This window comes from Oryctolagus cuniculus, chromosome 2 (genome assembly GCF_964237555.1).
Source record: "Oryctolagus cuniculus chromosome 2, mOryCun1.1, whole genome shotgun sequence".
In the NCBI taxonomy this organism is placed as follows: domain Eukaryota; kingdom Metazoa; phylum Chordata; class Mammalia; order Lagomorpha; family Leporidae; genus Oryctolagus; species Oryctolagus cuniculus.
This window is the reverse complement of record NC_091433.1, coordinates 101,032,563-101,176,741: the sequence shown is the minus strand read 5'-3', so window position 1 is coordinate 101,176,741 and position 144,179 is coordinate 101,032,563. Positions and strand designations below refer to the sequence as shown.

The 144,179-nt window shown below is 41.5% G+C and overlaps 1 protein-coding gene across 1 annotated transcript; it reads left to right on the top strand.

Moving 5' to 3' along the window:
• The first annotated feature begins 95,617 nt into the window (after window positions 1-95,617).
• On the top strand, window positions 95,618-96,793 carry LOC100338481 (non-histone chromosomal protein HMG-14). Its single transcript, XM_017342352.3, has one exon. The coding sequence runs from the start codon at window positions 95,733-95,735 to the stop codon at window positions 96,024-96,026; it is 294 nt and encodes a 97-aa protein (XP_017197841.2). The 5' UTR covers window positions 95,618-95,732; the 3' UTR covers window positions 96,027-96,793.
• Window positions 96,794-144,179: the final 47,386 nt, after the last annotated feature.

The following is a 144,179-nucleotide window of genomic DNA, read 5'->3' as shown; positions in this document are numbered from 1 at the left end:
AACCCAAAATTATAAATTTAGCTTAATAACCTATATTTTAGCTAATCACTTTAGTATCAAATGTTAACATTTTTCAGGACTAAATCTTAGCTGATTTTTCCAATCAAGGAATAAGTTTTATTTCAACTTCTTCACTTTTCCATGAATCCAGATTTCAAATTGTTTCCTCTGCCGATCCTTCTACTATCATTCATCTGGAACTTGAATGCAATAGATATCATTTTCTCCTAAACTGGCCTGTGAATGTGAGTCAGCTGAGAAAAGATGCATTCAAGCTGTTCATTGACAGTATGCTCAGTCCTTGCATACCTGCCTTCCATTCCTGTTGTTTCTGACTTGCCCTTTCACAAGTTGTATGTTCTAAGTAGCAAAAATACATAGCAGTGAAAAAGAAGTGGAGGCCGGCGCCACGGCTCACTAGGCTAATCCTCCACCTGTGGCGCCGGCACACCGGGTTCTAGTCCCCGGTTGGGGCGCCAGATTCTGTCCTGGTTGCTCCTCTTCCAGTCCAGCTCTCTGCTGTGGCCCGGGAGTGCAGTGGAGGATGGCCCAGGTACTTGGGCCCTGCACCCACACAGGAGACCAGAAGGAAGCACCTGGCTCCTGGCTTCAGATCGGCGCAGTATGCCGGCCGTAGCAGCCATTCGAGGGATGAACCAATGGAAAGGAAGACCTTTCTCTTTGTCTCTCTCTCTCTGTCTAACTCTGCCTGCTGAAAAAAAAAAGAAAGAAAGAAAGAAAAAGAAGTGGAAGCAAATGTGAAGGTGGAAACGAGCAGACTCATAGGGTACTCCCATCCATGCATCATTATTGCTCTCTGCGACTTGCTGGTGGCTGATCAGTGAACCCGGGTTCAATAAACTCTAAAAAATAGAGATAAGTTGTTCCTCCTTGATTTAAATTATTTAACTATACAGTCATGGAATTAGCTCTTCATTCAGCTCCTCTTGAGGTCATTTGCTGCAATATCTTTCTACCGTGTGTTATGCATTGTTAATATTTTCTCAATAGCAACCTCAATTATTAGCAAGGCAATCTTAAAATACCTTGGAATATTTGCCAAGGAAAATGGGTTTCATAGATATGCTTTCATTTTAATAGGAGAAAATATCATCTTGGGAACACTGAGGAGCTACTTCTAACACATCTGATCTCTATTTAGAGCGCAAACATGAAGGGTTAGATATGAACAGTCATCCTACCATGGAATTCTAGATCCTGAATTTACCCTTGACTTTGCATGATCTCATTTAAGACAGATGTTATCTCTAATCAACTGTAATATCACAGAAAATGAACAGCATGGGCATTGCTAAGTGTCAAGAAAGACGCGAGGTTCTCATTAACAAGAGGCTATGAAAATACAAGGGAATAGCTATCAGAAAGGTACCTAGGCTTCCAAGAAAGCTGTTGGGCAGAAAATTGTTACTGCATAATTTGTCCCTGAAAGATAAAAATAAGAATTCAAGGTTTATGTTCTAAGTGGAGATACGAACCAGGCAGGAGAGATCTGTCTAAAGGTCTTTTTTTTTTTTTTAATGTATTTTATTTATTTGAAAGACAGAGTTACAGAGAGATGTAGAGCCAGAAAGAGAGCAAGGTCTTCCATCTGCTGGTTCCCTTCCCAAATGACTGCAATGTCCAGGGCTGAGCTGATCCAAAGACAGGAGCCAGGAGCTTCTTCAGAGTCCCCATGTGGGTACAGGGGCCCAAGCACTTGGGCCATCTTCTACTGCTTTCCCAGGCCATAGCAGAGAATGGATTGGAAGTGGAGCCGCCAGGATTCAAACCTGCACTCATATGGGATGCCAGCACTGCAAGCCAGGTCTTTAGCCCACTGAGCCACAGCACTGGCCCTAAAGGTTTTCTTAAACTACATTCTCAGAAGAGCCGGTTTTCAGAAACTATTAGTAACAACGCATACTCACATAGCAGACCTTAAAATGGACAAGATGATGTTGAATTTTAAACCCTTTGAAGGGTGCATCAGAGTAGGATGACAGGGTTAAAAAATTGTTCCTTTTATAGTTATAGAAGAGCAATTATCTTACTGAAAACATTAGTTTTAAAAAATAGCTTTATCAATATGTTTTGTAACAGCGGAAAAACTTCCTTTAAAGAAACAACTCTATTGCTAAGAACTGAAGATTCTAGTATAAAAAAGTGTAGTCGTTTTAGTCCTGCTAAGGCATTAGCAAATAAGGGATTGGTGAATGGTAAATTCTTACTCAGATGAGCAGAATATTGCAAGCTCATCTCTATTTTTTCAATGTCATTGTGTGACACCATGCTGCAGTCATCTCTGAAGATGGATTCGCCTCAAAGGACCTGGATAGTGTGACTTACTATGAATATCCATCTCAGTGTTAACAGTTCTGTCTACTGAAACGTCTCAAATCTAAGCTCAACATTGCATATGTTGGTGTACACAAAATCGACTTCATTCAGCATAAGAAGCTCATGCTTGCCAGGGAAACTGGGGGAACAGAGGGTGTAAGAGAGCTGAGATGTAAAAAGACACGCACAGATAATGATTGAATATAAAGAAATCACAACATACTCCCCTGCCGAGGGAGTAAGGATGTGGCTGATTACCATAAACGTTTATTATGTGATATTTTGGAACAATGATAACCCAAATGATCTTTAAAGGATGAGGTTCTCTAAGCACAGAGCATATGAGGAGGGATTCCAAGGGGAAGAGAGGTGATGAGATTGGGGATTAAATGCACACCATTCTCCATAGTGGATGAATGATTAATTTTTTTTGACAGGCAGAGTGGACAGTGAGAGAGAGAGACAGAGAGAAAGGTCTTCCTTTTGCCGTTGGTTCACCCTCCAATGGCCGCTGCGGCTGGCATGCTGTGGCCAGCGCACCGCGCTGATCCGAAGCCAGGAGCCAGGTGCTTCGCCTGGTCTCCCATGGGGTGCAGGGCCCAAGCACTTGGGCCATCCTCCACTGCACTCCCTGGCCACAGCAGAGAGCTGGCCTGGAAGAGGGGCAACCGGGACAGAATCCGGCGCCCCGACTGGGACTAGAACCCGGTGTGCCAGTGCCGCAAGGCGGAGGATTAGCCTATTGAACCACGGCGCTGGCCAAATAATTAATTTTTATAAGGCACTCTTGAAAGTCAGGATCTTATCTTGTGCTTATTTAGCGTAATGCCTGACATGGGTAGGAGCCTAGTATGAATTTTTCAATAGGAACGAATGGTGTGACCTGAGACCCCACTCATAATAAGAGAAGAGAAACTATGATAAACATTTTGTTCCTGCTATAGACATTTGGTCTGGAAGTTATGATGTCTGTGTCCCACATTGGAATGCCTTGATTCGATATCTGACTCTGCTCTGACTCCAGGTTTCTGTTCCTGCAAAATCAGCGAGGAAGACCAGATTGAGTTCTTGGCTCCTGGCTTCTGTTGCAGCCCAGTCCTTTGTAGCCATTTGACCATTGACCCATTCGCTGGAATAATGTTTCTCTCTCTCTCTCTATCTCTCTCTCTCTCTCTTTGTGTGTGTGTGTGTGCCTGTCAAATAGTATTTCTTAATTTAAAAATTAATTTCTTTTGATCAAGGCTTGAAGACTTCAAGATTCTCTTCTAAATTGAAGAAAGGTCATCCTTTTTATCCTTGCCAGCTATTCACGTTTGGTGGGGACTTAATCTGCTTGTATTACTATGCACAGGGAAAATGCGATAGCTTTGTGGTTCAGTGATTCCTTATATATTTTTAACCCCACAAAAACCTTGCAATACAGACAATTTCATCTCCATTTTACAAATCAAGAACTAGTAACTCAGAGGAGTTAAATAAGTTGCTCGTGGTAAAGGAGCCGGTGATAAATCTAGGAAGTGATCACATGGCTATGTTGATTACTGTTTCCCAAGTTACATGCTTCCTGGCATACAGCTGCCCAGACAGAGGTCTGGGTAAGGAAAAATCCAGGCCATCTGCAGGAAGGAACTGTCAGTTGAAAACAGTCGAGAAGAGAGTGGAAAGTGGAAACCCACTTTCTGGCACCTTGGTATACCATCAGTACTCGTGTTGTAGCTGGATGAATGGTCTTTCAATGCATAGGGACTAACAGGGTGCATTAAAGGCAACTACCTTCCTCTTAACTTTTCTTCAGATTGGGGGTAAATGATCTTAAAACTGCACATATACAATTTTATTCAATGAGGAAAGAAAATCTCATAGACTGGTCAAGTCCTAATATATTTCTGATAAAGTGCTAGTCTCACACTTACCAACTCCCTTGTTTTACATATTGAACTTCAATTCTAAATCTTTTTTCTTATATGCTGGGTTATAAATCATCTGAGACAATCATTAGGATTCAGGACAATAATGTATATGATAATGCTTTATTATGTAAACTATTCTGGAAATGTAGCAGGTACCAAGTAAAACAAGAACTAGAACTGAAGTAAATGACATCAACAACAGGAAGAATGCCACCCTATTGATAGTTTTCTCCCAGAGACAGCCACTTTGGGTGTCCTCTAGATGGCCAATTCATTTTTGAAATGAACAAGGGCTTTTCATGCAGAAAGTCTCTTCCTGGAGAGATTGACAATGCATATGTAGTAGCATTGAAGGCATAAACATGTGATTCAAACCTTTCCTTTTATAGATCCATCAAATAGCAAACTGTAAGAACACTACTGGCTTGAAATAAACGTGCCACCTAGGTAGAAGGATTTTGTTACCTTTTCTTTGGGTTGATTTTTCCATCTATATCTCAAAAACCTCTAATCCTACTTCCTCTCAAGACTCCCAGATACACCCTGCAGCAGCCACGGAACCACCTTCAGAACTCTTGTTTATCCCCTTGGATTTTAACTGAGTTAGAATTCATGATCTTTGCAGTCATCGAGGAGCTTCTAGCAAATCAATGCTAAGTGCATTTAGATAATGACCCTGCTGTTCTAATGTTGTTTAGTTATTCTTATGAGATGCAATTATCGTGTTTATCTCTTTGTGCAATGAAAACCATCAATGGCAAAATCTGGTCATTAAGATGAAATATATGGAAACTCTGAAGTGATTTTTTGAATACATAATTGTAATTTTTAAAATATGTGTCTATTTGAAAGACAGAAAGACACTGACAGACCTCCCATAGCTGGTTCCCTCCCCAAATGCTTACAGTGCCAAAGACTGGACTGAAGCTGAAGCCAGGAGCCAAGAACTCAACCCAAGTATCCCATGCAAGCGGCAGGAACCAGATTACCTGAGCCATCACCAGGTTTGCCTTCCAGGGTGCACATTAGCAAGAAAGTGGAATCAGCAGCTAGAGGAAGGTACAGAAGCTAGGAATGGAGATGATTCTTGTTACTATTTTCCACCCAGCCTTTTTTCACTCAGAGGACAACAGAGCAGCATTATTGATTCTTGCTCTGATGGGAGTCAGAATAAGCAAGTTCTAATTGTACGCGTCATTGTGTTTCCCAGTGTTAACATTTTCTTGGAATTGACACATCTAAGAAAATCCTCCTTCTCCGGAAGGGTGGCTTCAAACTGGTTGCTATTTCTTCTCTTTGACAGTAATTGATACCAATTGTTCATGTAATGGAATTTATTAATTCCTGATAGAAACAGGCTTACGGAAATGAGTTAATAGTCAGCAGGTGGGTGATTTAGTTCATTTTTTAAATATTTATGTATTTTTCTTTATTTGAAAGGAAGAGTGATACACAGAGAGAGAAGAGAAGAGAAGGGAAGGGAAGGGAAGGGAAGGGAAGGGAAGGGAAGGGAGAGGGAGAGGGAGAGGGAGAGGGAGAGGGAGAGGGAGAGGGAGAGGGAGAGGGAGAGGGAGAGGGAGAGGGAGAGGGAGAGGGAGAGGGAGAGGGAGAGGGAGAGGGAGAGGGAGGTCCTTCGTTAGCTGGTTCATTCTCCAAATACCTATAAATAGCCAGAGATGGGCCATACAGAAGCCAGGAACCTGAAATTCCATCTGGGATGCAATTATTTGAGCCATCATTGAGGGTCTCCCAGGGTACATACTATCAGGAAGTTGAAGCATAGGCAGAAATGGGACTCAAACCCAGACACTTTGATATGGGATGTGGGCATCCCCAGAGGCAGCTTAACCAACATCCACCCCGTGATTTAAGTTTCCTATGTAGCTTTACTAATGGCATAGTTTCTTAGGTTCAGAGGCACATGGAGAACACTTTCTTTTCTTACACAATAGCTGTAGCTCAGCTTCTCAAACATACACTTGATGATCACAAGGATTTTAATATTTCACTATCCAAGATGGATGATGACACAAATCACATTTAATAAATTATTACATGATAAAATCTTAAATTTATTGAAATGCTGGTTTCACTTATGTTGTGCATTTATGCTCATATTGTAGAATGTACACAATGTATCTTACAGCTAAATGGTATTTTATAGTGCTTAATTTATGAGTCAATTAACTGGGGCTGGATTTTGTCTCAGTGTGTTAAGCTGGTGCCTACAATGCCAGCATCCCATATAAATGATGCTTCCAGTCCCAGCTACTTCACTTCATATCCAGTTCCCTGCTAGTTTGCCCAGGAAAGCAGCAGAAAATGGCCAAAGTGCTTGGGTTCCTGGACCCGTGGGAGAGACTTAGATGGAGCACCTGGCTCCTGGCTTCTTCCAAGTCCTAGCCAATGAGGTTATTTCATCAGTGAACCAGCAGATGGAATGTTTCTCTCTCTCTCTCTCTCTCATTTCTCTCCCCTCCCCGTGTGTGTGTGTGTGTGTGTGTGTGTGTGTGTTGGGGGAGTGTATCTTTATATTTGTAACCCTGACTTTCAAAGAAGTGAATTTTGAAAAAATAATAAGCCAATGAACTCATCCATGCATTCAGATAATATTGATTGAGGGGTTATTTCATGAACTATTTACAATGACAGATGTGATGTGAAGAAGGTGTTCCTTGTCCATGAAGAACTTGCAGTGTGGTTGGCTGGTTGGCATGTACAGTTATTACCACAATGATTTTGATAGAATGGTGCAAAGATGTGTTAGAAGCCTGATGAGAAGGAAGCATCGATTCATCAATGGTAATGTAGCTGTTCCTCCGGCCTCACATAGAAAACCAGGACAAAAGTCCTTTCTGGTAAGTCTGAGGAGTGCTCAGTGCCCTTGCCATCTCTTAGATAATATTTAATGCCATGACGGCCATGTGAGAAATCTCCAGGGAATGTCTCCACATTCAATCACCATGTAGCTAGCACCTGCTATTCCCCAGGCTAACTTCAGAACCTGGTCACAGAAAACGGCAAAGAACAAGCGTCTGCCTCCATGGATCTTGAATTTCACCTGGGGAGAAAAGATAATCAACATGAAAAATGGACAGTGGTAGCTGTTTAGAACAGACTCTAAACAGTCTGAAGAAAGAATAACAGAGAAGTCATTTCAAATGGGCCACCAGGAAAGGCCTCCAAAGTGCAGACCAGGGAGAAAAGGCCTGAATGCAATTAGGGATAATGCAACTTGGGTTTTTACTAAATTCATTTGACTCCTCAGTAAATATTTGCTGTACCAAGGATCAAAGATAAGTAAGATCTTTCTCCCAACTTCTGAAAATTCATTGACCGGTGATGAAGAAAGAAGTCCACAAACAATACATTAATAGACGGAAATGGAACCATAATGAAAATTACAAGTTTGGTCATCGCTTGGTATCCATGGAGGCTGGTTCCAGTAACCACCTAGGCCAGCAGAATCTGTGGACATTCAAGTCCCTTATATAAAGTGGTATGGGAGTTGCTTATAACCTATACAACTTTCTGAGTACTTTAATCTCCAGATTACCTGTAATGCCTAATACCCTGTAAGCACAATGTGAATAAACTGTATTATTTAGGGAATATCTACAAAGAAAAACACTTCTGTACATGTTCATTACAGACACAATCATGCCAGGCCTATCTACACTTCTATCTGAGGTCAGTCAAGTCCGTTGTCAGGGAGGATGGACTGTGTTCGATCAAAGTGTGTGCGATATGCTAAAAGCCGGGAAGGAGAAAGTCATTAATTTTATCAAGGAGCCATTTCCTGTGAGACTTTTTGGACTAGGATAAGAAATTGGGCTTTATTTCCAAAAGCTGAGGGAAATAACCAGAGTGTTAGGAGCAAAGCCAGAAGATTCTTGTGTTTCTAAATGCTTGTTCTAGCGGCATTCATGAGACTAAGTTGAAGAAGTGCTTATTAGAGAGCAGTCATCTCAACAAGAGAAAATGGTGACTTAGACGAGAAATGGAAGTAGCAGCCTCATGGGCCTGTGAGCCCGTAAAGCTGACAGTCGATCAATAAGTTGGGTGTGGCAAAGAGGAGAATCCAAGTGCAAAGATTTACTACAATCTAAGCATTCAAGCTTGTGGACATGTGCTTTTGTTTTACCATCTCACATCAGTAATGATACATTTATTATATGTAGGTGTTAGTGATACATTTATTATATATATAGGTGTTAGTCCCTAAAAATCAAGGGAACAAATCTCTCTGAACTGGGCCAATTTCACAATAGCTACAGAAGATGGTACTACTAGCCATGTATGGCTGAGTTATTTACTATTCTTCGGTGTTAGACATTATGATCACAAATGTCTGCTTTCATATGGAAATGGGGTATATTCATTTTATGATTAAGTTCCTGTTTAGGAATATTTTACAGAATGTAGTGTAGGTAGCCATTTTATCCCTTCCTGGCTGTTAGCATACTCATAGCATTGCCTACTGAAGGGATTACAAAAAGACATCATGAGAATTTATGTCAAAACCCAGAAAAGTAGATCAAGACCCAGCAATCACTTTCCAGTGAATTATTCTTCTTTCTGTTTCTCTCTTCATGATTCAGTTAGTTCTTCAAGGACATGTCTAAAAATTGTAGCCTGTTTTCCCCTTTGCCAATTGTCTTTTGCAAGCTTATAAATTGCTAGCTATTTTGTAGGTTTTGAAGAATGATTTTATGCCCACAAAGTTGTATTACACACACAAATAAATAATGAGAATATTTCCTGTTGCAATTAAGTCTTACCATCCTTTTTCTTTTTAATTCACAATGGAGGATTGTTGATCATTATATTTAGTATCATTTCTAAAGCATAAGAAACGAATTCATTGACTATGTTTGTGTGTTTGAAGAACTCCACTAAGATCGGCCCTCTGTTTTAAGTGTTCACATTATTTCCCTTTCCACTACTGCCTTCTGATTCCTCCTCAAGTCCTCCATCTAGTTCATAAAGTATAAAACAATAAGAAGATGATTCTGAAATACTAATTCCATTCCAAGAGAATTATGTACATTTTGTCATTTATTGTACTTCATTTGCTTAAGGATAATTGGCTAAGCCACTGATCCAGTGTCACAAAGCTAATACATTACGGCTACAACAAGGATTGGAAATAGCCATTTGACTTTAGGGGTTGAATTCCTAATCAATACCTATGTAAGCATTTGCAAAATATTTCCTGCCAATCAACTGTTCACACAACCCCTTAACCCTGTCCTCCACTGGCCTTTGACGTATCTCCTGACTCACAATGGCTGTTGGTTAGTTTGCTTTTCTCTTTCTCTAGTCTGGTTCTGCTCATACATTTCAGCGAATGCTTCACCTGGTCTGCTTTCTCCTTCAGGTCACCCTTCTAACTTAACCCTTTCATGTTCTTGATTTTCTTGTATAGGTTAAATGTGAGTTCTGGTAGCTTGTACTCATGATTACACCACCACTCCTGTCTCAGGAAAGAGATCCAGGCCAGCGTTTCCAGGGAAGGACTACCCAGGATGACCTCCTGGGCCATCTTGATGGCTTTTTTTTTTTTTTAATAGGAGGTTGTGAACTACCCTCTCTGGGAATTTTTTTTTAACTTTTATTTAATGAATATAAGTTCCCAAAGTACGATTTATGGATTACAATGGCTTCCCCCACATACCGCCCCTCCCACCCACAACCCTCCCCTTTCCCACTCCCTCTCCCCTTCCATTCACATCAAGATTCATTTTCGATTATCTTAATATACAGAAGATCAGCTTAGTATACATTAAGTAAGGATTTCAACAGTTTGCTCCCACACAGAAACATAAAGTGAAAAATAATAGATGATTTTTTTAAATGATGATGAAATCAGATCAGACCTATTGTCATGTTTAATCCCAGTGAGAGTCAAGTTGGGAGTTGATAATTTCTTTTTTTTTTTTTTACAGAGGATCAGTTTAGTATGCATTAAGTAAAGATTTCAACAGTTTGCACCCCCATAGAAACACAAAGTGAAATATATTGTTTGAGTACTCGTTGTAGCATTAAATCTCAATGCACAGCACATTAAGGACAGAGATCCTACATGAGGAATAAGTGCACAGTGACTCCTGTTGTTGACTTTACAAATGGACACTCCTGTCTATGGCATCAGTAATCTCCCTATGCTCCAGTCATGAGTTTCCAAGGCTATGGAAGCCCTCTGAGTTCTCCAACTCTTATCTTGTTTAGACAAGGTCATAGTCAAAGTGGAGGTTCTCTCCTCCCTTCAGAGAAAGGTACCTCCTTCTTTGAAGACCTGTTCTTTCCACTGGGATCTCACTCACAGAGATCTTTTTGCCAGAGTGTCTTGGCTTTCCATGCCTGAAATACTCTCATGGGCTTTTCAGCCAGATCCGAATGGCTTTAGGGCTGATTCTGAGACCAGAGTGCTATTTAGGACATCTGCCATTCTATGAGTCTGCTGAGTATCTCGCTTCCCATGTTGGATCACTCTCCCCTTTATTTATTCTATCGGTTAGTGTTAGCAGGTACTAGACTTGTTTATGTGCTCCCTTTGACTCTTAGTCCTTTCATTATGATCAATTGTGAACTGAAATTGATCACTTGGACTAGTGAGATGGCATTGGTACATGCCACCTTGATGGGATTGAATTGGAATCCCCTGGTATGTTTCTAACTCTACCATTTGGGGCAAGTCAGCTTGAGCATGTCCCAAATTATACATCTCTTCCCTCTCTTATTCCCACTCTTATGTTTAACAGGGATCACATTTCAGTTAGTTTTCAACACTTAAGAATAACTGTGTATTAATTACAGAATTAAACCAGTCATATTAAGTAGAACAGACAAAAAAACTACTAAGCGGGATAATGTATTAAGCTGTTCATTAACAGTCAGGGCTATGCTGATCAAGTCACCATTTCCCATAGTGTCCATTTCACTTCAACAGGTTTTCTTTTTGGTGTTCAGTCAGTTGTCACCGATCAGGGAGAACATGTTGAATGTTCAGATTTTCACTTTCTATCCAATTCTGCCATCCCTAAAAACACATTCAAATGCATCTATCTATAATTTCTACTTTCACATCTTCCTTAAACTATGACTTTTATTCATCTTTCTTTCACCAATTTCTTGAAACATTGCCGTATGTTTTGCTTCCATTTCCTGCAAAATATTATTAGTTAAAATTGCCATTCTAATGTGATGTAATCTGCTGCCCATGTAGTGGAAGGGATTTTCCAGAGTGACTGCGACCAACTGCAAATCCATATTCACCCAACCTGTCAACTTGCACCTCCCTCAGCCTTAGGCATGGCTGTCTCTTGTCTTCCTCCTCTATAGCTACTCTTTTCAGCATCTCACGGTGACTTCTTCTCTCCCTTAGCTTTCTTTTCTTCTGTTTTTACCCTATATAATTGCCCATTTTCACTTCATTTTTCCTTGATCCTACCACTTCCATGGTACTGAACACCAAATAAGCTTCTTCACGTTTCCTCTCTCTTTTAAACATCAGAGCTCCAATTCCAGCTACTGGCTACATAGTGGGGCTGGAGTGTCTTACATCATCTCTATGTCATATGCTCCCAACTGAACCCAGTTCAGTCTTGTTTTGCTTTTTGTTCAGGTAGAACTCCTGGACTTGATATTTTATTATATCCCTTACAGTTGGACAATGGTTTCTTAGTTCCCGTTTCCCACCTACATATTTGTACATAAGAAAATTTCTACCTGGGACTGGCATTGTGGTACAGTGGGTTGAGCTACTAATTTACAATGTCAGCAACCCATATCCCATGTTGCAACATTGATGTGAGTCCCAGCTACTCCACTTAAACTCCAGCTCCATGTTAATGCACCTGGGAATGCAGAGGAATATGGTTCAATTTCTTGGGCCCTTCCACAAATGTGGGAAGCCCATATGGAGTTTCTGGCTCCTGGCTTTGGTCTGACACAGATCTGGCCATTGCAGCCATTTGGAGAATGAACCAGTGTATGAAAGATACCTCTCTCTCTCTCTCTTTCTTTGGAGAATGAACCAGTGGATGAAGGATACCTCTCTCTCTCTCTCTCTCTCTCTCTCTCTCTCTCTCTGCATTTCACTTAAATAAATCTTAAAAGCACAACAAAACGCTCCTGCTCTCCCAGAACACTCAAATGTTTTCTCTTCTATTACATTTCCCAGTTTCTCCCTGACAAACAGGGCTCTTTCTTCAGCATTTTGTCAGAATTCCGACAGATAACGTGCCAAGTTGTACTGTGATCCTCATGTTGACATGTCTAACTTTGTCCACTGACTGTGTGCCTCCTAAGGGAAACAACCTTGTTAAATTCACTTGTTATCCCAATAACCAGCACAAATGAGATACTCAACATGTTTGTAGAATAACTGCTTCTCTTCTGTAGATTTATCACAGGATCGGCTCTATGTGGAATGTCTGTATAACTACACCTTATTTCTTTTTTAAAAGAGGATTTTTTGAATTTATTACTTATTTTATTTATTTTAAAGATAGAGTGATAGAGAAGAAGAGACAGAGAGCGAGAGCGAGAGAGAGAGAGAGTGCTTCCATCTGCTAGTTCATTCCCAAAATGGCTGTAACAGCCTGGTCTGGACAAGGCCAAAGCAAGTAGCCTAGAACATCATCCAGGTTTCCCATAAATGACAGGAGCTCAAGGAATTGGGTCTCCTTCCGCTGCTTTCCCAGGCACCTTAGCAGGGAGCTGGACAGAAAGAGGAGCACTTAGATTGAGACCAGTGCTCAGGAATGGGATTCTGGGATGCTAGCTAACCTGCTGTGCAAAATCACTGGCCCCTACGCCTCATTTATCACTGTGTTTACTTACATATTAAGCAAGATAAAGTGTTCCAGGAACCTTTGGTGGCACTCCATTGCACCTCAAAATTAGATACAAATTCCTTAGTACAGTATTGAGTACTCCTCACTAGGTCACATCTAGTTCATAGTCATACCTTCTACCTCTTCCTAGCCTTAGATTCAATGATATAGGCAAATCCTATTGTGTCTCTGACTGTTGGCTAAGTAATTTTTATATCCTTGGCCACAGACTCCTCCACCTCCACTCTTCTCCATAACCAGGCTGCCAGTCACCCCATTGAACAACATTTTGTCGTGATCCTTAACAGAACAGACTGTTTCCTCCCTCTTACCTCTGCAACACAGGATGCTCATTTTTTTCTATAGTGTTTGGGTTGTGATTTTTGTTACGTTTCTTTATGTGCTGTCTTGTGGAATCTCATCTTTGTTGATGGTCCACAAACACTTTGAAATCAGGAAATAGATGTAACTCATCTTTGAAACTTTGTACAATATATGTTTGCTGAAAAATATCTACTTAATACATGCTTATCACTTAGTTGATTAGCAAGTCATTACAATGTTAGGTCTGATAATAAAGCTGCAAATTTGCCTTACAAAATAAATTACTTTTCTTTGTTACCTTTCCAAGTTTTGTTTGTCCAAAAAAGATGTGGGAAAGACTCTTTGCCCTATGATTGAAAATGCACTCTTTCTTTTTTTCAGATAGAAGGAAAAATAGGAATGAAAGAACAGTTGCAACTCAGTCACATCAGCAAAAAGCTGTCAGATCCTCTGTCTCTGGCACTGATTGGATCACCTGAAAATGGAGGAACTGATGAAAAATTCAATGAGGCAAGGTGGCCTGGGAAGAATCACTGTGACCCTGCCTCTCCACAGTGGTGACAGTGACGCTTGAGAGCTATCTGTTATCCCACACCAACAGATGGCTTCAAACAACACACAGCCAGCTTTCTCAGCCTCAGCTCTGAGCACTTAGGGCAGCTTGAGAAATCAAAAATTAAAATCTAAACAACAAAGAGCATTTCCTGGGGGGTGAGTCACTAAGCTGAAAGCAATTATCAACTGATTTTAAGTCTCTGCCTGCTGTTTTCTTAAATGACCTGCTATAGGAGAGGGATTTTATGATGGGAGGAGAGGTAAACATTAGGAAAAAAAAAAGTCTCTGATTTCTGCTTTCAGTAGTTTCAAAGAAAATTTTTAAAAAAAGGAAAGATGGAAAAAAAAAGTAAAAGCTACATTTGTTGATTGTGTGATTGCATCAATTCCCCTACTGCAAGGGGAAATCAAGGTCCAGAGAAATTTCTATTCATGTTTATCCAGTTGTATTAAAGACAAACAACTAAAATTTGCACCATGTATGTGAGATGATGTAAGCCTAGATGAAGGAAATAAGTGTTTAAACAATGAAAAAACATACTGTCCAAATCTTGTGAAGCAATCAGAGTCCTTAGGTGTTTCGTGTCTTATCCTTCTGCCATTTGGAACTTCTCTAATCCGTTCAAACAAACACCCACCTTAGCTCGCAGTGCTGAAGTCATCTGTGAAACGGATGGAAATGTTTGCGTGTGAACTCACCCCGCTCACATAATGCAAAACCCAGATTACGTTTAATTTAGAATCAGGAGAGGATGGGAGGAAGGGACATGGACAGAAAACATTAAATAAACAAAATTATCCTATCCCCAGAGGTCTGAAGGATGTGGAAGATATTCACAGGAGTACAAATACATACCAATAAGTTAAGTATTAGAAAACCAGGGTGGGTATATTTGGGAAAAAGAGACACATAATCTGAGGAATGCATAAGTACTGTGAATTAAATTCCTTTCACTTTTGTTCTAAGAGATTCTGTGGGGGTTAGCCATCTTACCATTTTTGCATTTCTCTACTGTGCTACAATGTATGCAACTCCTTGCATAAACTGAGTCACAAGGAGTCATAATATTTACTGGACTTATAAGAGACACAGGATGCATTTTTTTTTAGTTTTTTGATAGTGATCTTTTTCTCACATGTGCATTTTTCTAATATGATTATACATTTGGAACATTTTCTAAGTCGGTTCATTTCTTTTCCTTACATACTTCTATAGGAGAGGATTTTCCAATGGGTTTTCCTTCTTACAGACAATCTAATCCTACGTTATTATTCTAATACGTATCCATTACACTCCATTTTACATCAGAACACTATTTTAGGCACTGCTATAGGAGATCCGAGGGAGAGTATACAGGCAAGAGAACTGAATGATAAGTAAAATCGTAGGGAAGTGTGGGTGAGGGAGCAATGAAGTCTTACTGAGGATTGGTGGACAGAAGTAACAGTTCAGCTGGATATTTAAGGAAGAATTGGCAGTCACCTAGAAAAAAAATAAAGAGGATCATTGAAACAGAAGAGTTCAGGCAAAGGCACAGTAGCATTACAGAGAGTGACACAGAGAAGCGTGCTGTGGGGAAGCACAGCCCATGCCCGTCCAGGAGGGGACTGAGCCTGGGAAAACGCGAGAGGACTCATGAGGCACCTTGCATATCCCTCCGATCTGTGTAGGTTCTCTGCAAATACGATGCCATTTGACATAAGGGCGTATGCATCTGCAGAATCTGAGGGAGAGCCCTGGAACTACCAGATGATGGTATTCCTCAAAATTAGAATTAGCAGGTAGAATACAATGATGGGAAATTTCAGAGTCTACCCAATAATATACTGAAGTCATACAGAAGCTATATTTTCAAAATTTCACATGATACTGTAGGACCCCAAAAGCGGTGTCCTCTTGTGACGACCCCAGAAACACAGACTCCGGACCAAACGATGCAATAGAGCAGGAGGTAACTTTATTTCATTTGTACAAATGGGCCCCCTACTGCTGCAAGCAGCAAGCAAGTGAGAGGAGCCCCGAGCAGCTATCTCACACAGCTTTTAAAGGGCAAAACCACAAAATTAACATATTATAGGCTGGCGTAAGTTCATTGGATAATTTTCAGTAGCGGGCCTTGTATGGCAGTCTGAAGTGCTAATGTCCGTGGAAAAGTACTAGGTCAAAGGGATACATTAGGGGAGGGGGTTTCTAGGAGACAGGAGTAGGTTGCTATGTGCCTTGTAACTCTTAGTTAACCTTGAGCAAGCGTAGGGAAGGGGCTTATCTACAAGGCAGGTGTTCTGTGTATCTCTGGTCAGTAGCTGACTGCTTTCTCTGTGAACCGGTTTACTCCCCATTTTCCAAGGCCGTCTCTGGAACAGTTTGTCTCAGGAGCCCCATTTTTTTTATGGTGGCTCTTGGCTCCTTTCATTCCCCCATTTTCTCTTTGAACTAATTTTAATCCTAAAATTGTGTGCCGTTAATGAGGGGTTTTAATATGGTCACTGGTGGCCAGGGCTTGATACTGTTGCGTGAGGACTAATGCCAATGATCAGCAAGCCAGGCCTTAGCATGTGGGCCCATGGCCAGCCATGGGTCGCTATATATTTTTTTTTTTATTAAATTGAGAATGGCCTCTGTCTTAGGTTGCCCTCAGTCATCTCTGTCCTTACCCGTCATCGGTAACTCTGGCAGCTTGGCCTAGAGCCCTGTCTTAGGTTGGTACAGGATGCTGAGCGTCTTACCCGTCTTTGAGTACCATTCCAGCCCAACATTAGGTGAGAGATGAAACATACAGCCAAATATCAATTATTTTGATTACAAAGGAGGCTTGGTACGAAGTTTTAAATGATGAATCTCAGTCCATTCATACTATAGGGAAGTCAGCATAAAATGCAGAACACACGGAAGACATCCCATACAAAGTGGGAAAAGCAGTAGCAGTCCAGCCAACATTAATAACCAATGAATCCATTGAAACCCTTCAAATGAATAGTGGGTTAGTAATAAACATATGTTGTATTTTACTCTTAAGTTTATCAATAACAGACTCTGTATATGGCACATTGTTAGTAATGTTAAAGCAATATCCCCCAGGTACAGGTTTACAACTTAAATGATCTTTTTAACAGCAAGTAATTGTTAGCTGCATGGCTTAAAAGCACTCCTGAGTGAACTTGATCCAATTCTTTGGCTATATTGGATAGCACAGTAGCAGTAAGATTGATTGCTTTGGTCACCAAACATGTAAGCCTTTATAGTCCACGATTATTTCCAAAAGCCAGTCCAGGAACACTTACTACTGATGCAGCCATGGCAAGGGCAGTGTCCTCTCCTATTAGGATGACGTTGTTATTGTAGTCTTCAGGTAAAGCACGCCACTGACGTGCTCTATCCGCTGCTGTAAATACAGATGTTAGCATCAGGGCCACACGGCCCAGGGAGCAATTGCAGAAAGGCATGTTGGTTACACGGAAAAACCCATCCCTTAGGAGCCCTTGTCCCATACCAGTACTGGATCAGGTCCATTCTATTGATTGGTGATAGGATCCCTCTATTTCACCATTGCTCTTTTTACAGCTGTTTTTAAGCAATTAGAATTTAACAGAGACATCAAGAGAACATAATAGATTACTTTAACTTATTGCTTTAACAAAGGATCAGATTTTGATTTTATGTCAAAGAAAATAACCAAAGATTTTTTCTTTTTATAACATTTTGTAATTTTTTTATACCTTCTGTAACTTGCCATCCCAATTCTCACTCGATTCTGAGCAGAGAGCCCATTCCTTCACCAAAGAGGCGAACTGAAGGTCTTTTCAGCCAGGAACATCACAGGTTACACATGCAACTTCAGTTTTTCTTTTAAAGAAAGGCATTGCTTTGCATACTTGCAGATCCTGCCAACTACGCCAATTTGTGACAGTAAATTACTTTTTAGCTGTCTGCTGTGCACAGACTTAGTTACTTTTAATCTGCAAGAAATACGCTGCAAGCCTTGTAGTGCACACTAAAATTATTTACAGGAAAGATGGTAAAGGAGCATAGATTAACAGAATGTTGCAATAAACATGGCTCCATTGCTTTAATGATATTATAGCAAGATGGTCCACTGATCCCTGTAGGGAGGGCCTGAGGCTGGCCCCGCTTCCAGTTTCCTGAACTCTGTTTTTTAATGAATTATTTTTTTTATCAGTTTTGGAGTGACACTTATTGGCCCAATGCCTTTCCCTTTAGCACTGGAAGCAAATCCCAGGAAGAGCCTTATTTTGATTTTTGACTTCTGGACAATTTTTGTACATGTCCCTGTTGCCCACATTTATAGCACCCTCATTTATCAGGCATAGCCCTCCTTGATGATTTTTGTAATGACATACCAAGCAGAGCGTCAGGTCCTGAATGTCCTGTTACTAATTCATTTTGTTAATTTTTCATTAAAGGGACTGTCACAGAACACCTCAATCACAGTAGCCAATTGATCATGTCCACGTTGTACTTATGTTTTGTAGAATTTACAGTACTGTGGGCATCACTAGGCAATCTTCACACAGCTCCGGAGAAGGATTCATACTGAGAATTAAACATTATTAGTAATCATCACGGGCACATTTAACATTCAGCTTGACTGCGTGTTCCCCCCGAATGAAACAGCAGCAACAGAGGCTTGCTCCGGCTCCCCCCTAAAGCCTCCAAGGACAAGGGTGGCTCATTGCCAAGATTTTAGGCAAGCAGTGCGTCCCATCTCGGGTCTTGGCCAGAGAGCCGAGACATGAAGCATGCCCACCTGTTTATCAGAAAACATTCCTTTATCCTCCTCCCCGGGAACTGGCCAGGCTCCCAAGGAGCAGGAGAAGGTCATTCGGCAGCAAAGTTTCTTGGTTACCAGAGCCAAATCTAGGTACAAGCCTCTCCAGCCCAAAAATTTGTCCTTACATTTGGCCCTAGAGTTGCATTGAGAGGTAGACATAATTAACACATTATAAGAATACAATGCACATTTTTCATACAAGTATACATCTAGCAATCAAACACAACAATAAAAACAGATGGGGGAGACAGTAAGAGATAAAGGACAACAAAAACAGTGACACACAGAACATAAATCACAAGCCGCGCGGCAACAGACCGAGACAAAACCGAAACTATCAGAAGGGAGCGGCAGTCTAGCCAGGCTCTCCCCTGGAAGAAAGGAAATTCCCTCTTTCCCTCCTTCCCAGACCACCACCGGAGCATTCTCCAGGGTTGAACCAGGAGTCTCAGGACACGTCTGAAATCACAAGCCGCGCAGCAACAGACCGAGACAAAACCAAAACCAGAATTTCAGAAGGGAGCGGCCGTTTGGCCAGGCTCTCCCTTTGAAGAAGGGAAACACTCTCTTTCCCTCCTTCCCAGACCACCACTGGAGCGTCCTCCAGGGTTGGACCAGGGGCCTCACGACACGTCTGTCTTCCCCTTTGGTCCAGTCAGTACTGAGCCTGTACAGGCGCCCCAGGACGGATTCCACGTCGTCCTGGCAGACAAGGACAAACAGTACAAACCACAGTTACAATAATACACAAATAAGCAAACTTACCTCCGTCTGGCCGATGGAGTGTGGGAGTCTGGGGTCCCCCAAATCCCGGACGAGCCCCCAGATGTAGGACCCCAAAAGCGGTGTCCTCTTGTGACGACCCCAGAAACACAGACTCCGGACCAAACGATGCAATAGAGCAGGAGGTAACTTTATTTCATTTGTACAAATGGGCCCCCTACTGCTGCAAGCAGCAAGCAAGTGAGAGGAGCCCCGAGCAGCTATCTCACACAGCTTTTAAAGGGCAAAACCACAAAATTAACATATTATAGGCTGGCGTAAGTTCATTGGATAATTTTCAGTAGCGGGCCTTGTATGGCAGTCTGAAGTGCTAATGTCCGTGGAAAAGTACTAGGTCAAAGGGATACATTAGGGGAGGGGGTTTCTAGGAGACAGGAGTAGGTTGCTATGTGCCTTGTAACTCTTAGTTAACCTTGAGCAAGCGTAGGGAAGGGGCTTATCTACAAGGCAGGTGTTCTGTGTATCTCTGGTCAGTAGCTGACTGCTTTCTCTGTGAACCGGTTTACTCCCCATTTCCCAAGGCCGTCTCTGGAACAGTTTGTCTCAGGAGCCCCATTTTTTTTATGGTGGCTCTTGGCTCCTTTCAATACAGATTGGAGTTGTGACTTCCATCACTCTGGGAACAAGAACTCATAAGAAAAAGACCTTCCCCTCCCCATTTCATAACACCCAAGCCCTAGTCAGTATCCTTTGCTTCTTAGACTTGTAGGTCTATTAGATCCCCAAATAAAGCATGGGTCAATGATTTTCAACCCTGGAGACACATTCGACAAGCTGGGAGATTTTTCCTTTTGTTTTTATTTTTGAAGACTGATGTGTGGGCCCCAGCCAGAGTTCCTGATTTAATCAGCCAAGGGAGGGAGAGGTGTGTGTGTTGAAAGGCCTCTCGGCATATTCTCCAGTTAGACATCATTGAGACGGAAGTACTGGCCTTTTTCCCACTCCAACAGGGCCACCAGGGAAGCCTTGTAACACTGAGATTTTGTGGATGTTGTCCATTGTTATAATTCCAGAACCTTATTCAGTGTCTGAATAATGTTTATTGTTGAATAAATAGATATTTGATATTTTTTAAAAGTTCCACTCCTAAATCATCCAAATAAGCTCTTTCTTTCTTTCTTTCTTTCTTTCTTTCTTTCTTTCTTTCTTTCTTTTTTTTTTTTTTTTTGACAGGCAGAATGGACAGTGAGAGAGAGACAGAGAGAAAGGTCTTCCTTTTGCCGTTGGTTCACCCTCCAATGGCCGCCGTGGCCGGCGCACTGCGGCCGGCACACCGCGCCTATCCGAAGCCAGGAGCCAGGTGCTTCTCCTGGTCTCCCATGGGGTGCAAGGCCCAAGGACTTGGGCCATCCTCCACTGCACTCCCGGGCCACAGCAGAGAGCTGGCCTGGAAGAGGGGCAACCGGGACAGAATCCAGCGCCCTGACCGGGACTAGAACCCAGTGTGCTGGCGCCGCAAGGCGGAGGATTAGCCTAGTGAGCTGCGGTGCCGGCCCCAAATAAGCTATTTCAATGTTTACAAATTACAGTTCTCTACCCCACCAGATTGTAAATGATGTCACTGTTTCTGTAGCTATAATTAGGCAAGATTGCCAAAAATGGTGATGACAGATGTTAAAAAACTCCTCTTGAACATTAAAATGTTGCTAGCTGATCGCCACTGAGCAGAAGGTCTACACGCATTGCTACATCTCCTCTTACTGCTGGTTCCCTGTGCAGACGCACTTCCACGCTTCCCTCCAGAGCACTCGCATTTCTCTCTGGTTTTGGTCCAACTCTCACCCCTGGGTACACGTGGTTTTCTGTACATTCCAGAAAACAGCAGGAAAGAGAAGAGAGGCAGAAGATGGCCTTGTAAGCAGGACGTTTTCCAGGTGACAACAAGCACATTTAGAGAGAAAGGGATGGAAAGCACTGAAGTCTTCCAGTAAACACGCTGTTCAGCAAGATCCCAGGTGCACAGACAAGGGAGGGAGCACAGCACACCCCTAACTCCACATCTGGGAGACCGCGTATCCTCCTGAAACTCCAAAGCTTTCAGGGTGGCTTTTCACCAAGAAACGCATGATCAGCCTCTCCGGGGCAGTACCAGCACTAGCTGTAAAGGGCTAGTGCTGTTTCCAGTGGTTAAGTTCAAGTGGACAACATCTTAGCATTCACTGCCTGAAGATTCTGTGCGGCGACTGGTGAGAGGCCGGAGTGAGGAGGAAGGAAAGGGATGTCTGTCAATCCCAAGTGGCTTCTAGAAAGTACAGATACCTCCTGCTGGGAACAGTCGTCAGCTGCCTTAGACATACTCACATACGTAATGTGTTGCCGCGTTGTCTATCGGAGGACCACAGAGTGATGAACACAGCACCTCTAAAAGATGGATGTGCTGTTGGTAGTGAGGAGGCTGTGACAATGCAGCTCCTGATGCAGCTATGCACCTCAGACTGCACTGCTCACTGAGGCTATCCCAGGTGACGCCCACCTTGTGAGTCTGGACCTCTATCTGGGAAGCACCGAATCAGAGAGTCCCCTCAGAGCAGCAGAACAGGGATGTGCATTGATGGAACAAGGACAAAAGCTTTGGATCCATGTTGCATAACAGCAAGCAGCCCCACCCCAACCCCCATGTCTCTGCCCTGCTAGTTGACCAGCCCTGCCCTGCCTGGAATGCTGGACACTGCACTGTCTGAAGAGCCCACTATCTGAGAGCCTGAGCTCCCGCACTGCTCCCAAGCTCTCTCCCTACAACTCAGAAGCTCGGCCCCAGGGTCCAGCCTCAGCCTCAGCCCAAGACCCTCCCAGCCCACACTGTAAGCTCCCAGGGCCTGTGGCTCTAGCCCAAGCTGGCTCTCTATCTTAGCAGCCCAGCTCTAGCTCAGAGCCCCAAGCCTTTCCCTGCAGGCTGCTTTGCACTCGTCTGTAAGGGAAGGGGCTCGCTCTCTCCCTGTTGTGTGTTCAGTGCCAGCTCCCTGCTGTGCGTTCACCTGGGAGGGAGCCCCTCCCTGGCTTTATTCTTCTGAATAAACCTGGTCCAGCTGTGGCTTCATGCTCTGTCTCCTCTTTCCTGACACTGCCTCTGCTTGAAACATAGCCTTGAACAAACAGCCTAAATTCTCTGAATTGCATATTGTATTGAAACAGGAATGCCTATGCCAAAATACACTCATTAAGATTAAAAGCAAACTATTAAGGAGAATAATGCTTCCGGGTTGTGTGTCCTTAATAAGTGTTGGGTGACCTGTCGACGCCTCCTTTGCCTCCCATGCAAAGTGCCTTATCCCATTGAGATGTGCGTGAGGCACAGAGAACATTGCCTGGCCGCTAGTAGGTGCCGAAGACACACAGAGCTCTTTATTAATTATGTACAGTGCCGTGGTGCTGATCTTAGAATGTGTTCATAAGCTGAAAGTGCACCGTAGCAGCAATGACACGCTGGGAGCCTCTGAGCTGGAAGCAAAGCGAGTGCATTGACTTCTTTCCTCCTTCTCTCTTGCAAAGTGTTTACAATGCCTTGGGAGAATGCCCTTCACTTTACCTCGAGGAAAATACTGTTTTTAAAATCAACAGCAAAAATATCCCCACGCTCTACAAGAATTGCTCAGTGTCTGTCACTCATCTTGCTCCATTTCAGTGTTCTGTATTTTCTCGTTTTCACAGGTGATAATGTGCACCAATAAAACAGAGTAGCAAAAGGCCCACCTGCAATTGCCCAAAATACTCTGCGGGTTCCTGAAAGGAGAAAAAAAATGCCCTGAGAGGAAGCATATAGCCTGCGTTTGGAAACACCATTTGGAGCACTTATTGTTATCTCAAAATTAATTCTGAAATAATAAATGCCTGCTGTCTTCCTACCACTATTATCAGAATAGAGGGACACAAAGGAAGTCCTTGACTTTAAATCTCTTGGAGTTTAATTTGTAAACAAAAGGACCCTAGGCTCTCCCTTACCTTTCTGGACGTCTCTGTGTGGCTCAGAGGAAGTGAGCTGAGTGGGCCAGGAGCTATCCGGGAGCCCCACTGAGTGCGGCCATGAGAGCCCTCCTTTTTGACTCGGTCATGGCATCACAAGAGAAATGCTTCCTGTGCGGCTCCTCGAATTTCTCTTCCTGAACTTCACTGCAGTTGCCCTTCAGTATCCACAGGGGCTTGGATCCAGAACACCTCAGTGAATATCAAAATCCCTGGATGCTCAAGTCCCCCCTGTAAAAAACGTAGAGTATTCACATGTGACCCACACAGTCTTCTCATACACTTTAAATCCTTATGTAGGTTACTTAGGATAGCCAACACACTGCACATGCTATGGAAATAGTCGATGCACTCTACTATTTAGCTAATAATGAGAAGGAAAAGACTGTACATGTTCTGCACAGATATAATTTTTCCCAAAATATTTTCTTTTTTAAAAAAAAAGATTTATTTTACTTGAAAGTCAGAGTTACACAGAGAGAGAAGAGGCAGAGAGAGAGAGGTCTTCCATCCGCTGGTTCACTCCCCAAGTGACCGCGATGGCCGGAGCTGCACCAATCCGAAGCCAGGAGCCAGAAGCTTCTTCCGGGTCTCCCACATGGGTGCAGGGGCCCAAGGGCTTAGGCCATCTTCCACTGCTTTCCCAGACCATAGCAGAGAGCTGGATCAGAAGTGGAGCAGCCAGGATGCTGGCACTGTAGGCGGCAGCTTTACCCGCTACACCACAGTGCTAGTCCCCCAAAATATTTTCAATCTGTTGAATCCAGAGGCAAAACCTACACATGTGTTGGGGGTCAGCATTGTGGCTCAGTGGATTAAGCCACTGCCTGCTACCCCAACATCCCTAAGAGCACCCAGTGGAGTCAGCTGCTCTGTTTCTTATCCAGCTCCCTGCTAATGTGCCTGGGAAGCAGCAGATGGTGCCCCAGGTACTTGGCCCCTGCCACCGACGTGGGAGACCCAGATGAAGTTCCTGCTTCCTGGCTTCAGCTTAGTCCAGACCCAGTTGTTGGAACTTTTGGGGAGTGAATGAGCAGCAGATGGAAGATCTCTGTCTCTCCCTCTCTGTCTACAACTTTGCCTTTCAAATGAACAATGAATATTCAAATTATATTTTTTAAAAAAACTAAAGATGTGGAAAGCCATGGAATGATGGAATTAAAAGCTAAGTTGTTTGGGGGTACAAAACATAATCACAATTTATGCATTATTTATTTTTCATAATATATACTTCCCACGAACTTTTTGAAGTGTCCTCAAATAACCTCCTGTATTAAAAAATCAAAACCAGCAACTTTCCAAAGAAGATAACCCACTGCCTGCCCTCAGAAGTTTCAAGGACGACATGAGTTTTTATCTCTAAAACTCCTGGATAGTAGCTATCCAAGCAGTTGTAAAATAAACCAGGTAATCAGAGACTGGCTTCTTACTAGTCTGACCAGGGGTCCTCGCAGGAGGGGACTTCTTAGACACAGGGTGTTACATACCAACCCCGTCTGTTTTGTTATGTTTTTAAGTCGTATATTCATGTGGTGCAACCAAAAGCACCAGTGAGAAGTTTGTCCTTCGGTTGAGCTATGAAAAGTACTTCAAAATGTGCATGTGATACTAGAGTTAAAAGACAACTTTGTTTTTGGTGCAAAAAAGTTTTAAAATCCATGAATAGCTTCCTCATAATCTGCATCTTAATAATTTTTGAAGACTCCTCAGATGAATGGGTTTCAGAGTTTTCTTAGCATCAAAATAAACTCACCTATTCACTTCAAGTACCTTCATATCACCATAAAGCCTTGAGGGCTAAAGGAGAGAATCGTGTTAGAGAAAAAACTGTTTAAGGCCAGTCTACTGCTGGTAAACCAATGTGGTCACCTAACAGACTGGGTGGGGGGAGGTGACAGAAGAAGGGACAATGCTGACAATAACATGGGATCTTTTTTAAATTTTTTTTCATGTTTCTCTTGACCCAGTATTCACTGGGTTTCACATGGAGTGGAGATTTAATTGGCTTGAAAACTACAGCTGGATTAATCCTTAAACCCGGTTATTTATCCTTTCGATTAGTTTACCCCTCAAAGCTTATACTTGATTCTTTACATAACACAATCAGTTGCCATATACATTCCTTTAAGGACAAATGTGAGAAAAATAAGCCTATCTATAGCAGAGCTTGTCTGATGACAAATTTCCATTTGCCCACTGCGGGCAGAAGCAATGACCTCAATTTTGAAATTAGGAAGCTACAACTCATTTGCAGAGCCATCTGTTTCTTTGTGAGCTCCTTTGGCTTCAAAATACGGCCATTTCATCATGAAGGAAATCGTTTGATGATGGTACTTCTGTTTGCTAGTTTGTAAGAGTTGTCATGGAGAATCGGAAGGAAACAGTTGCTACAGAGGAGACAAGGCCCAAGGCTTGTGAAAGGGAAGGGCCCTGCTGTGTGCAGAGCCAGGGACTACCCTTTCTCGGCGCCTTGTTCTGTCTCGCACACGTGTTCCCTGTCACCATGTTTTATCTCTACACGAAGGGGAAAACTGACAGCTGACACGCGGAGAGTCCACATATCTATCAACAAGTTGACTCTTCCCTAGCACAATCAATACTGATTGATTTTTAATAACTGTAAAGAAAAGTAAGCAAATGTCTTTACTCCTTACATGATATATTTCTAGGAAGAAAAATGGAACTGAATCCCCTTTATGCCATACTTAAAAGTCCTGAAAATGAACTATATAAATCAGTTTTTAGCATGGATAATTATTTTTGTATGGAAAAAAAAATTAAAGGGATGCAACAGCAGATTGCTTTGTATCGGGGATAAACTTATCTTGTTTACCTTTAAGAGAACTGGGCCAGCGCCGCGGCTCCCTAGGCTAATCCTCTGCCTGCGGCGCCGGCACACCGCCCGGTCGCCGGCACACCGCTCGGTCGGGGCGCTGGATTCTGTCCTGGTTGCCCCTCTTCCAGGCCAGCTCTCTGCTGTGGCCCGGGAGTGCAGTGGAGGATGGCCCAAGTGCTTGGGCCCTGCACCCTCATGAGAGAGCAGGAGAAGCACCAGGCTCCTGGCTTTGGATCAGCGCAATGCGCTGGCCACAGCGGCCATTGGAGGGTGAACCAACGGAAAAAAGGAAGACCTTTCTCTCTGTCTCTCTCTCTCCACTCTGCCTGTCAAAAAAAAAAAAAAAAAAAAAGAGAGAGAGAGAGAGAGAGAACTGGGCATTTTTTATGTCAGGTACTTTTAGAGTATACAGAATTATTCTTAACCTAGAATCTCTGGATTCTTATATAAACTTTTTTTTTTTTTTGACAGGCAGAGTTAGAGAGAGAGAAAGGCCTTCCTTTTTTCTGTTGGTTCACCCCCCAAAATGGCCGCTACAGCCTGCACGGTGCACAGATCCGAAGCCAGGAGCCAGGTGCTTCTTCCTGGTCTCCCAACCAGGACTAGAACCTGGGGTGCCAGCGCCGCAGGCGGAGGGTTAGCCTAGTGAGCCGCGGTGCCGGCAATGTTAGTCTTGATATAATTGGATTTTCATCTGGCATTTCAATTTTTTTATTCTGTCTTATGACTCTTCTGTTCTATTTTTCTTTCTTTTTATTTTGCATTGAACAAATATTTTCAAATGTAGATTTTCATTTTTTGTGATTTTTTCACTATATATCTTATTTCATTTTTAGTAGCTATTCCAAGGTTTAACCTTGTAAATGATACCTTATCAGTATCAGCTTCAGATTTATGAATGGTGCTTCTATATACTTATATTACCTTCTCCCTTTATGTGGCATTGCTCTTACACATATTATATTTCTAATGTCACAAGCCCAATGATAAATCTAGTATAATAATTACTTTACCAGTAGTAATAGACATTTTCTTATATATATGCATTTTCTTTATATATGCATTGTTGTGGCATATATTACATTATATACATATTATCTTACATATTTGCAAACTATAAAGAGAGAAAGAGATAGAGAGATAGAGAGAGGGAGAGGAGAGAGAAAAAGTCAGCATCCAGATGACTACAGCAGCTGGGGCTGAGCCAGGCCAGAGCTAGGAGCAGGACATGCAGTCCTGCTCTCCCTTGGGTGGGGGAGAAGCCAGCACTGGAGCCACCACGGGCGGCCTCCTGGGGTGTGCATTAGCAGAAAACAGGAATCATGAATGGAGCAGGGACAGGACACCAGGCACTCCGATAGGGACACAGGCATCTAATCACAGGGACAAAAGGGCGCCCTTACTTTTGAATCAGTCATTAGAAGGAGACCAAACATACATTTATTGGTGCTGTTTTTCATGAAATTGTAATTAGTCGGAGTTTACTCGTTTTCATCCTGAAGAACTTCCTTCTCTATTGCTAGTAAGGCAGACTGATTGGTAAAACCTGCTCTCAGCGTGTGTTTACCTGGGAAAGTCATGGTTTCACTGGCATTTGTGAAAGGGCTTGGCTGGGCAGGGGTTTGGGCTGACAGTTTTGCTGTATGTTGCCACTGAACACCTTGACTGTATCATTCCATTGCCTTCTGCCCTGCCTTGTTTTGGATGAGATCAGCCATTACTTATTGAGGTTCCCTTGTCGGTGAAGAATTGTTTTCCTCCTACCGCTTTCAAGATTTTCTCCTCATTCCTTTGGGTTGATCCTACACAAAATCTCATCGAGCTTCCTGAATGTGTAGGTGACTGTGTCTCAACACACTTTGGAAGTTTTCTTCTACTATTGATTCCAAAATTTCTTTTAAAACACTTTATTGATATAAAGTGAACAGATTTCATATGTACAGTTCTAAGACAATAACCACACTTTCCTCCCTCCCTCAATCCCGCTCCTTTCTTTCTCTTTTTCTTTAGTTTTTGCACAAATGTACTTTGAACTCACTTTATAGTCACAGGCTAATGCACCACTAATCATAATATTTGACATGTATACTCCTTTTTCTCACTCTTCATATTCTAGAGCTCCTATTATGTATATATTGGTGCACTTGATGGTGTATGACATTTCTCCAGGAAAAACAAAATGAGCTCGATCAGATGTCTAATCTAACAGAAAAGTAACTCAAAAAAAATAAATAAATGAGTCTCTGCTTGTGTTAAAAATGTGTTTCTCTATTTTGCAGATTGCATCATATTTATTATTCTATATTTCAATTAGCTTTCATATCAAGTCTACTCTTGAACCTCCTAGGAGAATTCTTATTGTTTTACTTTAGTAATTTGGTTCTTTAGAAACTTCTATCTCTGTATTGATATTTCTATTTTATACAGCATTGTCATCAAAGAACTCTCTACTTTTTAAATCATGGTGTCCTTTAGTTTTGCAGGCACATTTATTTATTTTGAAGAAATTTTCTCTAAAACCTGAAATCTACCTGACCAAGACCTTCTTATGGTCAGAACATAGGTCCTTGGCATTAAAGTCTGTATATATAGTTTCCATAACTTCTATTTACATGTTTTATATTGATTCTCATCCCCAATGAGAAATAATTTCTAAATCTTGTAAAAAAATATTATGGGTCACTGGATAGTCCCTTGAAGAATCTGTAGAGTGGGATAAGGTAGAAAGTTACCATGAGAAGTTAGAAAATAATGAGGCTGCATCAGAAATAGGATAAGTCAGAGCAAGGCACAGATAACAACATGTGTTGATCTGAGATTTGGGGACAGAGATTCAAGATGGCTGAATAGGGTGTAGCCACACTAATTTCAGTTGTTCAGGGATATGAAGGGAACAAAGGAAGAACCACATTTCAAGGGCCAGACAGATGGAAATTGTTGGTCAAGAACTGAAAAAAAAATCTATGGACAAGGAAGAAAGGCAGGAGCCAAGGGCAGCACAGCCTGCTGGCTCTGAGCCCCATCATACGGTGACAAGGTAGGAAGAAGTAGCTGCGTCCCCAACACTCACAGTTTTAGCTGAGAGGGAATTCCACAGTCACCCACTGACTTATACTTCTGCCTGGGAAGTTGGGGTCTGAGCAACTGCCAGGCTTGGACCAGGAAACCACCCTGCTTCCTTCTCCTCCCTGACTCTTGCAGGCCATACATGGCTTCAAAAAGTCTGGCAGTTCCCTCTGCTCCACTACCAGTACCAGACTCAGCATCAGGAAGAGACACCATCTTCTCTTTAGAGAAATGACAGGAGACTGCCGCAGCTCCAGTCATTGGCGATACTGCCTGAGGGAGAGGCTTGCGGACTGCACTGGAATTTGAGCCCAGCCTGGAGTGCTAGTAGAGGGAGCAGGGTGCCAAACTAAACCCATGAAGCAATAGCACATTGTCTGCTTCCCATCCCCCCAACACAGGCTCCTGACAAATAGAAGGAGGAAGCACCATCTTTTTGTCATCAATTATTATTGTTAATGAATGTATTTTTTTCATGTATTTCACATATAAAGATTTAGGAACATAGTGATATTCTCACCCTATCCTCCCTCCAGCCCATGCACCCACCCTTCATTCTCTCTCTTAATTTTACAATGATCTATGTCCTGTTTACTTATACTCATAAGATCAACCCCATACTAAGAGTTCAAAAAATAGTGAGCAAAAAATGCTAAAATTCATGTGGGAATATAAGAGACCTCAAATTGCTAAAGCACTCATAAAGAACAAAAACAAAGCCATCACAACATCAGGCTTCAAGATATACTTCAGGGCAAAACAGCCTGGTACTGGAGCAAAAGGTAGACATGTAGACCAGTGGAACAGAACAGAAACTCCGGAAATTAACCCACCATCAACAACCAACTAGTCTTTGACAAATGAGCTCAAATCAATCCCTGGAAAAAGGGCAGTCTCTTCAACAAATGGTGCTGGGAAAACTGGATCTATGCACACAGAAGTATGAAACAATACCCCTACCTTGTACGTTATACAAAAATCAACACAAAGTGGATCAAGGAGCTAATTCTATAACCTGATGCCATCACACTGCTGGAGGAAAACGCCAGGGAAATGCTATAAGACATTGGTATAGGCAAAGACTTCTTGGAGAAGATCCCAGAGGCACAGATAACAAAAGCAAAAATAGACAAATAGGATTACGTCAAAGATTACATCTGCCCTGTAAAATAAACACTCAATCAAGTCAAGAGGCAACTGGCAGAATGGAGAAAGGATTAATATCTAGAATCTATAAACAGCTCAGGAAACTCAACAATGAAACAAACAATCCAATTAAGAAATGGGCAAAGGACATGAACAGTATTTCATGGAATCAACTGCAAATGGCCAAAAGACACATGAAAAAATGCTCAGGATCACTGGCCATCAGAGAAATGCCAATAAAAATCACGTCTCTCTCTCTCTCTCTCACTGTTCACACTGTTTGTCAAAAAAACAAAACAAAACAAAACACAGTGAATTTTCACCTCATCCCAGTTAAAATGATGACTATCACCAAAAAATCAAAAATCAATAAATGCCAGGGAAGATGTGGCAAAAAGTTGCCTTGATACACTCTTGGTGAGAATGCAGACTAGTACAGCCACTGTGGAAGACAGCATGAAGACTCCTCAGAAATATGAAAACAGATCTGCCTTATGACCCAGACATCCCACTTCTGGGAATTTACCCAAACAAAATGAACTCAGCATATGAAAGAATTACCTGCACCCCCATGTTTACTGCTGCTCACTTCACAGTAGCTAAGATACGAAATCAACCCAGATGTCCATCAACTGACTACCAGATAAAGAAATTGTGGTATATATACATTATGGAATACTACTCAGCCATAAAAAAGGAATGAAATCCTGTCTTTTGCTAAAAAATGGATGTATCTGGAAACCATTGTCTTTAGTGAAATAAGCCAGTCCCCATATGCTTTCCCTGATCTGTAGTAACCAACAGAGTACAAAAAATGTAATGTGAATGAACACAACTGACATTCTGAGATTTGCTCATTGTTTATAGCCCCTGTGTATACTGTTTGATTTGCTTGTTCTTATTATTTGTTGACTTATTTACCTATTAGGTGTTACTCTTATGACTACAAAATAAAATGAAAGTATGTCATTGTAAAAAATTAAAAGAAAAAAAAAGAAAGGAAGAAGTGAAGGTGGGAACATGAATGGCAGAGAGAGAAAGGTAGCAATTACCACCATGACCCTAAATCTGAGTGTGTAAAATTCAGGACTTTTGTTTATCTCATATATATATAAATATATATTTATATAGAATATATATAAAAATATATAATATATAATATATAACATATAATGTATATAATATATAATGTATATATAATGCACACATTATATAATTTATAATGAATATAATATAGAATATAATATATTAATATGTTATATTAATATATTTTATATATTATATATCTACTATTATATACCATATTATATTATAAAATATATGATATAATACATATTATATAATATATAATTATATTACATAACACTATATAATATAATCACATATTATATAATGTTATATTATATTATATAATATATATTACATATATTATATATTATGTAATGCATATATTCTATGTTATGGATTATATCACTATATTATGTATTGTTATATAATATAGATATATATTATATACTATATAATTATATTATATATTATATAATTTATAGATAGTGTATATTATATTATATTGTATATATTATATTATATAGTATATAGTATATAAATATATAATATAATACATTAAATATTGCATACTATATATTATTTATTATAGAATATATTATAGATATTACATAATATCATATTATATAGTTATTATATCATTTATAATATAAACATATATTAGATATTATTATGTATTATATAATATATTGTATGTAATATGACATATTATATATTATATGTATATAATATATGATATATAATATATTACAAATCGTATATTATTGTGGATATTATATATGATATATAATATATTATATATCATATATTTTTATTATGTATTATATAATGTAAGTATATACTGTATATTATTATAGATTATATACTATATAATTATATAGTATATAATATGCAATATATTATATTATAGATATTATATTATACATTATTTATTATTATATTACTATATACTATAAATATATTATATTTTATTACATGTTACATATTAGATAATATATAATACATATTATATATTATATTAGATATAATATATAAGATAATATTATTATATTATATATCTATAACATAATATATAATATATAATTATATTATATTATTTTATATAGTATATAATATATATTATATATTATAGATATATTATAAATATTATATATAATATAATATATAAATATATAATATGTATTTATATACATAAATATATAATATATAAATATATATTTATATATATATAAATTAAAGGTTAAAAACATAAAATGAAAGAAATAGGGGCCAGTGCCGCAGCTCACTAGGCTAATCCTCCACCTTGTGGCGCCGGCACACCTAGTCCCGGTCGGGGCGCCGGATTCTGTCCTGGTTGCCCCTCTTCCAGCCCAGCTCTCTGCTGTGGCCAGGGAGTGCAGTGGAGGATGGCCCAAGTGCTTGGGCCCTGCACCCCATGGGAGACCAGGATAAGTACCTGGCTCCTGGCTTCAGATCAGCGGGGTACGCAGGCCGCAGCGGCCATTGTGGGGTGAACCAACGGAAAAGGAAGACTTTTGTCTCTCTCACTGCCCACTCTGCCTGTCAAAAAAAAAAAAAAATAGGGATGTATTTTATAATCTGTACTAGAATTAGTTTTCCAAGACTAAAAAAAAAGCATCTTGCTGTCACTCTGTGAGCTTGGAGTTAAAAAAAAGTTAAAAGAAAAGAAATAATTAAATATCATCAGAAGTACTGTGCTTCGCCATTTTGGAGATTTTATACATATCTTTGTTCTTAATAAAATGGAAGGACGTTTTCCTAAAATATCATGGGTACTTTGAATATAAGAGACCTCATTTTATAAACCGATAATCAGATCTCTCGAAGTTCATAAAAATGTAATATAATTAATGCTAAACTTACTAATGACTGTGAGTAATTAATTTTGTACTACTTTCTCTATAGAACCAAATAGCAGAGGATTTAACATAAATATAAGCTCTATATGGGAGCTTGCTTAAGAAAGAGTTACAAAACTTTCACCATATGACAATAAAAACCTATATCTACATTTTTTAATAAAAGAAACTGGATTGAGTCTACACTAAGAAATAACCACATTTAAAAGTTGTGTTCCATATTCACCCTTCTTACATCCCTAGATACTTAGAAAAATTTGCCAAATAGGAGAGTATTGAATTTTTTGGAAAATTAGGTGTCAATTTTCCTAATTTAAGAATCATTGGGCTTTGTGTTTAATAAAATAAATAATGATGGACAGGCTAACCAGAGAATGAGCCTTGACTAGTATACTTTTATGGGCAAGGACACAAAATTTGAATTTTTAGTATTCAACATTTTCTCCTAAAATCATTCCTCCAAGTCTAATGAAGGGAGTATTTTCTTTTTAAGTTCTGGATCAGACACAGAAAAGATATATATAGTTACATTTGTCACATTCACTACTTTTTAATCAAAATTGGTGTCCTATATCTATCTGTCTATACACATCATATGTATAAAGTATGCATTATGGATGTTTACCAGCTAAATGACAGTCGCTATGAAATGTACAAGTGCCTGGCTGACCGAAAACATCACTATTTACTCCTAATACAGCATTTCAAGTGATTAGCAATGCTTTTAAATTAAGTGCCCAAAGAATAAATTCGAAACACCTGTTCCTACAGTAATGGCAGTGTTAAATCTCTTATAGCCATCACCTGTATATCCCCCAGCCCATTTTCCCAAAGCAGTGCGAGGCACTGTAAATTAATTCCTTTACCCTGGGGTAACAGTTTTCGCCAACACCGTGTTTTTCGAGGCTGGCCCTAGGGTGTGCATGGCCGGACACAGAGCAGGTAAGGGATCCATGGAAAGTCCACCAGAAGTTGGAGAAAGATCAGAATGGGAAGGCGTTTACCTTTGCTCCCTGGATCCCCAAACACCTCCTCTTAAAGACAAACATTCCATTCTACTTTTCCCACAAGCAATCAAAATATGATTGGTGTTCATGCTTTTAAAAAAGGATTCACTCATTTTATAATATAAAGCATATTGTTTTCTGGCTGAATGGAAGCCGCTGTGGTGGTTAATTATTGGTGTCAGCTTGCCTGTGGTCTCCAGTTGTTTGGTCAAGCTGAAGCCCAGAGGCTGCTTTGAGGGTATTTTTTTAGATTTTTTTAACTTGCCAGGCCCCACAATCAAATGAGCCAAATACTAAAAATCTTTCCCTGTCTCCCTGCTCTCCTTTCTCCCAACACACACACTCTCACACACACACACACTCTCACACACACACACATATGCACACACACACTCACATGCACACACACTCTCTCACACACACAATCACATACACACACAGACACACACACACACACACCCTGATTAATGCTCCAAACTAGAGTAGAATTTGCTAAAAATGATGGAGCATTTCAAATCTCTGAAGACAGCTGCTTTCGCAGCTTCTGAGAATGACAGCTTGATTTTAACTTCCTTGCAAGTGGAAATAAATGACCAAAGTCTGAGAAAAAAAAGATTATCAAGAACTAAAGCAAACCAAAGGAAAAGTATCAGTGGGCTAAAATTGAAAAAAAAAAAAAAAAAAAGAAGAAGAATAAAAGAAATCTCGAAGGAACGCCTCTGGTTAAGGGAGTGAGGGAATTTTACCGAGGAATTACTGTGGTTTACAGAACTCTATTTGCACAAAACACATTATTTCCACCTGAGATACTTTCTGAGTTAAAAGAGGGGGCTGTGTGCAACCAGTTGTTGTGTGCTGAGAAACCTCAGGGAGAAAGAGAATATCTGACTTGGAGCACTTGCCAATTCTGTGGAACAAGTACTCCCACATTGTTGATTTCAAGCTTCTGATTTGCAGTCCCTGAGCACAAAGCTGAGCAGACACACAATGCACACACACACACACACACACACAACCACACACAGATAGTAGCAGTCAAGAGCCAGCTGCAGACCCGGCAAGGAACAGCACTATTCCTGAGCTGACACAGTAGCGAGGCATGAGAGAATGTCCATATTTATCCATTGTCTCATTTCCCTTCCTCTATGGTAGGTGGTTAACCCAGTAAACAATCATCATGATCAAGGAAAACTACTCCTTCTCCCAGGTGGTGGGTTTCTGGGCAGAAGAGGGGCCAAGATTAGCTTTATAAATAGATGGGGTCAAATTAAACACAGTAAAAGCATTTGCTTTTTTCAAATTGCAGTTGAAAGTACAGACAACTTCAATGACTTTTTGTGTTTAGATAGAAAACCAAAAAAAAAAAAAAAAAGCAGACCAAAAGTAATATGAAATTTCGGGGCAGTTACTAATATTTCCTACAGATGTTTCGAGAAAAGGGAAATTTAAAAGTACTATTTCTTTATTTTGTTATCAGTTTTTGCTGCAAGAATTATATCTGTATCTACTTAACAATTCATTATGATACAGACATAAATGCATTAATCTTATTCCAGGTTCTTGCCTCATGCAAAAATAAGATTTCTAAGTGCAGACACGTAAAAGGTGAACAAAGTGATGGCAAAATATTCAAAAGGTGAGGAAGTGAACACACACACATGCAAGAGTGTGGGTTGCCCCCACACAGGGTAATACCCATTAAGAATGGGTCAGGGGATTGCCCAAAGTGAGGATGGGGAGAGAAAGAGGGGGGGAGAGAGAGCGCCTGTGGATCTCCCTGAACGCTAGCCTCTTTTGTGAGGTAGGGGATTGTGCCCTGCAGACATGAAGCTACCTGGGATTTTTAAGGTACCTCCATAAATAGCATGTAGAGCTTATATCCGTATTTTCATGGTGTTCCCCTTAGGTCCAGGAGGAAGCAGGTGCATCCCGGAAAAGAGGACGTTTTGATTGACAAGCAGAGGGCTAGCATTACATTGTGGGTTTGCAGGGACTTCCCGCTCACATAGAACTAAAGTACCTAGTTACACCACATCAGTTTTTCTGATGCAGAACTTCTTTGTTTCAACAGGAGCTGTTTCTCCCCAGGGCAATGGTGGTGGTTAGTGAAATATTCTCATGAATTTATGCCTTTAAACAGCCTGTTCCCAAGATGGAGGTAATTTTTTTTCTCATTTTGAAAAATAAGTTGGTGTATTACAGATTATTTTTGAAATGGAATATAACAAATCACACTCATGAAATATACTCATAAAGTTTGAGTACTTTATATTAGTTTTCCTTGAAAAAGTCAAGTCTTTTCACTCTTTTGATGACATAGAAATGCAAAAAAAAAAAAAGTTCCCTTCCAATTCCATCATATACGGAACAGGGAGGTTGCTGTCAGGAGGGTGTGCACAGGTGAGATCATGTGTGGGGCACATTGTCCTCTCTCTGCCTGGTCCTCGCTCCCTCCCTCTCCAGGCTCCCTGGGTCCACCTGTCAGCCCTCTTCTCTCTTCACTGCTTTCTCACCTACCACCCCAATCAATATACCAGAGACAGCTGCTTCACATTTCAGGCATTGCCCTGAGAGTCTTTAAAAGAAAAGCAAAAGAGGAAAGAGAGGGCTTGTCATTTAACTCAGAAGATGGAAGACCAAATCTCCAGGCTGCTGTGTGCTTTAAAGCAGAAGGATTTTCATCTAAACAGAGCATTTCATGAATTAGTCTGCTTTTATAGACTTCCCAGAGAAGGAAATGGTTTGCACAAAAGGTAAGAATAGCTTCTTATGCTCTAGGCTTTTATATCAATAGGAACATTTTAAGTTTCCTATTGGCACTTTTGGTTTAAAAAAATGAAGTCAACCAGCCATGAAAGCACATCTCACCAATTCTTCTTGCCTCAAAGGCCCAAGGTATGAAAGGCTATTTCTGTCCGAGTACTTGCTTCATTAAGAAACTTTTCTGTAACATGATTTTTTTTTGGATCAGTTATAACTTTTTCTGTTCAAGTTGTGACAGGGTATGGACCAGGTGGTTAATGAAAACTTAAGCAATTCTGTTGCACAGTTGAGAAGGATCGGAATGGGAAGCATGTGAATCCCCTTAAAAGCAGCAGAGACTGACCAGAAAAAGAAAAAGTTCTGACTAATACACAGCAAGACTCTTCAGTAAATAATACATGTAAGGGTGGTGGGTAGAAGGGGAGGACTAGAATTCCCTTTCCCCCCTCAGCTACTTCGATTCTTGTAGAAGAAAGTCTTCTGAAGCTTGCTCTGTTTCACTTACTCAGACTTTGGAGAAAACCTTGTTAAGTAATGCCAGCCTCGTGATAAAGACATGTTATCAGGTATTTTTGTTATGTCAGCCTCTTAATTTTGCCTCTTCTCACTATTTCCTCCCAGGAATCTGCTTTGGAATTCAACTCCTGTGAGCCATGCAGCAAGCTGTCACGCAGACCACACAAATCATGTCCCTGCATCTAACAGAGTTCCCCAAGGTATTCAGCAATCTGCTGTGATGCTTATCTCAAGGACTATGAAATCTTAAATACTCAAAACTTGAGTAATTAAATTTGCTTATGTTTAAACAAATAGAGCATGAGGAAGTCTCTTAATGAAAAGACGGAAGTCCCCAAAATGGAGTCACTCAATGCTGAAGTTCCGCATCACCAAACTGTCGCTCCCCGTCTTCGTGGAGGAACGACACAGGACCCTGCGCTGTTCTTTTGTCTGCTCGGCCCTCCCCGGGTTTGCTGCTGGTTCTTCCCGGGTTGGCTACCGACCCTTCCACCTCCGTGGAAGGGCGGCTCCCCCTGCCACTTTCCCCACTTCCGCGGGGGAGCGGCACACCGCCGGCCGGCTCTCTCGGGGGCTGCACAGGTGTTCCTTCAGATGTTCCCCTTAGATGTTCCTGGTGCATGTTGTCTCTCTCCTCCTTTATAGTCCTCTTCCACCAATCCCAACTCTGCTACCCACACGCCGAGTACGCTGCTCTCCTTCAATCAGGAGCAGGATCAGCTCCTGCAGGTCATCACTCAAGTTGGCGAGAGGCAGCTGCGTAGAAGCTGTTTACTCCTCTCCCAGTGCCATATTGTGGGAGAGCAGATGCATAGAATAAGTCTTAATTCGAGTAACTTAGTCTAGTCCGAGTTGCTCCCCACACTCTATGATGAGAATTACAAAATCTTAAAGAAAGAAATAGAAGAGGATACCAAAAAATGGAAAAATCTTCCATGCTCACGATTGGAATAATCAATATCATCAAAATGTACATTCTTCCAAAAGGAATTTATAGATTCAATGTGATACCTGGTGCATGTTGTCTCTCTCCTCCTTTATAGTCCTCTTCCACCAATCCCAACTCTGCTACCCACACGCCGAGTACGCTGCTCTCCTCCAATCAGGAGCAGGTCCTACAGTTTGTTGGTTGAACTGGAGGCAGCTGTGTAGAAGCTGTTACTCCCTTCTCAGCGCCATATTGTGGGAGAGCAGATGCATAGAATAAGTCTTAATTCCAGTAACAGTCTAGTCCGAGTTGCTCCCCACACAAACCAACACCCAAGTACACACGTGAGTACTGCAAAAGCATCATGGAAAATGGAATTAAAAGATATGTTAATATGGGGGGTAAAACTTGCAGTCCATGCATATCAGTGATCTTCAAAAAGTTCATGGATGGTCAGAGTTATGGGGCAGTAGGTTAAGTGGCTTTGTGATGCCAGATCCCATATTGGAACTATGGTTCAAGTTCTGGCTACTCTGCTTCCCATCTAGCTCCCTACCAATATCTCTGAAAAGGCAGTGGAACGTGGTCCAAGTATTTGTTTCCCTGCCAACTCTGTTGGAAACCTGGATGGTCTTCCTGGCTCCTGACTGTGGCCTGGCCCATTTCTCTCTCTCTCTCTCTCTCTCTCTCTCTTATACTCTGCCTTTCACATAAATTTTTAAAAGTTCATGGAAATAAACATTATGAAAAACTATGCATGGATTTCAAAATTTTTGCATTAAAATCAACTCACTTTTAAATTCATTTTTCCATGAATATTTTAAGTATCTTTGTAGTTTTCTTGGAAAATCTGCTTTCCTCATAAAAGAAGAGAGATAATAAAAAATCCAATTAAGCCATCAAGATTTTGCTTACAGACCTCTAAGGAAAGGAACCTTGAAATGACCAATCTGCTATTTGTTCTTTGTTGCTACTTTCCCTCACTTTTTTCTGGCTATAAAGTTTACACATCTTGTTCAGCTCATCAGAGATCCTCCCTATTTTGAAGTCTGATGTTGCCCAATTCATGAGTCACTAATAAAACCAGTCAAGTCTTTAAGCTCAATCTGTTGCAATTTTGTTCTTCAGTAAGTTCAACTACTTACCTCAAAGCAAATTTGAAAAATTCTCTTCTCCAGAGAAGAAAGATAATTATCAGAACATTCAAGGATTTCCACACTAGAGAGAGACATGGGCCATAAATAGGGACAGAAAATACATAAAATGGGAAAAGAGAATAAGAGGAAAAATCAGAAGGCTTAGGAAGTCTTTATGAAATGCCCATGTTATACACCTTGATGTAAAGCTGTGTGTGTGTGTGTGTGTGCATATGTGTGTTCTTGGAATACATACTATGATTATTGAAGGAATTTGTCAACATGGAAGGCGTTTGAGTGAAGAAGGGACTGTAAGCCACTCTTGGCTTTTTAAGACACAGAGATGAGATTATATTTTATTAAAGAAGGGAAAGTACGACATGCAAGATTAACCTGTACTGAAGATTTTATTTACTTCAATTATGAGGGGACAGCTAAATGCTACATTTAATTTCGAGGTGTTAGTGAGGAACGGGAGACAGGAGGAGAACAGAGTTTCCTGAAGGAAAATGACTTTCTCTCTATCCATCTAAGTTTTGTCCTAGAACTCCTGCAGCAAGAAAAAGAAGCAGATCAACAAGAGAAAAAAACAGTAAGGGTGTTGGTCTCGGGGAAAAACAGTCTCTCAAAGAGGTGACTTTGGAACTTGGCCTCAACTAAGAATACAATTTTAAAGAAATGACAAGACAAATGAAAAGAACCCTGGGTCCCTAGGGGTGACAAGTCTGGGGAAGACAGCTCTAGGAGAGACAAATGGTAAATCAAGGCTAATTACTAGTGTTGGGTGTGGAGATTGCTGTGGAGCCGTCTCCAGGATACGGGCCTCAAGGAACGTTGTGGAGTTATGGGTTATGCTACCACTAGCGATGCTGGACTTCCGTTTCAGAGTGCCAGTTCAAGTCCCCATTGCTCTACTTCCTATCCAACTTCCCACTAATGCGCTTGGGAAGACAGCAGATGATGGTCCAAGTGCTTGCATCCCTGCCACCTGTTGGGAGACCTGAGTGGAGTTCCTGGCTCCTGGCTTCTGCCTGGACCAACACTGGCTGTTGTGGCCATTTGGCAAGTGAACCAGTGGCTGAAAGGATATAGGATCTGTCTCTCTCTGTCTCTGTGAAGGGAAGACAGGCAATCTTACAAATGGATGTCTTGCTTTTAGGTAAGTAGAAGGAAGGCAGAGAGAGGTTTTCTTGTGCAATCATGTACTACACAATGATGTCTTGGTTAATGACAGACTGCGCATGAGAAGATGGTCCTGTAAGATTATGCAACCTAGTGATGTTGTAACCCGGTTTGTTAGTGGATGTTCACCCTGTGATGTTCACACAATGACACACAATGACAAAATTGTCAAATGATGTGTGTCTCAGAATATACCTGTCGTCAAGCAGCAAATGGTGGTCTCTGCATGTTCTCTAGGGGCCTCAACTTAGAGTGACATGTTTTGTGTGACATGTTCTGTTACTATTCAGGTGTCAAACAGCCTTGGTATTAAATTCCAGCTCGTTTTCTCTCTGCCAACCATGAGTTAGGTCTGGTTATTTTACATTCGCAATGTCACTCTTTCTTTCTCCCCGTACAACAGTGGATTGTATGCAAATGAAATAAAATCAATGGAATTTCCAGGATTTCCACCAAGCAGGAGCTTAAGAAAAACAATCTACTCCACTACTTGATATAAACTGTGTGTAAGTGTGCACGTCTACTTGGACTACATGCTGTAATTACTGAGGGAATTTTTAAATTTTTTTACATAGATGGAACTTGAGGGAGGAGGAGGCTCAAAGTTCCTCTTGGCATTCCATGAAATAACAATGCCAACAAGTGTCTATTGTGCCAAAAACATTTTATAAATGACACTTGCTATAGGATCATCAAAAGCAATACAATCATCAGCTGGAAATAAACATAGAGGGTGAAGGCATATTCTCTGACTCATTGTTGATCAAAACTTTAAAGACCTAATGTGGAACAAGAATTTAAGGACATTTAAAGTCACTTAGCTAATGTCGATTCCTTCAAAATGTTATATTTTTCTCCCCAAACATTTGCAGTTATCTTACTCACAGAGTAAACCAAGTTTTATGAGACTTGAAGCTCATGTAATTCTGTGTTCTATTTAAAAAAAAATACCAATTTATGAATAGCAGGTTAGGTAAGAAAGAAAGAATTTATCCAGAGTGAGGAAAGTTATCACAACAAATTAGAAATTTTCAAAGAGCTGACAAATACCACAACATTGTCCAAATAAAATATTTTAATAATCACCTGTTCGATGTAATTATAATTCTTGTTTCTGCTTTCTTTGGCTGCATAATTTTGATTGCTTCTTCATATGACAATATTGTTATAATATAGTTGACTAAAAAGAGAACAAAAAATCATTAAACTTTCCTCCAGAATGATGGATTAAAATGTTCTTTGTATTGAATTTTCAGCATTTCAACTCGTTATTGGTAATGCCAAACATAGTTAGGACTATTGTCAAATGCACAGAGAACATTTTGAGTTTTCTGAAACAGTAATTAATCCTAAATACTTTCTGAAATGACACCACATATTCACGAAGATTTAAGGATGCTCTTGTTATTGTGAGGTTACATGAGTTTTGGCAGGCCTGAGGGTTTGGAACTCCACACACACAAGTTTCTGGCTTTGCACATTTCAGATCTCCCCACATCATTCTGGTACCAAACATCTCAGTCTTCTCTCCATATGATGTGCTATCAGGTGCATCAGCATACTGGACTGTAGTTCTGTTCTTGCAACTTATTCTTGTTTCCCTGGTTAAAAACTTGAGAGGCAGAAAACCAGAGAGACCCACATAGAGAGAGAGCTCCAATCTACTGGTTTATTCCCCAGACCATTGCAACAGCCAGACTTGGGCTGGAACCAAAATTGGGATAAAGGAACTCAATCCAGGTCTCCACGTGGGTGGCAGAGCCTCAAAGACTTGGGCCAGAACCACTGCCTCCTAATTTCTGTATTATCAGGAAGCTGAGTTGAGAGCCAGAGCGAGGGCTGGAAACATTCCTCCAAAATGGGATAAGGGCACCTCAGACAGTGCTTTCATTGCCAGCATGCATGTCCTCCCCTGCAAGTTATTTTTAGAGTAGTATAGTTAATAATAACTTCATAGTTGTGCTAACAAAATGTGACTGCAAACAATACTGACATTTTTTCGTGAAACCCAGGCAGGTGTCACCAACTTAGCAGCCCTACGGCTGTAGCATAGTATCTGCTTTTTGTAGATGCCATACATAACAAATGGTAAATTGGAATACAACACACAGAGGGCTTAATCAATGGTAGTTAAATATCTTACTTTTACAAAATCACTTTGCTAGGGTCTATGCCAGACCTTAAATGGAACCCATGTACATAAAAGGATCTAAAACACACACTTGGTTCTCTTTGTGCCTAGTCTGCTTCTGCCCATTACTAATTTAGAAGCAACATTTTAAGCAATTTATCTTTTTGAAATTGTTCTACTTTGTTTTCATAGGCAAAATAACATTTTGCTTTGTAAATTTCATCTCTCTGTGTGTAATATCTAGTAAATTTAGATACAAATAAGAGCGAGTATCACAGAGACAGCAAAGTCAGGGGACAATTACAGACAATCTGTGCACATGAATTGTGGTACACAGATAGTCAATGACCTAGGGCAATTCAACTTACCTTGGTACAAAAATGATACACATTCAGTAGAAACTGTACCTGGAGTACTGAACAAGGCTCATCCCGAGGTTAGCACTGTGTGGTCCCATCATTTCTGATGATGATCGGCAACATCAGTGGCAGTAGCAACCCCCAGCCAGCCCTGTGGTCACCAGAAGAAACCACCCATGCTCTAGCCGGCACTGTGCTAATGAGCACGGTGGAGCCAATGCATTTCCAATTTACCCTAGGTTCAATTTACAGTGGCTTTATCAGAATGTAATCCATCATAAATCAAGAGGTATCTGTGCATACACAAGGAAACCTTTACTGAAAAATAAAAAAGGAATTAGCCATCAATACCTGCAACAAAATGGATGAGTCTTCAGTATGCTGAAAGAAAGAGGCTAGACAAAAATTTAATACACTTTGTAATTCTATTCATGTAAAACTAGAATTTGCTAACTATAGTCACAGACAGCAGATTAGTGGTTGCCTGAGGACTGGGAAAGGATGGGGGGTGGGGAGGAGATGTTACAAATGGGCAAGAAGATACAAAGTGATTTCAAAACATTTCTGCACCCTGGAATTAAAAGATACATTTATTTTGCTGCAAAACATTTTGAAATTCAGGCACAGCATTTCCAATAATATGAATTTTGAAGACTCCTTATACTTTTGGGTGGGAGATATATTTGTCATCTTTACTTTGGTATAGTTTCTCAGATATATGTATCTGTTAAAACTTTTAAATTGCCCGCTTTAAATCTACGCATTTTACACTATAATTATGCTTCTATAAAGTTTAAAAGTATAAGGCTTGCTTTCTAGGAAAGGAGGGGATTTGTATACCAAAAACATTGTGGTATCTGAGTAACATGTTCCAGAGGGAGTTAGGAGATGACGGCTGAGAACTGAGCTGGGAGCTTATGCAAGGAGGCTGAGTATAAACCTAGATAAATAAAAGTGCACTGGGGCCATCATTGTGACACAGAGGATCAAGCCTCTACCTGCAGTGTCGGCATCCCAGATGGGCAATGGTTCAAGTTATAGCTGCTCCACTTTCTATCCACTCCCTGCTAATGTCCCTAGGAAAACAGCAGAATATGCCCTTGTAATCATATGGGAGATCCAAAAGAATCTCCTGGCTCCTGGTTTTGGCCTTGACCACGCCTGGCCATTAAAGCCATTAGGGAAGTGAACCAGCAGATGGAAGACCTCTCTCTCTCTCTCTCTCTCTCTTTGTAACTCTGCCTTTCAAATAATATTTTTTTTAAAAAAAGTGTGTTGATGTGGGGCATTCTGTCATGATGCAGGATTGAACACCCTAGCAAGCACTCCAGGTAAACAATTAAATATTTCTCTGGGCTGGCTCTTGAAAACTTAGAAAAAAATAACAGCCCATATGAAATAAAATACGACCATGGCTGTAGCAGTCTGTGTAGGAAGGAATCAAAGTACTCAGAGAAGTAGGCATGGCACCATGGATCTAGCATCGGAGTTCCCAAAAATTACCAGGTGAATTTCTTTCTCAACAGTTCTGAGAGACACTATGTACAAAGGCAACAAGAAATGCAAAGGTAAATGGGGCTCCACCATTGTTGAAAAGCTAGTTGTCCTTTATATGATAAGGATGACGATAGGAGATACCATTAAAGAATTGGGCTCTCTAGTAGCAACAGAGGGGGGGATTTTTTTATATCTCCCTATCCTGTTATAATTTTAAAGGGGCAAATACAAGAACCATGACTGACAGTGACATGGATGTCCAAAGTTCAGACCTCACAGGAAGAATCAATGCATCTCATAAGGCCAGAACACTTGATCAGCTAGCCCCAGAGGAACAGTATGTAGAATGGTGTTGGGAGGTCACACAGGAAAAATCTGAAATGGCCTCTGGAGCAGCTGCAGTATTGGGGCTTCTAGTTTGTCCAAACAATATTTTTCTGATAGGCTTTCCAAGAAATTATGCCCAGCCAGAATCCCTAAGAGGGCGAATCTGAAGGAGATAAATGGAATACAAGAAGAAATTGGATCTAAATGATGCAACTTGGAGGCTACGGTTGCTGTGGCCAATGCTCTGCTCAGGTGTGATGTGGCTTTGTGTGGCTGAAAGCAGTGAGATGCCTGCTCCACCACAGAACATTCTTCTGCTAATTGGGAGGCAGCACATGGGGCACGTTACTCTGCACTCCCCCACCCCCAAAGAAGCCATTGCCAACAATTGATTGCTGTGGGGATATAAAGTTTATTTGCCTCAAGATTGGGCAACACTGCAGCCCCATCCACAGAATCAGATTGAAGCTCATTTCTAGCCAGAAAATAGTCTCTCTTCATTTCCTTCCTCCTACCTGCTTCCCTCCTCCCTCTTCCTCAAAAGCTGCTCTTTCCAGAATCATTGTCATAGTCTATTTTTAAGCAATAAAACAATAGGGATCTGCGTTTTAATTGTGTTTTAGCTCTGCCAATCAGTTTGAAAGGGGTATTGGATAATCAAATGCAGAGGATAAACAAAATGCTGAACTTCAAGAAGACAATGGGGAAGTCTCAAATCAAATCATTTCGTTCATCAAACTTTCATGTGATGCTAATTCAGGAGAAGAATAATCTAATAGAAATGTTTTCACGGTAATGGTATAGTTTCATGAAAATGAGAGGACAAAAGTCGTGGTTAGAAATCCTTTCTGGCCGGCGCCGCAGCTCAATAGGCTAATCCTCCACCTAGCGGTGCTGGCACACCGGGTTCTAGTGCCGGTCAGGGCGCCGGATTCTGTCCCGGTTGCCCCTCTTCCAGGCCAGCTCTCTGCTGTGGCCAGGGAGTGCAGTGAAGGATGGCCCAAGTCCTTGGGCCCTGCACCCCATGGGAGACAAGGAAAAGCACCTGGCTCCTGGCTTCGGATCAGCGCGGTGCGCCGGCCGCAGTGCGCCAGCCATGGCGGCCATTGGAGGGTAAACCAACAGCAAAAGGAAGACCTTTCTCTCTGTCTCTCTCTCTCACTATCCACTCTGCCTGTCAAAAAAAAAAAAAATCCTTTCATAGAGCAAAGAGTTTTTGTAAATGCTAAGTAAACAAAATGCTAACAGAAAAGCAATAAACACTTTATCTGTGGCTATCAGTTCCCCCAAGGGAGCACACAGGCTATTGCCTGTCTATGTGTTGTGCTCTACTGAATGCCTGTGATCTGTCAATTATGTGTACCATCTGGGGAGTCTCAAGGGAGCCAGATCTCAAGAGACCAGTATTCAATGTGTTCCCCACAAGAGTTATTCATTTTTCAACTGATCTGTTTTTTTAAAAAATCATTAATGGAATGTGAACATAGCCATTATGGTCCACTTGGGTAATTCAGTTTGTAAATGATTCTACACAATGCAAAGCAAACTTACTAAGTGGATAAAGATCTTCATAATGTCAATCAACTTATACCTTTCCTTATGAAAATAAATATTATACATGGACTGAATACCCAATTAGAGTAGGTTTATTCAATAGATTATGGCAAATTCAATAAAATAAAATATTTCATAGCATAGCCATTAAAATCAGGTTATAGAAAAATACTTGAAAATGTGAGAACAAGGTGTGTTGAGTAGGGAAAGGTTAGTAATATGCAAACCTTGATCTGGTTCACATATAAAAATAATGAGATGAACATTCCATGTTTCTATGTGAATATATATATATGTACATATTTCTGTATATGCACACACATATATATATTCACCCATATAGGTGTATTTTCAGTATTTATAAATATCTGTTCAAAAAATCTTTTCCTCTTTAAAGAGATTTTTTATTTCTCCTTGTTCCATCTTTCCCCTGGGGCAACCTTCTATCATTCCTGCTAATTAAGTCATAAAATATTAGATTGAAAAGATTTCTGGAGGTTAACTTACACTCAGAAGTTCATTAGCTTCAGAGAACCTTTCTAAAATGCTGAAAGGTACACAACTTTGGAAACATCAGGTCTGTCAGCTAAAACCCTTTTCTTTAATTTGTCCTAATAAATCTTTATTTCTACAGCTGAATTTCAAAATAAAATTTTAATTTAAAGCGGATTAACAACAAACGTATGGAACATTTATGGACTAAAGCTTCCACAAAATTGATCTTGAAGCAGGGAGATTTTTCTGGATGAGTCAGTTGAGCCCAATGCAATCCTCTAAGCCTGTCAAATTAGAAGAAAGCAGAAAAGCCCATCCGAGAAATGTGGCCAAAGAGAAAACCAGGGGAGAGAAGGGGAGGAGGAGAGGGTTAAGGTTTCCAAACACGAAAAGGACTTGAGCTGCCTTCACTGGCTTTGCAGATGGAGAAACAGGCCACAGAAAGATTCAAGCAGCCTCTCATGGTTGAAGGCAATGGACAGCTGATGGCCAACAAGGAAACAAGGACCTCAGAGCTATGCCCACAAGGCACTACACTCTACTATCAATTTCATTTGCTATTTGAAAACTTATTGCCTAAGGATTTTCCATGATTAGAAAAAAAAAAAAGCAAAAACAACCAACTAAACAAAAACACCTGTATTGGCATAGAAATAACAGAAAGGAAGAGACAGTAAAAAGAAAGATCTAAGTGACAAAATGACTTAGTAATTTTATAACAAAGAAAAAGGTCATTCTTAAGGGGCCCTAATTTTTAAAGGACAGTTGTATTTGGAAGGACTTTTAGAACCAGGTTAATAATACTCGTAGAGTTGTTTTACTAGTCAGCTTTCAGAGACTGACTCTGTTTGGCTTAGCAGAAGTTAATGTTTGAGAAAGATTTGACTTCTGTGTACAGTATAGTGTAATTCAGAGGGCATTTGTATCCTGTGCAAACCTTGGAAAAAATTCAGATAACTTAGAGAAATTATGTAATTTTTAAAATTGTCAGATAGCTATAAAATCAACCACGTAACACTGAAATTTTGATGAAATACAGCTCCAGGGATGGAAGAACCCTTTCCAGGTGAGATGGGAGAGAACGGTTACAAGCTCTTTTCCTGCCCAAGGCCATCTGTCAGTTATGGGCATCAGATATGAATTGGGCACAACCCAGAAAAACTCTGAGTTGGGAAAATGGAAGCACACACAGATTTAGCAGTCAAATGAGATTACAGAGCAGGGGAACATGATCAACCCCAAATGCATACTCAGCTTTGTTCACAAGCCATTTGCTGAATGCTATGCCTACAGAGGAAGAAGAACTATAGGAAAAACTTCTCTTAGGAGGCAGATTCCTAAGATCCCCCAGGTAAGAAATTCCCATCCCCTGGTTAATAAATCATCCAAGTGCTTTTGTGAAGGGACTTTGCATATGGCATAAACGTTTCACATTAATTGACCTTGAGATAAGGAGATTTTCCTGGATGAGCCATATGGACCCAACCAATCCCATAAGCCTGTGAAGTTAGACGAAGACAGAAAAGCCCGTCAGAGAAATATGGCCAAAGAGGAAGGTGGTGGAGGGGTGAGGGGCAGAGAAGAGGAGTGGGTAAAATTTCCCAAACGGGGAAAGAATTTGAGCTGCCATCACTGGCTTTGAAGATACATGAATAGGTCCCAAGTCAAGAATTCAAGTAGCCTCTCCCAGTTGAGATAACTGACTACTGATGGCCAACAAGGAAACAAGGACCTCAGATCTACAACCACAAGTCACTGTGCTCTGCCATTAATTCGAATGAGTGTAAAAGTAGAGCATCGTGTTCCAGACACTTTGACTTTGTGAAACCCACAGGGGAGAACTGGATCTTCCATGTGAGTGGCAAGAGACTAATGACGAGAGCCTCACTACTGCCTCTCTTGAGCCCACACTTGTGAATAACACAACTATGAGATAGTAAATGGTTATTGCTATAACTCACTACACAGCAGTCATTATTTTTTGACAGCAACAGGAAACTAAAAAACTAGATTTTTGTGTCAGGAGTGGGAAGCTACAGTAACAAATACCTAAATATGTGAGCATGACAAGGGAACCTGGCATTGAAGAGGCATTTTGTGGACTACCATAGAAAAAGGCCATATAGATATAGACAATAAAATGCTTCCCCAGGCAGTAGGTTAGCCTAACAGTTAAAAAAAATCACCTTGAAGATACCACATCCCACATCTGAGAAACTGGTTTAGATACTTGGCTCTGGCTCCAGTTTCCTGCTTACGTGCACCCTTGTGGGAGAGCAACATTGTTGGCTCAAGTAACTGGCTTCCTGCCACCCATGTGTGAGACCTGGATTAAGCTCCCAACTCCTGGCTTTGGACCCAGTGGAGTCTCAGCTGTTTTTGGCATGTGGGAGGATTCCCTATGTCTACCTCCATCTGTGCCTCACAAACATATTTGAAAGGTGCTGCTGGTAAGAGCTAAAAAGGAAATGAGACATGTTCTTAGAAGTGTGAGGAAAGGGAATCTTTATCTCATACGGGAAAAATTTTAGAAAAATAGTGTCTGTCCTGTAGAAAGCAGAACTTGCAAAGAGAATGAACTTGGATCATGCAGCTAAGCAGGTTTCTAGCAAAGTGCTGCAGGGGCGGCCTGATTTCTTCTGCTGTGGATTGCAAAATGCAATAAGGAGGGAGAAAAACAGTGGAAAGAAATGTTCAACAAAATGGAACCAGGACTTGATAACTGAGGAAATCCTCAGCCTACTCAGACAGCAAAAGGTGGTAATATTAAGATATTCATTGCCTAGAAAGGTAACTTTAAAGAAAAGACTGAGAGTATGACTCTATAACCCTTCCTGAAACCTCATAAACATCACAAGCTCAGAGACTGCAGTGGACAAAACAGGACGGATGAGGCAGAAGGACCAGGAAGAGAGACTGGAAGTGAGAGCAGGACTCAGACTTTGAAGATGGAGAAAGGGACCCATGAGCCAGCAAGTGTGGGGAGCATCTTAAAGCTCAGAACAACCACCAGCCAACTGGCAGCAAGGAGCCCTCAGTCAACCTCATGAAAATGAACGCCGCCTAGTGGCGTGATCTTGGAAGTGAACCAGCCCTCAGGCATGACCTAAGTTTGATCTTCATCTTATGGGATATGAAGGAGATAAATGACCCCAGCTTCCACCTTTCAGATATCTGAGCAATAGGATAGACAATGTGAGTTGTTACAGCAGTGTTATAAAACTAAAACATGTCTAGAAAGCAGAATAAAGCCTTCCAATCTTAGCAGATTTAGGAAATAAAGCCCACAGTTAGGAAAGAGACTCAATTCAAGTCTACTCCTGAATGCAGTGAAGTTATAGGGAATAGAGGTTTGAAAGCTGAGCTGAGAATCTCTAAAGAGAAAAGTTAGACCTCAGACATGCTTCCAGGGCTCAGTGCACAGAGACCTGGGCTTCAGTCAAAAGCCAAAGTTCTTGCAACAAAGGTACCAGAGGTGGATAAATGTGATTCAGCATGAAACACAGCTTCAATGTATCCCAGTTGCAGAGTAAGGTAAAGCAACTATCTCCTCACCCTATATGCCTAATAGGAAAGGAAGAATTTTATCAAGTGCCAGGCAATGTCATCAGGACTTTTTATAGTGTTGTTTATACAATGTCTAGCACAGAATCATTACTATGGGGCAGATGTTTGGCAAAGTATTAATACACCACTCAGAATGCCCCCATCCTATATCAGGGTACCTGGTTTTGAGTCCTGGCTTCATTATCCATTCTAGCTTCCGGTTAATGTACAGTCTGTGAGGCAGCAAGGGATGGCTCAAGTAGTGAGGCCCCTCCCCATGTGGAGACCTGGATTGAGTTTCCAGCTATTGGCCTTGGCTTATCCTAGCCCTATGGCCATTACAGAAATCTGGGAAGGGAACTAGCAGATGGCTGATTTCTTTTTTTTTAAAAAAGATTTATTTATTTATGTATTTATTTGAAAGTTAGAGTTACAGAGAGAGAGGAAAGGCAGAGAGAGGGAGAGATCTTCCATCAGATGGTTTACTCCCTAATTGGCCATAACAGCCAGAGCTGCACCCACCCAAAGCCAGGATCCAGGAGCTTCTTCCAGGTCTCCCACATGGGTGCAGGGACCCAAGGACTTGGGCCATCTTCCACCACTATCCCAGGCCATAGCAGAGAGCTGGATCCGAAGAAGAGCAGCCAGGACTAGAACTGGCACCCATATGGGATGCCAGCGCTTCAGGCCAGGACGTTAACCTGCTGTGCCACAGTGCCAGCCCCAGATGGCTGATTTCTCTTTCTCTTTCTGCTTCTGTGTCTCTGACTTTCAAATAAATAAAATACGCAAATAAAAATAATTTAAATTGAAACTTCACTTAGAGAGAGATAAAGATATAAGAATCAAGGGAAAAAACCTAGGAGATGAAAGCAAACCCATGGTTAACACAGATGCTAAAGTAGCAACCAAGGGGATTAAAACAACTATTATTATTCTGAAAGAAATTAGGGAAAGATATGGACAAAATGAGTGAAAAGAGAAAGGATTTTTAAAAGTGCGGGACTACCTAAACTACAAATGGATATCCTAAAGGTGAATACTCAATAGCAAAAATGAAGAATTCAGTTTGTGGGTTTGACGGCAGATCAAATGTCATAGATTATAGGATTAGTGAAAAAAAGACACAACTAGGAGAATATATAAAATGAAGTACACAGAGAAATACTACTAGAAAAACAAACAGAATACAGCCAAAGCTATGAGGAATAAACTCACAAATGTATACAGAGAAGTCCCAGGATAAGAAAAAAAATAAGCAGTTATTTAAAAAGTAGCTAAGAATTCTACAAAAAGTTCAAAGATACTAGCCCCAGGTTCATTAAGTCCAGCAACACTAGTAGCATACAAATTTATATATGTATATGTATAAAATATATATGTATATGAAACTATATCTAAGTTAAAACATTGAATAATGGAAAGAATCTCATTAAAAGGATATATTATCTACATGAAAAAATAGCAAGGAAGGTAAATAATGACTCTTCAAAATATGATCAAAGCCAGGAGAATACTTTATTTTATAAGACTTTTATAAAAGAGATTTATTTATTTATTTGAAAGTCAGAGTTACAGGGGTGGGTGAGGGATAGAGAGAGAGACTCTTTTTTAACATTTATTTAATAAATATAAATATACAAAGTACAGCTTATGGATTACAATGGATTTTTCCCACCCATAACTTCCCTCCCATCTCCCACTCCTTCGCCCATTCCATTCACATCAAGATTCATTTTCAATTCTCTTTATATACAGAAGATCAATTTAGCATATATTAAGCAAAGATTTCAACAGTTTGCACCCACACAGTACTAGTTATAGCATTAATTCACATTGTACAACACATTAAGGACAGAGATCCTACATAGGGAGTAAGTGCACAGTGACTCCTGTTGTTGACTTAACAAATTGACACTCTTGTTTATGGTGTCAATAATCACCCTAGGCTCTTGTCATGAGTTGCCAAGGGTATGGAAGCCTTTTGAGTTTGCCAACTTTGATCTTATTTAGACAAGGTCATAGTCAAAGTGGAAGTTCTCTCCTCCCTTCAGAGAAAGGTACCTCCTTCTTTGATGGCCCGTTCTTTCCACTGGGATCTCACTGGCAGAGATCTTTCATTTAGGTTTTGTTTTTGTTGGTTTTTGTTTTGTTTTGTTTTGTTTTTGCCAGAGTGTCTTGGCTTTCCATGCCTAAAATACTCTTATGGGCTCTTCAGCCAGGTCCGAATGCCTTAAGGGCTGATTCTGAGGCCAGAGTGCTGTTTAGGACATCTGCCATTCTATGAGTCTGCTGTGTATCCCGCTTCTCATGTTGGATTGTTCTCTCCCTTTTAATTCTATCAGTTAGTGTTACCAGACACTAGTCTTATTTATGTGATCCCTTTGACTCTTAGACCTATCATTATGGTCAATTATGAACTGAAATTGATCACTAGGACTAGTGAGATGGCATTGGTACATGCCACCTTGATGGGATTGAATTGGAATCCCCTGGAACATTTTTAATTCTACCATTTGGAGCAAGTCAGATTGAGCATGTCTGAAATTGTACATCTCCTCCTTCTCTTATTCCCACCTTATATTTAACAGGGATCACTTTTCAGTTAAATTTAAATACTTAAGAATAATTGTGTGTTAATTACAGAGTTCAACCAATAGTATTAAGTAGAACAAAAAAATACTAAAAGGGATAAAGCATTAAGTTGTTCATAAAAAGAGATATTTGTTCATCTGCTAGTTCACTCCCCAGATGGCTGCAAGAGTCTGGGCTGGGCCATTCCGAAGCCAGCAGCCAGGAGCTTCATCCAGGTCTCCCACATGGAATCTATCCATTTCTTCTAGGTTCCTCCTTTTGTTGGCATATGGTTAGTTGTAGTAATTTCTTTTTTTTTTTTTTAAGGGAAAGGGTTTATTGGGGAAAACTCAGCAGGCCAGAGGGAAGGGACAAAGAGGGAAAAAGAGAGAAGGAGAGTGTAAGAGAGAGAGAGAGAGAGAGAACAGGAGCTAGTCCCTGGTGTTTTCAGCATGAGTTCATACTGCTTAATAAGCTGCATGTTTGATCTGTGGTGTCTTCCTGTGAGCACAGTTCTCTAAGTTATGAGCTGCTTCAGGTCTGTGGTCAGCGCGCGTGTGCATGGAGCCCCTGCCTACTGGAGCCTGGTTCACTTCTCAGTGGTGGTGGGCGGGCACAAACTTTTGATAGGCAGGGCTTCCCCTCGCAGTATGCCACCTGCTTGTGTCCTAAATAAATAAATGAATAAGCAAAGGAATAGAGTGGTGGAGTGGTTTCTCCCAGCTGGCCAGCTGCGGGCCCCTGCTGCTCCCTGGAGGGGGCGGGGAAGGAGCTGCCACCTCCCTAATTGTTCATTTATTTTTTGCTTGCATGGAACTTTGTGATGCTCTCTCTCCCCCTCCTTTCTGCAGCTCCAGGGCCTGCAGATTTCCCTCTCACCTGGTCCACCAGGACCTGTGCTATCCTCTCCGGGTCTGAACCTCTGCTGTTTGCTTTTTTTTATTTTTTTTTTTTTCCTTCTTTGCTCTCTGGCACAGACCTGGACTGTGTCTCTTGTTCATGCTTGGTTTCCCACTGCGAATTCCCCATGGCTTTATCTCAGGCATGCAGTTTCTAACTTCCTTTTAATTATTAATTTTGCTCCATGTAATTCAGACCATCCTGTTGGCATTCCACCATCTTGGAACGCCCACCATTATTACTTTAGTAGTTATATTTTATATCTCCTAAGAAAAAAGCAAATAAAAGCGTGTATTTTCTCCTCCTTTAGTCCTTCATGGTTCTTCCTTTTTATATGTAAATCTGAGTGTCTTGCAGATAACATTCTCCTTTTCCCTGAAGAACTTATTTTTAATTTTTAACAATGAGTTACCTACGATTTGCTTTTCTGAGAAAGTCTTCATTTCTGTGGGAAACCTTACATTTCTGTTTATAGAAAAATTTTGTTTCACACAGAACTCTAGTTTAATGTTCTTGTTTTTTTGTTTTTGTTTTTGTTTTTGTTTTTGTTTTACATTTTCTCTTTCAATCATTTGAACATTCCCTTACACTCACTTTCTTGTTTGCATAGTTTTAGAGACATCTAATATACTTGTTATTCTTTCCCCAATAAGGTAAAGTAAAACCCCTTCATCCCTGTGGCTATTTTCAGGATCTCCGACTTTTGGTTTTGATTTAAGATTAAATGTGATACGCATGGCTTTTGTTTTTGTTGTTTTTGGGGGAAGAAATGATTTTATTCTGCTTGTTGTTCTTTGAATTTCCTAGATTTGTGATTTAATGTCTGTTGCCAATTTTAGAAAGTTCTTGGCCACCATTAATTCAAATATTTCTTCTACTCTTATCTCTAAAATTGCAATTATGCACTTTATGACTTGGAATTCATCTCAAAAGAGTTCTTGGTTGAACTCTAAGGAGTTATTGGATGTTTTGCTCTTTTTCAAATTTCTTATCTTTGCAGTTCAGTTTGGGAAGTTTCTATTGAAATTTCTTCAACTATTTATGCTAATCTGGCCAAGGCTTGGTTCATATTCATCACTTCTAGAAGCTTGGGCGTCAGATGCTACAAAGTCCTCTAATGTCTGGGATTTTTGCCTCCCTTTTTGACTCTGGACTTCTTAAAATATTTGTCTTCACCAAGATGATGACATACCTGCATGATAAATTATGTAAACACTACCTGAGACAAACCCCTTCCTAATGCGAAGAATCTCCTCAGTTGAACCTGACCTAGAATGCATACAGCTTCCTCTCCTCCAGTCTTGTAAATTCTTACTATGTTCCAGGTCTACAAGATTGAGGAATTACAAGAGAAATAGAGTGCTGAAGCCAAGCCCACACCCCTAGTACCTTAAATGTAGATTTTATTGGACCCCAGTATCAGTTCCTAAACTTGCATGTCTTCCATAAAGATTAAGGTAAGGGAGTAACATTAGGGTTAGAGAACATGCTTCTATAGTTAACATAGTTACCATCTCAACGCCAGCCTCTGTTCTAAGAGCTGTTGCAGCAACCCACAGATCCTGATCAAAGAAAGTAATACCTAAGCTATCCTGAGACTCTGTCAGACTAGAGCCGATCTTCACCATTCTAAAGGAAACATGTTGGCCCTGAAAATTGACCAAAATAAGGCCATGTGCTCTGTGGACCAACCAGAGGCTCACACGTGAGCCGATCACCCACTGCGCACCCCCGACTTTGAACTAGAAGATTCACTGTCTTCTCTCTCTCCGAGAGTATGGAAATTGAGTATTAGCTGCCTGCCTCCTTGCTCTACACTTTGCAATAAACATCTGTTTGTTTGTTTTTGTTTCTAACTAAAAGCAGAAAAGTTTGTGTCCTGCTACACTTTCACATATAATGCATAGGGTTTCAAATTACTTTTAAGGGCTGGGACTGTGGTATAGTAGGCTAAGCTTCCTCCTGCAGGTGTCAGCATCCCATGTGGACACAAGTTTGTGTCCCAGTTGCTCCTCTTCCAATACAGCTCTCTGCTATGGCCTGGAAAAGCAGTGGAAGATGGTGCAAGTGCTTGGGCCCCTGCACCCACTTGAAAGACCTGAAGAAGTTCTTGGTTCCTGGCTTCAGGTCAGCTCAGGTCTGGCCATGGTAACCATTTGGGGAGTGAACCAACAGATGGAAGACCTTTCTCTCCATCTCTTCCTCTCTGTGTCTATAACTCTACCTCTCAATAATGAAATATTATAATATAATAATATAATATATAATAAAAATGTAATAAAATAATATTAATAATACATAATATTATAATAATGAAAAATTATTTTTAATTACTTGAAAGTCAAGGAGATAGAGACAAACTCCCATCTGTGGATTAAATCCACAAATGCCCCAACAGCAGGCCCTGGCCACACCAAAGCCAAGAGCCTGAACTCAATTCAGATCTCCTGTGTGAGTGATGATTTTGTTCCCTTGCTGTTCTGGTACACAGGAATTTACTTTGCTTTAAGAAAGAAAGAATTCAGGAGGGAGACAGAGAATAGTAAATAATGACCAGCAAGCATTTTATTGAAAAAAGCAAAATGCACATTTCACAGACAGAGTTGGGCCCACTCAGAGGGGGAGTGGCCTCATCTCCTGGCTGTGTTTAACATTACCTGAGTCAAAGAATGAAAGGGGATGCACCTTCTAGTAAAGGGGAGGAATATCTATAGTTTTCCTGGGAAGTACATGGAAATTTCCTGGAATCTAGCTTCCACTTGTCTTTGCCCCTTATATGGCTCCGTATTTCTTGCCATGACAGTTGGTAAGTGTATCATCCAGCATGCCAAGGTGGTAAAAAGAGCATACATTGACCTGTAGGTCAATCTAGGTTAACCTTGGCTTCCTAAACTTGTGTTGGCCTGTCCAGGCAGGGTTCTGTTTATCTTACAAGCTATGGGAACTAAACTCATATTCTGTAGGTCTTGAGATAAATAGAAACCATTATCTCCAGGTGGCTCAACCTCTTTTTTTGCTTCCCTGTCTTAGCAGGGACCCAACTACTTAAGCCATCACCTGCTGCCTCCTACAGTGGATATCAGCAGGGATATGGAGGCAGGAGCCAAACCTTGGAGTTCAACCCAGGCATTCTGATATGGGAAGCAGACATCATAACCAGTATATTATGCAGTGGGCCAAATGCCTATCCTTTTATTATTTTAACTGACATATAATACTTGTACTTTTACATATTTATGGCACAGTGTGATAACTATATACATGTGTACAATGTGTGTTTACCAAATTAGGGTACTCAGCACTTTCATCTCAAATATTTATTATCTCTGTGTTATGGGTAAATTCAGACTTTTTTCTAACTATTTTAATCATATTATAAATTAGTGTATACTATGGTTATCCTAGTGTACTATAGTAGTACTAGTTAGTATAGTAGTATAGTTAGTATAGTAGTATAGTTAGTACTATAGTACTAATTCCACCTATCCAACTATATTTAGTAACCATTATCTAACCACTCTCCATCTATCCTTCCTACTCTCTACTGTCCACTATTTTGTTCTTGTCTATGAGATCTAGTTTTTCAGCTTCCACCAATGAGTAAAAACTTGCAATTTTTTTTATGTTTTTGTGACTAGCTTAGTTCAGTTAATACATTTTCCCATTCCATCCATTTTGCTAGAAATGTCAGGATTGCATTCATTATATGGCTGAATTATATTCCACTGTCTATGTATGTGTGCATTGAATTTATACAAATATATATGTACATACATATATATTGCATTTTCTTTAACAGTATATCCATTGACGGACATCCAGGTTGATGCCTTATCTTGGCTATTGTGAATAATGTTCAGTGAACATGGAAATGCATATATCTTTTCCATATAATGAGCTCGTCTCCTTTGTTGTAATACTGGAGCCCTATTGGTGAGATGGAAACATGTAAGAGAAGGGAAGTCTTCTATAATGTTATATCTACATCTCATTCTCTCACCTTGTTTATTGCTTAGGTTTGTTATCCTGGGCTGGAATTGTCATGAGTATTTATCCAGTGATAGACCATAATTATTCTATTCCCTTCCCCTCATTGAGACAAGGAAACTAAAGAGTAAGTGGCTAAATTAGTTAAGAATTCCTCCACACAGGTAAGATGAGGTTCTGACAAATTTTTCTCTCCCATAAAATAATCTTTTGTTAAGGAGCTTGGCTTGAATATATATTATGAGGGTTATATTTCTCCTCCCTCTTCCTGAGTTACAAGGGGAATCTTTCTTGCCCAATTGCCATAAGAACCTAATTAAAATTCTGGCTGTAAAATCCACAAGAGTCTAAGGGCTCTCTTAGATGTTGCCTCCAAGAGTCTTTTCACCTTCAAGCTGCTCTACACTCAGCCTCCAGCATTTAGATGAAATTAAAGATTATAGAATGGATTGAAAGCATGTCTTTGTAAAAAAAAATCAAAGAAAAAAGGAGAAACAGAGTCCCCATCACTTTATGGTTGTTGTTACAGACAGGAGGGTCTGGATTGTCTGGATTCAATCCTCTCCTTTATCTTGGAGAGACATTTTGCCCTGCAACTTTAGTACTCTAACAGGTTCAAGAAAAGTCACTGATTTTTCAATTTCTTTTCTTTTTGGACCTTTTTTCTTGTTTGTAAAGAGGAGGGAGTGGCAACTTTCTTTCTGTGGTGATTATTTTTTATGTTAAACTGACTGGTCTACAAGGATGCCCAGATGACTAGTTAGGCACTATTTCCAATGCTCAGTTAGAGGTATTTCTGGGATACATGAACATTGGAGCTGGTGAGCTGAGTAAAGCAGATGGCTTTCCCCAATGTGGGCAGGCATCTTCCAGTTCACTGAGGATCTGAACAGAGTGAAAAACTAGAAGAGAGCTGAAGTCATGTTCTACCTGGCTGTCTGAACTGGACCATCAGTTTTCTTTTGGTCTCAGTACAGAGTCCTCAGTGCTTCAGACTGGGCCTGGAATCTATACTATCAGCTCTAATTCTCAGGCATTAAACACCACCATCAGCTTGCCTGGGTCTTTAGCTTACAGATAGCAGATTGTGATCACATAAGCCAATTTCTATTTAATAATCTCCTGGTATATGTACAAACACACATGCATATACCTGTATACACACAAACACACACACACACACCTTGGAAAAGAGGAGGTGAGGGTGTGCTCAATCCAAAAGATGTGACCACACCTCCCCTTTTGTTAACAAGAGACCTACCACGCCCAACGTGTGTGTCACCCTCCATACTCACTCCACCCTGGAGCACTGACCAGAGCTCCTTGGCTACACTCAGTACACATATCTGAGTATTCATTGAAAGAAGAGACATTCTGCTAAGCCGCAGAGGCATAGTTCAAAAATTAAAGGCATCAGAAGGAAAAAAAATCAACAAATATCACCACAAATGCCCAAAAATAAGTGCAAGAATAAGTGCAGAAACTCTTCACATTAAGAAAGACAACATGAAACCCCCAAAGGAGCACAAAAACACTTCAATATCAAAATGTGAAGATGAAGAGATGATGAAGTGCCTGAAGCTGAATGCGAAAAATTAATCATAGAATTACCCTGAAGCAATAAGAAGCAAATCTGAGAATTAAATAAAACCATACATGACATGAATAAAAGCTTTCCCAGGAAATTGAGATTGCAAAGAGAAATCAGGCTGAAATTCAGAAATTAAGAACTCAATAGAATAAATAAAAAATGTGGTGGAAAGCCCTAACAACAGACTCATTGAGACAAGAAAGAATATCTGAGCTAGGATATTTTTCAGTCATTTAGAAAGAAGAAGAGAAAAAGGGAGAGGGAGAGGGAGAAGGAGTGGGAGAGGGAGAGGGAGAAGGAAAATAAATTAGAAAAATTAAAAACAGTGTTGGAGATCTAAAGGATACTGTCAAATGACCCAACATACAGGTCTTAGTAGTCCCTGAATGTGTGTAAACAGAGAACGGACTAGAAGGCCTATCAGGTGCAGGAAGAACATAGAACTCCTAATATACATGACCAGAAAAGATCTTCACTATGACGCATATACCCAAATTTTCAATAGTGAAACATAAATAAAATATTTTAAAATGTGAATGAGAGAAACATCAGGTTACTTTAAGAGGATCTCCAATTAGACTCGCAGCTGACTTCTCATCAGAAACCCTACAGGCTAGGAGAGAATGGAGATATATAGTCCAACTCTTAAGAGAAAAAAAAAACTGTCAACTCTGAATATTGTACCCTGCAAAGCTCTCATTCATGACAACAAAGAAACAACAGAGCTACTCAAAACTATAGAACAATGGAACTAACAGCTATCTACAGAACTTTTCACCTCACAAGTGCAGAACACACATTCTCCTCATAAGTACACAGAACTTTCTCTAGGATAGACCATATATTAGGCCATAAAGCAGGTCTCTTCAAATTCAAATAAAAAAGAAAGGAAGAAAATGAAGCCATGCATCTTCTCAGACCACAGTGGATTGAAGCCGGAAATCAGCCACTCAAAAGTCTCAAGAACATTAGCAAACACATGGAGACTGGACAACATGCTCATGAATGAACAGGGTTCATAGAAGTAATCAATAGAGAAATAAAATTTTCTGGAAATGACTGATGACAATATATCATATAAAAACATATGGGATACAGCAAAATCAGTGTTGATAGCAATTGGTGCCTACATCAAGAAATTTAAAAGGCACCAAATAAATGAGCTATCCATGCATCTCAAGAACCTAGACAAACAACAAAAAAACAAACCCAAAACTAATAGGAAGAAAGAAATAATTAAAATTAGAGAAGAAATAAGCAAAATTGAAACAAGATACAGAAGGTAAGTGAAATGAAGAGCTTCTTTTTTGAAAAAATAAACAAAGTTGACACACCATTGGACCAACTAACCAAAAAAAAAAAAAAAAAGGAAGAAGAAGAAGAAAACCAAAATCAATAAAATCAGAGCTGAAAAAGGAAATGTAACAACAACAGACCCAACAGTAATAAAATTATCATCAGAAATTAATACAAAGAGCTGTATGCCAACAAATCGGGAAATGCACAGGGATTAGATAGATTTCCTGGATACATACTGTCTACTAAAATTGAATCATAAAGACACAGAACACCTAAACAGACCAATAAACAAGATGGAGATTGAATCTATAATAAAGACCTTCCCAACAGAGCAAAGCTCAGTCCCGATGTCTTCATTGCTAAATTCCACCAGACATTTAAAAAAGAACCAATTCTGGCTGGCGCCGCGGCTCAATAGGCTAATCCTCCACCTTGCGGCGCCGGCACACCGGGTTCTAGTCCCATTTGGGGTGCCGTATTCTGTCCCGGTTGCCCCTCTTCCAGTCCAGCTCTCTGCTGTGGCCAGGGAGTGCAGTGGAGGATGGCCCAAGTGCTTGGGCCCTGCACCCCATGGGAGACCAGGAAAAGCACCTGGCTCCTGCCATTGGATCAGTGCGGTGCACCAGTCGCAGCACGTCAGCTGTGGCGGCCATTGGAGAGTGAATCAACGGCAAAGGAAGACCTTTCTCTCTGTCTCTCTCTCTCACTGTCCACTCTGTCTGTCAAAAAAAAGAAAAAAAAAAAAAAGAACCAATTCCAATTCTTCTCAAGCTATTCCAAAGCACCTGAAAGGGAAGGTTTCCTCCCAAACTCCTTATATAAAGCCAGCATTACCTTAATTCATAAACCAGAAAAAGAAACAACAAAGAGAACTACAGACTAACTTATGAACATAGATGTAAAAATGGTCAACAAAATACAAGCCCATCCAATCCAAAAACACATCAGAAAGATCATCTAGCTAGAACAACAGAGATTTATCCCTGGTATTTAGGGATGGTTCAACATAGGCAAATCAACCAATGTGATGCATCACATAAACAAATTGAATAACAAAAACCATATGATTATCTCCTTAGATGCAGAGAAAGCATTTGAAAAATACAATATCCTTTCATAATGAAAATCTTATCAAATTGGGAAAAAAGGAACATTCCTCAATATTATCAAGCCAATCTATGATGAATCCACAGCCAGCACATTACTGAATGGGGAAAAAGTGAAGGCATTCACCCCAAGCTCCAGAACCAGGGAGAGATGCCCACTCTCACCACTGCTATTTAATACAGTCCTGGAAGTTTTAGCCAGAGCCACTAAGCTAGAAAAAGAAATCAAAGGGAAACAACTTGGGAAGAGGGAAGTCAAATTATCCTATTTTGCAGATGACACTATTCTACATATAGGGGTCCAAAAGACTCCACTGTGTGAATATTGGAACTCATAAGAGAGTTTGGTAATATAGTAGGACATAAAATAAATACACATGGGGCTGGTGCATTGGCATAGTGGGTAAAGCTGCAGCCTGCAGTGCCGGCATCCCATATGAGCACCAGTTCAAGTCCCGGCTGCTCCACTTCCGATCCAGCTCTCTGCTATGGCCTGGGAAAGCAGTAGAAGATGGCCCAAGTGCTTGGGTCCCTGCACCCACATGGGAGACCCAGAAGCAGCTCCTGGCTTTGGATAGGTGCAGCTCCGGCCATTGCAGCCAATTGCTGAGTGAACCATCAGATGGAAGACCTCTCTCTCTCTCTCCCTCTCTCTGTCTCTCCTTCTCTGTGTTACTCTGACTTTCAAATAAATAAATAAATCTTTAAAAATAAATAAATACATACATAGCTAGATACACAAAAATCAATAGCTTTGGTATACATGGACAATGTCATTGATGAGAAAGAACTTCTAGGATCAATACCATTCACAATAGCTACAAAACAATTACATACTTTGGAATAAATTTAAGCAAGTACATCAATGATCTTTATGATGAAAATTTTAAAATATTAAAGAAAGAAATAGAAGAAGACATACGTTCATGGGTTGGAAGAATAAATATAATTAAAATGCCCATACTACCCAAAGCAACTTATAGACTCCATGCAATCCCATTCAAAATACCAACAACATTATTCTCAAATCTAGAAAAAACGAAGTTAAGATTCATATGCAAACACAAGAAGCCATGAATAATGTAAGAAATTCTCAGGTAACAAAAACAAAGCTGAAGGAATCACAATACCAGATCTCAAGATGTACTACATGGCAGTTATAATCAAAACAGCCTGGGATTCTCATAAAAACAGATGTGTAGACCAATGGAACAGAACAGAAATTCCAGAAATCAATCCATGCATCTACAACTAACTTATCTCTGACAAAGGAGCTAAAATGAATCCCCGGAGAACAGTCTCTTCAACAAATGATACTGGGAAAACTGGATCTCCACATGCAGAAATATGAATCAAGACCCCTACCTTACACCTTACACGAAAATCCACTCAAAATTGATCAAAGACCTAAATCTAAGACTTGATTCCATCAAATTACTAGAGAAAATTGGGGAACCCTACAAGACATTGGCATAGCAAAAGACTTCTTAGAAAACACCCAAGAAGAACAGGCAATCAAAGCCAAAATAGACAAGTGGGATTACCTCAAACTTAGAGGTTGCTTCACGGCTGGCGCCGCAGCTCACTAGGCTAATCCTCCACCTTGCAGCGCCGGCACACCGGGTTCTAGTCCCGGTCAGGGTGCAGGATTCTGTCCCGGTTGCCCCTCTTCCAGGCCAGCTCTCTGCTGTGGCCCGGGAGTGCAGTGAAGGATGGCCCAAGTGCTTGGGCCCTGCACCCCATGGGAGACCAGGATAAGTGCCTGGCTCCTGCCATCGGATCAGTGTGGTGTGCCAGCCACAGTGCGCTGGCCGCGCCGGCCATTGGAGGGTGAACCAACGGCAAAGGAAGACCTTTCTCTCTGTCTCTCTCTCTCACTGTCCACTCTGCCTGTCAAAAAATAAAAAGAAGAAGAAGAAGTTGCTTCACTGCAAAAGAAACACTCAGCAAAGTTTAGAGGTAACCAACAGAATGAAAGAAAATATTTGCAAACTTTGCAACTGATAAAGGATTAATTTTCAGAATCTATAAAGAGCTCAAGAAATTAACAACACACAATCCAGTTAAGAAATTGGCAAAGGACCTGAACAGACATTTTTCAAGAGAGGAAATTCAAATGGCCAATAGACACATGAAAAAATGCCCGGCTTCAGTAGTCATCAGGGAAATGCAAATCAAAAGCACAATGAGGTTTCCTCTCACCACAGTTAGAGGAGTATTCATATAGAAATCAACAAACAACAAATGCTGGTGAGTATGTGAAGAAAAGGCTAGCCTAATCCACTATTGGTAGGAAAGTAAACTGGTACATAAATTGTGTGTATGGAGGTGTCTCAAAACTTGAATATAGACCTACTGTGGGTGATCCTGTGCCTGGCTGGAAGACTGCCTGCCTAGCCTATGTAGTGGGTCAAGAGGGTGTGGCACACCATGCCTCCTGGGGGAAATCCAAGTTGAGGACTCAGCACAATGAGACTCACCCATGACCTTACTGCTGGCAGGTGGCAAGGAATCCAGGCGCATTTTTCCCACCCTCATTTCCTGTTGAGGGACCTTGTAATTGTCAACTAGGTGAACAGCTCACGGGTGTGGCCTAGACCCAGAAGACCACCTGGAAGGCTATGTAGGCTATATGACCTTCAAACTGATTGGAGAAGTGCAGAGGCACCATTATTGGCTTTATCCTATAGAATTAGCATTGCTACCCTGAACTAGTACTCCCCTTTGCCTGCCCTATAAAAGATTGTGCCTGATTGTTAATAAGTGGAAATGTTCACCAAAACTATCTCCAGTGCTTCTTGTTAAAGAACGTCTTCACCAACAGTGTGGGCCTTGCAGGACAGCCCCACAAGCTATCATATGACACAGCCATATCACTGCTGAAAACTTACCCAAAGGAAATTAAATCATCATATTAAAGAGTGTTCTGTTCCCTCTTTTTTATTGCAGTTCAAGTCACAATAGCTAAGATATGGAATCAACCCAGACATCCATCAGCTGAAGACTGGATAAATAAATTATGGTATATTCACACTATGGAATATTATACAGTGGTTAAAAAAATTGTGTCATTTGCAACAAAACTGATGCAACTGGAAACCATTATACTTAGTGAAATAAGCCAGTCCCAAAAAGACAAATACCATATGTTCTCTTTGATCTGTGGTAACTAATAGAGTACCCAAAGGTAATCTACAGGAGCAAAATTAGCACTTTGTGATGTGATAATTTGGATCAGTTCTTATCTTGAATGTTTTGGGTCAATGTTTTTTTTTCTTTATACTGTATGTTGAACTATTTATTTAGTGTAGATTTAATCTTATGAGTATAAAGTTAACTGAAAATAGATCTTTATAAAAAAAAATAAGAATGGGAATGGGAGAAGGAAGAGGAAGAAGGATGGGTTTCTGGGTGGGAGGGAGGTAGGGTGTGAAGAATCACTATGTTCCTAAATTTGTGTATATGAAATGAATGAAACTCGTATTCCTTAAATAAAATTTTAAAAAAAAAAGAAAAAATTTCCACTGGAGTGACTGCAAGATGGGACATTTTTGTTTCTACCCCTTGGTCCTTTGACCACATGTGAGGGATTGTCACAAAAATCATGGAAAATGTGTATTATGAAAAAAGTATGAATTCATTGTAAAGTTTTTGTCACAAAAATAAACATCTTTTAATTCAATTTTCCATGATCTCTTTAAGCCACTCTGGTACATTCTAGTTTTTTGAATACCACATTTAGGTCATTGGTTTATCACAGGTACGTTAGTCTAGAGTACGGTGCTCCTCTTCTATAGCATTTTTCTAATACATTAAAGATTTTGTTGACCATCCAGTTTGCTATAGAGCCAGCTGCTTCTAGCTACATATGAAAGTCAATGGATCCTTTAGTTGAAGAACAATTTTTACACACATTTAAAACCAATTCTCACTGTTTTCCAGGCAATGTGCCATAGACAAGGTCAATACATTAGGCATCTTCTAAGCCTCAGTTGTGCTGGTTGAGGCACTAGACAGAAGATGCAAACCCATATCCACAATATGTGCTGACACTAAGAAGAATAAACCTCCGTCCCTTCCAACATGGTAAGGGTGTGATGTCAAGACCTGTCTCTCAGAGGGCCATTTTATCTTCTCCATGGGTCCATTCAAATTCATGGCTTATACTGTGGAGACAGTCTTGCAGAGTACATCTTAACAGAGACAATAGATAGAATACCTTTGGGCCGGCACCACGGCTCACTAGGCTAATCTTCTACCTACAGCGCTGGCATTCCGGGTTCTAGTCCTCGTTGAGGCACTGGATTCTGTCCCGGTTGCCCCTCTTCCAGTCCAGCTCTCTGCTGTGGCCCGGGAAGGCAGTGGAGGATGGCTCAAGTGCTTGGGCCCTGCACCCGCATGGGAGACCAGGAGAAGCACCTCGCTCCTGGCTTCAGATCTACGCATCGCGCCAGCCGCAGCACACTGGCCATAGTGGCCATTTGGGGGGTGAACCAACGGAAAGAAGACTTTTCTCTCTGTCTCTCTCTTTCTCACTGTCTAACTTTGCCTGTCCAAAAAAAAAAAAAAAAAAAAAAAAAAAGAAAAAAGAAAGAAAGAAAAGAAAAAAGAAAAGAATACCTTTGATTAAAATGTGGTTTGGCCCACGAATAGCTTCCAGCACTAACAATGTGACCACTAAGCTCATAAACTCATTCAGGAGTCGGACAGAACACTGTTGTTGACAAAATCTTCTCTAGTGATTGCCTTCTTGTGAGTGCTTACTAGATTTGCAAAAAGCTTCAGGCTCTGTGTCATCTCTTTCTATCATCCATGAACCAGGTCTGAATACTGTATTGCATCTGTGGATTTGAGGGAATTTTCACAATGTTAAGGTGTGATTTAAACGAAAGGAATTGGAGCAACAGTTACGGTCATTCTCGGTTCTATTCCTTGGTCCTTGAATACATGTGAGGGATCTTAATAAAATTCCTAAATACAGAAGTTCAGTCAAACTTACAATCAGAATTGGAGCTTACTTTTCAGTATGATTTGTCCCAATAATCAGGAGATTAAACTCGCCTTAAATCTCGCCATACAATTCCCTAGTTTCACTGCATGACAGTTTTGAAGTTGGCTGTCCTGAATTTACACTTTTCTTCTTGGTTTTTCCTGAAATTTCAAGTATTTCTAATTAAGTCCAGCTTACACTAGAGATTAAGATCATCATTGCCCTCAGACCTTTAAAATATCACTTATGCACCTCAACATTTTATACCGCAACTATTTTATACCCTAACATTCAATTTTCTATCTGTATCTCTTCATTCGTACTTCCTCGCAGATGCAAATTTTTATGATGTGATATCAGTTATTATTACTAAGTCCATTAACATCAGTGTGAAAAATAACCCAATCCCCAAATCCCAACCTTGAGGCTCTGCTTTCTAGGACAACTCCTGGTACCAAGTTTTTAGACTGTTTTACAGAAAGCACAGCAGTGTATATACTACTAATACACAGTCGAGTACAATTTTAGGGAAGTAGAAATTATAGAAAATTTAGTGACACAGAGGAGGGTGAACAATACAGGGCATGCTTCTAGAAGGACTGATACTTCTCATCAAGAATAACTAATGCGAGGCAGGCCGTTAGCCAGCAGTACTCATAGCCCAAACTGGAGTGTTTGGCTTCAAAACTCAGCTCCAGCTCCTGATCTCACCTTCCTGGAAATTCAGACTGTGGGAGGCAGTGGTGATGGCTCAGATGAAAGGGTTTCTTCCATCCGTGTGGAAGACTTTGATTGATTTGTGGTTCCTGCTTTCAGCTTGGCCCAGTCTCAGCTATTGTAGGCATTTGAGGAGTAAACCAGAAGATGAGAGTGCTTTCACTATCTCACTCCCCTGTCCATCAATAAAAGTAAATATGTGCTAAGGGCCGGCACCGTGGCTCACTTGGCTAATCTTCTGCCTGCAGTGCCAGCATCCCTTATGGGTGCCAGGTTCTAGTCCCGGCTGCTCCTCTTCTAGTCCAGCTCTCTGCTGTGGCCCAGAAGGGCAGTGGAGGATGGCCCAAGTACTTGGGCACCTGCACCCACACGGGAGACCAGGAAGAGATACCTGGCTCCTGTCTTCAGATCTACGCAGCGCGCCTGCTGTAGCGCCATTTGGAGGGTGAACCAATGGAAGTAAGACCTTTGTCTCTCTCTCTCTCTCTCTCTTTCACTGTCTATCTTTATCTGTCAAAATTACTTAAAAATAAGTTATGGGACAGTTTTACAAGGTTTATGAACTTCTGCAACTGGGGAAAATCATTCTGGTAGGAAGAAATCAGGAGCGGATTCATTTTTTGGTCCCAGCTTCCACTGGTCAAAGATTTACTCCAACCTTTAGCAGTAACTCCCAAGATAGAAATATTTATTAGACCATTGCTTTTCACAATGTACATGATTTATCTTTCAAACAAATACAAGACATCTAGAATATGACAGAATTGCTGACATACTTTTGTTACTTCAAAATTTAATATACTTGAAAGAAGAGTCCATTGTGAAAAATGCAATAATGATATAAAATAAACTTGCATTACCAATATGAGCACATTACCAGCATGAGTCATTACCAATATGAGCACAACTTCACTCAAAATAATTAAGAGAAATAGTAACAAAGTGCTTGCAACTTAGCAGAGTAATCATAGAATTCCACGTGAGTACAAATGAAGTCTACACTTTATGAATATTGTTTTGACAGCTTCCATCATTGAATGCCAACATTTTTTTTCCAAATTGAAACTAATTTAAACCTATTTGAAGAACTCTATGCAACCACACAATTTAACAAAATTAGAACTATTCTGAGTAGAAGCTGAAGTACCTGAAAAAATAAAATGTCTTGTAAAATGTATTCTAATTACAATAATGGAAATCACCATAAACATCATTCTGAACTTGTTCTTAATTTCATAATACATTTGTGTTGTCAGAATATTGTACTGATCAGCTCTTCCTAGTTACAGGAAGGTAACTCAGAAGGTAAATTTATAAAGAGAAATTTTGGTTTAGCTCAGTGTTTTGGAAATTTAAGACCAATACCTGGTGGCCTCAGGTGGTTTGTTGTCTGGTGAGGATGGAGCATGACAATGCCAGCAAGCATGCAGAGGAAGCATCACATGATAAGTTTTAGGAAGCTGGGTCCAGCTTGCTTTTAACAGCCAACCCCTTTGCAAACACTGCTTTCTGAGGGTTCCCTCGATGACCTAAGTGTCTCCCACCAGGTTCATCCTCTAAATGCTATAATTGTATTTTGTTTTCACCTTCTTAGTACCATTTATGGGGTTGAAAGTCTGGCACGCATTTGGCAATCAAACCATAACAAATATTATCTTTATACATTAACTGGGTTTGTCTTCGAACTGCAAAATTCTTGATAGGTAAAATATTGCTTATTAGAATAATTTCACTTGCTTTTAAAAATGTCTTTACTTACTTTTATTGGAAAGGTAAGGAGACAGACACAGACCAAGAGAGTTCCACCATCTGTTGGTTTACTCTCCCAAATGCCTGTAGGAACAGGGAATGGGTCAGGTCAAAGTTAGTAGCTGAGAACTCAGTTCAAATCTCTCAAATCCGTGGCAGGGACTCAGGTGCTCAAGACATCATCTGCAGCCCCCTACAGTGCACATTTGCAGGAAGCTGGAAGCAGAATGGGATTAGGACTCGAGTCCGGGCACTCATGTGGGATATAAGTGTTCCAAGCAGACTCTTCACCACTGTGCCACATACTTGCTCCCTACTTACTTTAAAATAAAGTTATGTCTTGTACCCATTTATAGGAAAACAAAAGTTTCTACTTTGGACTTCAGCAGGACTTGTATTTACTAATTTATTGATTGGTCTACATTATTTTCAGGATCATTCCAGAAAGAGTACATGTGAAGTCCACAGGACGAAGACAAATCCAACCCCAACTGAATAGGAGAACAACGGTTACTAAAGGATCTGCTTTTTTGCTCAAGGATTATTTGGATATTGGATACCAGATATACAGTGCCAGTGGCTTTAGCTGAGAGGACTATGTGAATAATGACAAATACAGTTAAGTCACACTATAAAAATATTTCTAAGCTATGTAGGACTGCCTAATCATTGAGAAATTGACCAGGAAGGAAGACTTACTCAGGAACAGAAATCTATATTGTAAAATGGCATCCACAAGTCAAATCCTTAGGTAAAAGGTCAAGTACTCCAGCTCACACAATTTGGATAAACCTTCTTTCACTTAAACAGTTTAGAAATCCCTGGAGAACATTACAAACTAGATCTCCAAATTTCCAAGTGACTGGTTATACTTGCTATTCTGTTTTTTATTACAATAATAATACTTAACAGGAAATCTACTCTCTTAAGAAATTTAAGTGCACAATGCAGCATTGTTAGTCACTGGTTCAGTGGTAGGCAGCAGATCTCTAGAAATTATTCTTGATAGTTTAAATTTTGTATCAGTTGAACAGCATTTCACCCTCTCTCCCAACTGCAATCACCAACCGACTCTATTTCTATTGACCTGACAATTTTACATACCTTACGTAAGTGGAAGCAGGCACCATTTACCCTTTTGTGACTGGCTTATTTCACTCAGCACAGTGTACCATACATGCAGCCGCGTTGTTGTAAATATCAGGAGCTCATACATTATTAAGATTGTATAACATTCCATTATGTGTATATAGCATATTTTTATCCATTTATCTGCCAATACATTTAATTTTTCCATATCTTGGCTATTATGAATAACACTGAGATAGGAGTGCAAGTATCTTTGAGATCTTGATTTAAATTCTTTTGTAAATATGCCAAGAAAAAGGATTATTGAGTAATACGTTATTCTACTTTTAAAATGTAAGAACCCTCATTTTCTACAATGGCTGTATAGCTCTATCAATTTACATTCCTACTAAGAGTGTACAAGGGACATTGTACTTCAACATTCCTCAATACAATCAAAGCAATTAATGGGGAAAAAAACCCATGGCCAGCATCCTATTGAATGGGGAATAGTTGGAAGCATTTCCACTGAGATCTGGTACCAGACAGGGATGCCCACTCTCACCACTGCTATTCAATATAGTACTGGAAGTTTTAACCAGAGCCATTAGGCAAGAAAAATAAATTAAAGGGATACAAATTAGGAAGGAAGAAGTCAAACTATTCCTCTTTATAGATGATATGATTCTTTATGTAGGGGATCCAAAAAACTCTACTAAGAGACTATTGGAACTCATAGAAGAGTTTGGCAAAGTAGCAGGATATAAAATCAATGCACAAAAATCAACAGCCTTTGTATACACAGGTAATGCCACAGCTGAGAAAGAACTGCTAAGATCAATCCCATTCACAATAGCCAAAAAAAATCAAATACCTTGGAATAAACTTAAACAAGGAAATCAAAGATCTCTATTGTCGCTCCCCCTCTTCGTGGAGGAACGACACAGGACCCTGCGTTGTTCTTTTGTCTGCTCGGCCCTCCCCGGGTTTGCTGCTGGTTCTTCCCGGGTTGGCTGCTGTCGCTCCACCTCTGTGGAGGGGCGGGCCCCCCTGCCACTTTCCCCACTTCCACGGGGGAGCAGCACACCGCCAGCCTGCTCTCTCAGGGGCTGCTCAGGTGTTCCTTCAGATAGATGTTCCTGGTGCATGTTGTCTCTCTCCTCCTTTATAGTCCTCTTCCACCAATCCCAACTCTGCTACCCACACGCCGAGTACGCTGCTCTCCTTCAATCAGGAGCAGGATCAGCTCCTGCAGGTCATCACTCAAGTTGGTGAAAGGCAGCTGCGTAGAAGCTGTTTACTCCTCTCCCAGCGCCATATTGTGGGAGAGCAGATGCATAGAATAAGTCTTAATTCGAGTAACTTAGTCTAGTCCGAGTTGCTCCCCACACTCTATGATGATAATTACAAAATCTTAAAGAAAGAAATAGAAGAGCATACCAAAAAATGGAAAAATCTTCCATGCTCACGGATTGGAATAATCAATATCATCAAAATGTACATTCTTCCAAAAGCAATTTATAGATTCAATGTGATACCCATCAAAATACCAAAGACATTCTCAGATCTGAAAAAAATGATGCTGAAGATCATATGGAGACACAAAAGACCTCAAATAGCTAAAGCAATTTTGTACAACAAAAACAAAGCCAGAGGCATCACAATACCAGATTTCAGGACATACTACAGGGCAGTTGTAATCAAAACAGCATGGTACTGGTACAGAAACAGATGGATAGACCAATGGAACAGAATTGAAACACCAGAAATCAACCAAACATCTACAGCCAACTTATATTTGACCAAGGATCTAAAACCAATTCCTGGAGCAAGGCAGTCTATTCAATAAATGGTGCTGGGAAAACTGGATTTCCATATGCAAAAGCTTGAAGCCAGACCCCTACCTTACACCGTACACAAAAATCCACTCAACATGGATGAAAGATCTAAATCTATGACCCAACACCATCAAATTATTAGAAGACATTGGAGAAATACTGCAAGATATAGGCATAGGCAAAGACTCTTGGAAAAGACCCCGGAGGCAGAGGCAGTCAAAGCCAAAATCAACTATTGGGATTGCATCAAATTGAGAAGTTTCTGTACTGCAAAAGAAACAGTCAGGAAAGTGAAGAGGCAACTGACAGAATGGGAAAAATATTTGCAAACTATGCAACAGATAAAGGATTAATAACCAGAATCTACAAAGAGATCAAGAAACTCCACAAAATAAATAACCCACTTAAGAGATGGGCCAAGGACCTCAATAGACATTTTTCAAAAGAGGAAATCCAAATGGCCAATAGACACATGAAAAAATGTTTGGGATCACTAGCAATCAGGGAAATGCAAATCAAAACCACAATGAGGTTTCACCTCACCCCGGTCAGAATGGCTCACATACAGAAATCCACCAACAACAGATACTGGAGAGGATGTGGGGAAAAAGGGACACTAAACCACTGTTGGTGGGAATGCAAACTGGTCAAGCCACTATGGAAGTCAGTTTGGAGATTCCTCAGAAACCTGAATATAATCCTACCATACAACTCAGCCATCTCACTCCTTGGAATTTACCCAAAGGAAATTAAATTGGCAAACAAAAAAGCTGTCTGCACTTAATGTTTATTGCAGCTCAATTCACAATAGCTGAGACCTGGAATCAATCTAAATGCCCATCAACAGTAGACTGGATAAAGAAATTATGGGATATGTACTCTACACAATACTATACAGCAGTAAAAAAAATAAAATAAAATAAAATAAAATCTGGTCATTTGCAACAAAATAGAGGAATCTGGAAAACATGATAGTAAAATAAGCCAGTCCCAATGGGACAAATATATATTCTCACTGATCGGGTATAACTAACCGAGCACCAAAAAGGAAACCTGTTGAAGTGAAATGGACAGTATGAGAAACAGTGACTTGATCAGCCCTTGTCCTGACTATCGAGGAACAACTTAATACTTTATCCCTTTTAGTATTTTTTTTTTTGTTCTACTTAATACTATTGGTTGAACTCTGTAATTAACACACAATTATTCTTAAGTGTTTAAATTTATCTGAAAAGTGATCCCTGTTAGTATAAGATTGGGGATAAGAGAGGGAAGAGATGTACAGTTTGGGACATGCTCAATCGGACTTGCTCCAAATGGTAGAGTTAGAAACGTGCCAGGGGATTCCAATTCAATCCCATCAAGGTGGCGTGTACCAATGCAATCTCACTAGTCCAAGTGATCAATTTCAGTTCACAATTGATCATAATGATAAGATTAAAAGTCAAAGGGATCACATAAACAAGACTAGCGTCTGCTAATACTAACTGATAGATTAAAAAGGAGAGAACAATCCAACATGGGAAGCGGGATACACAGCAGACTCATAGAATGGCAGATGTCCTAAACAGCACTCTGGCCTCAGAATCAGCCCTTAAGGCACTCAGATCTGGCTGAAGAGCCCATGAGAGTATTTTAGACACAGAAAGCCAAGACACTCTGGCAAAATATAAAAAAGAGGACCTAAATAAAATCTCTGCGAGTGAGGTCCCAGTGGAAAGAACAGGCCATCAAAGAAGGAGGTACCTTTCTCTGAAGGGAGGAGAGAACTTCCACTTTGACTATGACCTTATCTAAAAAAGATCGAAGTCGGCAAACTCAAAAGGCTTCCATAGCCTTGCAACTCATGACAAGAGCCTAAGGTGTTTACTGATGCCATAAACAAGAGTGTCAATGGTTAAGTCAACAACAGGAGTCACTGTGCACTTACTCCCTATGTAGGATCTTTGTCCTTAATATGTTGTACTATGTGAATTAACGGTATAACTAGTACTCAGTACTTTACACTTTGTGTTTCTGTGTGGGTGCAAACTGTTGAAATATTTACTTAATATATACTAAATTGATATAAAGATAATTGAAAATGAATCTTGATGTGATTGGAATGGGAGAGGGAGTGGGAGATGGGAGGGTTGTGGGTGGGAGGGAAGTTATGGGGGGAAGCACTATAATACAAAAGGTATACTTTGGAAATTTATATTTATTAAATAAAAGTTTAAAAAATTTCTTCCTAATTTTTATTTTTTTAGCTTCATAAATGTGGGTATCAATTTCCCTTCCCTAAATTGAGATCATTAGTTCCTAGACTTTTTCTTGATGAAAGACTTTCTTTTACTTATTTTTTTAAGATTTTCTTTTTTTTTAGATTTTCTTTATTTTTTTATTTATTTGAAAGTCATAGTTACACAGAGAGCGAAGAGGTAGAGAGAGAGAGATCTTCTATCTGCTGATTCACTCCCCAGTAGGCTGCAACAGCCAGAGCTATGCTGATCCAAAGCCAGGAGCCAGGAGATTCTTTCAAGTCTCCAACATGGGTGCAGGGGTCCAAGGACTTGGGCCATCTTCCACAGCTTTCCCAGGCCATAGCAGAGAGCTGGATCAGAATTGGAGCAGCCAGGACTCGAATTGGTGCCCACGTGGGATGCTGGCACTTCAGGCCAGGGCGTTAACCCACTGTGCCACAGTGCTGGCCCTGAAAGACTTTCTTAAAAAAAAAAAAAAGATTTATTGATTTATTCAAAGTCAGAGTTACACAGAGAGAGAAGGAGAGGCAGAGAGAGAGAGAGAGAGAGACATCTTCCATCCACTGGTTCACTCTCCCATTGGCCCCAATGTCCGGAGCTGTGCCAATCTGAAACCAGGAGCCAGGAACTTCTTCTGGATCTCCTATGCAGGTACAGGGTCCCAATGGTTGGGCCATCTTCTACTGCTTTCCCAGGCCATAGCAGAGTGCTGGATAGGAAAAGGAGCAGCTGGGACCAGAACCGGCACCATGATCTTTGTTCTTGGCTGGTTTGATGTTGCTTTGATTGGATTACTTCTGCTCTTGGTAGCCACTGCTTTGATTATGCTTTGACTTAAGGTCATACAGGTGAAGTCATGCTCTATCTGTTACAATTCTTCATACCAACGTTGCAGTATGATAATACCACTTGTTTTAAACTTTCCACAGAAATATCTTCTCTTCAGTTTTTTAGTCAGAATTGTGTAAGCTGAACCAGTTGAGATGTCTGTTTTTGCCTGTTATTTCTTCTGTTAATCTTCACTCTTCTTCGATTAGAGCATGAATAACATTATTTTCCCCTGAAAATTCATGGGGTTGGTCTGTTACTGCATGCTTTATTTTCAGTATCATCCCATCCTTTCTTAAAGTGAGCTATCCACTTATAACTGCTGATCTCTGCCTGCGTGGTTCCCATATGCTTTTTTTTTAATTTTTAAATTTTTTTTTTAATTTTTTGACAGGCAGAGTGGACAGTGAGAGAGAGAGACAGAGAGAAAGGTCTTCCTTTGCCATTGGTTCACCCTCCAATGGCCGCCACAGCTGGCGCGCCACGGCCGGTGCACCGCGCAGATCTGAAGGCGGGAGCCAGGTACTTCTCCTGGTCTCCCATGGGGTGCAGGGCCCAAGCACTTGGGCCGTCCTCCTCTGCACTCCCGGGCCACAGCAGAGAGCTGGCCTGGAAGAGGGGCAACCGGGACAGAATCCGGCGCCCCGACCGGGACTAGAACCCGGTGTGCGGGCGCCGCAGGTGGAGGATTAGCCTAGTGAGCCGCGCGCCGGCCCATATGCTTTTTCAGCACCAGTAATTTCGTGGTTCTTCTGCCCATGTTTCACCTTAAATCTGGAACTTGTGCTGCTTCTGTTTTAGCAGAATCCACGTTGCTGAGGTGAAGGCTGCTTTCAGATGCATGTCCTTCCCTCTTCATGCCTTAAATGAGATCCTGCTAAGCACATTACTGCTGGTTAGTACAGGTTTATTTTGGCATAGGAATTTTTGAAATCATCCAGTTTCTTATAATATGCATTTTCCATGTAGTTGCATACCTGTCATACAAGTTATATGGCTTGAAATCAATGCAGTTTTACCCTATAGTTATAGAGTAAGCCAGTCGATAAATTCATTCCGAGAATACAATAAAGATACTAACAATCACAAGCCCTCAGGTGAATATGAATGACTTACAGGACACAAGTTAATGTGCATAAACTATGTCAGGTTATTTTGACAAATAACAAGTCAATGGGTCTGACTAAAAGACAATAAAATCCATATGCTGCCAGAATAATAAATCAAGGCACTAAGTCAACAGAAGTAGTAAACTCCTATGGTGGGCACTTAGCCGAGTGGTTAAGGCATGTAAGTCCCATCTCAGAGTTTTCATGTTCAATATCTACCTCTAGCTCTTGACCCTGCGCCTTCCTGCTAATGAAAACCCTGGGAGGCCTGGAGTGATTGCACTGTGGCAACCTACGTAGGAGACCTAGACTGAGTTCCCATCCCCCAGTGTTAAGGCAGCTATGTGTGTTACATATTAGCTTATGTGCGTTAGAGGGGCCAAAGAAAATAAATTTATGTGCAGTGAAACAAGGAAACAAGTCCTAGAAGTGGGACCTAGCCTCTTGTCTGTCTCCCCTAGCCCAAGGTGACCCGCTAGTCCTTTATCAAAAGGAGTTCACCAGATTGAGGATGGTACCGCTAGCTCTACTGGGCTGAAGGAGTCATTTTCTTCTCCAATATGTAAGAACCCTGGTGGCCAGTTTTATCTGGAGGGGTTTGTTAGGGGAATTCCACATCTTTAAACTCCCCTAGCCAGACTTTCCCAAAAGAGGGAGGAGGGGAAGAAATGAGGGACAGGGGACCACACTCATGTCCACAAAAAACATCTGAATACAGCCAGAGCTCTCAGTCTGTACTAAGACACCTGACTGGCCTATCAAGTGTAGCATTTCTGTCTCTTCATTTTTTCCAATAAACTATGCTAAAATTGCATTCTTGTCTTCTCATTCACTGGCCACACACTCTGTCATCGATATAGAACACATACCCAGGGTTCAAATCAGCAGTAACACTAGCTTTGGTCTAGCCCAGCTCCAGCTACTTCAGGTATTAGCAAGTGAACCAACAGATAATTCACACTCTCTCTTTCCATCTCTCTGCCTCTCAAATAAGAATTTTTTTTAAAGTTAACTTTTATGATAAACTTAAGTAAAGCATTAAGCATTTTATCACATATAAAATAATGAGAGGTTGTCCCATCAAGGTGTGGATTATTGTATTCAGACAACAAATATGTATGTAGCTGCCATGTACCAAGAGTTGGAAGATATGAAAAAATCAAGAAATGTACACTCTCAATAAAGCAGAAGTTAGAGGAATGACCAAAAGAACGAGGATGAGGGGAGTATGTTGTAGTTCATCCAGACTTAGTAAGAGACTATAGCCTTATGAAATATTTTGTTTGGGTTTTTTTTTTTTTTTTTTAATTTTTGACAGGCAGAGTGGACAGTGAGAGAGAGAGACAGAGAGAGAAAGGTCTTCCTTTGCCGTTGGTTCACCCTCCAATGGCCGCCGCTGCAGCCGGCGCACCGCGCTGATCCGATGGCAGGAGCCAGGATCCAGGTGCTTTTCCTGGTCTCCCATGGGGTGCAGGGCCCAAGCACCTGGGCCATCCTCCACTGCACTCCCTGGCCATAGCAGAGAGCTGGCCTGGAAGAGGGGCAACCGGGACAGAATCCGGCGCCCCGACCGGGACTAGAACCCGGTGTGCCGGCGCCGCAAGGTGGAGGATTAGCCTATTGAGCCACGGCGCCGGCCTGGTTTGTTTTTCTTTTATTCCTGTGAGCAAGAATAATATGATTTAGGTTGAATCCGTTTTTTTTCCTCTTAGCTGTCTTCCCTTAGGTTTTCAAGGATACTTTTTACTTTTCTTTTCAGCTACTTCAGAAACAATATTTTCAGACAAATCCTCATTCGGCTGGTGCTTCATTTTAGCCATCAGGCATTAATTATCAAAAGCAGGTTGACTTAAGAACTGTCATGGGGACAGAAAAGGAGAATGCAGCTCAGTGAAAGGAAGACTTGCAAGCAAAGCTCAAGAGCTTTAAAGCTATAAAATACTGTGCTGAGAAGAGTTCCTATCAAAGATAAGGAAAGCAAGCTTTTTGCTTAGTCCTCTAGCTATTTTGTTGATGTATCCTGACACGAGGGATATAGGCCCCATGCTGCTTTTAAAAACTGTAGCAAGCCACAGGGGGAAAACAGAAGAAGGGCATACTTAACATTTGTGTGTAATTCCTGAGAACAACATGTACCTGTTTATACACAAAAGCCTTGCCGCAGCATATTTTTGTGCAATTACCAGTTTAGAAATACAGTTAATGACAGCTTCAGGTTTTATTATGGCATACAATTATCTGAAAAATTAAATTTGAACCATGTGAAGTACTGAACGAATTACTGTGGTCCACAGATTCTAAGATGATCACAGAGCCCTACCTCCTGATCTTCAGCGTCTTGTATAATCCTCTTCTCTTGGGTACCTCGCTTTTATCAAATGGCATCCATTGAAGGAACATTGTTTCCATGATAAAATTACAGATGGTTCTCATTTCCATCTCACTAGTAGACTCTCTTGTGTTTCTCTTTTTCCTCTCTGTCTCTGATGAAGAAAGGTGCCATATCTGAGAGGCGTAAGTGGCAAGGTTTTGAGAGTACTCATGCCTAGCAACCAACTAGAAATCGGTAACATCCAGTCAACAGCTTCAAAGCCACAAATGCTGCCAGCCATTGTGACACTGAGCTTGGAAGTAAAAACCCAAGTGAGCCTTCAAGTGAGACTCCAGCCCTGGCCATGTTCATTGCAACCTACAGCTGAGAGGGAGCCTCTGTGATCTGAATCACAACCCACTGTCATTCATAAATCTCATTCTATCTACTTTCCCTCCCCCTCTGAGTGGTTCTGCTGATATTTCTGATTTCTGGATGTGCTTTTCAATCAGTCATCAATTTTTGAAAACTCTTGGCCATTACAACTTAAATATTTAATCTCCTCTGTACTTTATAATTTCTTTGGTCTATTCCCCTCTTGTATTCTAATTATATGTTTATTATAACTTTTGAAAGTGTCCTATAGTGTTGGAGATGTTTGGTCTATTTTTATTCATTCTATTTTCCCTTTCTCTCTCAGTGAAGAAGTACTGTTGACCTGTGCTTGCTCCACCGTGTCAAGGCTGCTGATGAAACCAATAAGGCAATATTTCTGCCATAGTCTTTTTTAAAATTCCAAGAGGTGTCCTTTAAATTCTTTCTCAGGGTTTCCATCTCTCTGCTTTCATTGCTTATTATTCTTGCATGTTGTCAACTTTTTGGGTCAGGATCCTTAATTTATTAAGCATAGTTATTTTAAATTCCCTGGATGAAAATTTCACAATTGTTTTCTTTTTATGTAAGTCTTATTCTGACCCTTGAATTGTCTCTAAAGCTGTGCTTCTTTCGTCTTTTTAATGAGCCTTCTAAGTTTTTAATTGAACATCATGTAATTAGAACTGAGACAATCAGGTTTTCATTGTGTTTTTGTTCATTTGGCCAGGAGTTGGACTATGTTTAATGTCTCTTACAACTGCAGGTGTCAGAGCCTTCAGATTTCTTTAGTATCTTTGTTTCCATCCCTCTATGTTGTTGTTGTTTTGTTTTTTGTTTTTTGTTTTTGTTTTTGTTTTTGGCATTTCCGCAAAACTCCTTCTTAGCTAGCATTTCCTTCAACTATAATTTGCTGTTTACTGGAGACCTGTGGGTGTGATGATACTGAGTAATACATGGTAAAGATACTCCAATATTATGAGTAAACCTCAGTTCCCCGTGGGCCAGGACCTTCTAAGTGTTTCTTTTGGATTTGTCTCATAGGTGAGGGAGGAAGGCAGAAGAGGAGTCGCGTCCGAGCCATGTGTTGCTTCTTCATGGGATGATGCCTGGGACAGGGCTTCTTGTCTTCCACAGACTTTTGTCATGGAGAAGCCCATGGAAGCCTTTGAGAGGGGTCGTCTTCCACTCCTGACAAGAGAGGTATTGCTTGACTCTCCAGCATAAAAATGATGGGGTTCCATGGAGCTAAAAATCTACCTGAATACGGTAGCACTGAGACTGTGGTCTCCATCAGTTTCTCACTCTCAGGCCAGAGCACACGGGGCCTCAACAACTTTCTACAATAACCACGTAACTGTTCCTCCCAGTTTATGACACCCTAAGTTCCTGAACTAGGTAAGCAGATCTCGGTTGTGAATTAAATCTCTCCTCCCTCTAGATTTGATGGTGGTGGCTTGTAGGCAATGTAAACGATCTTCTCAATCCAAGAAAAATCATTACTTTAAAAAAAATAAGGATGTATCTATTTATTTGAAAGGCACAGTTACAAAAAGAGAGAAACAGCCAGCCAGCCAGATAGACAGACATCTAATCCTGTCTAATCTAATCTAATATGGGCTAATCCTGAAATGGCCAGGCCAAAACCAGGAGCCTTGAACACCATCTGGGTCTCCCATATGACTAACAGGGGCTGGGGTATTCAGAACATCTTCCTCTGTCCTCTGGAACACATAAGCAGAGCTGGATCAGAAGTGGAACAGCCAGAACTTGAACCACTGCTTATATGTACACTGGCGTTGCAGTCAGCAGCTTAACCCACTGCACCACAGTGTCAGCCCTGGTCACTGACTTTCAGTGTGTTAGACTCTCACTGTGTGTAAGAATGGAAGTGCCAACCCCTGAGCACTTTGCATATTGGAAATGAAACAGGAAAGGCACGTTCCCTATAATTTCAGTGTTGAGCTTTATTTCCTAATTACAAGCCTTACATGTTCTTGAGTTTCTTTCAGTTGAAGCAAAATGACAGGCGTACAGTTTCTGACGGTTTCTAAGGAGCCCAGCAGACTTCACTCCATCCTGAAAAGTCAAAAGCTTTACAAAGTGAAAAATCAATATTTTCCCCTTAGATTCACCAGAAAAATGAGAGCACAGGGAAAAAACATTGCTCCAGAAACTGGAAAGACAGAAAGGCAGATACAGAGAGTCGCAGCTGGCCAGAGCACCACACACCTGAGCCTGGGAACAGAAAGCTCTTTAGAATAAATAGCAAGTTGGAAAAAACTGAACTGTAATAGAAAAATTTATAGGGCTTCAGTGTGGAGAAATTTGAGTGTTAAAAACAACAGGTGGTCCCAGTTACAGAAAAACACTTTATTTTTGTGTTTTACCCCCAAAAGCTTGACCAAGTTCTCACAAACAAAATTGGAGAAAAATCCTCTTATGTATCCAGGAGAGGATGGAAAAATGCCGTCCTGAAATACGAGCATTCCATGCTTCTTAGAAGCCTGATCTCAAAAGAAACTATTCAGCCAGACCCTATAACTGCTGTTGCATTTACTCAGTACATCATGACCGAATACCAGGAAAAAAATTACAAGGCATTCTAGAAGACAAAACCATAGTTTGAAGAGAAGAGAACAAGCACCAGAACCAGAGTTAAGTATGGCAGAGATCTCATAATTATTAAACTATCGATACAGAAGGTAATTGTCAAAAAAGTCGAATGTGGTGAATTCTTGCAATTTCGGGTTACCTCTATTTCTGTGTTAAATATAATTTGTACTTTCTCATACCTGAAGCTGGCCCCAGACGCTTTAATGCACTTCCTCGATGTATTCATTTTGCACAACCCCCTGCCTAATACAACTGCCTCCTGGTGATCATCTCCCTGTGGTAGAGCCAGATACAACCTGACTGTCTCATCATACTATTCCTCACAGCCCCTAAGGGCCATGTAGATCTGGGGCAATGATCACCTCCTGGTCACAGCATGGCTTCCTGAAATTCATGTCTGCTCACTCTCAACTCACCAGTAAAAGTCTCCATCACAAACATATGTCGCTCCCCCTCTTCATGGAAGAACGACACTAAACCCTGCCTAGGCTTCATATCCGAGTCACGGCACCATTAGGTCACTCCCCGTCTTCGTGGAGGAACGACACAGGACCCTGCGCTGTTCTTTCGTCTGCTCGGCCCTCCCCGGGTTTGCTGCTGGTTCTTCCTGGGTTGGCTACCGACCCTTCCACCTCCGTGGAAGGGCAGTTCCCCCTGCCACATTCCCCACTTCCGCGGGGGAGCGGCACACCGCCGGCCGGCTCTCTCGGGGGCTGCACAGGTGTTCCCCTTAGATGTTCCCCTTAGATGTTCCTCTTAGATGTTCCTGGTGCATGCCGTCTCTCTCCTCCTTTATAGTCCTCCTCCGCCAATCCTAACTCGGCTGCCCACACGCCGAGTACGCTGCTCTCCTCCAATCAGGAGCAAGTCCTACAGTTTATTGGCTGAACTGGAGGCAGCTGTGTAGAAGCTGTTTTCTTCTCTCCCAGCGCCATATTGTGGGAGAGCAGATGCATAGAATAAGTCTTAATTCCAGTAACTCAGTCCAGTCCGGGTTGCTCCCCACAAACATATTTGAATAATTCCATGGACCTACTCAAACCACTGGCCTACAGATCCATATCTCTCTGTGTCTATGTACTTCCTGACCTCTGTGTGTGTATGCATATCTGTGTTTCCCCCATGTGTGCTGTATACCCTCCAGGATCTATAAGTAATAAAACCTTTTTAAAAAGGATTCTTTTGTAAAATTTATTTAGTTGAAAAGCAGAGTGACAAAAAGAGGGGGAGAGAAACAGAGAGAAAGAGATCTTCTGTCCTCTTGTTCACTACCCAAATGGCCACAATTGCCAGGGCTGGACCAGGCTGAAGCCAGGAGCCTGGAGCTCTCCTATGGGAGGCAGGGGCCCAAGTGCTCGGGCCATCTTCTGCTACCCTCCCAGGCACATTAGCACGGAGCTGGATTGGAAGTGGAGCAGCCAGTACCCAAGCAAGTACTCTGATGTGGGATGCCGGCAAGAAGAGGCTTAACCCACTGTGCCACAATGCCAGCCCCAACAAATAAAATCTCAATTTATATCAAGTGTGTCTTATCATCTTTAGAGAAGTGCTCTCCATATTATATATTCAATATTAAAGTTCATAACAATTTGCAATGTATATATCTGTAACAGTAGAGTGCCACAAAATATATAGCAAAACCCATAGGACTTCAAGAGGAAATATATGAATCCATTATTATAGTTGGATATCTCAATTCCTCCATCAAAAGCAGACAGACACAGCAGGCAGAAAATCATAAAGATAGAGCATGCTCTCAGACCACAGGGGGACTAAGTTATATATATATATATATATATATATATATATATATATAAATCATAGAAAGATAACTGATAAATTTTCCAATTTTGTAGATTAAATAACATGCTTCTAAATAACATGTCAAAGAAGAAATCTCAAGATAAATTAAAAATATTTAACCTAATAAAATTGAAAATACTACTTATAGAACTTTAAGAAAGGCAGTGAAAAAATTCTTAGAAAGAAATACACAGCAATTTATTTCAATATGCCAGAAATGAATGATTGAAATTTAAGTTAGTAGCCCACAATGAAATACTTAGGTATACATGCAATAAAATATATACAAGATCCACATGAGGGAAAGTACCAAACTCAGTTGACAGAATCAAATAACCAAACAAATGCGGAAATATCTCACACTCCTTGATGGGGACACTCAATATTGTCAAGCTCTTCCCAACATGATCTGTAGATTCACCCCAGGCTCAGTCTCAGAGGCAAAGCAAGTTTTTATTATAATATTGCCAAATTGATTCTAAAGTTTATATTAATTGTCTAAAGACACAGAGTAGCCAACCCAAAAGTCATAAATTAATACTACCCAGTGTCAACACTTACTACAAAGCTACAGAAGTCAAAATAGTGTGACATTGGAAACAGAACAGAGAAATACATCAAAAGAACAGAGTAGAGAGAGCCTGGAAGCAGATCCATATAAACACAGTCAATTGATCTTTGACAAGACGAAAAGCAACACAATGGAGAAGACAGTCTTTTCAACAAATGGTACTGCAACAACTGAAATTCAATTGCAAATAAATTTCGCTAGACACAGACCTTACATATTTTACAAAAAATAACTCAAAATGAATCATTGTGGGGCCGGCACAATGGTGCACTAGGTAAATCTTCTGCCTGTGGCGCTGGCATCCCATATGGGCGCGAGTTCTAGTCTGGGCTGCCCCTCTTCCAATCCAGCTCTCTGCTATGGCCTGGGAAATCAATAGAAGATGGTGGCCCCTACACCCCCATGGGAGACCAGGAAGAAGCAGCTGGTTCCTGGCTTTGGATTGGTGCAGCTCTGGCCGTTGCGGCCATTTGGGGAATAAACCAATGGAAGGAAGACCCTTCTCTCTCTCTCTCTCTCTCTCTCTCTCTCTCTCTGTCTGTAACTCTACCTGTCAAATAAATAAATATTTTTTAAAAAAGAATTATTCTTCCTAAAATAAAATGCAAAACTATAAAGCTCCTAGAAAATAACATATGAGGAAGTCTTGATGAATTTGGGTATGTTATGTCTTTTCAGATATATCATCAAAAAACCATGAAAGAAATAATAAGATTGACCTCATTAAAATTTTAAAAACTGCTACTCTTTATTTTTTAATTTTATTTAAGTTATATAAGTTTCATATATTTCAAATACACAAGTTTAGGAACATAGTGGTACTTCCCCCTCTACCCTTCCTCCTGCCAAAAACTGCTTAAAACGGTTTAAAAGTCAGTGATGGTTTAGGCACTCGGCCTCGTGGTTAAGATGCCAGTCAGGATGACTTTGTCCCACATGAAAGTGTCTGGGGTCGAATCCTGGTTCTGCTGCTCATTCCAGCTTCTTAATGTGCACCTTGGGAGGCAAACAGGTGGCGGCCCAAGAAGCTGAGTCCCTGTCACCAACCTAAGACCTTCATTGAGGACCTGGCTCCTAGATCAGGCTTGATCACTGTGGACACTGGGGAAACAAACCAGTGGATGGAAGATCTATCTGTCTCAGTCTCTCTGTGTGTGAACCTCTCAAATAACTAAACAAACAAACATTTTTAAGGTCAGAGAAGATAAGTCATAGACAGGTAGAAAATATTTGCAAAACACATAACTTATAAAGGATCGTTGTCCAAAATAGACAAATAACTCTGAAAACTCAAAGATAGTAAACAACTTAATATAAAAATGGACAAAACCCACCAAAGAATATATACTGATAACAAATAAGCATGTAAGGCTGGCGTCGCGACTCACTAGGCTAATCCTCCACCTGTGGTGCCGGCACCCTGGATTCTAGTCCCAGTCGGGGCGCCGGATTCTGTCCCGGTTGCTCCTCTTCCAGTCCCGCTCTCTGCTGTGGCCCAGAAGTGCAGTGGAGGATAGCCCAGGTCCTTGGGCCCTGCAACCGCATGGGAGACCAGGAGGAGGCACCTGGCTCCTGGCTTTGGATCAGCACAGCATGCCAGCTGCAGCATGCCGGCCGTAGCAGCCACTTAGGGGGTGAACCAACAGAAAAAGGAAGAACTTTCTCTCTGTCTCTGTCTCTCTCACTGTCTCACTCTGCCTGTCAAAAAAAAAAAAAAAAGAAACAAATAAATGCTATTGAAAACCATAAGTCATTTGGAATTACAAATTAAATAGTACAACACATCTATTTTAATATTTAAACGCAAAGTGTTGTTAACAATACAAGCAGTCATTAGTGGTAGAAAAGTAAAATAATACAGCTATTTTGGAAGAAAATTCATAGTTTCTTATGAAACTAAATATATTGTTATCACATAATGTAGCAACCACACTCTTTAGTATTAGATGTGTTAAGAAGTTAGGCTCATGGTGGGCAGTGTTGTGGCACAGTAGATTCATTAAGCCACCATCTGCGACGTCAGCATCCCATAAGAGCTGGCGACTCCAGTCTCAGTTGCTCTGCTTCTGATCCAGCTCCTTGCTAATGTGCATGGGAAAGCAGCGGAGAATGGTCCACGTGTTTGGGTCCCTACACCTGGGGGTTCTAAATGGAATTCCAGGCTCCTGGCTTTGGTCTGGCCTGGCCCTAGCCATTGTGGCCATTTGGAAAGTGAACCACTGAGTGGAAGAATGATCTCTCATTCTCTCTCTTCCTGCCCTCATCTCCATAACTCTATCTTTCAAATAAATAAGTACATCTTTTTAAAAAGAAAAAAAACTGCACATGGATGTTTATAGAAGCTTTATTCACAGTTGGCGTACCTTGTAAGTCAGTATATAGCTTGTCTTCCCTGACCTTAAAAATATTTTTATTCATTTAGTTACTTAGTTATTTGAGACTAGCACACACAATACATACACAGAGAGAGAAATAGTAGAAAATATTCTATATTATGCATTCATATATATCTTCTCTTTCTCTCCCATCCAATCTAAAACTGTATACAAAATGCTGGTTAATATGCATAATCAGCTCTCCAAAATCTGTCTTCCTGGTCCACCTTTGCTTCCATGAATCTGCTTTCAAGCTTGCATAGCCACCATGTACCCCTGCCTCCACTGTTACCCTAATGTGAAGCTTCTGAAATGGAAATCTCAATATGTCACTCTCTTAAATCATTCAATGCTTCGGTCCATAAGCAAAGACAGAAAATGCCTTGGTGTATAAAGACCAACTTAATCCTCCCTCTTATTAACTTCCCTTATAACATTTTTGCCTGTGTTCAATTGATGTGTAAACAAGACCAGGTGGAAATACCATTCACTTGGCTGACTAGTTTTTCCCCATGGACAGGAATTAACTGTCACTTCTATCAGAAAATCATCACCTGTCATCTCCCCAAGTCCAATTTCAATGCAGCTTAGGAATTTCACAGCTTTGTGTTTTCACACATCCACAGAATCTAGATCACACTATGCTTTAACTGAGAGTCCCCCCCGCTTCCTATGCACATCTGGCAATTTGCTTGGTTAACATCTTTTCCTACTTCTATCATGTATGCTTTACTCTTCTGCAAAGTCTTACAACCAAAAGACTACACTTCTCAGGCTCCCTTGATACTGAGTTTTAAGTATCAAGGATATGTCGTAAGTTCCTTCACTAAGATGTGCTTGCATAAGGACTTGAATTCAGGACCTACAAAGTAGGAAGACATGTGCTGGTATATGAGGCACGTGTTCTAGGCATCACTAGCAGGAACAGTGGCTCCAGAGCAATACCTGGGTTTCAGATACAGAGATGGAACTCTAGAGGCAGCGGATGACATAGTAATTCCATGATCCTTAGCATCCCTGCTTCCCCCGAGGTATAACCTCAGTTATGAGGGCAGTTTGACAATTATTATTCTAGTAGTTGATTCTGAAGGCTCAAGAATTGCCCAATGCTTTTGTCCTTTCAACTGTTCTACAAGCATCACACTCACGTGTCAAATCTCTCTCTGCCTGAATAGCACTGTGGTATCTAAATCCATTCAGAATCAAACATTCTCGTCCTGTTCATCCCACATTATCAGCAGTATCTGAGACACAATGGTTCTTGATAAATACATATCTGGACAGAGATAGAATTAGTAGATGTACACCAAAGAGATCATTCTTCTCCAAACTATGTCTTAGAAAGTTTTTCATGTTTTAAAAAAGTAACAAAAATACTAGAATAAATGTGACAATCATATATATTAATAAGCGGAGCAGCTATTTTCATCATTAAAGCTGACACCAATAAGAAGATAACAACCGCATTCTACAGATCATTAGAAGTGTGTTCATGGAACGGTGGCAGCACATTGGTTATTTGGAAACACACCTTGGTGGTTCTGCATGAATTCATCTCTGTTGAAAGTTTGAGCTCCACATTTTCTGCTGCAGCTGTATTTGCAGCTTTGTAACTACTCAAAGATATTATTCAGTTCATTAGATTCTGGAAAAGTTAACAAGGTAGCTATAATCTCCTTCCTTGTTAACCTAAATATCTAAACTATATGAGAGATGATAAAGAAATCACCGTCACGAGGTACTAAATTCTCCCTGTGTCAGGCGAAGGAAAGGGAACTGGGAATCCTCAGACGAGGTGCCTGCGGAAGCCGAGCATTCTCTGAAACCACACTGCTGGTCTTTCCTCCAAGTTCTGATCCCATCCAGTCTTATACCAGCTTCGCAGCAGCTGCTCAGTCACACGGCTGTGTGGCCACTGGAAGTGGACTCTAATCTCCTTAGGTTAACCGTACGTCAGGAAGAAAGGACATTTGAGCAATAGCCTGAGCTACCCAGGGAAACTCCGAGATAACGTTAATTGGAAGTATTGAAGTAAGGCAAGTGATGCAAGTCCAGGCAATGGGAGAGAAGGTAAGCTTCTGTGTGGAAGAGATAATTGAAGAAGGCTGAACTGATGTTTGGGAACAATTACCTCTCAAAACAGAGTTCATTGCAGTTGACTGGTTACTAACTATTTTCTTTCATTTTAAAGTCTGGACACAAACTCTTGCTGAATAGAAACTTTTTCAAATGTGACAGAATCAGAAGTCCTGGGAAAACATCCATTGTTTAACAGCCGTTCCCAATTCAGCAGGAATGGTGCTGATCGCCACCCCCGACAAACTCCTCTTTTCTGGTGCCCCAACCTTTGAGTAATGGACTTAGGATATACCATGTCACCCCCATTAGTTAATACAGGATAGATCACTCTAATGAATACACCCAAAATGCAAATTATTCCAATATAACTGTGATTAATTTCTCATTTATTTAAGCTGATGACCTTGAAGGGCAACTGTTGAGAAATCCAGGCTGCCCCATAGCATGACGACCGCAATGTCCTGGTACAACAGCTCAGAGAGGGAAAGAGAGCCTTTAGGAAGTGTTCTGTTCTCTTACCACTCCCAGCCCAACGTGAATGTGCCTTGATCTTCTACACAGAAATTGTTACCTTACTTCACTGTTTCCACAGAGCTTTTTAAAATTGGTAAATAAAAACTCCATTTTAAATGAAAATAACACTACTCCTCAACATCTTTTTGAAAATGAAGCTCAGTAATGACTTTTTTTTTTTTTTTTTTTTTTGGACAGGCAGAGTTAGACAGTGAGAGAGAGCGAGAGAGACAGAGAGAAAGGTCTTCCTTTTGCCGTTGGTTCACCCTCCAAGTGGCTGCTACGGCCCGAACTACACCGATCCAAAGCCAGGAGCCAGGTGCTTCTCCTGGTCTCCCATGCAGGTGCAGGGGCCCAAGGACTTGGGCCATTCTCCACTGCCTTCCTGGGCCACAGCAGAGAGCTGGACAGAAGAGGAGCAAGCGGGACAGAATCCAGCACCCTGACCAGGACTAGAACCTGGGGTACCGGCGCCGCAGGTGGAGGATTAGGCTAGTGAGCCGCAGCACTGGCCAAGTAATGACAATTTTAAAGCTATCTTTACATAATTCTCTTGATTGGGAAGCACAAGACCTATTTGGTATTTTCACACTCAGTCAAGCTAGGGCAAGCACACAGTAGTATTTCTTTTACTTGTGAAAGTGTTTTGTATTTACACTTATTCTCCCCTTCACACAGTTCAGCTGTTATCAATCATGCATTAGTGTGGTGTGTTTGTTATGATTGATGAACTGATAACATTAGTAACCTAAGCGCATAGTTCACATTGGGGTTCGCCTTTTTGTTGTCTTGTTCTATAAGGTTTTTTTTTTTGTTGTTTTTTTTTGTTTGTTTTGTTTTGTTTTTTGACAGGCAGAGTGGACAGTGAGAGAGAGAGACAGAGAGAAAGGTCTTCCTTTGCTGTTGGTTCACCCTCCAATGGTCACCGTGGCCGGCGCGCTGCGGTGCTGATCCGAAGCCAGGAGCCAGGTGCTTCTCCTGGTCTCCCATGGGGTGCAGGGCCCAAGCACTTGGGCCATCCTCCACTGCACTCCCTGGCCACAGCAGAGAGCTGGCCTGGAAGAGGGGCAACCGGGACAGAATCCGGCGCCCCGACCGGGACTAGAACGTGGTGTGCTGCCGCAGGCGGAGGATTAGCCAATTGAGCCGTGCCGCCGGCCATTGTTCTATAAGTTTTCACAGATGCACAATACCATGTACTCACCATTACACTAACAATATCACACACAGTCATTTTACTGCCCTAAAAGTCCTCTGTTCTGTGCCTTTTCCACATTCTTTTCCTCCAAATCCCTGGAAAACACCGATCTTTTTATTGCTGCCGTAAGTTTGCTTTTTCTAGAATGTTATACAGTTGGAATGATTCATTATATGGCTTTTTCAAACCAGCTTCTTTCACTAAGATAGATACTAATGTTCTTCCATATCTTTTCATGGTTTGGCATGTCACTTCTTTACATTAGTGAAACATATGCCACTATACAAAGGTAGTAATTTACTTATTCATTCACCTACTAAGGCACATTTGCTTATTTTCAACTTAAAATGAATATGAATACATGTACATATGTAAATTTTTTATTCCTTTGAATCAGTTTCTATAAGTAAAATGCTATCTTCCAAAGTAGCTGTACCACTCTTCATTCTCATTAGCAACGAATTGGAGTTCCTGTTGCCCCACATCCTCTCTCTAGGACTTGATATTATTAGTTTTTCTATAATTATTATTTTAGCCATTCTCATAGGTGTGTGATAATTGTTTTCATGTATAATTATCTAATGAGAAATGACATTGCACATCATTTATAATTTTGTTTCCTATCTATATATTTTTGTGTGATAGCTATTGATATCTTTGGCCATTTTTCAAAATAGGTTCTTTTGTTACTGTTGAGTTTTAAGAATTCTTTGCATATAAAGAATTGTATCTTTGCATATATACTTGCATTTTTGGATACAAGTCTTTTCTTATACATTCTACATGTATTTTCTCCTGGTCTATGGTGTATCTCCTCATTCTCTTAATAATCCAAACTCAGACAACCATTTTTTACTTTTAATTAAATTAAATCTATTATTTTTTGTGTATGCTTTTTTGGTGTCATATCTAAAATGCTATTACCTAACCCAAAGTTACTTTTACTTTTTCCTATGGTATCTTTTAGAATTTTATAGTTTTATTTTTATTATTTTTAAAGATTTATGTTATTTATTTGAAAGGCAAAGAGAGGGAGAGACAGAGAGAGAGAGAGAGAGAGAGAGTTCTTTCATCTGCTGGTTCACTCCCCAGATGACCGCAACAGCTGGGGCTAGACCAGGCTGCAGCCAGGAGCCAGAAGTTTATTCCAGGTTTCCCACATGGATGAAGGGGCCATTCTCTGCTGCATTCCCAGGTGCATTAGCAGGAGATGGATGGAGCAACCCAGAGTCAAGCCGATGCCCATATGGGATGCCAACGTTACAGGAGGGGGCTTAACTCATTGCGCCACAATGCTGGCTCCAGCATTCCATTTTCAGCTCCCATGGTATTTTTATTTTGGATTTTGTTTAATACAAGGATTGCAAATGGAATCAACACCTCTCAAGGAATATTTCATGGCATTTTGGTGTTATAACTGTTAGTGGGATGTTGCTGACATCTAGAAACCAGAGATCATAGATGCATCCCACAAATCACAAAGCATAGCTTACAAAAATAGGTTATCTACTAGAATAGCAGTAGCACCCAGGAAGAAGGACTATGTATCACATGGCATTATGGTGAGATATACCTCGCGTGTTTCGTGCATTACTCTAGAAGTCCTTGAGTACAACATTTGGTTTTTATTTATCTTTATATCACACAGCTCCCATACATATTGCCTTCCATGTTATAAAATCTTAGTGAATGACTGTTGACTACCATTGTAGTTTCTAGCCTTTGAGCAATTAAGCCACTACAATAGAAGGTAAAGATAAATAAATTTGTTATAATGGAGATGTTGCCAAATCCAAAATTAGCTCATTTTGGTGAGTTTTTAAGTTAACTGATAACTACTAAGTATCCGGAAATAATTTGGAAAAATGTAAGCTGTGCTGATGGTAATCCCTAAACATCTTATAATTTATAAGATAAAAATACACATTTTATGAGTCAGCTTTTTATTACTTTACCAAACATGTGAGAGGAGTCACTTAGGAAGACATAGGTTTTGAAGTTCACAGTACAAGATCAGGCAGGCTTCTTAGCCTGGCATCTGATGAAGGCAGTAGATGGAGGAACACACTCTGAAAAAGGATTGCATGGTGGTCACAGAGCAACCAGACAGCATGTAGGCCCAGTTCATCATTTATAATCAACCATCTCATGGAAACTACCTTCCATGGACATTCCCCCAATGACCTATACACCTCCCAGTTGGCCCACCTCCTAGATGCCATTATTACATGAAGTCTTTACCCTTAATCCAGACACAATTAACATTAGACTTTGGATACTAAATATTATCCAAACCATAACATTCCACCCTGGCTTGCAATGCTGTGTATCCATCTGATAACACAAAATGCATACATTTCATCCCTGAAGTCCCCAAACTCTTAATGTTCCAGCATTGTTCAAAAGTCCAAAGTCTCATCTGAGCTTCAAGGCAAACTCCATTCTCTGTGAAGCCCAGTACAGTCACAAAGAAGTTATATACGTCCAACATACAATAGCAAGGCAGACAGAGGGAATAGGTTTCCATTCCTACAGAGGGAAACAGGAAAACAGGAAGGAAGAATGGAACCAAAGCAAGACTGAAAACCAGAGGGGAAAGCGTTAAATCCTAAAACTCCACAGCTGGCTTCATGGTCACAGTGGTAGGGGCTGGATAGCCAGTAACTTGGGCGGCCGCACCCCTACAGCTCTGCTAGTCATGGCCCTTGCCTCAGTTCTCACAGCTGTGAGTCTCATCTTCGCACATCCACTAAGAACTGCCTGGGCGAGGCAGCTCTAACTTCACATGCCTGCTAGGCATCACCCTAGTGAAGACTGCATTGACTATGCCCCCGTGACCAGTTTTTGTCTTGCACTCTAGTTTGTCCAAAACATCCTTGGAAGTGCAGGTGGGAGGTGGATACTCAGGTACACATGAGCGTCGTGGTCTCTGCCCACATGGCTTTTCACAGACGCTGCACACTGCTCTCTCTGGCTTTCTCTGGCTTGCCTGGCATACAGCTTGCAGGTTTCAGAGGCTGGTGTCTCGTGTTACTGACACCTCTGTTTTTCTCAGGTCTCCTCATAGCTTTTCCTCATGTGTTACCCATCCCATGGGCTTCGTGCAGGGGCTCCCACTCTGCAGCACAATGTTGTGTAGCCTCCCAGGCTTTCCTTTTGCATTGACAGAAGCTGTCATAACCACATAACTTACATGCCTGCAAAACCAGCATCAGTTGGATGTTGATACCAAGGCACCTGCAGGAGCCTGGTCGGCTGTGGGCTCTAAGCATTTTACCCAGAATCTGGAGCTGGCCCAGGGCAAGCAGAGCGCCCTGGGGTGTTTTCCTGGAAGGACTCTGCCCTGGAATGTCTTTGAAACAAATGTTCACTTGAAAGCTTCTGATGGGACTGTTACTGCCTGAAAACCTTCAGGGGCTTTCTACAGCTGCCTTGACCATTGGCAAACGGCTCCTTTCTACCTGTGCTTATCTCTGTGGGAAGCAGTTTCTCTACTACACCATGTCCCAGATGTGCTTTTCCTTCCTCCTTTCTGTGGCCAGCCTGCAAATTTTCCAACCTTCCTGCTCTGTTCCTTTTTGCTCCTGATTATCATTATAAAACCCTTCAGCAGAAGCTGAAACACTCACGGGATAGCCCGGATAGCAGCCTTGACATCTCCTCCATCAAACAAGTTTACCGTCTTCAAGTTCAGATTCCCATGAAGTCTCGACACAGGGATACAACAAAGCCAAGTTCTTTCCTGCAGCATAGCCTGAGTGGTCTTTAGCTCAATTCCCAGTAAAAGCTACATCTCTGTATGGAATCTCATCAACATGGCCTTTGTCATCCACATTTCTATCAGGATTTTGGCATTCTGAGCCCTTGTTAGACTCACCCACAATGTGCTGTGCTTACATCATTTTAAACTTTCTCTAGCCTGTTCCTCCAAAGTCATCCAACGTTTTCCCATAAACTAATCCCAGACTTCTTCCTATCTTCAAGTGTAATTCATAGCAATGAACCTATTCTTTGTACCTGTAAGGTTAGGAGAGCAAAACAAAGAGGGGACAGAACATGGACTCACAGCTGGTACAGATTTATTCATAAACTCACTGTGAACGCATGGCAGAAAGCCGTCTGTGCACACACAGTAGCGAGAGCACCTTCTCACGCAAACCAGTGGCTTAGATAGCATAAAGCAGTCGGGGGCTCGAGGCGGTCTGGACTAACACTGAGCTCATAAGGTAGTGAGGAGAGCTTGGGCTAGTGGCTGGACTCAAGATACTTGCATGACTTGGGAGGGTTTGGACTAAAGCTGAACTCTTAAGATAACAGTGTGGCCAATGGTTGAAGCAGGGCTGGGGTGGATCACGGCAGAGGGCTCCATGGTCACACAGAGAAGCACACAATTCTTTTTGCAGCTAATGCAGTTAATGCACCTGATGGGGGGGATGTGCAGGCACTGTGGGCTCACCCTGGGCAGTTGGATCACCTTGGCAGAGAGGAGCTGGCTGATGGGATCATACCCTCCTTACTGCTGATCATAGAGGCAATCTACCAGGCCCAATTGGGAGTCACTCTGGACCCTTGGCCCACCCTCAAGCACTGGCCAGAACTCCCTGGGCCCACACAGCACAAACCTCTGGCTACCTGGTTAAGAAGCAGACACTAAGCCATAGAGGCATATCTCAAAGATAAAAGATCTCTGTTTCTCTCTCTCTCTCTCTCTCTCTCTCTCTCTGTCTTTAAATAAATAAACAAATAGAACTTAGAAAAAATTCCAATGTCAAGAGAAGTGTTGTAATATGAACTCAAATCGTAGAGAAAATAGTAACCAAATCCATAAGAATGTGGTATACAGCGGGTCCCAGCAGCTCGGGCGGCGGGAGCAGCGGCAGCGGCCAGGCAGCCCAGCTCCGCGAAGGCTCTCGGCGCGCCGCGGCCCGCAGGCACCCGGCACGCGCCCTCCGCGCCGCCAGGATGCCCAAGAGGAAGGTCAGCTCTGCCGAGGGGGCGGCCAAGGAGGAGCCCAAGAGGAGGTCGGCGGGCTTGTCGGCGAAGCCGGCCCCCGCGAAGGTGGAAGCGAAGCCCAAGAAGGCCGCCGGGAAGGGTAAGTCATCAGACAAGAAAGTGCAAGCAAAGGGGAAGAGAGGAGCAAAGGGAAAACAGGCCGAGGTGGCTAACCAAGAAGCTAAAGAAGACCTGCCTGCAGAAAACGGAGAAACGAAAAACAAGGAGAGTCCAGCAGAAGAGAAAGAAGCCAAGTCCGATTAATACCATACACCATGTGTTATCAGTGGTCCCTGTCTCCCTTCTTGTACAATCCAGAGGAATATTTTTATCAACTATTTTGTAAATGCAAGTTTTTTAGTAGCTCTAGAAACATTTTTAAGAAGGAGAGAAGCCCACTTCATTCCATTTTTTAAGTGTAAATGATTTTTTTAAGAGGTGAAATCATTTGCTGGTTGTTTATTTTTTGGTACAACCAGAAAATAGTGGCATATTGAATTCTGGGAGGCTTTGACTGTCTTGGGTGTCAGCTTAACATTCCATAGGTGGGGGTGGTTTTTATATCCTACAGTACAGCGCATACTAAATGGCGATTTGGAGTCTCAATTGTGCATTTAATCTGTCTTGAATATTTTCAGTTACTTCTCCCATGTTTTGTAGAATTGTTTCCTACAGAAAACCACTCCTAGTTCTGTCAGAACCATGTGCACTCTGTAACATCTTCAGTTGTGGTAGTCCAGTTTTCCTAATGATTTTGTTAATGTGCCGTGAAAGACTGAAAATTTGAGTGTTGTGTATATGCTATTATATTGTGAATGGGTGGGATTTATGTAACAGCAGCATCTGAAGATACTTGTACTTGATAGCCTCTTAAGGAAGAGTTGCCTCCAAATTTGAAGCTGGAAAGTCACTGGAATAACTTTTAAAAAAAGAATGACAATTCATGGCTTTTTAGATTTTTGGTACGTATGTTAAGAATTGTGTACAAATTAAAATGTGTGTGCTGATTCTCAACACCAATAAAATCTCAATTATGGACAAAAAAAAAAAAAAGAATGTGGTATACATAGGAAAGATAGGACTCAGTGTTCTACCAAGGGAGGACAACCAAGAGTTTTAGAATTAGAGAAGGGTCAAAATGGCAAGAAAGAAAACTATCAAAGAAATATACAGGAGAGCTTTTCAGAGGGGAATGTTATGAATCCCTGGTGGAACAGGTTCAGTGACTGAAAAAATTCCAAAACTAGAAGCATCATTGTGAAGTATCCAAACACCCAGGATATATAGGAATACACTGACAATCTCTGGAGGGGGAAGGAACTTGGTCTGTCACCATGGAAAACACCATTAGATTGATGATAGATCTCTCGACCTCAACACAAGAGGTCAGTGAAAAATAGTAGAATTTTTTTTTTTTTAATTAAGATTTATTGATTTATTTGAAAGGCAGAGTTACAAAGAGGCAGAGGCAGGGCCCGTGCTGTGGTGCAGCAGGTTAAGGCCTTGGCCTGAAGTGCTGGCATTCCATATCGGTGCCGGTTCGAGACCCGGCTGCTCCACTTCTGATCCAGCTCTCTGCTATGGCCTGGGAAAGCAGTAAAAGATGGCCCAAGTCCTTGGGCCACTGCACCCACATGAGAGACCTGGAAGAAGCTCCTGGCTCCTGGCTCCTGGCTTTGGATTGGCGCAGCTCTGGTAGTTGAGGCTAATTGGGGAGTGAACCAGCGGATGGAAGATCTCTCTCTCTCTCCCTCTCTCTCTCTTTCTCTCTGCCTCTCCTCTCTCTGTATAACTCTGACTTTCAAATAAATAAATAAATCTAAAAAAAAAAAAAAAGAGGCAGAGGCACAGAGAGAGAGGTCTGCCACCTGGTTTACTCCCCAGTTGGCTACAACGGCCGAAGTTTATCCAATCCAAAGCCAGGAACCAGGTGCTTCTTCTGGGTTTCTCATGTAGGGTCAGGGACCCAAAGACTTGGGCCATCTTCTACTGCTTTCCCAGGCCATAGCAGAGAGCTGGATCAGAAGTGGAGCAGCTGGGACTGGAACTGGTGCCCATAAGAGATGCTAGCACTGCAGCCGGTGGCTTTACCTGCTACACCACAAAGCCAACCCCAGAATTCTTAGTGTAAGCAGTTCCTCATTTTGCAATTCTACGTCTTAGCAAACTATCAGTTGATTCTTACATTAGAATAAAACCATTTTCAGATATACAGAACAATGGAAAGTGTCTTTCCTTAACCTAAGAAGATTATTGAACACTGTTTCCAAGAAAATGAAGTGGCATATTGTAAGAGACTGGCCAGAGGGTGGGAGAGGAAGGAAGTCATGGACTTCTCTGGAATGAAATCAACATAAAAGCCCCAATGAGGTCCTGTAACACACCCAACAGAGCAGCAGGCCAGGATAGTGCCAGGAATATGTGGCCCTAGGAGGGCGATATCCAGGAAAACCATGACTTCAGTAATTTGCTACTAATCCTGACAATCTGAACAACTCAAAAAGACTTTAAAGGAAGAAAATGAAAATCTGTTAAAAGATGCCAGGGAATAGTAAAAAAACTGTAAAACAAAACAAAAAAGAATGAAACAATATCATTATAGAACACCACTGAAAATATACAAAATATGTATGCAGTCAAAACATATAAACAACATATAAACACTACACACTCAAAAGGATGGAGATACATTAATTAATGATACTTGCATGAGCCTAATAGAGTGAAAGGGAAATGAGATATTCTACATGGCTAAATATTTATCAGAGCAGGAAGTCAGTATACAATGACTAAAATGTATGAAGTGATGGATGGAAAAGAATAAATAGCAAAATATTAATAGTTTCTTGGGGGGAAGGTCTAGGGAACTGAACGGAATAGAAAGTAGGTAGCTGGTTTTTATTATAGAATCTATTGTATTTTCTTTTTTCCACTATGTATATGTGTTGTTTAGATGCAAGAGTGAAAAGACATTATTTAATTTACTGATGCAAACTCAGGCAACCAACTAGGTGTTATATAGGACAGGAAACTGGTTTTCTAGATTTCTACCTCACCACAGAGAGACAGGAAGAAGGAGAGCAGAGGGCAATATTGGCTTGGGCATCATTAGCATATAGATGGGATTGAAGTTGAGCTTATGCAGAGTATATGAAAGGAAAAGGCAAGACAGGCTCAAATGGAACCCAGGCGTACCAGAAACAGGTGTTGTGAAGGCAGCAGTGAAAGGCAGCATTGAACAAATTAAGGCTGCATCAGTAAGCATAAAACAACGCATGTTTTTGAGATCTTGGTGTATTTCAAGGAATGCTCCCTTCACATATATTAGCTCATCCAATCCTCTCTGTGAGGTTCATACTTTAATACATTTTGCAAAAGGGGTAGGTAGGGTTTTATGGATCATGTAAATTTCCCATGTTCACACAGTTCACAAAGAGCCTGGTATTTTCACCAGACCATCTCTTTCCAGAGTCCATGTCAGCCACTCAGTTATGCCATCCCGTGGAAAAACGCTGAGAAATCAGGTAGACAGAATCAAAGTTCCCTTGGCTTTATCATCTACTGCAGCAACAGCCCTGCCTTGAAGAAGTGCATCTCTGGGGCCAGCGTTGTGGCACAGCAGGTTAAGCAGCAGCCTGCAACATTGGCATCCCATAGGGTTGCTGGTTCAAGTCCTGGCTGCTGCAATTCTGATCAATTAGTGGAAGATGGCCCAAGTACTTGGACCCCTGCACCCACGTGGGAGACAGGAAGAGAGTTCTTGGCTCCTGGCTTCCACCTGGTACAGCCACAGCCGTTGCGGTCATTTAGGGAGTGAACCAGCAGAGGGGTGATCTTTCTTGCTTTGTCTCTCCCTCTGTCTCTGTAACTCTGCCTTTCAAGCAAATAAAATAAACATTTAAAAAAGTAAAAATTAAGAAGCGCAGCTGTGTGTCAACAAGAGGAAAGGAGTTGTTCAATAAACAGTAATCAAAAGTCTACATTGTTTACACTGTTCAAATATCCATCCTGGGGGCCTGGAGAGACTCAGATAGAGCTCTGGACTTGCCCTAGCCTTTGTGGTCATTTGGGGAGTGAGCCAGTAGAGTGGATGGAAGATTGATATCATTCTCTCTCTCTCTCTCTCTCTCTCTCTCTCTCTGGCTCCCCTGTCACTTCTGCCTTTCAAGCCAATAAATAAATCTTAAAAAATAAATAAATAAAAATAAATCTCTTTGGAAAACATTGTATTTCAAAAAAGTCTGTGGGGAAAATGGAATTAAAGGATAAGTTTATTTTAGTGCAAGATTTTTTTGGAAACCCATCCATGCAGTTATTTTCTTAAATTCACATTTTTCCATAAACTACTCGAAGTACCTCATAATGTTCCTATATTGAAGAACTCATTGTGAACTTGAAGGTCCTATTCACGACACCCAAAATCTTGAGAAACCACCACAGTTAACACTGCCTTTCTCCTGCCCTGAAAACCCGTTGCAGAAGAGGAAGTTCATTTTTGCCCTCATAGCACTATATTATGCAATTAAGAAACTGATGCCCTTTTTTTGTCAGTTTTTCAAGTACTTTTTTAGGCTTTGTGTGCAAAAGGACAGTCTGATTATGGTGATCAACATTATTAAGCTTCTAGATGAGGCAAGTGCCCTCATTTCAAATCTACAGATGCTACAGCCCATCTGGGTTAACTTGACACGCTTTGCCAGTGTGGGTGTGTAGGTGTTCTGTGCAGGTTGCATGTGCTTGTGTGTGTGAACAGAGAGACAAAGCTCTCAGATCAGGAAAATGCAGAAAGGGGACAAAAATGCCTGCCGCTTTAAAATGCCTCTTCTCTTCCCCTTGACAGAAAAATGCTTTAGTTGCCAAGTTTTCTCCTTGCTCTACTTCCTGAGTTTGTTTCATTTTGTTTCCATTCCTTTGTTTTCACTTCTCTCAGATCCCTTGGCCTCTGGTTGTTCTTTCAGACCATCCTCACGTGCACAAAGGACTTAGGTTACAGAGCATAAAAATGTCAGGCTTTCAGGAGCTGCTGGACTCACAAAGGCGGAGGCAGGACACCTTTACAGAGCCTCTCCATTCTGTCCTAAGCTTCGGGCAGATTCATCCTGCGGCTCTCATTTCGGTGCATGCCCATTCAAGGCTGTGCTGTGCAGGTATCCACTGTGTTGCACCCGAGCGAGTGCAAACAAAGGAGCTCCACACATTGATAAAATTTGATGGTCCTTTATTGCCGGCGGTGGAGAGTGGGCTCATGCCCTAAAGAACTCTGGACCCCGAAGCCCAACACAACAGGGTTTATAAAAGCAAAAACCACAAAATCAGGAGGGGAATTCTTGGTTGCTAGGATTGGGGGGAATACATGGTTACCGGAGTCAAGCTGACCTAAAACCTATGCAAAAGTAGTATTAATTATAAACTTGACAATACCAGTTACAATCTTAACAATTCCAATTATAATCTTGACATTAATCCAGGTATCGGTTTTAATCCTATGTAGGACATAGAGAAATTACATTTTGATCATTAACCCGGGTGCAGCCTATCCACTTCCAAGCTTGAGCGATCATGCTAGGGGGTTTCTATGCTTTGCCGAGTGTGATATAGTGGACTGCTATTGTCTGACTGTTCTAGATCACAGTTTCAGACCAGAGTCTCATGGTGTAGGGGTGCACCTTCCCAGAATGGAGTCTCAAGTGCTCCAAAATGGAGTCCCTACTGTCAAGGTGTTACTTCAACTGCCCCTCCTTACAGAAGCACGGGGCGGCACATACTCGTGGGTGTGCTGTTACACCAGGTTAGCACATGGCACTGTGTATTCAGTGAACAAATGGATGCAGCGCTGCTTTCATCCAGCTGAGTGCCCTAATCTGCCCTCATGTCTGTCTTCTGAGCAATCCCCACCGTCAGAGTCGCTGATGCGGGGAGCCCCCCGCTGAGTTGAGTGGGAATCGCGGTGGGTTCAAAGCACTTTCTGCCTAAAAGCAACCCACTCATTAACAAACATGAAGCGCAGCATTGGTGCTGGTTAAGATGGAGGCAATGAAAAGTAGATACAGCATTGCTAAAAACAGCAAATGTTCACCCCCCACCGTTAGTATTTAATCCATTATGAAGTCATTTCTTCCCCTTCTGCTAATTTAATGTTCCTTTCAACAGCCTCCCCTTATGCCGGTCAGTGAAGGCAACTGTGATGATCTCAGAAGCAGGTCGCAGAGCCTCAGGTGGGAAACCAAGGAGTTCTTTGGCTGGCAGCCACAGGAAGTGTGGCACCTACTTCCTCTTGTGCCCCGAGGGCACTCGGGGATGCCTCTGCAGGCCTGGCTCCTCCTGCCTTCCCAATTCACCTTCAGGTGAAGTGTGTCATCTCATTTCCATGAGATGCTTCAAAAACCGCAGCACCTGCACCAAGAGGCACTGGAGTGTGTGACTATCTCCAACTCTTCCTCATTAACAGGGACCTGCAGTCACTCCCCTCGCGTCCAAACCCTCCAGTCTAATGAACTCTCAGGATGCCAAGGAATGATTATTAGGTCTTAATTTCGCCCCTCTGCAAACATTCTGTTTGAAGTTGCCTTACAGACAAACCGTGCTAGGCACATAGCAGGATATGCTCGCAATCCAAAATGTATAAATTAGCCCCCAATTTCGGGCTTAACTTGATTTTCCTTGATGGGGCAGAATCAACAAGTTCAGATGACCTGTATTTAGTAATTTCCACAGCAGGTATATGACTCCATGGGAATTACTGGCTGTGGCTTTCCTGAAAAAGAAATAGTGCTTGGTATTTTTCCATTACCTGACAATACTTAAAGTTGGAACCTGCAATTGTCAACGCTTGGCCTCAGGGGCAGGTGGCTCACTGCTGTTGTGCAGACGCCACATGTCTGTGCTAGCTCGCTCAGAGATGTGACCCCAAGGGTGAGAGAGTGAGGGAGGCGACGTGCGGAAGCTGCATGGGATTCAGGTGCTCTGACTGGAGTTATGTATTCAGGAGGCAAGGCCTCACCTGCACCTTGCACCTGTTCTTCTCCACCACCTGGGAAGCACTCTGGGTACACTTTCCCTCCACATCATTATATTATGTTAATTAAATTATATCATATTAATTATATATTAGGCTATGTTATATTATATTATATATGGTTTTTCTTGGTTCTTCTATCAAATTGTTCTTTTTTCTGAGAAAATGTTCCTGCCTTGTGTCTTCTAGAGCCCCAGCAAGAGGGACTGCACTTATTCCATGGAAGGCACTTCATTATGGTTTTTTACATGAATATTTAATGAAAGCCACGCTTAAACTTGCAGAACTGAACCAGCTGTGATGCATCTTAACTTAGCACATGTCCGATGGATAAGGGAAGGTAACCAAATTGCCTCCTGAATACATTTCAAGAATGCCAGACCCAGTGCTTAAGTCAGGTCACCTGAGACCCATGCAGCTTCCTTATATCCTCTCCCTTACTCTTTCATCCGTGAGTTCACATGCATTTCTGAGCTAGTAAGTGTCTCAAGCTGGGGCTACAGTGTGAAGGGACTCAAACATGGGCACCCAGACTCAGAAATGCAAGTGATCAGAGGCTACCTGAGCCTCTGAACCATGCCAGGTTCAGAAAGAGAGCTCACCAATGCTGGTCGGTGACAATTGCTGTGGGAGGGGGTGATAAATTCAAGTCCCTCGCTTGAGTTTTAAATAATTGATACACTTGCTAAGTCCCTGCTGTGTGCCAATAATTATAGTCGATTCCCAGGATGGGGCTTGCTTTCAATAAATGAAAGAGGGACTTACCTAGGATCACAAATTAACCAAAGTGGAAAGCTCTGTGACTTCATAAAAAGGTCACTGGCCTCTGAAAAGAGATGTGGCATCGTAAGTCCAGTCTTGAGTTTGAAAAGTGCCATCTAGCACCTGTGCAATGCTGGCCATGTCCTTTCAGCTCTCTGAGCCTTAGCACCCTTATCTCAAATGGCATTAGGGAGGGTGACTTCAACAGTCCCTAATGTAAGCCCAGTCCAAAGATAATAGAATGAGTTATTGTCTCACCTAAGCAGAAGTGAGTTCTTAGGTGCTTCTAGAACTGGCAAACTACACAGCATGCTGATGACATAGAAAGCAAGCCCTCCTAGCTTTCAGCTCTGCCTTTACAGCAGTCACAAGATGGCTGCACCAGCCCCCCAAATTCCATCCCACGCAACAACTGCCCCCCAAAAACAGGAGGGTGGCACCTTCTTGCTGGCCTGTTATGTTTCTTGTTGGCTGAAACTGGGGTCCCTTCCCCATGCTGCAATTGTTCCATGGAGAGAGGGGAGGCATCAACATGACCAGTTCCCTCAAGTGAGACTCACACCTGGGGCCCCAGCCGCTGCAGCAGACCACACACCTGGACAGAACGGACCCTGGGAGCCAGGAGGTGGTGTTGTTGGGAAGCTTAACCCAACAGTCTTTTGTGAGACTTGGAAGACGAGGATGAAAGTGTACTTTCATGAACTATGAATCACTGCACCTGTTAAAGTTATGGTTTCTGTCGTAATTATTTTTGCTGAAAGCAGTGTTTGCACCTGGAGCATTTTATCTCATTTCTTCACTGTGAGAAACTTGATAATAGTGGGTTAGCCAAGAATGGGAAAAATATCAATTTCTCCCCTGATTTCTGATTTAGGTAGCTGTCACCAGTAGCATGAAAGTCTCTGAGCAGCTTCTCCAAAGGCACAGAACTCTTTTATTAGAGGGAAGCCGGCAGGGCAGTGAAGCAGCATTGGTATTAGCTGGCAAGGTCAAGGATGCATGCATGTGAAATCGGGGTGGGGGTGGGGGGAACTGAAGCCCAGGAGAAGCTAGGGCAGAGCACCCTGCTGGGTGGAAAAGCCCTCCAGTGGGAGACCCAGGAGCTCCCTGAAGAGCAGAGGAATTGTCAACTAAACAAGAAGTGTCCTAGATGTCCCCCATTCTCTACCCTGCTTGCTATTTTTCACACCCTGACCACCAATCCACCTCAACTAAAGTTCGTAGTCAACTGGTCTCTGTCTTTTGACTGTGAAAATGTTATGTTCTGAGGAAGAAACAAATAAATCAGAACATACAAAATAGATTTTGGAGACTAATCTTCCTTCAGGCATGATTAAGATCATCTGTCTTGGGAGAGAAGACGATCAGGAAAATCAATGCAGACTAGGCTGCTGATGGCTTTTACTACCACAAACACACACACACACACGTGCACACAATACATACATACCTACATGCACATGCAATCCCCTCATGCATGCATACACAATACATCCACACATATGCTTACACATACATGCATACACATGTGCTTCCCTCACATAAACAAAGATGCAGTGCCCTCACATGCACAGGCAAACACACATGTACATGTGTGACATCCTCACCTTCCAAAGACATAAGCATGCACACAAAGACATGTGCATACCCTCACACATGTATGCATACATGTAATAATTTTGTAGTGCACACACATCTATGCGTGCATGAACACATAGGTGCACACAGGGAGACATCTTACCACCACCCCTGCTACTACCCAAAACTAACCCTGGATCAGGAGGATGAGACTCTCAGACTGGTTTGTAGGATCTACAAATGCAGGGGAAATAAGACCCAAGAAGAATGACTGAGGCAGTGACAGTGACAGTGGCTAAAAAGAGAAAGGCTGGCTAGTCTTCATGAGTTGCTGGGACCTCAGCTTGTGTCAGGATGGAAAACAAAGATCGGCGTGCAGTGGGGCAAGCCTGAGGGAGAAAGAAGATGGACCTAGGCTTTCAGCTCCACCAGACAAGAGAGACCTGGAACATCAAGTGATGTCAGCAGGGTGCGCACCCTGAGGAGCTGAGCTACGCTGGGCCAGGACACCACTCTTAGGTTAAATACGGCCGACAAATCTGAGAAGGGAGACCCAGGCTTGGAGAAACAGTATCTTGGTAGCTGCAGGCTAGCAGAGGGCTACAATGTCAGAGAAATTAGTTTCAAAAGGGGAAATGACATTTCAGGCATACTTGAACTTGTGCACTGAGATTTATAATCCTGATACCCTCAACAAATTCCTTTTGATGCTTGAAGTACACAGAGTGAGATTTTGTTGAAAGTGGAATGGTTTTATTTATTTTTTTTACTTACACTCAAAGGAGCCTATCCCAATACCACCGGGCTTCTTGTCAAAGGTCTTCAGTTGTGGCCTCCAGGCAAAAAGAGATGTCTGGACTACAGAAGTGCCTGTCTGTTTTGTTTTAAATAAACTTTGTAATGAAAAAGAGCACTCATACACAAAAACATCAGAATAGTAATCACCCGGCTGGGTGGATTATCACCAAGAAGTCTCCTATGGGACCAAAAAGTCAGGCCAAGACAGAGAACACTACAGATCCCTCAGGGCCCCACCGGTCCCTGCTATGTTCTGCATTTCCAAAGACAAGCACACCCAGGTTTCTAGGACAACAGTTAGCTTAGTCTGAGATGGAATTTTCTATCTGTGGGATAAAGTATGATCCTTCTATGTCTGACTTCTTTTATTTATTTCTCTCTCTCTCTCTCTCTTTCACACACACACACACACACACATACCCCACAGGCTATGGCGTAGCAGGTAAAGCCACCACCTGCAGTGCATGACAACCTATATGGACACAAGTTTGAGTCCCCGCTGCTCCATTTCTGATCCAGCTCTCTGCTATGGCCTGGGAAAGCAGTAGAAGATGGCCCAAGTCCTTGGGCCTCTGCACCTGTGTGGGAGATCTGGAAGAAGCTCCTTCCATTGGTTGGAAGACTTCTCTCTCTCTCTCTCTCTCTCTCTCTCTGTTTCTGCCTCTTTGTAACTCTGCCTTTCAAATAAATACATAAAGCTTTAAAAAAAACATGTACATTAAATATGTCATACATTTCTTATCAATTCTTGAAACACTATACATTTATTCGTTTAATTGTTTTGACCTAACCGTATCACAGTAATTTAGGGTAGGAGTCTTGTCTCTTTTATCTACCTCTGTAATTCCAATGCCTAACAGTATTTGACATGAGTAGGTGGGTATTCAATCAATATTTGTTGAATACATAAATTAGCAATTTGAGGAGTAGCCCCAAAGTAATTCTCTCTACAGATGGGTGTTTCTGACATGGAAAGGTATCCCGCTGTATTTACCTAGCTCTTATTGGTTACAAACATTTTCACATGTCAGATCACTTAGACATTTTCTCTTTTGCATGTGAAGTTTACTGTTGACATTAGGGTTGTTGCTTAGTTTGAGATGTGGGGGAGGAGGCTTTGAGCTAGGAGGCAGAGGTATTTGTTGCTGTAACTGTGAAATACCATCACGAAAGGAAGTTGGGCAAAATGCAGTAAAATGGGAACATATTTCAAAATGAGCCGTTTATCTGATTTGGGTAATATGGAAATGGAATGGTCCCTCATAATTCAGACCACTGAATGGAGCAGGTTTTTGAGATCTATTGACCATAAATAGTAGAATTTTCAAAGCTAACAATGAAGAGACAATATGTTCTTATGTCCCCTGTTTTTGTAGGTCTCCTGATGTCTGGTATTCTGTTGATGTTTCTATTTGAGGACCAAGTTGACAGCATATTGTTTGACAGCATATTGTTTGAGGACATTCAACCTCTCAACGTACTTATTTTTCTTTTCCCGGATGAGCTGTTTTTCCTGGTAATACACAAATTGGCAGGACAACACTTGGCCTCCCCTCCAAACCATCTCCACAACCCGCACCGAGGGACAAAGTTCATCCCAGAGTTTACCCGGTAGAAGAGAGTCAGACCTGTGAACCCACCACAGAGAGATCCAGAGGGGAGGGCAATGCTGGGTCCTTACACAGGTCTATCACGCCCAGCCATCAGCTGAGACCTCTGCTGTCCTCCCAGTTACATAAACCACTTCTGCAGCAGGCATTTAGCCTAGCAGTTAAGATCCCATATCCATATCGGTGTGCATGGGTTCAATTTCTGGCTCCAACTCCAGACTTTGGTCCTAGCCCAGCTCTGGCCATTCCAAGCATTTAGGGAGTAAGCCAGTGAATGACAAGGTTCTCTCTGACTCTATCTGTCTCTCTATGCCTCTCAAATAATCAAGGGATACTTTGAAAACACTCTTTTTTTTTCCAAAGGAAGGAAGAGGAGAGAGGAGAGTCACAGAGTCCCAAGTTGCACAACTTCAAAAGGAGTCTTTCTTCTTGGTTTGGCAGGACAAAATCCGCTGGAAAACAGGTGGGCTCTTCTCTGCCAATCTTCCCTCAAGTGCACAGAGGTATCTGCAGAAGTTCCTTCTGTATCAGCCGAGACAGCTTGAGCAAAGAGAATAGCGTTTCCCATCATACTGGCTAATTGTCTGTCTGGGGTCATAAATCAAGTGGGCACCACCTCTCAGTGGGACCTGCTGCTTTCTTCTCTCCCCCTTGGCAAAGCAGTGTTTGCCCACTGTTCCCGCACCTGTTCTGACCCAGCTACTCATGGCCGGATGTAGAGGTAGCACCAAACATACTCTCTTTTCTCTTCTTATGGAAAATAAAATAGAGCAACCAAAACAAAACGCTAGGAAACACATGACTACCAGAATTATGGTTAATAATTCTTTTCTCTCACACAACTCTAGGAAATAAACTCATAGACTGTGAGGTATAAGCCATTCAAATCTAATTTTAAACAGTGTTTCAAGTGTGCTCCATGACAAAATAACTCTTCTAGATATTAACAGGTGTTAATAAAGACTGGATCAATTGTTAGTAGAGGTTTGAGAGAGAGTGAACACACGGAAGACACAGGGCTAAGCACACTGGCTTTGCATAGGATGTATAGAGCCTTAGATACATACAGCTGCAATGCGGACCCTAGAGAGGACTGTGTCAGAAGCAGTTCCCAGACTAAATGACCACTGCATACAATTGATTTCTAAGAATATTTCGCAGTTCCCATAACACTCTCTGTTCTGTCCTATTGTAAAGAATAATAAGTTGGGGGACCAGCGCTGTGGTGTAGTGGGTTAGGCCACCACCTGCAGTGCCTGCATCCCACGTGGGTGCCGGTTCGAGTCCTGGCTGCTCCACTTCCGATCCAGCTCTCTGCTATGGCCTGGAAAAGCAGTAGAAGATGGCCCAAGTCCTTGGGCAACTGCATCTTTGTGGGAGACCTGGAAGAGGCTCCTGACTCCTGGCTTCAGATCAGTACAGCTCCAGCCGTTGTGGGCAATTGGGGTGTGAACCAGCAGATGGAAGCCCTCTCTCTCTCTGTACCTCTCCTCTCTCTGTGTAAGTCTAACTTTCAAATAAATAATTTAAATCCTTTTTAAAAAAGAATAATAAGTTGGACAAAGCATACATTTATTAGTATAGCATTTAATTTAATAGCAACCAAGTCTCTCTTTCTCCTTCATTTGAATATATTACCAGTAAAGATCTCTTTGAGTTGGGAACTGTGTATTAAACAGATAAGTTACCCAAAGTGAGGAACCAAAAATGGTTGGAAAAATGATTTGAAGTTCTTTCTTTCTAATAATTAGATTTGACTCTTTGTTACATTGAGAATCTCGAAGATCAGTTGATGGTATCACCCCACTTCATGATCAATTTTTTTTTCCCATACTTGTCTGAGGAGCCTTTAAAAGATCATGGAAAATGCATACTGTGAAAATTAATTTGAAAAATGTTTTGCACCAAAATTATTATTTAAATTCTATTTTTCTTGAACTTACAAACTGTAATTCAACTACTTGCTTCTTTTGATAAAATGGAGATAAAACCAGGATGGCCAAGATAATACAGTGGCCCAGGAGTGAACTGGAAAGGATTTTTACCTCTTCCACCCAAGGTATGACAGGGGCTTCTGCTGCCTCATAATAACCGTGCGTTTGTCTTAACAACACAGAGTGCATTTAATGGAGAAGCCTGCGAGAACTTCAGTTGAAACTTCAAACCGGGAAAACAAAATAATTAGGGTCAAGGGAACTGATCAAGAAAAATACTTGTCTTGATACTGCTCAAAATGTGTGGATGGGCATCTGAAAATATCAAATGGAGCTGTCTAAATCTCAAAGGTCTTCCTGTTATATTTTGTTCCTTTTTTATGCTTAGAAATGCATGTTTTTAAAATAGTCCCTAAGCCCGTTTTATTATAACTATTAAAATTAAGTTATTTTAAGGGTACCCAACTGAGATAAGTGGCAAATTTACCACTCTTAAGAAGCAATCAAGTCTGAAAATAAACTTGCTAACCTACAACACAACCAAAAGGAAACCACTCAAAAGCTCCTATCAATTTGTGAAGTTGGATAGACAAAATAATTATTGAGGTTGTTGGTAGTAAATTTCTTAATCCAAGACTATTTTACCGTTTTTTCAAAGTTGTGGATCTGTTAGAATTTGACGACAAAGGATATAAATTTATTCTGCTTTTGTTAGATTGTTTAGTTTTAACTGAGATCTAATTAGTCTCAGAAAAAGGGCAGCAATGTTCTCATGTGCTTCCTACCTCTTTAAATCCTGCATTGTGCCTGATCCCTCACTTAATTATTGTTTATTTCTACTAGTCGACAGATTCCATTGCCACAGTGCTTTAGCATGTTTTCATAATTTGAAGGCTCATCTATTTTACTTTTCTATTATAGGAAGTTCTAAACATTACTTGTATAACCAATCAAATTTTATCCAGTGTCCACAAAATAATGTCAGAGATGTTTTGCTTTGGTATCATAGCGATGGAGGTTGGAGCATGAGGCGGTTTAGAGACAATCACAGTCCTATTTGACCATTGAGGAGAGGCAATCGGGCCTGCCCACGGTTCTGTCTCCAGCAGTTAACCCGTTCCCACTTCTCAGCACAGTTCCTCCCTCAGCAAGATCCACTCCTCTAACAAGATTAACCCCTTTCAAATCTCTCACCTGGGCATCAGACAAGAAGAGCTTCAACAACCTCATGCCTTTTGTTAGCTAAGGTCTGAACCAAACCTTGGACCATCTATTGGGTCACTTGGGTTGTCTCCTCAATGCTTTTTAGTTTTATTTTTTCTTGATCTTATTGACAAGGTAGTAACACATATACAAAGGAAACCACATCCACACTTGAACATCAAACCCCACACAACTACACCACACACACCCACATGCACACACATGCTCCCACATGCACACAATACATGCCACATGCATGACACACATCTGCGCTGCACGCTTCCACATCTACCACGATAGACTCTGAACACGGGCATTTTTCTCTCGTCAACCAGACACTGTCTGACTCCACCTTTGATCCTAGTTATTCTGGTGGTTGACCCCTCCATTCTGCCCGTCTGCCAGGATACTCCCACACTGGGTTTTGGAGGACGTTTGATCAATGAGTGAGTGCCCTTCCTCAGAACTCAGCCTCTGCTAGCTGGTTCAGCATCTGCAATCAGCCCCAGCCCGTCCCCCTGGAAGAGCCTGGTCCTCACTGTGATCTCCACCTGTCCTCAGTCTCCTCCGCCTGCTCAGTCAGGCCATGAACCCTCATTCATCCAAAGACGAAGCATTCAAAACTTTCAAGCGCCAGTGTCTTTTGCCTGACACGGCTTAGATCGTTCTCCCAAATTCTGTAAAATATAATGATACTAGCAGATTACCACCCTTCAAAGGAATTTGAGAGGAAATTATTTTATAGGCCAAAATATATTTTTGCTATGTGATATAATCTAAATAACTTTGGTTTTATATGTCATGTCGTCTTGTAGAACTGTGTTCCCATAATTTAAGAGATTTCTGAGTTGGAAGCATATGTTGAATGCAGAAATGTCAGAATTAGATTGATTAGTCCAGAAATCGATGCACAAAAGCACGCGTAAAATCCATATGTCTTCATGGCTTCAACTACTGGAATGCAGCATTATTTCACACGCAAGGTATTTCAAGAAAGAACTAATATATGGAACTGTTATCCCGTGACAGAAAGTTAACAGTCAGGACAGCAGGTGGTGTTTGGAGGCTGTGACAGATGCTGAATTTTTGAGTGTTCCTTTAAGAAAAGATTTTACTCGACAGAAATGTTTTCCTGGAGAGGGGAGTTGAAGATAGGATATCCATCAAAATCAGAGGAAAAATGAACATGAAGGTAGCATGGCCAGTATCATCTGGCAATCATATGGAACCCAGACAAGCTTAATGCATTATTCACTAGAAAGTTATAGAGCCACAGAATGAACAGATGTATAAATTCACAGTACAAGATACTCAGCTTTTCAAACAAAAGCAGGCTGAAGATTTGGGGTAGAGGGGGAGGCTTGCCTTAAAAGACTCCTGGTGCAAACATGCAAACCCAGAGCATACGCTAAAGGAATTTGATTTATGGTTGTTTTAAGTTTAATATTACAATTCCGGCCAGTCATTGTATAACACAACCTGGAAAAGACCAACATTAAATCATCACTTACTCAAGTCACTCATTCAAGGTATAGATGTTGGACCCAAAGGGAACATCCAGGAAGGTGTAGCCAGTCAAGTCCACACACATTCCCCCAAGCCTGCGCCGGACCCGCAGAGAGAGAAGTGCTTAGTTAAAGCACTTGCAAGAAGGAGAAAGTGTGACAGACTAGAAAGAGCTTGGGCTAAGAAAGGGACACCTGTGTGTCCTTGGGCAGGTCACTAAACTCTCTAAACTCCATGGACATATTAGGGACACTCATATCTACTTTGAGGATAGCAGATTGGAAACACAATGATGGATGGGATAAAGAGCCTTCAAAAATATAAGTTCTTTCTCCTGTCTTCCAGAAAATCTGTGTGCAAAGGAATACTGCAAGAATGTCATTGAAAACTTTAAAGACTTTAGTAGCTTCTCTATACCCTGATGTCCCAGAGGTTGTTGTTTGTCAATGTAGAAAAAAATTCTGCCTCCTCTCAATATCTGGAGGCCTGTGAAGAAGGAAGGAAGAGACAGGTTCACCCCTGGAAATAGGCACATTTTAATAGTAGCTATGTATATGACAGTTGGCAAAAAAGAAGTGGTTCTCAAAGAAGCATTTAAACGTGGTGGCTTGCATACAATTTGGGAGGCGCATTGGCAAAGGGAAACTTGTGCCCTTCTTTTAGGCAGGTAAGGGAAAGACAAAGACTTTTTGCATCTGTCGATTCTCAGTTGTCTTCAGGTTAAAATAATTCTTATGTCAAAGTGGTGCATTTGTGGATGGCATATTCTGGTTCCTTGATCTTAACTGATGTTCAGTTGTATGTACAGTTTACTCAGAATAATAAAAGAGGATCCAGGAAGAACACTACTAGGAGCTGTCCCCTAATATATTCCTGGGTTTCTGATTTCTGGGAGGCAACTAACAGCTCTTCAAAAACAATTCAAAGAAGGCTCTTAGATGATTGATTGTTCAGAATTCTTGCCCAGACTAATGGAGCTTAAAATAATTTTCTTTATTTTTTTATAAATCTGTTTATTTATTTAAAAGTCAGAGTTAGAAACAGGACCAAAGCCAGGAGCCAGGAGCTTTTCCAGGTCTCCCACATGGGTAGCAGGAGCCCAAGCACCTGGGCCATCTTCTACTTTCCGCAAGCGTTAGCAGGGAACTGGATCAGAAATGGAGCAGCCTGGACACAAACCAACACCCATATGCATGCTAGTATCACAGACAGCAACTTCACCTGAGATGCCACCTCACCAGCCCATTAAGCAAATTTTCAGGTCAGTCTTATTTAAAGCAAAACTCATGAGTACTTCTCTGGTAATAATAATATTATTATCATAATATGAGGCTTAATCTTGTATATAAATATTGAAAAAAAACTTACTAGTTTAGAGCTTGATTGACAGGTTGGTTCCATTTTTCTAACTGAGAGATCATTTTTGGTAATGTTTTCAGTTTACAGGACCATAAACTGTGAGAAATTGCAACTGAGAAGTTGTAGGATTCTAGAATGAGCTGGGTCACAGGACGTATCTAGCCCAGAAACTCACACTACACAGAGTGAGTCTAGGAGCCGGGTTCCTTGTCAACATTCTCATTTCAGAACAAGCTTGCAAGCATCCAGTCAATGGGTGTTGACAGTTATTGCCCTGCTACCGGTGGTTGTGTGCTCTCTGATATTTCTAGTTCTAAATGCAAGGTAACTGCTGTGTCTGAGGAAGATGTGTTCCCAAGCAGATCTCAGCATAAAGAGCCTCCAAGGATTTGTCTCTGCAGTTATGACCCTTCCTTTCTTGAACATGGCACAATTTTTTCACAATTTTTTTTCACTATTTTTTCACTATTTCCACTGCTGGATAAATAAGGAAGTGTGGGGGCTGGTGGTGTGGCACAGGGTTGTTCAGCGACTCCCTCTAACACCAGCATCCCATATGGGCACCAGTCAGAGTTGTGGTTGTTCTAATTCTGATCCAGCTCCCTACTAATGTGCCTGGGAGAGCAATGGAAAACAGCCCAAGTACTAGGACCCTTGCACCAGTGTGCACGGCAGCGCCGGATGAAGTCCCAGGCTCCCAGCTTTGGCCTGGCCCAGCTCCAACCATCAAGGCTATTTGGGGAGTGAACCAGCAGATGGAAAAGCACGCTCTCTCTCTCCCCCGCCTTTCTTTGTAACTCTGCCTTTCAAATAAATAAATAAATAAAATCTTTATAAAAATAAGAAAATATTAGGTTTAGGAAGGAATTAATTCCTTGTGTTCTATTTTTTGGAAAAGTTGAGTGTTATCTGAAGCCAGGCAGAGAAGGAAAGGTACAAATTTCAAAACTTATATACCTCCAATAGTTTTAAATTTTTTCTTGTTTATTTGTGAGGCCAAGAGACAGAGAATAAGAGAGAGAACAGGCAGAGAAAGTGTTCTTCCATTGTTTCACTCATCAAATGCCAGCATCAGCCCATCTTCAGCCGAAGCCAGGATCCAGAAACTTCATCCAGATTTCCCACGTGGGTGGCCGGAAACCCAGTCAGTACCTGTTACCTCTCAGGGTCTGCATTAGCAGGAAACCTGAGTCAAGAATGGAGCTGGGAACTGAACCCAGGAACTCTGATGTGGGACAGGAGTGCTTTAACTCAGGTCAAATGACTGCAAGCCTCCAAATATTTTGAGTGAACTCCAAACCAACATTATACCCAACCAAAATGTTCTTTAACTCAGGTCAAATGACTGCAAGCCTCCAAATATTTTGAGTGAACTCCAAACCAACATTATATCCAATCAAAATATTCTTGACATCCGTAGCTGGTATTAGCACTCTTCCTGGCCCTTCCTGAGAGCACACTACCAGCTCCAGTGAGTCATGCTGGGCCCCATGGTGGCTTTGTGACAATAACAAAGGAGGACCAGACTGAGACTTCAAACATGGATCCATTCAAGGCTTGAGGTTGGATCACAGGACTTGATATATGGCAGCATGCCTGCTCCAGATGCCTCTGGCAGACCTGATAACTTTGGACAGAGGTTGGCTGGCCTCGTTATCCTGTAGCACCTGTGCTTTGGAAACCCTTCAGCTTGTGGTGATGTTTTCAAAGATTTATTCATATATTTGAAAGGGAGAGCGTTTGGGGAGGAGAGAGAGATCTTCCAGCCACTGTTCACTTCCCAAGTGGCCACAACAAATGGGGCTGGGCCAAGCTGAAGCCAGTGGTCAGGAATTCACTCATGTTTCCCAAGGACTTGCGCCATCTTCCGCTGTCTTCTCTGGGACATTGGCAGGGAGCTGGATCAGAAGCAATGCTCCAATACGGGATGCTGGGGTCACAAGCCTGAATTAACCCAATGCACCACAATGACGCCCCCTTGTGGTAGCTTTTATCTTTCTCCCTACAGCATCTCATAAAATTGTAATTGGATTCATCATTGTTGATAGAGCAGTAGATTTCAGAAAGTGTTTACAATTTTATTTAATTTCTTAATAAACAAAGACAATGGCACCACTGTTAAGACAAAGGACCCCTGTTTGCTGTGAGTGCTCCCTTGATTTGCAAACACAGGTTAAGGCTTACACCCTATAAAAGATGAGGCAGTGCCCTAAGCCCCATGCCCCATGCAGAAACAGCTTTCCTGCAGAGGCTCAGCAGTGCCTGCAGGCCATTCCTGGTCTTCCAGGAAACTTGTTTTCTCTCACTCAGTGTTCCCACCGAGCAGTGAATGACCTTAGCCTAGGATGGAAAACAAGACACAGCAGGCATCACTCAGACAACGGAATATCTGAATATGCCATCGGAATGCAGTGTCTGCCACACAGACATACAGAAGAAACTGGTAGAGGTAACAGAGCTTCAAACATGGGAGAGCTATGTCATCTCATCTTCACAGCAAGGACCAGTTCGCTTATGGAAACCCTGACTCCCCAGGTGACTGCACTTGGAAACAGGGTCTATAAGGAGGTCACCAAGGTGATGAGGTGTAAGGATGAAGATTCCATCAGATGGGACGGGTGTCCTTATAAGGAGACAGCAGGGAGGTGAGTGCAAGGAGAAGGGCCACGGCAGGATCAGGGAGAAGGTGGCCATCTCCAAGCCAGTGAGAAAGGCCTCAGGGGACAGCAACCTGCTGCAGCCTTGACCTTGGGCTTTCAGCCTCTAGAACTCCGGGAAAATGCATTTCTATTGTCTAAGCTGTCCAACTTCTGGGATTTTGTTATGGCAGCCCCAACAGACTAAGAATACTCATGTAGAGATCTAATAACTTTTCTCAGGTCCTGGGTTTACAAAGAAATAAAAAAAAATAGCAACAACACTAGTTTCAACCTGAGGATATTATTTGCTTCTCCTAATGATAAACAGCAATTCTGGATTGGAAATAATGTTGTGATGAGAAAATAGATTTTCATGTTCGTTTACTACATTTATTCTTAGCATTCACAGGCAGTGATTTGAAACTATAAATGATAGACTCTGATCTCATTCATCTGTACATATGGAAGATGGCAGTGCTCATGCTACAGGAGAGACACTTATAATACCACCTATTACCAACTGTCCCTTTGTGATGGCTGACACTGCTCTGTACAGTTTGCCATTTAACTAAATAAATTATGACTAGACAAAAAAAATGAGTTAATCGTATTCATCCTTATATCAATACCTGGTAAATGCTGGAAAGAAATAAATCCCATCAAAGAAATAAGCAAAGCATCACAGAGGAGTGAGGCCAACAGTATGTAGCAGATGCCCAGGGAGACTTGGACCTGAGCTGCCATACTTCCATTCTAGTGTGAATGTTACACTGCCCAGCCTTGCACACATCTGCCCACTTTCCTGAGGTTTGCAAGCAGAAAAATAAAGTTCAGGCAGCCCAGTGGTGACTTCTAAGGAGAGGGCAGAAGATGAAGACAGGGGTTATCACAGCCCAGAGGCCTTAGCAGAGACCCTGGCTTACAAGTAGGATAACTGAAGGCACTGTGTTCTTGTGTAAACTAGGAAAACATCGCGCTCCCAGAGGCTGCAGGAATATAGGTTTTGACTGAAGCTGCAAGAGAAAAAAAGGCCTTCTTTGACAATTTCCAACAACAAAGTCAAGCTCATATGGTTATAAGGCAGGAACAGGGGCCTTGCGCTTGGCTTAGAGGGTAAAGCCACCGCCTGCGGTGCCACCATCCCATATGGGTGCTAATTCGAGTCCTGGCTGCTCCACTTCCAATCCAGCTCTCTGCTACGGCGTGGGAAAGCAGTAGAAGATGGCCCAAGTCCTTGGGCCCCTGCACCCATGTGGGTGACCTGGGAGAAGCTCCTGGCTCCTGGCTTCAGATCAGCTCAGCTCTGTTTGTTGCAGCCAATTGGGGAGTGAACAAGTGGATGAAAGACCTCTCTCCCTCTCTCTCTCTCTCTCCCTCTCTCCCTTCCTCCCTCCCTCTCTGTAACTCTGTCTTTCAAATAAAATAAATAAATCTTAAAAAAAAAAAACTAAAGCAACAAAGAGAAAAGACTTACCAACAAAAAGAAACATAGATGTGCTAAATATGGAAAATAGTAGAGAGGCTATAGAAATGGGGAAAATAGAAACTACAAAATACTATGATAAAAATGTAATCTAATTACCTCAGAAATTACATTAAGTATTCTCTGGTGTGTTTCCACTAGAACATAAAAAATTTCATATATGAAGTTTAAATGCTAGTATAATGAAGGCATGAAAATGGTCAAATTAAGAAAAATTAATCAAAAGAAAGATGGCATAGTATAGATATATTGCACTATGTAGTATATATAGTACTATAGTATAGTATATCTATACTGCATTAGTATAGATAAGAAAATATGTTCTAATAGGGTGTCTACCGACTGGAATGATGTAACAGCAGCTCTGGTGTTGACACAGCTCCAAGGAGAAGTTTCCATTTCTGACATTTGACTCTAAGACGTCACTCATGTATGTCAGCCCTGAAGCTTCATCACACAGCATCTTAGTGAGGCACAGGAGATTTGGTCTACACCATTAACACACATGCGTTAGGATACGGCAGAAATACCTAGAGCCCTTCATCAATAACGGGAAAGTTTTCATTCACGTCAGCGTAAAAACAAAACGTATGTGTTGATCTTACAACGTCATGAAGGAAGTCTGAACACATTTTGAAATTCCATCGTTATGCAGTAAAGAGTCTCCAGCTAAAAAGGAAAATAAATTTGGAGTCAATTATAAAATATTTATAATGAATTAGTCTCAAATATTCAAAATTGTAGCCCTTGATAAGTCAATGATAAGAAAACAAGTCATCCAGCCGGCGCCGTAGCTCAATAGGCTAATCCTCCACCTTGCGGCGCCGGCACACCGGGTTCTAGTCCCGGTCGGGGTGCCGGATTCTGTCCCGGTTGCCCCTCTTCCAGGCCAGCTCTCTGCTATGGCCAGGGAGTGCAGTGGAGGATGGCCCAGGTGCTTGGTCCCTGTACCCCATGGGAGACCAGGAGAAGCACCTGGCTCCTGGCTTCAGATCAGCGCAGTGCGCTGGCCACAGCAGCCATTGGAGGGTGAACCAACGGCAAAAGGAAGACCTTTCTCTCTCTGTCTCTCTCTCTCACTGTCCACTCTGCCTGTCAAAAAAAAAAAAAAAAAGTCATCATGGAAACTAAAGTACTCAAAAATATATATCAAAATTCCAATATTCAGGCATAACCAGAATATGCCAAAAACCAAGCAAATTACAAAACAAATTAGATTTGAACAAATAAGAAGATCATCTAAGTTCTGAGACTGAAGGATTCAGAATCAAAAAATATGTCAATTCTCTTACTTTGTTTAAAATTCTAATTCAATCCTCTTAAGATAGCATATTTTATTCTTTTCTGGTGTTAAAAATATGATTGAGACTTTTATCTATACATAGAATTCCTCCAAAATACAGGGGTGAGAAAAAACTATTTTTAGAAGCCTAATTTTTTTTTTTTTTTTTTTTGACAGGCAGAGTGGACAGTGAGAGAGAGAGACAGAGAGAAAGGTCTTCCTTTGCCGTTGGTTCACCCTCCAATGGCCGCCGCGGCCGGCGCGCTGCGGCCGGCGCACCGCACTGATCCGATGGCAGGAGCCAGGAGCCAGGTGCTTTTCCTGGTCTCCCATGGGGTGCAGGGCCCAAGCACCTGGGCCATCCTCCACTGCACTCCCTGGCCACAGCAGAGGGCTGGAGAAGCCTATTTTGAGGGGCTGGCACTGTGGTGTAGCAGATAAAGTCACCACCTGCAGTGCCAGCATCCATATGGGCACCAGTTCCAGCCCTGCCTGTCCCATCCAGCTCTCTGCCATGACCCTGGAAAGTAGCTGAAGATGGCCCAAGTGCTTGCCTGGAGGGAAGAAGCTGGCTCCTGGCTTGGGCTCCACATAGCTCCGGCCATTGTGGATGTCTGGGGAGTGAAACAGCAGAAGGAAGACCGTGCCCCCTCTCTCTGCCTCTGCCTCTCCGTAACTCTGTCTTCCAAATAAAATTAATTAATTAAAAAAATTCAACAAAGCAGAATGAACATTCTTTAAAAAAATTAAGAAAGCTATTTCAAGTCAGATATTTCTGTTTGATACTACAAAGGGTTTTTGTGAAAATTCTTACAAAAATCAATATCATCCATTTTTTACAATGAGGAAGCTGAATCGAGAAGTTTACATAATTTGCCCAAGGTTCTATCCTAACAGATGAATAAAACTTAATTCAATCCCAGTGCGGTTTTAAAAAGACTTTTTTTTTTTTTTTTGTAATTTGTTTACTAATTAGAGAGACAAACAGAGCTGCAATGAACTGGTTCACTCCCTAAAAGACTACAGCGGCACCCAGCTGGTTCCAAAGCAGGGAGTCAGGGACTCCATCCAGGTCTCCCATGTGGCTGGCAGGAACCCCAGTCCTGGAGCCATCACCACTGCCTTATCAGCAGGAAGCTGGAATTAGGAACAGAGTCAGAATTCGAACACAGGCACTTTGATATGAGGGGTGGGTGTCCCAGCTAGTGTCCTAACTGCTAACTTAGCCCAGTCCTAGTGCATTTTTACCCCCAGAATCCTTGCAGGTAGCCAATCTATTTGATTGACTTGATCAATAGTGTAAGGAATCAGCCATACCATATGCGAAAGGGAACTGGAGAATCATTTTGGTCTAAAAGTAAAATTGCCTGCAAGCCTTCGGTGAAACACAGCTCAGTAAAAACATTGCTTTCCTGCTCTATTTAAGAAAATGGCAAATCATAGGCAGAACAACCAAACAAGTAAGTACCTCAAAGACAACGTTTTAATCACAATGACATCTGATCCACCCTGTAAGAAAGGCTGTGGTTGCACTAAAATTGCAAAGGTATTTGGGGTTGTGCAGGAGGGTAGAGAATGGGGGGACTTGGGGCATGGGGGGCTCCCAAGTCAATTCATGCCTGTGTAGATCTCAACAGGGCAGAAATCCTCCAGAGGAAAGTACCCTCCCTGAGGCAGCAAGCAAGGCTGTGAAAACTTCTGGGGCCTCAGTGCCCTTGCAGCCTCCTTGTGTTATCTGAGTGGTGAGACAAGTCAGGTGGAAATGGGAAAAAGGAAAATACAGGGGGAAAAAATTAGGAAGCTGCTTATTGATGCGGAGAGAGTGGAGGGAGGGGAAGAAAGGGTGGCTATCAGCTTCACAACTGCTAAACTTTCTCTCCAAAGAACTAGGGTTAAATCCTCCAAAGAGGGATGTGCCAAGGTTCCTTGGGGTAAGAAGAGTCAGAAAACAGGCAGTGAACTCTAGCAGTGCCATGCAGTGTGAGGTGCTTGGGGGAAATGTGTACAAATCTGTGCATCATACGTTGAAATGCACCTAAAACAGTACAGATGGATGAAGACTGGCTGGAAGGCTGGATAAAATGACAGATACACGAATAAGCTATAAAATGGTTAATTTTAGACTCTAGCTGATATACACAAGTGTTGCCTGTATAATTTTTAAGAATTTATTTGAGAGGCACAGAGACAAAACCATGCTCCCATCCACTGATTTACTCCTCCAAATCCCCACAAAGGTGGGATCTGAGCCAGGCTGAAACCAGGAGCTGTGACTACAATCAGGTCTCCCTTGTGAGTGTCAGGTATCCAGCTGCACGAGTTATCCCTGCTGCCTCCCGTGGCCTGCATTTGCTGGAAGTCGGAATCAGGAGTGGAACCAGTTATCAAAACCAGGCATTCTGGCCGGCGCCACAGCTCACTAGGCTAATCCTCCGCCTGCGGCACCAGCACCCTGGGTTCTAGTCCCGGTCAGGGCGCCGGATTCTGTCCCGGTTGCCCCTCTTCCAGGCCAGCTCTCTGCTGTGGCCAGGGAGTGTAGTGGAGGATGGCCCAGGTGCTTGGGCCCTGCACCCGCATGGGAGACCAGGAGAAGCACCTGGCTCCTGGCTTCAGATCAGCGCAGTGCGCTGGCCACAGCAGCCATTGGAGGGTGAACCAACGGAAAAGGAAGACCTTTCTATGTGTCTCTCTCTCTCACTGTCCACTCTGCCTGTCAAAAAAAAAAAAAAAAAAAGGCATTCCAGTGTGGGATGTAGGTAGCTTAACCACTAGGCTACACAACCACCATGCACACCATGGAATTTCATGTATGTTTAAACATTTTTATTATAAAACATACATAAAGGAAGGTGTAAATAAAGCTTTCTTTTAAAGAGTAGTCCAAACTTAATGAGTTAGCAGCAATTATTTGGAAATCATAAACCCGAGCTACAATCTGACCCAAAATCATTCTGATTGCCACAGTCTTAGAGATGATCAAAAATACCTCCACTTCATGAAAAGCTATAATCAGCGTGTGCCGTCAATGCAACCTGTGTTCTTTCCAGAGTTCCTAACAGAAAGCAACGGACATGGAAAACAAACCCAAAATACGAACAAATTCCACCAGGAAACTAACACTGACAGCAACAATGCAAACCAACAGTTACAAAAGGCAACAAAAGCAAGCAAACAAGAGTGAACATAGTTAAATTATAAAGTGTCTTTCAAACAAGAACCAAAATAAGAGATAGGAGGGGTCAAGTAAAGACTAAGCAAACAAAAGATGAAAAGCAAGGCAGTGTAGTTCAGAAAGAACAAAAGGGAATTATCAAATCAAAAATGTCAAATCATTCCAAGAATCGAACAACTACTGAAAGAAGCAAGTGGTTTGGCAGTTAAGACACCCGTGTCCCGTGTTCTCAGTTGACTGGGTTTGAGTCCTGGCTCTGCTTCCCATTCAGGCCTGCTGCTAACACATACACATGGAAACAGGAAGAGATGGTTCAAGTGCTCGGGTCCCTGCCATGCCTGTGGGATACTGGGATTGAGTTCCTGAGTTCCAGCTTCAGTCTGGCCCAGCCCTGTGCATTAGGGGAGTGAACCAGAAGATGGAAGATCTGTCTATGTGTCTCTGTGTCTGTCTCTCTCTATAGCTCTCTGTCTCTCCCTCTCTCTCTGTCTCTCCCTCTCTCTATCTTTCTGCCTATCAAATAACATTTTTTTTTCTTAAAGAAGCAACAGGGAAGAGCCAGCATTGTAATGCAGTGGATTAAGCCACCACCTGTGATACCTCCAACCCTTAATGAGTGAAGGTTTGAGTCCCAGCTGCTCCACTTCCCGCCTAGCTCCATGCTAATGCACCCGGGAAGGCGGTGGAAGATGCCCTGAATGCTTGGGCCCCTGGGAGACCAGGATGGAGTTCCAGGCTCCTGGCTTTGGCCTAGCTCAGCCCCAGCCATTGCAGACATTTGAGGAGTGACTCTGTCTGCCTGTCACTCTACTTTTCAAATGAATAAAATAAATCTTTTCTTAAAGAGAAGCAACTGTGCAAATAAACTGTCAATAAACAATTAGTACAACATAGAAAAAAGCTTTAAAAAATTGTGTTTCATACAATGGCAAAGGATCATAAAATATTGCAAATCCCAAGGCCAGCGCCGCGGCTCACTAGGCTAATCCTCCGCCTGCGGCGCCAGCATCCCGGGTTCTAGTCCCTGTCGGGGCGTCAGATTCTGTCCCAGTTGCCCCTCTTCCAGTCCAGCTCTCTGCTATGGCCCGGGAGTGCAGTGGAGGATGGCCCAAGTCCAGACCAGGAGAAGCACCTGGCTCCTGGCTTCAGATCAGCGCGGTGCGCAGGCCGCAGCACGCCAGCCACAGTGGCCACTGTGGGGGTGAACCAACAGAAAAAAAGGAAGACCTTTCTATGTGTGTCTCTCTCTCACTGTCCACCCTGCCTGTCCAAAAAAAAAATATATATATTGCAAGATTCAAGCTATAGTGATAATTCTAGAAGGTTGACTAATTATATTTTTAAAAATTCAGTCACACCCAAGGAGAAACTAAGAAGATAAATGGAAGAGAAAACTTATTCCCACAAGCAATATAAGACATTCTTTTTAAAATTAAGAAAAATTTGTTTTTGATGAAGAAGATACAGACTTGACCAGGCAAAACTGATATGGAATTCTCAGTTTAGACATGGTTTGTTGTGACACTAATTTGAGAGCACGTAAGTAGTTTTAGTCCTTTTGTTTGTATTTTTAAAATTTCATAAAGGAAAATTGATAATCATTCCACACCAGGAAATCATTTTTCCAAAGTCTAAAATGCTGCAGAAATCAGAGCATGTTGACCAAACTCCAAACTACTGTTATTACTAAACATATTTTATATTCTATTTGTAGATTAGCCATGTGTGATTTAAATGCAACATTCAATTACTGTATATGCTAATTTTAAATGTATTTTTCCTACTTAGAGTTGGACAATGCTGGGAAGGACCACGTGCAAGGCCAGGTATATCCTGAGAGCTGCAGCGGCTGAGGATGCACAGCGCCCCCTGCAGGTATCTCCACCGAGGTGTGGTCCCTCCTGCCCAGTAGAGTACCTGTTTCCCTCCTTCCAGTCTCTTAGCTGAGGCTGGCACCCCTCACTTCTCCCGTGCTTCTTGCATCCAGCTGCCTTTTCCCTCATTCACAAGCTCCTGGGAGTCTTTTGCTAAATTACATAACACAGTGTATATGTATCCTTTATGTGTGTATATACTTTCTTTTCATTTTATTTATTTATTTTTTTGACAGGCAGAGTTAGACAGTGAGAGAGAAAGTTAGGAAGCATGACCAAGATGTCTATCCAGAAGGAGCCATTTTCCAAGGGGTTATTTTTCTATAAGGTTGAAAATAATTCACTGAATCTGAGAAGGAAAACAATGTCAAGCCAGGATAAATGAAATGTTGTTTTCAGTTCTTCAAAAAAGAATAACAGGGTGGCACTGTGGCCACCCTGTGGGTAAAGCTGTAGCCGGAGACACCGACATCTCATATGAGCACCAGTTCAAGTCCCAGCTGCTCCACTTCCCCTCCAGCTCCCTGCTAATGGCTTGGGAAAGCAGCAGAGGATAACCCAAGTGTTTGGGCCCCTGTCACCCAGGTGGGAGACCCCGATGAAGCTACTGGCTCCTAGCTTTGGCCTGGCCCAGTTGTGGCTGTTGCCACCTTCTGGGGAGGGAAACAGCCAATGAGAGCTTACTCACTCTCTCTCTTTCTGTCTCCCTCTGACTTTAAAAAGAAATTACATGCACAAATTTATCTGCATAGAAAGTAGAAAGTGGGTTTTTTTTTGAAGATCTAATTTATTTATTAAAATGTAGATTTATGTAGAAGGAAGAGAGGGAGAGAGGGGGAGAGAGAGCGAGAGAGCGAGAGCGAGAGAGAGAGGTCTTCTATACATTGGTTCACTGCCCAAATGAGTGCAACAGCTGGGCTAACCCAGGCCAAAACCAGGATCCTGGAACTCCACCCAGGTCTCCTATATGGGTGGCAGGGATTCAAGTACTTGGGTGGTCTTCCTCTGATTTCCCAGGAGTATTAGCAGGGAGCCAGATCAGAAGCAGAACTGAACCATAATGCTGGCCCCAAAGTGTTGTATTATGCACTGTGTTTAAAGTTCTGTTTATAAAAACAAATTTATAATACCTTTTTAAGAGCTCTGGATCAAACTGGTAAATCATTTTGAACATATAATACAAGACAGTGAAATTATCACTTTACCTAACAATGAAAGAGAAAAAACACAAATCTTTCACAATGCTCATTATTTTTATACAAGGAAAAGTTCAAACCCCAGAAAAAAAATAATGTAAATAGTTGTTCAAAGAGACAATACCAATTTGTATCCATCAGAGAATAATGAATGGACAACTCATATGGCTCATATACCAGATAGAATATTACAGAATCTTTAGAAGTCATGCTCTAAATATGTGGAAAATACATAAAATATATATGATATAATAATAAGGGGGCAAAAATTCTTCATATAATTTTCAATTAAAGCATCAGGAAATATATTGGAAAGCTAACCAAAACAATATGACAATGAAATCAAGTGGAACTGACCACAGAAATCAAAAGATGGTTTATATTAACAATACTGCAGTTAGATCGATAATACATCAGAGGAGCTGGACAAGGATGATAAAACATATAAATATAAAACAAGTAGTAATTTCTGTAGATTACAAACACTCAACAAAATACATAATGGATTTGGACTACTATGAATGTGTAAGCAGGTTCCAGTGTGTGCTTGAGGGTCTGCTCGACACCTGACTTATTGCAGCCTTGCTGACCCTGGAGAGACTGCCTCTCTCAGACCAGCGGATTCCTTGGGATCTTAAAAGACTCACCTGGAAGTGGGACTTTCAATATACAAAACAGCCAACACAGAGCCTGAGTTGCACACCAAATAAATATTTTTAATTTGACTTTTCCACAAACATTTGGAATCCTTCTTGAATGTCACCAATTCTACTGGAATCCCCACATGCCTGCAGCTAATTGAAAAATCTGAACTGATGCCCATGAAGCTCTTCTCCACAAGCAAGGCACAGATTGCAGCTTGAGTCCAGCCAAGCCAACTGGCTGCTAAGGAAATGCACACAGAATCCAGAGACTCTACCATAAAACAGTCACAAGGACCCGAGGAGAATGCAAGATGACTCAACATGTGAGCAAGTAAGAAAATGTGCCCCTTTCTCAAAGGGAAGCTCATCTTTAAAACTCAACTTTAAAATACTGTCTTGTTGGCACAGTAGGTTAAGCCACTGTTGGCATGCCTGCATCTTTTATCAGGGTGCCAGTTTAAGGGAGTTGTAGCTCTGCTTCAGTCCCGCTTCCTGCAGATGCACTTGAGAGGCAAGAAACAGATGATGGCTCAAGGGCTTGGGGACCGTGTGGGAGACCCGGATAGAGATCAGGGTTCCTGGCTTCTGTTTAGTCTCGCCACGTCTGGCTAGGGCTTTTGGGAAATGAAACTGTAGATGAATTACATACATCTCTTTCATAAAAATAAATCAATCTTTTAAAAAATATTGTTATATACTTGTTTTTCTAAGTAATTAAACTACCCTAGAATTTAGATATTCAACTGGAAAATATTTTCATTGCATTTCTGAGATGTGGGAAAATGCATAACTTTTCACAAAGCGGAAGCTGAGTGTATACACGTATGTATGTGAGCATTTCCATGCATTCTTACCTGGATGCATCTGATGCTGTGTTCCTTTCCCTCAGAGAATCAAGACTTAGCTGGTGATGAGTGTAACCTATCATTCAATCACAGTACAAAGACTCTCCTCATGGTCTTCATCCTCCTTGGAAGTCTAGGCCTATAGTTGAGGCCAGTGTTGACTGGGATGGGAACAGGTCATGAGCAACTGGAACCCACGTGACTTTGTTTCAAGGGACAGTATTCATTCTGTCTGGCCTGACTGAGTAGACACTCTTCTCTCACCTAAATAATGACATTTACTGAGTGTAATAGCAATTTTAAAAGTTCACTGTTCAGTGTAAGTATTCAATTAATAGAAGGACCCACAACTTATTTCTGAGCAATGCAATTGCAAACTCACATTTGCTGCAGCAAAAAGGGTTGGACTTTCTCCAGGATAATAAAAGCAATGTTCAAGAGTGCTATATACAGAGAAAACAACAATAATCGGAAAGAGCGGAAAATGCAACTTGAAAGAGAAAGTTTTCTAATAGAACAGCCAAATACAAGTATTTCTGACCTGAGCAAAAGAAGCCCAGTAATGGACATTGAAAAAAAACTACAGTGGTGGACTGCTGTGACCTCTTGCAACACATGTGAAAAGAAGAGGAGCAGAGTGGACAGGAAATTGGAGGGGAGGTGTGTCAAAGCACCAGGACCCAAGGGCAGGCCTGAGATTGCCTGGCCGTTCCTGGCTCAGGAGCTGAGATCATAGACTATTACAAAACAACAATAATACTTACGTGGAGTATGCATGTCATAAATACACAAAAGAAAAACACAAAGCCCAAAGACCAATTATTCTTTAGTGTTAAAAATCCCAGTTAGAGAATTATAATCAAATGTGATCTGAACTTCCAGTTTTCTACTAGCTAATCTATCTCTAATTTTAGATCTCTGATAGGGAAGAACCATGCCTGCTTTTCAAAACAAGGTGAAGTGAGGTGACTTATTAGCAACCCCCAGAAGCAGTAGGTTCAAGGGCACTTTCCCAATCACCAGGTAAATAAAAATTTCCACGCTTCATACATTGCTCCCCAAATATGCATGTTAAAAATACATGTCAATCTGTATTTTGGTTAGTTACTGACACAGTCATCTTTGTAACTGAATATAATAAGCTCAGTTATGTAGTATAAATTGTACATAAATATTATTTTATTTATCATACAATAAGTGTCCAACTAAAAATATCCTGATTTTTAATTCCTAACACCTATTACATATAGAAATTTATTCATTTTAAAGATGTTCCAAGTTCCCTGAGAGGATTCATGCTCTTTTTTCCATTTCTAACTAGAATATTTGTTTTTTCTAATTATCCCTTATATCATAATATTTACATTAATATAAGAAGAGGGATAGTTTGTCCTTGGTAATCATTTTTAAATAGATAGTCATCATCATGCAAATTAGTCAAGCATTTTTAAGCGTTCTTAAATATTGGCAAAAAAATCATGTCAAAGAATCCCTATAAAGTCAAGGCCTACGAAAAGTGCTTAGTGTTCTTTCTGAAATATTTTAAAAGTTCTGTTTATTCAGTTGAGACATAAAGAGGTCAACAGAGAGAGACATATGGACAGAGAGACACAGCTGCTATCCAGCAATTCACCCCTTAAATGGACAGAGCTGTGGCAGATCGGGTCTGCATGTGAGCTGTAGGAAGCCAAGTACTGGAGTCGTCACTGTTGCCTCCAGGGTCTGCAGGAGCAAGGAGCTGGAAATTAAACCCAGGTATTCCACGGGAGTTGGGGAAGTCTTCCTCATTGTTGTAATTACAAGACTAAATGTCTGCTTCTTAATTGTTTTTTAAATGAGCATTCTATTCATAAGTTAAGCCAACCATTCATTGTTAAATATGACTCAGGTATCCTGAGAAAGTTACTCTTCTGTATCTTAGTAAAAAATGTGATTTTGAATAAGATGGCCATTTATAGAATTGAGTTCATGTATAGGTGAAAATCCTTTTATAACTCTCCTCTTCAAACCAGAAAGACACACTCGAATTTCTATTCCATCAAGGCTTTGTGGAGCAGAAGCCACTGTGGTGTTGGGAGCTTCCTCTGTCCTGATACCTGGGGAGAACAGAGCTCCAAGCACCTTACGGTGGGGGAGTCCCTGGTCTCCTCTCTCAGAGCTATGCTTTTGGTCCCTAGCTTTCATCTCATGGCTGACTAGTAATTTCCTACTGATACCTTCTTCACTCTAAGGTGCAATGTTGATACTCACTTCCAGAAATCCTTAATTTGCTTTCTATGGACTTCTTGATCTGTGATTCCAGAATCTAGCTAATTTTTTCTCATTACGATCTAGACAATGGCCATCATGTTCCTCCCTGGCCCTAGTGGATACTGATGCTTCAAGCCCTGTCCACAGAAGCCTGGAGCTAGCTCTAGCCTTTGAGTAGTGGAAACTCTTATCTTGCTAATGTCTTCCAGATCCTGTGCTGTGTTGTGCCCACTTCATAGTTCTCAGTTTGCTGCACACCAGGGTCCCTGTGGATTATCGCATTTAACTGATATGAAATGTGGGATTTTTAAAGATGGACATTTTTTAAAGATTGGCCTTGATGTCACCCCCATATTTCAACTGACTGTCCATGTGATGGGAAATTCTGCTCATTAAGATTGATTCTTAGGTTAATGCAGTATCCTTGGAACCATTTCAAAACTATTAACCAAGAGAAATAAAATAGTAACTGCCATCCACTGTCACACTCAGCAGAGTCCTAAGGAAGAAGCATACAAGGAAGGTATCATTTTATCTACTCGTTCCAAATGTATACCATGAACATTTACTCTATGAAAGTCCTTGGGCTAGACACAGTAAAGAGAAAATTAACAAGCAGTCCACACAGCCTCATCTGAATCCTGATATGATACACATTTGGATAGGAGTAGTAATATTAAGGATACAATGAGATAAAGTTTTACGAACACCTATATCTCTGTAATAATCTGGGAGACAAGATAAAGGATACACTGGAAGACTCCATGCACCAGTATCCATTTCTTCCCCCAGAGGTAACCTGCACCATCCATTCGATCATCATAGATAGATTGTGCCTGTTCTTGGGCTTCTGGAACTATTCAGCAGGCATTCTTTTATGTCTGGCTTCTTTTACTCAACACCATGTATGGTTAAAATTCATCCATGTTGTCATGGCTAACAGTAAGCCATTTTTTTCCTTTTCATTATTGTGCAATTTCCCACCACCTAGATATGCCGTGATGTATCTAATTTACTACTGATAGGCATTTGGATTACTTCCAGTTTGAGACTGTTACAATTAAAAATGCCATTTGTATTCATATAAATGTCATACAAGTACACACTCAGACTTACTTTCTCAGAAGGGACAAAAATATTATGTGGGTCTACTTTTAAAATACCCGTTTATTTATTGCACTCTTCCTTGGGAGAATAACTATCAATTATTGCAGGGCACTATGTTAAAAATTAAAATTAATGTTCAACCCACCTCAAGTTCAAAGAATTGATGTAATAGCTCAAAGATAGAGCCTTGAACAGGCTTGTTCCCCCGCCTTGCTCCCTTCTTTCCTTCCTTCCTTCCTTCCTCCCTAACCATCTGAGAATAAATAATCTGCAGAGGAACTGTCCCTGTGCCTCCAACAACCTTAGCTAGCACCCCAAAAAGTCAGGAGCGTTCTTTTACCCAATCACAGTGCAGCTATAAATTTCAGAAAGTGTAACCCATACACAATAATTATCTAACATGCAGCTCTTTTTGAAGTATCCATGATTATCCCACCCCTGTTCCTCACGGAAACCTTCCCTGTTTGCTTTCCAGGGTATAATCCATCACCACAGTATTTTCTGCTTTCCTGTGTCCTTCTGCACAATGGCTTTTTTTTTTTCAGAGAAAACAAGCTCAAGGCTGTGTAGAAGGTCCCTTACAGACTTATCTAGGTTTTCTCATGATTGAATTTACTTACACTTTTTTGAGTAAAATGGCTTCAACAGTGATGTGATGTCTTTTCTTAAATGAATCACCACAGGTAGCATCTGATATCATTCACATTGACATAATGAACTGATAATTTGTGTCATTGAGAATGTTAATTTTGATCATTCAGTTAAGTGGAGTCTAATAGACAATATCATGTATTTTTATGAAGTTTAAAAATAATGATGAAAGAATGGAATAAAAGTTCCATAGTGGAAAAACACTTCACATCCAGATATATTCCTTTAACTATGAAGTTTAAAAATGAAAACTACTGTCAAAAAGGATACAAAGTTTCTCATACTGGTGAGGTTGTGGAGAAAAGGGAACAACTTAGTCAAATCACTTCAGTCATTTGGAAACAATATGGAGGTTCCTCAAAAAGCTAAAGATAGATCTACTATGCGACCCAGCTCTCCCACGTCCAGGTATTGAAATCAGCATAGAAAAGAGATATTTGCACTCCCATGTTCAGTGCAGCATTATCTACAATAGCCGAGATGAAGTCTAGGTGTCCATCAACAGATGAATGAGAAAAGAGTATCTGATCAGGGTTAAGCAGCCACCTGCAAAGCTGGCATCCCATACTGGTCTCTGGTTTGAGCTCTGACCACTCCTCCTCCAATCCATCTCCCTGCTAACACACCTCGGAAAGCAGGGGAAGACATCACAAGTCCTTGGTACCCTGCACTCATGTGGGAGACCCAGAGAGAGTTTCAGGCTCCTGGTTTCAGTCTGGTCCAGCCCCAGCTGTTGCAGCCATTTGAGGAATGAACCAGCAGATAGAAGATCTCTGTCTCTCACATGTGCGTGTGTGTATGTATGTGTGTGTGTCCTTCTCTGTAACTCTGCCTTTCAAGTCAAATAATGAATCTTTTATTCAAAAAGAAATCTTATAAATATACACAATGGAATACTATTCAGACATTAAAAGAAGAGAATCTAAACATCTGCAACTAAATGGAGAACTAAATGGAGGTACTGGACATTATGTTACGTGAAATAAGCCAGAAATAGACTAATTATACCACACCTCTCTCTCATATGTGGAAGTTAAAAATAACTGATACAAATTTAAGGTGGTGTTTATTAGAGGCCAGGAAGGGTATGTGTATGTGGAGTTGGGGATGATGGAGGGAGACTGGATTCGGGGTACAAAATGCAGGTTCTGGTGTTTTATAGCACAGTAGGGTAACTATGGCTCACAATGATACGTAGTATTCTGAATAAAAACCAAAGACATAGTTGCAACAGTTTCCAAACACAAATGGAAAGGCTGATTGCCTAGTACAGTCAATTTAAGCTATGTATATGTATTAAAAATTGCATTATACCACTAAAATATGTAAATATTACAGAGTAATCCAAAATTAAAAGATCTGTTTGAAAAAGACATAACAAGAAAAAATGCTTCTCAAAATATTTATATTGTTGACATTTTTATGTAAAAGTATACCATTCAGGATTTTTTAAGATTTATTTATTTTTTGAAAAGCAGAGTTGCAAAGAAGCAGAGGTAGAGAGAGAGAGTTCTTCCATCCACTGATTCACTCTCCCAGTGGCCGCAACGGCCAGAGCTGGCCCCATCTGAAGCCAGGAGCCGAGAGCTTCTTCTAGGTCTCCCATGCAGGTTCAGGGGCCCAAGCACTTGGGCCATCTTCTACTTCTTTCCCAGGCCATAGCAGAGAGCTAGATCGGAAGTGGAGCAGCCAGGACTTGAACCGGCGCCCATATGGGATTCTGGCACTGCAGGCTGCAGCTTTATCTGCTTCACCACAGCACCAGCCCAGGATTTTTTTCATGTAGTAATATGGATATAACTATATAGGTTTCTCCATTTTTACAAAAATAAGATCACATTTTATTAAATCTGTTTTTAATTTAAATGATGAACACACATATAATGTAATAATTAGACTCCTATAATATAGCCATGATATTTCATTACTTTTCATGTATTTTCATTTTACTTGGAGAAGACAGGATAAAGCATGTGAGAAAGGAAGAGATTTGAGATCTGATTTATGGGAATACTTGTGTAAGTTTTTCTTGTTTGCTTGGATTACTTCTCCATACATCTTTTTCATCTTTCATTTGGAATTTAATCAGGTCTCCACCATATCTTTCATAGTATCTAGAGGGGTCTGGTGCTGTGATGTAGCCAGTAAATCCGCCGCTTACAGTGCTGGCATCCCATATGGGCTCTGGTTTGAGTCCAGCTGCTTCACTTCCAATCCAGCTCTCTGCTGTGGCCTGGGAAAGCAGTGGAAGATGGCCCAAGTGCTTGGGCTCCTGAACCCGCGTGGGAGACCCAGAAGAAGCTCCTGGCTCCTGGCTTCGGATCAGTGCAGCTCTGGCCATTGTGGCCAGTTGGAGGGTGAACCAGCGGATGGAAGACCTCTCTCTCTCTCTCTGCCTCTCCTCTCTCTGTGTAACTCTTGACTTGCAGATAAATAAATCTTTAATAAAATAGTATCTAGAGACTATCCACAAATATGTTGTATTAAACATGTGTTTGATTCTTATTTACATGAAGGCATGTCAAAATCAACATGCACCAAAAGAATCTTCCCTCTACCCTTCAGTCTGTATGATGAGGAAGACATCCTTTAACTGTTCAAGGCAGAGACCTAGGGATTCACCCGGACTCACCTCGTTAGCACATCAGTCGCCACTCACTATCAGTTGCACCTGCCCAGTGGTGCCTTTCCCTCTATCGCAGTTGCCACACTGTGACAGCCTCTCCATAAATAATGCTGCTGCTGCTGCTGCTGCTGGCAAAGATACTGATGATGATGAGAGTGAAAAGCAAAGCCCGTATGAAGCACTTCTCACCTATTAACTTACTCAATTCTCACAACAGCTCTACTGAGTTGATGTATTATCTTCTCCAATCTACATATGAGGAAATTAAGCACAGAGATTATAATTACATAGTTTGCCAAAAGTGAAGCTGGTAGTGAGTGGTCAAGGTGGGATTTAAGTCCGGGTAACCTGACAGCGGATCTCTAATTCTGGGGTGCAATCTCACAATCAAGGTGACCCCCTTTGCTCTGTTGTCCCTTCAAACAGCTCTCCACAGAAAGCGTGGAACAGTGCAACCATTTTCTTTAGTGTTCAGGGTAAATCTCCAAATTCCTTGACGTGCCAGGAGAGGTACGGTTCTGCCTCAGCCACCTAGCCTAGCGTCACACTCAGTTCACACCAGCCTGACTCTGTCCCTCTGAGAACTCCCGTGTGCTACCACTTCTCCAGCAGACCATCGCATGCTCTTTCCCGTTCACTGAGGGCACACCTTTCCCCAAGTTTGCTTGGCTGTTTTCTCTTCATTTTTCAAGTAACTGTCAGGACACTCTCCCCCTGGCAAGCCTCTCTTGACCTACTCCTCTCCACTGGATTCCCACTACATCTGAATTGTCTCCCAGTTCATACTGCATTATAATCACCTGCTCACCTTACTTTATCTTCCAATGGACAGCTAGGCTTCATTTTGAAGAATGCATTTAATTAGAGATTCTTATTGTAAGGTCACTGTATAAACTTCAGAAGTTCAAATAATTCCCACAAACTTTCATGCCACACGTTACCACATTGGTGTGGACTTTTTAGGGAGTGCGAGATACAATCACATTCTAAGATTTGCCACTGGGCAAGGCTATGTTTGCCGGTGAAATTAGTTGGCAATCCTCCAACAATCGTTCTATAGTACCTGTTTCCTGGAAGAATCTCACGTTGCTCCAATTTCCCAGGCTCTGCTCTCGCTATGCCATTCACCTGTTGTGTGCAAGTTGGACATGCTTTCTGATCCCATGGTTCTGTTCACATTAAGGGACTGAGGGCTGCAATCAGGAAACGTGAATTGTAGAAGCTCTTACATACATTATGTATCATCGTAGAGTCTGGCCAAGAAATAGTACTATTTTAGTCAATCCATGGAGAGCAATGGCAGGCGACGTGAATGCATGGTGATGAGATGGCTTGCTACTTGTCATTCCATGTGGATTTTCAGGTTTCAGGCAAGTGGAATAGGATAAAGGCACATTTTTAAGTGGAATTTTATCTGTTATGACTTGGCAGGGTGTGCTGCTGCTTCCGGCTCAGCGCTGTGAGCGTTCATCATCATTGCCGTGGCAGTACGAGGAATAGACGTTTCTGGTGAAAGGGTCAGATTTTACTCCTCTCATTTAGTCCTCGAACAAGATTGTCAGGAAAGGAAAGGAAAGGTGTTAAAAAATTTAGTGAATGACTTCAAGGAGAGTAAAGGAAATCTGTATTCATTGGCCGTGATCACTGAATTGTTTTCTGTCTTCTAACAGGTATTAACCTTCCACCCTCCTTCTGTGGCCTCATAACGGATTCATTATGACTTTTTTTTTAATGATAAAAGAGTTTGGACCAAGTGTTTCATTAAAAGGACAAGCCTGAGCAAGTCCTGTGCTCAAAGCCCTCAGCTCTATAAAGTAGAAAGTTAATGTTCACAGAAATCCTCATGTCCTTTGTATCCAACCGAAGGACAATAGCACATTAGCCATTTCTCAACCTCATTGGGGTGGGGGTGTGTAAGAAACAGAAGAAAAATATGAGAAGAAGGAGTGCCCTTTGCAGGAATCTGTGGGGAGCTTGGAGCCAGCATTATTCACTCTCACATTAATCAGTCCTTTCAAACACCTTATGATTAGTTCTGCATAATAATAGAAGTACCAAACACACACACACACACACACACACACACACACCCAGGACTGGAAACTCATTTGAATCAGAAACATGGAGCTCACAAAGAACTTAAGTTGTCTTTAATACTGAAGACTCACCTTCCTAATTGCCTGGTGGTCATCTCCAAAAGGCTGGTAAATTGATAATGACACAAAAGGAATTTATCACCTTCTTCCCAGATGTGACTGTCCTGTTCTCTACCTCATTTCACTCCAGGGGAAAGAATTAATCAACCCATCCTCCGAGCAGCCCATGTCCTTGATTTATCGCACTGATGCATTGTTGCTTTGATTACCTTGTTCCACATGGGTAATGCATAGTGCAGATTATCTATTAGTCTCTCCCAAGGCAGTGATAGACGAACACTCTGAGAGCAACGACTGTCATTCATATTTGTATCCACAGCATCTTTCACAATGATGAACTGTAGGCAATACACTAAAATAAAAGTAGGCAAGATGTAGTAAAAGTTACCTGTCAGACCGTTCTAAGCAAGCTACATGTACTAATTCACCTATTGTGTGTCATAGCCCTGTGAAATAGGGCACAATTATTGTGTTGGTTTCATAGCGGGGAAATGAAGTTTGAAAAGTTGAATCAACATTCTAAGAACATCAAACTTAGTCCTGAGAAGAGCTAGGATTCATACCCAGTTCTACCTGAACTTGACATAAAAATTTTGACACTTCTTATGTTTCATGATGTTTCTCGTAATGGTGTCTCTATTAAATATTTATCCCCCTTGCACCTCCCTCGCTTTTACAGCAGAATATTGTGCTCAACATTTTAATAATCACCACTGATTCTGTTAGCCTACTCATCTCTCTTCCCAGTTGAGTCCTGGGCTCTTAAGTGAGGTGAGTATATTTTGCCTAAAATTTGACAATTTTCCTACCTGATAGTGCTTTATTTCACTTCCAGTGCTGAAGCTTTGCACAGATTCTAAATCATTGCCGACAAAATAACATGGACACTTGGGTCACAGCTATTGAATAAACGTAGTGCATTAGCATGCAGTTCTGGCAACATGGTCAACACAATATCTTGACAAATTCTTGTTCTATAGAACACATAGAGATGCTGAAAAATGTAAAAACAAACAGAAAGCAAAGGCAAAAACTTAAAACCCTGAGCTGAACTAACAAGGAATTACACTAAATCTCCAGGAACCAAAAGCAAAGAAAGGGCAGCAAGCAGGTTTTTTTCAAGAGTACACTAAAGCCAAAAGTGCTCCCAAGGGTGTTTGCAAACCTTCCTTTATACAAGTGCTGCATTTTACCCGTCACAGCAATGAGTAAGAAACAAGGGGTTGAACCCAAGAAAATGGAAGAGTGAGAGCTCAAATGCATGCATGTAAGTGGTGCTTCTCAGGGCCAAAGCCTCAGTGACAAGGTAACAAGGCACAAAAATCAAGCACACTCTGAAAACCCGCTGCTTCATGAGACCATGGCTCTGCCCTCATTAATGCCTGAGGTTTGGCTTCACATTTTTTTATTTAGTCAAATCTGAAAAATTGCATCAAATGGCCTAATGGAGATAGGTGACCAGCGAAGGCAAAAACAAATCGTCCATAAAGTTCAGATCAAATAAGCTCCATGAATCATCATGGACAAGAAATGATCAAAAAAGACTCCCAATCTATTAGGATTCTTGCATGGAAAATGAAAATAAGTGTAAATACTTTTTTTTCCCAAGGTATAAACCTGAAAATAAGGTACTATCCAAGAAGAACAGACATGTTTGACAATGGTTCAGATATTACCTTCCAGAGAAAAAGGTAGTAAGTAAAAAATGTCAAACAATTTGTGAGGGCAGGCATTTGTGCCACAGCAGGGGAAGCCATTGCTTCAAAGGCCTGCATTCCATACTGGAGTGCCTGGGACTGAGTCCCACCTCCACTTCCTGTTCAATTCCCTGTTAATATGCACCTGGGGGGCTGGCACTGTGGCGTAGCAGGTAAAGCCACTGCCTACAGTGCCAGCATCCCATGTGGGCACCGGTTCTAGTCCCAGCTGCTCCACTTCCAATCCAGCTCTCTGCTATGGCCTGGGAAAGCAGTGGAGGATGGCCCAAGTCCTTGGGCCCCTGCCCCTGTGTGGGAGACCCGGAAGATGCTCCAGGCTCCTGGCTTTGGATCAGCCCAGCTCCAGCCATTGCAGCCAATTAGGGAGTGAACCAGAGGATAGAAGATCTCTCTTTCACTGCCTCTCCTTCTCTCTCTGTGTAACCCTGACTTTCAAATAATAAATAAATCTTTAAAAAAATATATGCACCCTGGGAGGCAGCAGATAATGACCTAAGTACTTGGGTCCCTGCCATGCATGTGGGAGGCTTGAATGGAGTCCCTCACTCTTAGCTTCAACTCAGGTGTTGCAAGCACTTGGGGAATGAACCAGCAGATGAACGATCTCTCTCTCTCTCTCTCTCTGTCAATTAAATAAGTAAACAAAAAAAAAATAAACTATGAGTGGATTAAATGGCACACTAGACACTGTTGAGAGGGAAAACAGCAATAGCAGGCTCAAAGAACATACTTGAGGTTAGAGGCCTTCCCCGCAGTGTGATGAAGCTGGAAGATGTGGCTTTGGGGGAGTGATGACTCCAGGCAAGGTCGTGAGGGTGGATCCTGATGATGGGCTTAGCAGCCCTGTGAGAACAGACTGCAGAGCTCGCTCCTCAGCACACCAGCAGGTTTCTGGCCCGGACTGCAAATATTTCATGCACAAATGGAACTGCCATCATGATGTTCCTAAATTTGTATATATGAAATGCATACAGCTTGTATACCTTAAATGAAATTTAAAATAAAACAAAAAAGAAAAAAATGGAATTACAAGTTCATTTTAGTTTTGAAGTCCATACTTAGTTTTTTGTTTGTTTTGTTTTGTTTTTCGATTTATTTATTTGAGAGAGGTAGAGTTTTAGATAGAGGGAGAGACAGAGAGAAAGGTATTCCATCTGCTGGTTCACTCCCCAAATGGCTGCAATGGGCAGAGCTGGGCTGATCCATAGCCAGGAGCCAGGAGCTTCCTTGAGGTCTCCTATGTTGGTGCAGGGGCCCAAGCATTTGGGCCATCTTCTTTCCCAGGCCATAGTAGAGAGCTGGATCAGAAGAGGAGCAGCCGGGACTTGAACTGGTACTCATCTGGAATGCCAGTGTTGCAGGTGGAGGCCTAGCCTACCATGCTACAGCACCAGTCCCCGATACTTAGTGTTTTCATGATACATATTTCCCACAAATTTTTTGTAGACCCCTCATATATTTCCATAGCCAAGCAGTCTTGTTATTTTGTTATGGCAACTGAAGATGAGTAAAACAAAGGTTCAATATGAAGAAAATATGAAAATTCCTTCTGACATAGTCTCAAAATAGATAAAATATATAAAATAAAAATTGACAGAACACTGAAATCCTCACTACCTTGAAGGTCAATGTCTTTTAAGTAGGCAAAAGTGAGGCTGTGGAAGACTTGAAAAAAGCAATTGCCACTGTTGGTCTAACGCACAAAATTAGAGTGAGGCCCCATTTGACAAGGTGCACCAGGGACATGAGAGTGAGCAGACTACACCTTTGCTACAAGCAGCCCCGCATGTCGGAAAACCGCAGTCCCCATCCTCACCGAAACTCACTGCTCTGTAGGTCACAAACGTCCAGAAACCTTCTAAGGAAACACAGTCCAAAATGTTGGATGAGAGAAAAAGAAACTATCATTATTCATGGGTCCTGTTTTCTTATAACATTACTGTAAGAAGACTGAGAGGGAAAAATAGAAACAATAGAATTTGGCAAATTTGCCAGGTATATGATTATAGGGAGAAAAATCAATGACATTTCTACATCCTGGACACCAAATTAAATGCATTTTTTCAGGAGATGTATTCACAATAGCAAAAATTATGTATCAAATAAAGAATATTTTCTTTATTTAAAGAAGTGTGTATGGAAAAGAATGCAAGCATTGAAATAAATTAATGTAGGCCTACATAAGCGAAGCCAGATACCATCACTAGAGGTTGAAATCTGCTCAAGTTGTCCATTTTCCTCATAACTGCTAGCACCAGGGTGGACAAAGCTGTGAAGCAGGAAGGAAGCTCACAGCAGTTACTGGCAGTGAAACCAGGCACAGAAACTTTAGAATCAGAAACAGTAAATGACAACTATTTCTACTCTGGGAATACATATGCCAGAAATAATCCCTTCGGTACATAGAAGGATGTAGCGGAAGGATAGGGGGAATTTTATTTGCATGTCTAAAGTAACAGAACCAGCTTGGCATCAATGAAGTGGAAGCACACAGAAACTGGGACCTTGTGACTATTGTTAAGAAGGAGCTTGCACACGTGAGGGCTTCAGAGAGACATGGAGAGTGCAGATCAGGAAAAACAATGCATGGGCATCAAGTGTTTGGCACCAAAATAAACTTATTTTAGTGATTATATATACTTCTTATTTTGTTTAAACATTTTTAATTAATAGTATGAATTTTAAATTTATAAAACAAAAATGGTGAGGTCCCCAAATACCCCCACCCCGTTTTCCTATTAACATTTCATATTAGTATAATGTTTATTTATGCATTTGCTTGAAAGGCAAAGACAGAGAGAGAGAGAGATCTTCCATCCACTAGTTCACTCCCCAAATGGCCGCAACAGTCAGGTCTGAGACAGGACAAAGTAAGGCATCTGGAACACCATCTTTATCTCCTACATGGGTGGGATGCCGGCCTTGCAAACAGGGGCTTAACCCGCAGCACTACAACACCAACCCCTAAATTTATGTTTTAATTTCCTCGTTTCACAAACTTTATTTTTTAAAGATAGATTTATTTATTTATTTATTTGAAAGTCAGAGTTACACAAAGAGAGAAGGAGAGGCAGAGAGAGAAAGGCTTCCATCTGCTTGTTCACTCTCCAATTGGCCACAACAGCTGGAGCTGTGCGGATCCGAAGCCAGGAGCCTGGAGCTTTTTCAAGGTCTCCCACATGGGTGCCCGAGCCCAAGGACTTGGGCCATCTTCTACTGCTTTCCCAGGCCACAGCAGAGAGCTGGATCAGAAGTGGAGCAGCCAGGACTTGAACCGGTGCCCATATGGGATGCCGACACTGCAGGCAGTGGCTTAACCATCTACACCACAGCACCGGCCCCTTCACAAACTTTTTGCAATGCCCTCATACACTTATTAGTATGGACAAATATTATAAATAAATAAAATTTAAAAATATAGAGTTTTAAAACATGCAGAAGGTTAAGTGTATCTATAAAAATTGACAACTAACATTCTTCATGGTTAAATATTGAATCTTTTCCTTAAGGTTGGAGATAGGGCAGGAGGGTCTACTTGCACCATGTGTGTGCCAAAGGAATGGGAGGTCCTGGTGAGCACAACAGAGAGAGATGGGGAAGTGGGGGAGAGGGAAGCGGAAGAGGGAAGGAGACAGGAGGAAGAGGAGGAGAGGAGGGGAGGGGAGGGGAGGAGAGGGGAGGGGAGGGGAGGGGAGGGGAGGGGAGGGGAGGGGAAAGGAAGAGGGAGGGAGACAGGAGGAAGAGGAGGAGAGGAGGGGAGGGGAGGGGAGAGGAGGGAGGGAGGGAAGGAGGGGGGAAAGGAGGGAGGGAGGGAGGGAAGGAGGAAGAGGAGGAGAGGAGGGGAGGGGACAGGAGGAAGAGGAGGGGAGGGGAGGGGAGGGAGGGAAGGGGAGGGGAGGGGAGAGGAGGGGAGAGGAGGGAGGGAGGGAGGGAGGGAGGGAGGGAGGGAAGGAGGAAGAGGAGGAGGGGAGAGGAGGGGAGGGAGGGGAGGGGAGGGGAGGGAGAGGAGGGAGGGAGGGAGGGAGGGAGGGAGGGAGGGAGGGAGGGGAGGGGGAAGTACCTAGGTAGTTACAAAGGCTACAAAGTAAAAATGAAAACATTGGCGATTCCCAAGGTGCATGCCAGCGTATACTGCGATTCTAAAGGGAGTATATACAAATACTGGAACTACCAAATGAATAATGCATTATACAAAATACTAATTGTGTATGTTTCTACTAGAAATAAACATCAGGAAAATAAGATCTAAAAAAAATCACAGTGGTTCATAACATAAGAAAAAGCTCTATGGGACCAGCATTGTGGCACAGTGGGCTAAGTTGCTGCCTGCAATGCCGGCATCACATATGCACCTCGGTTCTGGTCCCGGACTCCAATTTCTCTTTTTTTTTTTTTTTTTTTTTGACAGGCAGAGTGGACAGTGAGAGAGAAAGACAGAGAGAAAGGTCTTCCTTTGCCGTTGGTTCACCCTCCAATGGCTGCCGCAGCTGGCACATGCACTGATCCGAAGCCAGGAGCCAGGTACTTATCCTGGTCTCCTGTGGGGTGCAGGGCCCAAGCACTTGGGCCATCCTCCACTGCACTCCCTGGCCACAGCAGAGAGCTGGACAGGAAGAGGGGCAACCGGGACAGAATCCGGTGCCCCGACCGGGACTAGAACCCGGTGTGCCGGCGCCGCAAGGCGGAGGATTAGCCTAGTGAGCCATGGTGCCGGCCCCGGACTCCAATTTCAATACAGTTCCATGCTGGTGTGTCTGAGGAAGCAGCAGAAGGTGGTCCAAGTTCTTGGGCTCCTGCACCCACGTGGAAGACCTGAACAGAGTTCCTGGGTCCTAGCTTCGTCCTGGCACAGCCCTGGCCCTTTCAGCCATTCAGGGAGTAAACTAGTAAATAGAAGACCGCTCTCTCTCCTCTCTCCTCTCTCTCTCTCTCTCTCTCTCTCTCTCTCTCTGTGTGAATCTTCTTGTTAAATAAATATTAAAAAAAAATCTAGACATTCGATTAACAAAGGATACATAAGACTTCTAAAAACTCATTGAAAATTTCTTTTCTTTTTTTTTTTTTAAGGTTTATTTATCTATTCAAAAGGCAGTTACAGAGAGGCAGAGAGAGAGAGAGACAGAGAGGTCTTCCATCCACTGGTTCACCTCCCAAATGATCACAATGGCTGAAGCTGGGCTGATCTGAAGCCAGGAGCCAGGAGATTCTGCCTTGTCTCTCACATGGGTGCAAGAGCCCAAGCACTTGGGCCATCTTCCACTGCTTTCCCAGGCCATAGCAGAGAACTGGATCAGAAGTGGAGTAGCTAGGACTCGAACCAGTGCCCATATAGGATGGCTGCACTTCAGGCAGAGGCTTCACCCACACCACCAGCCCCAAGAAATTTTTAAAAACTCAGATAAATGGAAATACAGACCATGTCTGTGAAATGAAAACCATAATATTGTTAAGACGTCAACTCTTTTCCAAATGGATCTATAGGCTCAATGCAGCTCCAATCACAATCAACCTACTTTAAAAAAATAGTTGGCAACCTAATTGCAAAATTTATGGAAATGCAAATGGCCTAAAATAGCAAGGCAATCATGAGGAAGACAAACAAAATTAAAGGACTTATTTACCCTGATTTGAAGGCTTTCTCTAAAGCCATGGTAATAGAGATATGTGCAATTTGCAAAATAGCTTGGTTGAAATTTGAGAAGAGCCCAGAGATGGTGCCACACAGAGCTCCTAGGTCACTCCTTTAAAAAGACATCAAAGCAACTCAATGAAAGGGGAATAATAAAAGCTGTTCTCAATTAATGGTGTTGGAAAAACAGGATATCCATTAAACATCGGTTTTACAATTTTGTGTTTATTAACTCTTTGAATTCTCACACAACCCTATAAGAAAACAACCTTTACTGGTCTCATTTTCACAGAGAAGGAGGAGAGGCCCTGGGGGGTTACTTAACTTGCCTGAGGTCACACAGCTCACAGGTGCCAGAGCCAGACCTGCAGCTGAGGCAGCAGGAGAGTTCAAAGGCAGCAAGGAAGAGAGAGGACAGCTCGCCAGTAGACGCAGCCTTGGAGCTGGGAAAGGCAGGAAGTGTTGGTGTGGGGAACCATTTGCCTTGGAGATTTGCTCTGGTACCTCTGTCTGTGCTGTATTTTCCTGCTCCAAGGGGCTCCTGTTGCAGTCTGTCTGGATCCAGAAGCCACGCTCCCAGCCAGGCTGTGCTGACTCCTGGAATGGGAGGCTCAGAGAGTGAGGAGCGCTTAGAGCCAGGAAAATACAAACTAAAGTCCACCCAGTATGGAAACAGATCCATCCAAACAGCTCCATAAACATTTAGCAAACGGAATTGTAATTTCTGCATCTCCCCTGACCTCCACCACCAGTATCTCTGAGCCCAAAGCATACTAAATATACGAAGAATTAATATAAAATCTACATAACCTTTCCAGAAAATGAAAGACCATTCTTTCCCTAATGTTGGAAGTTCTAACCTATACACTAAAACAAAAAGAGGAAATAAAATACAGACCAGAAAGAAATGAAACGATCCTTCTGTGATAATGGCATGATTAGCTACAAAGAAAATCCCAAGGAATTTCAAAACAAAATTACTGACTTAGTAAGTGAACTCAGCAAGTTCACAGCCTACAAGATTGTTATTTTTTAAAGGCCCATGCTACGGCTCAATAGGCTAATCCTCCGCCTGCAGCGCCAACACCCCGGGTTCTAGTCCCGGTTTCTGTCCCGGTTTCTGCACTGGATTCTGTCCCGGTTGCCCCTCTTCCTGTCCAGCTCTCTGCTGTGGCCCGGGAGTGCAGTGGAGGATGGCCCGAGAGCTTGGGCCCTGCACCCGCACGGGAGACCAGGAGAAGCACCTGGCTCCTGGCTTTGGATAGGCGCGGTGCGCCAGCTGCTGCAGCCATTGGGGGGTGAACCAACAGAAAAAGAAGACCTTTCTCTCTGTCTCTCTCTTTCACTGTCCGCTCTGCCGGTCAAAAAAAATGAATCACA

What these genes read in the sequence shown, in the direction of transcription:
- LOC100338481 (XM_017342352.3), top strand. Translation starts at nt 95,733, where the DNA reads ATGCCCAAGAGGAAGGTCAGCTCTGCCGAGGGGGCGGCCAAGGAGGAG.